We start from the raw sequence: 135,004 nt of genomic DNA on the forward strand, positions 1-135,004 counted from the left end.
TATAGGTCTTGACTCTCCCAATGGTGGTTGGAGAGAAATGTGAGACAAGAGGGGTTGTTTTCCATGTATTCCTTTTAAATGGGAGAGAGGTGAAAATATAAAGTTGACTGATCACATTGAAAAGAGGAAAGAAACAACAGTGAGTTTCCTGAGCCCAGAAAGGTAATGGAGGAGGATTGATCAAGTGTGGCTGCAGATTCATAGTTGTGGCTAGAAAAGGAATCTAAGGAAGTTTCTGTCTATTAACTTCATTTTAATTCATTGAATCAATACTTACTGACTTCTAAGTATCAAGCACTTGAGATAAAAAAAAAAAAGTTTACTGCAAGAGATTCTGGTGTTTACTCCCATTGAAACTGCATCCTAAAGGAGGGATTGAAACACTAACGAATTGGAGATATACTTTGGAAGCAGAACTGGCAGGGTTTGCTAAAGCACTGGATATGGAAAGGGAAAGAATTTTGCCTACAACAACCAGGTGAATTTCTATGTATAGCAAGATCATCTGAGCAAAGGAAGATAGAGAAGAAAAACAGATGATGTTTAGAGGTTTGACACTGGTGTTGGGAGACTGAGATAGTTATTTCAGGAAATTGGACAGAACGTTGACCAGGAAAATGGTGTGTTTCCAAGCAATGTTGAGGCCTCATTTGATCTTGGTGATCAAGAATTTACGGTGGAACCAATCTGTCCTCGCCTTTCCCTGCTCACCCTCAGCAGGTGCCGTCATATCACTGCCTTAATGGCTGCCATATTCTTTCCCAACCTCACAAATTTGGCTAGATTTTATTGGCCCAGGAGAGAGCACCTGAACCAGGCTGAGTAAACAGAAACTTCCTTACATTTGGGGAAGCTTAAAATTTGAGAGAGATCAGTATTCTCTTTGTTACTGTTGTTAAATTTAAGAATTGAGCATTCTTTTCTTTAGTGACCATATTTCCTACTTAACGGCAAAAGCAAGCCAGTTGTGAGAAAAACGAAACAAATGTTCTGAGACACACTATATAATAAAAAACAGATAGGTCTTGATATGAGCTAGGCAAAATATTATGCCCTTGTCATATAGTAAGCCTATGAGTGTTCATAGCAAATCTATGAGGTAGTTACTACCATAATCTTCACCTTGTTGATAGGGAAACTGAGGCATAAAATGTTTGGATTTCTGTTTACTCCATGTAAGAAATGAAGCTAGGATTTGAGCTCAGGTCTGAAAAGTTGTATTCATGTTCTTAACTTGCTTCATCTCAAAGAGGGTGAAAAAACTGTTGAAGTTGAATTGATTGTAGTTCCTACTCCCAGTTACATTCCTGTCCTTTCCTTCTTTGAGTGTTCTTTCATTTCTTTCCTTTCATGGTTTTTGTTTGTTTGTTGTTTGTTTGTAATAGGGATTAAACCCAGGAACCCAGGGTGCTTAAGCTTAACCACTTAGCAACATCCTAAGCTCTTTTTTTTTTTTTTTTAAACAGGGTCATGCTAAGTTGCTTAGGGCATGACTAAATTGCCAAGGCTGGCTTTGATCTTGCCATCCTCCTGCCTCAGCCTCCCGAGCTGCTAGGATCACAGTTGTACACCACCACACCTGGGTCTTTCATGGTTTCTGTTGGTCAAACATATCCCCACTAGGCTTGTTCATGTTCGGTTTTTGCAATTAGGAAACGAGAATTCTAATATAAAAACTGAGCCCTGGAAGTTATAAGGTACCCTAAAATTTGGAACACACTGGCTGGGGAAAGTTATGGAGCCATAAGGACTTTACCATTCTTGACTCAGAAGTTAAATTCTTTTAGTTAAGCAATGCATTTGTCAGTTATCACCTGTCATCTCTTACCACTTGGACCACATGCCACTAAAGCTCTAAATGAGGCAAACTGGGATGAAGAAACAAGATGATTATTACAGCTTTTAGTAAAATGCTGTGAAAGAGCAGGATATTTCACAACAGAACATTCCCTCATTTCAAGTCATAGTCTTATCAGATTTTGGGGCATCATTTCAAAATTTGCTAAACAGGAATAATATGTCAATTTCAAGAATAGGAATGTGGATGCAGAAATCATGAAAACCAGGTTACTGTGGAGCAAGATTACTTAATGAGAGAGTGAAATGAACAGGTGTAAATCCTTTCAGCCCCAGCCAGATACCTCCTTCATTATACGATCTTGCCCACAAAGGTGATTCTTCCCTGTATAAACCATACATACACACTTCCTGGTCATATTTCACTGCAGATAAGCCAAGTCTCTTCACCCTAAAACTAAAGGCAGGCACCCAGGATCTCAGAGAGAATTTCTGAATTGTTAACAGATACCAAAAAATAATGAAAATCACTAACAACTGACTAGGTCATCAAGAGAGTTCTGTTGCCCATAAGGCTCCAAACCTAGAGACCTATGATTGCTGCACTTCGCCCTAAGTTACTGCCTCACACCATTCCCACCGACTCACCCTCATCTTACAGCAGTGTTGAGCTGTGAAGGTAATAGGACCTCAGCAGACTACTGCATTGGCCTTGTTCAGGGGAGGCGCTGAAGGAACTGGGCAATGATACCTGGAGGATATGAAGTCAGGGGCAGACGAAATTACAAGCTAAAGCGCTTACCCTCTCACTCTGCAAGCTAACAAATGGCAGGCCTGATGTTCTCTGAACTAGTATTTACTTTAGCATACCTATGGAGCAGAAGAAGAATCTCAATGGACAGAATGCAGAATTGGATTTTAAACAACTTCTCCGAGGGACTCTTATGTTTCTAATGTTGAGAAACACTGCATCAGGCAAACAGAGGTAAACATGATGATGAACCCCCTCCTCCTCCTCTTCCTCCTCCTTCTCATCAGTATATCCCCCAAACATGTTATTCCATGACTTATTTCCTTATTTTCAATATGCTATCAATTCCTTTATTTTATATAAATATTACCTTCCTTCAAGATGCAGCTAAATTCTCAACTAAATAAAACTCTAATCATTCACAATGGCTTCATATCACTTCCGGTATTTATCATCTTTGTAATCTAGTTCTCAGACTTTTAAAAGTAGCTTTATCCATATCTCTGCCTCCTGAAGACCCAATCTTACATCTTTATCACCTGATTTAGCAATATCTTTCATGTTATTGATACTCCAGAAATCCCTACTGTCAGTAGGTGATTTTTCTCTTAGTTCTCTGATACTTTATTTTTCTGTAATCCCTCCATTGCCTTCTCACCATTGCCTATGTTTTAAACTATTTCTCTCTTCCTTCAGCATCCTTGTTCCTGATTCCCTCCCTCCTCTTTCTTTCCAGTTCTTTCACAATCCTTTCTGTTCTTAACTTTCACATCTTTTCAAAACACTTGACCTTTGTGGTTTTTCCCATGTTGGTGTCTGATCATGTAATGACTTTTAATGACTTTCAGTTCGTGAACACTATAAATCCTTGGTGCAGTTTGTCAAACTGGGCAAAGAAGTTCATCTGGGTATACCCATAAAACACAAAGGAAACCAGGAAATTCATCACGGATACTTCAGGAAAAGTAAGCTACCTCTAATATAGATTTTACTTCTTCATTTGTTATCAAAGAAGTGCAAATTGAAACATAATTGAGACTCTGTCTTTTCTAATAAGATCACCAATGATTTTTAAATGATATACCCAATGTTCCCCCAGCATTGGAAATTCATGTGCCAATGCTAGGAGGTCATGCTAGAAGGTAATTCTACTGGAGACATTTTAGGTGATAATTTGTGAACTGAATAAAAAGCCTGAAAATACATGCTAGTCATCTGACTTGCTAATTTATTACAGTGAAATAATTAAGTATTTTTTATGAACAAGTTAACGGACACATTATTTTTAAGAGTATAACCCTGGAAGCAGGATGGATCAAAACTACAAAACCAATCCAGTAAATTATAATATATCACTCCTATGTGGTCATTAATGATTACCTGAGAAGTACTCATAGTGCTAAGTGGAAAAGCTGACTGTAAAACAGCACACTCAGTGTGACAATGCAAACACATCATATCTTTACAGAATGTGATTGGAAGGACTTATCAGAAAATGTCAACAGTGGATAGCTGGGTTCCTTTGTTCCCAGTTTTCCCCCATTTACCTTTGCCTGAGGTTCTTTGCTATTGGTGTTAAGTGTGTATAACTTTAAAAATTAGGGAAGATTTTTCATATTTTACATGAGCATGGTAGGTGAAAGCTAAATTATTTTATCTAATTAATTTCTTCTCAAACAGATGTAATACTTTCTATATCATTTTATTTGAATTTCTCTTGTGACATTGGTCCTTTTTCATTAATACTCCAGAAGTCCTTACTGTTTACTAACTCGTAGGTGATCTTTCTCTTAGTTCCTCTTGTATTGTCTCCATCACTGGTATCTGAATTTCTTGAAGACACAACAGATTTACTCAGCTCAGTATACCTTAAGATTAATATGGTAATCGTATCTGCAAGTGCCACACACATAAAATTATAAGAACTAGTATTCAAATCATTGAGGTGCTGCTCTAAGAATGGGAAGATAGAAGGGACACTTGAAATGGCCTCCACAGAAATATTTGTAAATATAAGGACTTTTCTACAACAAAGGTGCTCATTTAAGCAGAAAAGGAAGAAACAATTAGTCACCAGTTCAATTGGAGACATGTTAGATTGTAACTTCATATCATGCAACTGAAAATAATTTTCAGTTAAACTTCAAAGTTAAATGTTTAAAATCAAACTATGGAAACCTAGAAGAGAAAATAAGAAATATTTCTTTGGTCTTAGAGAAAATTTTCAAAGTATAGAAATGGAATAAAAGACAAAGGAAAGTATATTTTAATGAACCAACATTTGGAAACATGTATTGCATAATTTTATGCAAAATTTAACTTAAAAATCAATAGGGGAAAAACAGGTGTAACAAGTTTGTCCACAAGAAGTGGTCCTTTAATGCATAGAGAACTCACATGCATTAATAAGAAAAACACCAAGATGCCAATAGATACATAAACATACTGCACTGTCACAAAAGAGGCAAATAAAAATGACTATTATAAACAAAGAAAATACCCAACATCCTAGCATGGAAAGAAATACTAATGCAAAGAAACAGTGGGCTTTTTCTGCCTATCAGATATTTTATTAAAAGACTATAGATAGTGCTAATGAGAGTGGAATAAATGATAATGTACACATCCTATTATTATTCCAGAGGAGAAGCCAAATGATTCAACCTTTTTGTAAAGAGATCTGGAAATCAATTTAGCCCTAATAATATTTCTATCCTTTCCCAAGTACTATTCACTTAAGGAAACAAAGCAAGTTATGAACCAAGGTGTTCATCATAAAACTCTTTATAAATGGAAAAAATAATGGAGATAATTTCATATCTAGGTAATTATTGATTAAGAAAATTAGGAAACACATAGGCTAGTCGTTTAAAATCAAAAGAGCACTTGAAGTCATGAGAAAATTCTTTTTGAAGAAGTAAATGACAACTGCTCAATAAGTGGTGGCTATTATTAGCAACAAAGTAGAATACAAAATTATTTCTGTGACGTGATATCAACTATATGAAAATTATTCTAAAAGACTAGGAAGAAAGATGTTAAAATTTTAGCAACTTTTGCTTGAAATTATAGTTCTTTTTTTCTTTTTTTCTGTATGAATTTTACATTTTTTTGTAGTTTTTTTTAATTGTAAACAAATGGGATACATGTTGTTTCTCTGTTTGTACATGGAGTAAAAGAATACCATTTGTGTAATCATAAATTTACATACGGTATTGTTGTTTGATTCATTCTGTTATTTTTTCCCTTCCCCCCACCCCTCCCACCCCTCTTTTTCCTCTATACAGACCTTCCTTCCTCCATTCTTGTCCCCCTCCCTAACCCTAACTCTAACCCTAACACTAACCCCTCCATCTCCCCATTATGTGTCCTCATCCACTTATTAGTGATATCATTCGACCTTTGGTTTTTTGAGATTGCCTTATCTCACTTAGCATGATATTCTCCAATTTCATCATTTGCCTGGAAATGCCATAATTTTATCATTCTTTATGGCTGAGTAATATTCCATTGTATATATATACCACAGTTTCTTTATCCACTCATCAATTGAAGGGCATCTAGGTTGGTTCCACAGTCTGGCTATTGTGAATTGAGACGCTGTGAACATTGATGTGGCTGTATCTCTGTAGTATGCTGAATTTAAGTCCTTTGGGTATAGGCCAAGGAGTGGGATAGCTGGGTCAAATTGAGGGTCCATTCGAAGTTTTCTAAGGAATCTCCACACTGCTTTCCATAGTGGCTGCACTAATTTGTAGTCCCACCAGCAATGTATGAGTGTACCTTTCTCCCCACATCCTCGCCAACACCTGTTGTTGCTTGTGTTCTTGATAATCGCCATTCTAATTGGGGTGAGATGGAATCTTAGGGTAGTTTTGATTTGCATTCCTCTTATTACTAGAGATGTTGAACACTTCTCCATATGTTTGCTGATTGCTTGTAGATCTTCTTCTGTGAAGTGTCTGTTCATTTCCTTAGCCCATTTGTTGATTGGATTATTTGCATTTTTGGTGTAGAGTTTTTTCAGTTCTTTATAGATTCTGGAGATTAGTGCTCTATCTGAAGTATGACTGGCAAAGATTTTCTCCCACTCTGTAGGCTCTTTCTTCACATTGCTGATAGTTTCCTTTGCTGAGAGAAAGCTTTTTAGTTTGAATCTATCCCAGTTATTGATTCTTGCTTTTATTTCTTGTGCTATGTGAGTCCTATTGAGGAAGTCTGGTCCTAAGCCGACATGTTGAAGATCTGGACCTACTTTTTCTTCTATAATTTGCAGGGTCTATGGTCTGATTCCGAGGTCCTTAATCCATTTTGAGTTTAGTTTCGTGCACGGTGAGAGACATGGGTTTAGTTTCATTCTGTTGCATATGGATTTCCAATTCTCCCAGCACCATTTGTTGAAGAGGCTATCTTTTCTCCATTGCATATTTTTGGCCCCTTTGTCTAGTATAAGAAAATTGTATTTATTTGGGTTTGTGTCCATGTCCTCTATTCTGTACCATTGATCTACCTTTCTATTTTGGTACCAATACCATGCTGTTTTGTTACTATTGCTTTGTAATAGAGTTGAAGATCTGGTATTGCAATACCCCCTGCTTCACTCTCCCTGCTAAGGATTGCTTTAGCTATTCTGGGTTTCTTATTCTTCCAGATGAATTTCATAATTGCTTGCTCTATTTCTGTAAGGTACATCATTGGGATTTTAATTGGAATTGCATTGAATCTGTATAGCACGTTCGGTATTATGGCCATTTTGACAATATTAATTCTTCCTATCCAAGAACATGGGAGATCTTTCCATCTTCTAAGGTTTTCTTTAATTTCTTTCTTTAGAGTTCTGTAGTTCTCATTGTAGAACTCTCTCTTTTGTGAGATTGATTCCCAAGTATTTTATTTTTTTCAAGGCTATTGTGAATGGGGTAGTTTTCCTGATTGTTCTTTCCAAAGACTCACCACTTATATATAAAAATGCATTAGATTTCTGTGCATTGATCTTATATCCCACTACTTTACTGAATTCACTTACAATTCTAAAAGTTTTCTGGTGGAATTTCCTGGTTCCTCTAAGAATATAATCATATCATCAGAAAATAGGGATAATTTGAGTTCTTCTTTTCCTATTCGTATCCCTTTAATTTCTTTGGTTTGTCTAATTGCTCTGGCTAGAGTTTCAAGGACGATATTGAATAGAACTGGTGAAAGAGGGCATCCCTGGCTTGTTCCAGTTTTTAGGGGGAATGCTTTCAGTTTTTCACCATTTAGAATGATATTAGCCATGGGCTTAGCATAAATGGCCTTTACAATGTTAAGGAATGTTCCCACTATCCCTATTTTTTCTAGTGTTTTGAGCATGAAGGGGTGCTGTATTTTATCAAATGCTTTTTCTGCATCGATTGAAATAATCATGTGATTCTTGACTTTAAGTCTATTGATATGGTGAATTACATTTATTGATTTCCTGATGTTGAACCAACCTTGCATCCCTGGGATGAAACCCACTTGATCATGGTGCACTATCTTTTTAATATGTTTTTGTATGCGATTTGCTAAAATTTTGTTGAGAATTTTTGCCTCGATGTTCATTAAGAATATTGGTCTGAAATTTTCTTTCTTCGATGTGTCTGTGTCTGGTGTAGGTATCAGTGTGATATTGGCTTCATAGAATGAGTTTGGGAGGGTTCCCTCCTCTTCTATTAAATGGAATACTTTGAGAAGTATTGGAATGGGCTCTTCTTTAAAGTTTTTGTAGAACTCGGCTGAGAATCCATCTGGTCCCGGACTTTTCTTTGTTGGTAGGCTTTTTTTTTTTTTTTTTTTTTTTTTTTTTTTTTTTTTTTTTTTTTTTTTTTTTTTTTTTTATTGTAAACAAATGGGATACATGTTGTTTCTCTGTTTGTACATGGCGTAAAGGCATACCATTTGTGTAATCATAAATTTACATAGAGCAATGTTGTTTGATTCATTCTGTTATTTTTTTCCCTTCCCCCCACCCCTCCCACCCCTCTTTACCCTCTATACAGTAGTTCCTTCCTCTATACTTGCCCCCCTCCCTAACCCTAACTCTAACCCTTCCCTCCCCCCCATTATGTGTCAACCTCCACTTATTAGCGATATCATTCGTCCTTTGGCTTTTTGAGATTGGCTTATCTCACTTAGCATGATATTCTCCAATTTCATCCATTTGCCTGCAAATGTCATAATTTTATCATTCTTTATGGCTGAGTAATATTCCATAGTATATATATACCACAGTTTCTTTATCCACTCATCAATTGAAGGGCATCTAGGTTGGTTCCACAGTCTAGCTATTGTGAATTGAGCAGCTATGAACATTGATGTGGCTGTATTTCTGTAGTATGCAGATTTTAAGTCCTTTGGGTATAGGCCAAGGAGTGGGATAGCTGGGTCAAATGGTGGTTCCATTCCAAGTTTTCTAAGGAATCTCCACACTGCTTTCCATAGCGGCTGCACTAATTTGCAGCCCCACCAGCAGTGTATGAGTGTACCTTTCTCCCCACATCCTCGCCAACACCTGTTGTTGCTCGTATTCTTGATAATCGCCATTCTAATTGGGGTGAGATGGAACCTTAGGGTGGTTTTGATTTGCATTTCTCTTATTACTAGAGATGTTGAACATTTTTTCCATATGTTTGTTGATTGCTTGTAGATCTTCTTCTGTGAAGTGTCTATTCATTTCCTTAGCCCATTTGTTGACTGGACTGTTTGAATTCTTGGAGTAGAGTTTTTTGAGTTCTTTATAGATTCTGGAGATTAGTGCTCTATCTGAAGTATGATTGGCAAAGATATTCTCCCACTCTGTAGGCTCTTTCTTCGCATTGCTGATAGTTTCCTTTGCTGAGAGAAAGCTTTTTAGTTTGAATCTATCCCAGTGGTTGATTCTAGCTTTTATTTCTTGTGCTATGGGAGTCCTGTTAAGGAAGTCTGGTCCTAGACCAACAAGATGAAGATTTGGACCTACTTTTTCTTCTATAATCTGCAGGGTCTCTGGTCTGATTCCGAGGTCCTTAATCCATTTTGAGTTTAGTTTCGTGCATGGTGAGAGATATGGGTTTAGTTTCATTCTGTTGCATATGGATTTCCAATTCTCCCAGCACCATTTGTTGAAGAGGCTATCTTTTCTCCATTGCATATTTTTGGCCCCTTTGTCTAGTATGAGAAAATTGTATTTATTTGGGTTTGTGTCCGTGTCCTCTATTCTGTACCATTGATCTACCTTTCTATTTTGGTACCAATACCATGCCGTTTTTGTTACTATTGCTTTGTAGTAGAGTTGAAGATCTGGTATTGCAATACCCCCTGTTTCACTCTTCCTGCTAATGATTGCTTTAGCTATTCTGGGTTTCTTATTCTTCCAGATGAATTTCATAATTGCCTGCTCTATTTCTGTAAGGTACGTCATTGGGATTTTAATTGGAATTGCATTGAATTTGTATAGCACTTTAGGTAGTATGGCCATTTTGACAATATTAATTCTTCCTATCCAAGAACATGGATGATCTTTCCATCTTCTAAGGTGTTCTTTAATTTCTTTCTTTAGTGTTGTATAGTTCTCATTGTAGAGGTCTTTCACCTCTTTTGTGAGATTGATTCCCAAGTATTTTATTTTTTTCGAGGCTATTGTGAATGGGGTAGTTTTCCTAATTTCTCTTTCTGAAGATTCATCACTTATGTATAAAAATGCGTTGGATTTATGGGCATTGATCTTGTAACCTGCTACTTTACTGAAATCACTTATGAGTTCTAAGAGTTTTCTGGTGGAATTTCCAGGTTCCTCTAAATATATAATCATGTCATCAGCGAACAGGGATAGTTTGAGTTCTTCTTTTCCAATTCGTATCCCTTTAATTTCTTTGGTTTGTCTAATTGCTCTGGCCAGAGTCTCAAGAACGATGTTGAATAGAAGTGGTGAAAGAGGGCATCCCTGCCTTGTTCCAGTTTTTAGGGGGAATGCTTTCAGCTTTTCACCATTTAGAATGATATTAGCCATGGGCTTAGCATAAATGGCCTTTACAATATTAAGGAATGTTCCCACTATCCCTATTTGTTCTAGTGTTTTGAGCATGAAGGGGTGCTGTATTTTATCAAATGCTTTTTCTGCGTCTATTGAAATAATCATGTGATTCTTGACTTTAAGTCTATTAATATGGTGAATTACGTTTATTGATTTCCTGATGTTGAACCAACCTTGCATCCCTGGGATGAAACCCACTTGATCATGGTGCACTATCTTTTTAATATGTTTTTGTATGCGATTTGCTAAAATTTTGTTGAGAATTTTTGCGTCGATGTTCATTAAGGATATTGGTCTGAAATTTTCTTTCCTTGATGAGTCTCTGTCTGGTTTAGGTATCAGTGTGATATTGGCTTCATAGAATGAGTTTGGGAGGGTTCCCTCCTCTTCTATTTTATGGAATACTTTGAGAAGTATTGGAATGAGCTCTTCTTTAAAGGTTTTGTAGAACTCGGCTGAGAACCCATCTGGTCCCGGACTTTTCTTTGTTGGTAGGCTTTTGATGACTTCTTCTATTTCAGTACTTGAAATTGGTCTATTTAAATTGTTTATGTCCTCCTCATTCAGTTTAGGCAATTCATATGTCTCTAGAAACCTGTTGATGTCTTCAAGATTTTCTATTTTGTTGGAGTGTAGATTTTCAAAATAGCTTCTAATTATGTTTTCTACTTCAATCGTGTTTGTTGTGATATTTCCTTGTTCATTCCGAATTTTAGTGATTTGGGTTTTCTCTCTTCTTCTCTTTGTTAGTGTGGCTAAAGGTTTATCAATTTTGTTTATTTTTTCAAAAAACCAAGTATTTATTTTGTCGATTTTTTGTATTGTTTCTTTTGTTTCAATTTTGTTGATTTCAGCTCTGAGTTTAACTATTTCCTGTCTTCTACTACTTTTGGTGCTGCTCTGTTCTTCTTTTTCTAGGGCTTTGAGCTGTAGTGTTAGATCATTTATTTGTTGAATTTTACTTCTTTTATTAAATGCGCTCCATGAAATAAATTTCCCTGTAAGTACTGCTTTCATAGTGTCCCAGAGATTTTGATATGATGTTTCTTTGTTCTCATTTACCTCTAAGAATTTTTTAATTTCCTTCCTAATATCTTCTGTTATCCATTCATCATATAATAGCATATTGTTTAATCTCCAGGTGTTGGAATAGTTTGTGTTTTTTACTCTTTCATTTATTTCTAACTTCAATCCATTATGATCTGATAGAATACAAGGTAGTGTCTCTATCTTCTTGTATTTGCTAACATTAGCTTTGTTTCATAATATATGGTCTATTTTAGAGAAGGATCCATGTGCTGCTGAGAAGAAAGTGTATTCGCTCTTAGTTGGATGGTATATTCTGTAAATGTCTGTTAAGTCTAAATTATTGATTGTGTTATTGAGATCTATGGTTTCTTTTTTCAATTTTTGTTTGGAAGATCTGTCCAGTGGTGAGAGAGGCATGTTAAAATCACCTAGTATTATTGTGTTATGGTCTATTTGGCTTCTGAAATTGAGAAGGATTTGTTTGACATACATGGATGAGCCACTGTTTGGGGCATAGATGTTCATGATTGTTATATCTTGCTGATTTATGCTTCCCTTAAGCAGTATGAAATGTCCTTCTTTATCCCTTCTGACTAACTTTGGCTTGAAGTCCACATTATCTGAAATGAGGACGGATACCCCAGGTTTTTTGCTGAGTCCATGTGCATGGTATGTTTTTCCCCATCCTTTAACCTTTAGTCTATGAGTATCTTTTTCTATGAGGTGAGTCGCTTGCAGGCAACATATTGTTGGATCTTTCTTTTTAATCCAATCTGCCAGTCTATGTCATTTGATTGATGAATTCAGGCCATTAACATTCAGGTTTATTATTGAGATATGATTTGGTTTCCCGGTCATTTGGTTCATTTTTTAAATTTTATTTATTATTTATTTATTTATTTATTTGACACAGCTTGGTTCCTCTTTTATTTGACAGTTCATTTAGGATTATTCCTCCCTTTGCTGATTTGCTTCTTTGTTTTTCATCTCTTCCTCATGGAATATTTTGCTGAGAATGTTCTGTAATGCTGGCTTTCTTTTTGTAAATTCTTTTAGCTTTTATTTATCATGGAAGGATTTTATTTCATCGTCAAATTTGAAGGTTAGTTTTGCTGGGTATAAGATTCTTGGTTGGCATCCATTTTCTTTCACTGCTTGAAAAATGTTGTTCCAGGCCCTTCGAGCTTTTAGGGTCTGGATTGAAAAATCTGCTGATATCCGTATTGGTTTCCCCCTGAATGTAATTTGGTTCTTTTCTCTCACAGCCTTTAAAATTCTGTCTTTATTTTGTATGTTTGGTATTTTCATAATAATGTGCCTTGGTGTGGGTCTGTTGTAATTTTATGTATTTGGTGTCCTATAAAGCCTCTTGAAATTGATTTTCCATTTCATTCTTCAGATTTGGGGAATTTTCTGATATTATTTCATTGAATAGATTGTTCATTCTTTTGGTTTGTTTCTCTAGGCCTTCCTCAATCCCAATACTTCTTAAATTTGGCCTTTTCATGATATCCCATAGTTCTTGGAGATTCTGTTCATGATTTCTTACCATCTTCTCTGTTTGTTCAACTTTGTTTTCAAGGTTAAATATTTTGTCTTCAATGTCTAAGGTTCTGTCTTCCAGGTGTTCTATCCTACTGGATATGCTTTCTCGGAGTTCTTAATTTGGTTTATTGTTTCCTTCATGTCAAGGATTTCTGTTTGGTTTTTTTTCAATATCTCTAACTCTTTATTGAAATGATCTTTTGCTTCCTGTATTTGCTCTTTTAACTGTCGATTGGTGTGATCATTCAATGCCTGCATTTGCTCTTTCATCTCATCATTTGCTTCCCTGATCATTTTAATTATGTACATTCTGAACTCCTTTTCTGTCATTTCTTCTGCCATACTGTCATTGGGTTTTATTGATGTAACATCTAGATTTGTTTGGGGCATTTTCTTCCCTTGTTTTCTCATATTGTTCAGGTATCAGTGGACCCCTGAGATATTGCAGATTTCCTCTATTGACTTACAATGTCCCTGAGATTTCTAGTATATCTCCTCTTAGCCTTCAGTAGGCTGAAGTCTTGGAGGAAGTTGATAATGCGGTGCTCCACAAGGTAGCTGCCTCTCTAGGGGTGGTAGCCTTCAGGTGGGGTATATTCCCTGCTCGTGGGCAGAGGTGCCTCCACTTGTTGACCGATGGTCATCCAAAGGGGATCTAGGCTGCGGGCTGAGGCAAGGCCTGTTTGGGCCTTTGTCTCTGGTTTTACCGTCCTTGAGGGAAAACCTCACCCAGCAGGGAAGACTCACCTGGTGGGGAGGTCTCGCTGGTCAGTTCCCCTCCTAGAGGTTCCTCTCAGTCTACAGCTACCGCCTGGGCTGGGCTGCCTTCCTCTGCAACGTTCCCAGGGGCCCAGACCTACCTCCTGTGCCTGGGAGCCTCACCCTTCACAGACGAGTCTCCTTACGCTGCCTCTCCTCAGAGAATCTGCCCGCAGTCCTGGAACCTTAGCTCCGCTCCTAAGCATGTCTCTGTGCAGCTCTTCCACCAAGAAGCCTCCTAGGTCCTGCTCTGCACCTAATCGCCTGGCTATGTGGCCCCTCCTCTGAGCAGCCACCTGGAGCCCCGTACAATCGCTCTGAGTCCCGGTGACCTGCCGCATGTCTTCCTCCAGACAGCCTCCTGGTGTTCCAGTGTGGTCGCTAGGAGTCCAAGCAACTCACTGCGTGCCTCCTCCTCCCACCAACCGCCCGTAGCCCTGGGCAGTCACTCCGAGTCCAAGTGACCCGCCCCGTTCCTCCTCTTCCTCCAGGTAGCCCCTCAGGTGTTCAGGAGCGGTCACTCTGAGTCGATCTGAGTCGCTCTGAGTCCACGTGACCCACTGCACGCCTCCTCCGGGCAGCCGCCTGGAGCTCTGGTGCAGCCACTCGAGACCAAGCGACCCACTGCGCTCCTCCTCCAGGCAGCCCCCCTGGTGTTCAGGAGCGGTTGCTTTAAGTCCAAACAACTCACCACTCGCCTCCTCCTCTGAGCAGCCACCTGGAGCTCCAACGCAGTCACTGCAAGTCCAAGCGACCCACTGCACTCCTCCTCCTCCTCCTCCAGGCAGGCCCCAGTGTTCAGGGACGGTAGCTTTGAGTCCAAACAGCTCGCCACGCAGCTCCTCCTCTGGCAACCACCCATAGCTCTGGTATAGTCACTCCGAATCCAAGCGGCCACGCTCCTCCTCCTCCGCCTCTTACTCCTCCTCCGGGCAGGCCCCGGCGTTCAGGAGTGGTTGCTCTGAGTCCAAACACCTCGCCGAGCAGCTCCTCCTCTGGCAACCGCCTGTAGCTCTGGTGCAGTTGCTCCCAGTCTAAGTGCCTCGCCGCGCTGCTCCTCCTCCTCCTCCTTCTCCAGGCAGGCCCCAGTGTTCAGGAGTGGTCGCTCTGAGTCCAAACAGCTCTCCTCGCAGCCCCTCCTCTGGGCCACCGCCCAGAGCCCCAGTGGTTGCTCCGAGTCCAAGCGCTGTGCTGAGCGGCCTCCTCTATGATGCTCCCAGTTGTCCGAGTTCACTGCTCCAGTGGGGGGAGGGGCATCTCGCTGGGCAGCTCTACTTCACAAAGTTCCCTGCGTTCCGGGACCACCGTCCCATCCGGGAGCCTCCCCTACGGGAGAGACTCACCTGGCTGCTTTGAGTTGGTCCCAAGTCTCTCAATATCTCCTTTTTTGAATCCTGAGTCCTGGAGCAACATGAAATGCAGCCACCCTCTAGTCCACCATCTTGAAAACCCCCTGAATTTTACATTTTGACAAATCAGAACAAGTAACAGTCATTTGTATAATCAGAAAAAAAAATTAAATGTTGTCACTAAATGTCATTTTATTTTCCTTCAGTCTTCAGACAATCTCATGCCAGGCAGCCATTGCCTGGGTAGAAAATTCTCCTCTTTCAATTGAAGAAGCAAACGTTGAACCACCTAAGGCTGGAGAAGTTAGTGTCAAGGTAAATTCAAATCTTTTAGCCTTTATTGCCAAAGGCAAATAAAAGGAAATTCTGTTTCATTAAAAAAAAAGACAGATAGATAGATAGATAGATAGATAGATAGATAGATAGATAGATAGAGACATGTGCAAATGAGATCTGTATTTAATTTGTATTTTTGACCTATACCTTTTTCTTAGTAAAAAAAAAGAATTTTCTAATAAAGTTAATGAATATTTTAAGATTTTTTTAATAACTCTAAACTATTGGTATCTCACCAATGATCGTTATTTTTTAATTATTGAGCTTTTACTTAAATTTTATATTATAGGTCTATGGTATTTTACAATGAGACCTAGAGGGTTTTGTAAGAGTTTTAGTCAGCTTTTTCACTGCTTTGACTAAAGGACCCAATCAGCACAATTGTAGAGGAGGAAAAATTTATTTAATAGCTCACAGTTTCAGAGATCTCAATCCATATACAGCCAGCTCCATTCCCCATGGGTTCCAAGTGAGGCTAAACATCACGGTGGGAGAGCATGGCAAAGGGAAGCCGCTCATATGATAATCAAAAAGCAGAGAGAGACTCTACTCTCCAGATACAAAATATGTACCCCATAGCTACGCTCCCAATAATCCACTTCCTTCAGTCACACCCCACCTGCCTCCAGTTACCACTCAGTTAATCCCATCAGAATTAATTCACTGATTAAGTTAAGGCTCTGACCCAACCATTTCAACTCCAAACCTTCTTGCATTGTCTCACACTTGAGCTTTGGGGGGACACCACATCTAAACCTCCACGGTAAGTGGTTTGTTTTTTTTTTTTTTTTTTCAGTTTTAAGGGGACAGGGAATACATACTTCTATGACACAAAGTTGATACTCAATAAATGCAAAGGCATATTCAGTGATTAATAGATTAAATACCCTACTCCTTTGTTTTATGCCCATACTTTATACAGCCTCAGAAAGTTAATCTGAAAAGGTATACTGTGTGGTAAATTTCATCTTCCAGGGATGAATAGCAAGATTTCATGAAGACATTTAAAGTGACTTCAAAGATTTAATAATTATTGAAGAGAGTCTAAACCAGGTCTGGAAAAACATAGATCTATAACATAGCCCCTGGCCAACTTTCACATCAAGCCCTCAATCAAGACACCTCAAATTTTGTGAAATCATTAAATATCCAAGATTAAGAATATACTGTTTAGAATTTCATTATACATTATGTTATTCAGCTTTCTATCTGCTGCATCTATTTCCTACCACTCCAACACTTGACAAAGTTCTGTTGAAAGATCCTCCTCCCTCTTGGGGGGGCCATAGGTGTGGCATGTCTCCATGTGCAGTTGCTTTTAATACTAATAATTAATATATCCTTAGATTCAGATCATAGAGAATAATGGGGAGATTTCATGGTGCTGGGACACAAAATAACATACAATAAAGTTTAATATTAATACTTAGATGAAATTATAAATAAGCAATTATGATTTGCTCAAATTTGTAAGGAGCCTGCGGTTTCTTTTAGTATACAAATTCTCTAAAAGTTATATATGAGTATGTGAGAGTATTCCTCTAGGTTTTGATGTGGTGTTTGGTCTTCATTGCTTTCTTAGTGTTTATGATTAAGTTTAAGGCTATTTTTCTCCACTTAATAAATAGGTTAATCATAAGTGCAATTTGTATTCTTCCTATGTCTAGTTAGAGTTTTAGTCCATCACTGAGTACATGAAATAGAATAAATATTAACTATAAGCTGATTCCTCTATTCTCTGTTAGTAATAACAAAAAACATTCCACTGTTAATAACTAACATTAGAGTTCTTGGAAGGGGTAACTTCTACAGAAACATAATGTCATATTCTTTCAGGGAAATTAAAACTAAACAGAGCAAGATGCCCTCTACCTTGCTGGGAACTGTTTTTCTTTCTAAGCTATCATACAGTAAAAACATATTTCTTGAATAAAATAATTAATTATACTCTTGAAGATTTTTTATTTAACATTTCCTTATATTAACCATGAAATGATTTAACCACTATCAAAGAAAAAGCATACAAAAAGACTCTGTGAACAATCAAGATTCAGACTCAGCCTCAGGACACTTGGTGTCTCTGTTTGCTGTTTCTCCACTGCGCTGACGCCTCTCATCCACCTCAGACCCCCGACTGCTGCTAGGGCTGGACCCCGGCATCTATCACTATAACAAAATCCCTGAAATAATTAACTTAAAAAGAGAGAAGTTTTATTTTAACTCAGTTTTGGAGGTTTCAGTTCCATGATCAATTGATCCCACTGTTTTGAGTCTACAGTGAGGCAGTGCATCACGGTAAGGAGCTTAGCAGAGCCCAATCACTCACCTCATAGCCAGAAAGCAAAAAGGCAAGGAGGGGACCAGAATCATAAAATCCCCTTCAGAAGCATGCTCCCAATGACCCAAAAGCCTCCCATTAGGCCTCACTTCTCAAAGGTCTCACCACTTCCTAATAGTGCCAACCTGGAGACCAAGCCTTTACCACATGGGCCTTTGAGGGACAGTCAAGAGCCAAGATATAGCACACATTAAATTCACCTCTTCTTAAAATTAAACCCAAGACATTCAACACTTGATTTACTGAATACAACAAATATAAAAAACTATATACTTCTAGTCCTTATCTAATCAAAGTAGGGGAAGGTAAAGGGGAATGGTTACCGGAGTAACAGAGAAAAGGAATGAGGGGATTGGGAAGATGCTAAGAAGGAAACAATGGAGGAAAAGAGGGAGCTAGAAAAAGACAGAAGAGGAATAAGGAAAATTGGGAAACTAATGCTCAACGAATCATCAACTCCATGTCTGGTGCTGTTCCAAAGAATTGACTTCACTGATGAGAAAAAGTGAAGAATGAAATGAAAAGTAATAAAAATGTACAGAAAAAAAGGAGTTCAACAATGTGTTTTAGCCTACTCTTCAGAAGCTCTATTCTTTTATCGTTTATCCGAAAGCATTTAGTTATTAATTATCCTATGCTGGGTCACCATCACCAATACATCCACTCTTAGCCACTGTTCTCTGCTCTTACATCAATGTCTCTTAACCATAAAGTCTATGACCCAAGTCAGAAATGCCAAATAGCCCACCGAGGTGAAGGCTGGAGCAGTGGGAACCTGAGCAGTGTCCCCCTGATTCCTTGATGAAACCAACGTTCAGGACTATATGTGCCCATTGGAGCAGCTGGTCCCTCTCCCCCCTTATTCTATGAACTGCTTCCACAGACAATTCTTATTTCCTATGTAGAACAAAACTAATACAGATATTTTAGCCTCTGGTATATCTAAAAAGAACATTTCAAGATGCTGTTTTAACACAGTGGGGGAAAAGTCACACATTTCTTGTTAGCATGACTTTTCACCCACTTTTTACAATCATGACATAGCTGTTTCCAGTGTTCTTACTTAAGAATGCTACCTCTTTCACTGTAGATACTGAAAAACTTGTGAATATGCTTTTCTGGACATATTCTAATCAAAGTAGTAATTGTGAGCTATGGTACACGAAATATTTTATTTTTATGATCTAATACAAATTGGGTTGGACCTACCACAGGAAAGAAAATTTAGGCCATTAGCTAAGAAGCTTTCAAACTTCCCAACATCAGTTAAATTTTATAATAGTTGTCTTATTTAACTTAAACTTATTTTACAATTTTAACTTAAAAAATATTTTCAATGTACAAGTTTAAAATTTTGAAAATTGATTTTCCCGAAAGCATTGGAAAAACCTCACAATATTGGACCTAAAATTCTGTACTTCTCAGTGGCAGTGTTATAAATATATTTTATAAAATATATTTGTAAAACCCTTTAGGACCTGCAGACTAGATCTGAAAAGACAAAAGTTCATTATTAGGTCTTTACAAGTCATATGACTTTGGATAAATCATTCTATATCTTTGAATCTTCTTTCCCTCGTTGGTAAGTTGAGGGTGAGAAGACCTGTGTTCTTGTGAATGTTGTTACAGAGATCAACTAAAATAATTCAGGTAAAAAAAAAAATTTAATATTCAGTTTCAGATAAAGGTGGGGAGGGAGGGACAGAAAGAGAGAGAGGGAGAGAGGGAGAAAGAGAGGAAGGAAGAAAGAGAGAGAGAGAGAGAGAGAGAGATTGGAATTTCAAAACAATTTCAAGTGATTCCTGATCACTTAATTTCAATGCAGAAATTTAATTTCTTCTGGGATCTGTGATACTGATGATCATGTCCTGAAAAGATACCTGCCAGTGAACTTTTGTTTAATATGAGGCTGTGAAGAAGCTGGGATTGTGGAGAGGATTGGCAATGGAGTGAGTTTTATGAAGCCAGGTAGAAAACTGAGAAGCAAAAATCTCCCCACAATATCATACCAAAGAGTTTCTCTTGCACAAAGGCAGAACTTTAGATAAATTAACATATTTACCAGACAAAATAAAATGGTTTGCTCTGTATGATTCTAATCATATATCCTGAGTTTGCCTCTAGATTCTTCTAACTATATCATTATATCAAAGGTATCTTGTGATTCCAAGAGTCACATCACTCTCACCTCTGTCTGATAATCCAGTGGGGCAGTATCTGAGCCAAATCTATATATCCACAGTCAAATGAAGTTTGAGATAGAACCAGTGTACCTCTAAATTGATCAGAAGCCCTTTAGGCATAGGTACTATTTCTTACATACATTTATGTTCCTCAGAATGTCTAGCACAGTGTCTGTTGAAATGCATAGAATGTTTGACAAATGAATCAATGCTCCAATCAAATAGAATGTAGAGCTTGAATTTTAATTGACAGGATGACTGTGACATTTCAAAGAATCAATAGAAAACAATCATACTCTCTTCCCCAGGCTCATCAGAAAGGACCTTGACATTGCTATTCTTAGCATGTTTTAAATGATCACAGTGAATAACAGCAATCACAGAGATTAAGGTAATGGGAAACCCACAGCTTGGAAACCACTACATAAAAAGATTTAAGAAATTGTGTAGTCCAGACATTCAAGAAGCCATCATCAGTGTATTCATTTAGCAAGCAATTATGGAATGCCTGCCATGCATCTGACACTAGGCACAGTAGGAGAGACAAAAGGAGAAGACCTGGTCTACATCTCTAAGAATGTAGACCTAAACAAGAGAGAAACATATTCTAAGTCCTCTTTTCCTAGAAAAATTCTAGTGGAAGTTTTGTGGGATTTCCACATATAGGATAAGCATTTGAAGGAAAATGACACACAAGGAGTAGGACTACTTCAGATTCTAAGATCCAGTATCTTTGGAAATTTTTAGGGCAAATGAATGTAAGATGTGCCTTATTGAAACCTAAGAGAGATCTTCAATGCCATCAAAACTCTCCAAGAGGTCCAAAAGGAATTGCTTCTGTGTGATAAACATTTGTTAGGACCAACATAGAGACAGTGTTGTAGACCTCTGACCAGGTTGTCATAAGTCTGTAATAATTGTGTTAACTTTTTACCTAGACCCCACCTGACCCATCACCCTAGTGCCAAGGGAGCGAGCTAATAGTGGGATCCAAATATAATCAAAATGCTCTCTTGAGCTCTGTGACCTAAAAACCACCCTCCATGTTAAGTGTTCCAGAAACGGCTGAGACAGAGACAGAAAGCTTTTATTCTTCAAAGTCAGCACATCTTTGAACTTAGCCCCACTAAAGGAACAGGCTAGCCTGCGGTAGTGGGGCCCAGAAACTCAATGGGAAGAGTTCTGCCATTATCCAGCTGGGCCACTTTAAGCAGGTGACAACCACCATGGGACTGATTCCTTCAAATGGAAAACAAAAGGGTTAAACTCGATGACTTATTTCCAAGGTTCATTCCTGGTGTTATTCTATTTTCAGAGTTGGAAGAAGTAGGCCTAGAGGTATCCAGCAGGGAATAGTCCCAAATTCTCACCATTTGTCCAAAAGAATAATGGGATTTCTAAAATCAGATAAAACAATTTCTCCTCTGAAATACCTGAGTGTTATAGTGGCTATCATCTGTCCACACCAAATTTTCAAAAGATTCAATGAAATTTTTGGGGAAAAAAATGTATTTTTATTCCATTAATATTTTCAAGCTATCTATTATATCACTTTTCTTCTATATATAGAACACACTTAATTATTCCACAAAGTAGAGAATGCAGCAACTGCTTGCACCTCAAAGGAAACTTATGTGAGAGGCAAGGGTTAGTAGATTTATCTTTTACTCTTTAATTAAATTGCTAAAATCTGTAGTTAATGCTGTTCACTTCTCTCTAATTCCGTGTGTCTGTGCCTACATAGATGAAGGACAGTATTCTACCTCCTAGTGGGTTAATGCTGGATAAGAATCTCAGATTTACCTGCAAAGAAGAAAAGATTCATCATTCTTTCTGTGTAAGCACATTCACTGAATATACTGTTGTGACTGAGATCCAAGTGGCAAAAATTGATGATGCTGCTCCTATGGATAAAGTTCGTGTCATGAGCTGTGAGTTCCCCACAGGCTATGGGACTGATGTTCATTCCACCAAGGTGAAGAAGGTACTTGTGTGTTAACATGTGACATAGTAATTTACCTGGGAAAAAGATTAAAATTATGCCAAATCTGCCCAACTGGTGTCTATAGATCAAAAGGCTTGAAGGTTAGTTTTATTTGCTTATTGGTTTATTTTCTTTAAATGTGTACGCAGCTGTGAATACTAATACAAATATGCTTTGTGAATGTGAAGGTTACCTGTGGTTTCACCTGTGTGATTTTTGGACTTGGAGGAATTGATTCAGCTGTTGTCATAGCCTGCAAAGCCTCTGGTGCCTCTAGGATCATTGGAGTTGATGTAAATGAGGAGAAGTTTCCCCAGGCATGAGCCTTAAGAGTCACTGATTGTCTCAATCCTCAAATCTCCAAGAAAACTGTCCAGGAGGTGGTGATGGAAATGAAGGGCATTGGTGTTGACTTTGCTTTTGTTTGACTCATTGATACCATGGTACATAGTCTTGGGGCACAGTAAGTGCTGCCTGTCAACATGTGGGTACAAGTATAGCCTCATGAACCTAAGTATAAACTCTGGAAATGTTCCTGTGAACCCCAAATCAAAAATAGAATGCAGTTTCACTCTAAAGCATTCATTTCAAAAGCAAAAGCAACTCGTACTTAAACATACGTCATTATGGTATGCCAAGTTCAAACATGCAAAAAAAAAAACCCCACAATATCAGTGTTTCCTTTTCTCTATTCCTAGCTCTTTCTTAATATCTATGTATTTTATACTTAAGTATGAACATTATAGGATTCACATATGACATTTATCCATGTCCTGTGACAGAACCATTCATTCATTTGGAAAAATGTTTGTCAAGCTCCTATCATCAGTGTATTAAATTCTATAGATACAAGAATGAATGAAACAGACACCATCATCATGGTCATACAGTTTAGAGGAGAGAATGTAGACATTCAGTACACATAAGTGCAACCTAATGCATTTGGTCAAATAAGGGAAGTTGACTTAGGGATGTAGGTGATAGGAAAGAGGCAAATAAGGTAAAAGGAAGAAAGAAGAGAGAAAACAGGGTTAAGAACCAGAAAAGGTAAAATAGATATGAAATGTATGCTGTATATCCTCAGAAAGTTGAACTTTTTTAAAAAACGTAGTTTCACCCACATCTGTATATATTTATGGTGTTTTGTTGTTTTGTTTCATTTTAACAGGAATTTGGCAGAGAAGTATGGCAAGTGAAAACATTAGGTAAAGAATAGAGGGTATGGTCTTTGAGGCAGTGGGTAATTCTGTTTAATACATACTTACTATGTGCCAGGTAGCGTTCTATGTGTTTTAAGAATGACAAATACTTTAATGCTCATAGATAGAAAAATCAATTCTAAAATTCATATGGAACCACAAAAGATCCCTAATAGACAAAACAATTCTGAGAAAGAATAAAATAAAAACAGGAGGCATCACATTTTCTAACTTAAAATTATATTATAAAAATCAAAACAGCATAAGAATTGGCATAAAAACAAACATATAGACCAGTGTATGAGAATGAAGAACCCAGAAATCAATCCATAAACAGATCATTTTTGACAAGAGTACCAAGAAGACACAATGGGAAAAGGATAGTCTCTTCAATGAATGGTACTAGGAAAATAGAATTTCCATATGCAAAAGAGTAACATTTGACCCTTCTTTACACCAAACATAAAATCAACTCAAGATATATAAAACCAGAAACTATAAAACTCCTAGAAGAGAATATATGGGGAAAGTGATGATTTTTTGAATACCTCACCAAAATTTCTAGCCACAAATGCAAAAATAATTGAGATTACATCAGACTAAAGATTTTCTGCATAGCAAAGAAAATAACCAACAAAATGAAACAGCACACTAAAGATTGAGAAAAACATATTTGCAAATCATGTATTGGATAAAGCATTAATATCCAAAAAGAATGTATAATCCAATGTTATAAAAACAAATAAACCAGTTAAAAATGGTCAAAGGACCTCAATAAGTATTTCTCTGAATGAATGAATAAATAAATAAATAAACAAATAAATAAATAAATAAATAAATAAATAAATAAATAGAAATCACAAACAGGTATATGAAAAGATGCTTAGCATCATTAATCATTAGAGAAATGCAAATCAAGACCACCATGAGGTACCACCTCACACCCAACCATAGGATGTCTATTATGAAAAAAAGTCACAAGATAACAAATATTGGTAAGCATATAGAGAAAAGGGAACTCTTATACACAGCTGGTGGAAATGTACAATGGTACAACAGCATGAAAAACAGGATGGGGGTTTTAAAAGAAATTGAAAACAGAACTACCAGATAACCAGAAATTTCTCTCCTGTGTATTTACCCAAAGGAAAGGAAATTACCACCTTGTAAAGATATCAGCACTACTATCTTCCATGCAGCATTATTTGCTATAGCCAAGGTATGGAAACAACCTGTTTCTGTCAAAGGACCAATGGATAAAGAAAATCAGGTACACATATATAGTGGAATACCATTCAGCACTAAAAAAGAACAAGATCTTGCCATTTGCCACAGAATGGATGAGCCTGGAGGACATAACATTATACTAAGTAAAATAAGCCAGATGCAGAAAGAAAAATATGGTCTGAAATATGGTCTGACTTCACATATGTGGAGTCCAAAAAAATTCAAATATATATATATATAGATAGAAAAAAAAGTGTTTACTAGTTTGGGGGGCTGATGGAAGGAAATGTAGCGATGTGGGCAAGAGGATACAAAGTAGCAGATGCATAGGCTAAATGAGCCTAGAGAGCTAATACACAACATGAAGACTATAGGTAATAAAATTGTTGGTATTTGTTTAGCCGATATTATTCTCATGTCCATTCTTTGATAAACAAATTATACCTTCTCTTTAAACCCTAACCTGAGGGATTTTTGCTAAAACTAGTTTCCTTCTTTGACAATTTCTCACCAATTTGCTCACTTCTGCACAATTATCTCCCTAGAGTAAGCTGCTGTAGACTCCTTTGAAAAATATGAGGAGGTGTGAATTGACCACATGCTACAGGGCACTTGTTAACTCAGTAAGGAGAAGACATGCCTGATCATTTCAGACACTAACTACACAATCAACAAAAAAGGCCTAATCAGGTAAGGGGTAGTAGTTTAGCTGATGCCACAGACCACCCAGTAACAGAAGTTGATTAGTGTCACTTCTGAATGCTCAGGTCACAACGCATCCTACCTGGGTGACCAGTGCACATGGAGAATTTAGCTCAGCCTTCATCTTGAGGTGCAGAGCGGCTAGCATTTCCCCTGGGATAATGTACTGACAACAATGAAGAAGAGAAATTTTCCCAGGTGAAAGATTTAAGGGATTGCATCAATGAAATACTACCAAAGTGAATTCAACTGCCAGTTAAAAGGATCATACACCATGACCAATGGGATTTAAGACTGGTATACAAATGTGGTTTAACATATGTAAATCAATAAATTTAACACACCACATTAACAGAATAAAGGACAAAATCACATGATCATCTTAAGTACGGAAAAAGCATTTGTTGAAGTTTACTGCTTTTTCATGATAAAAATTCTCAACAAATTAAAAACAGAAGACTATCTAAACATTAAAATGATGATATCTGAGTTGTCCATGGCTATCATTTGAATAGTAAAATCTCAAAAGTTTTCCTCTACATCAGGCATAAGACAATTTTTTCCATCTTGTGATTTCTATTCAACAAAATACTAGAAATCCTAGAAAGAGAGATTAGGCAAGAAAATATTTATGTATGGCTTCCAAAATAAAAAATAAGTTAAAGTGTCTGCCAGCCAATAATTATATGTATCCTAAAGAAAACCTGTTGGGATTAATAAATGAATTCAGTAAACTTTCAGGATATAAATCAGTAGATTAAAGTCAATAAGATTTCTCTACACTGACAACAATCTAGTCAAGGAAAAAAATCACTTCCAGTCAAAATGGAATAAAAGGGACCAGATTTATTTACTCTCACCATCTGAAGTAACAGAAAAAATGTAAAATTTACTACACAGATACAATTATAAAGAGAGTAAGTTTCAGACATAAAAAAATGGACATATAAATCAATAAAATAGCAACAGATTTCAGAAATAAACCCATATAATTATAGCTAGTTGATTTTTGACAAAGATGCCAATACCATTCAATAGGGAATTAACACATTTTCAAGAAATGATGCTGGAATAATTAGCTATCCACATGTAAAAGAATGAAGTTTGATTCCTGCCTCATACCACATACAAAAAATGAATCACAATTAATCAAGGACCTAAGATTAAAAGCTAAAACTATAAAAATATTTGAAGAAAACATAAATCTTCATGACATTAAATTAGCCAATGTGCATAACAGCATTATTTGTACTAACCCAAAACTAGAAACAACCCAGATGTCTGTCAACAGAATAAATTCGATACAATACTACTTCACAATAAAAATGAATGCACTAGCCCAGTAGGATGGCACATGCTTGTAATCCCAGCAACTTAGAGGCTGAGGCAGGAGGATGGAAGTTCAAAGCCAGCCTCAGCAACTTAGCAAGGCCCTAAGAAACTTAGTGAGACACCTGTCTCAAAATAAAAAATAACCAATGAGGATATAGCTCAGTGGTTAAGTGCCCTTGGGCTCAATCCCTGAAACCAAAAAAAATATAAAGAATGTACTATTGATAATCACTATAGCATCATTCAATTTCAAAATAATGAAGGCAAAAATAATATCTAATTATGTTTCCATATTTATAAGATGAATAAATATAATAATATATAAAATTCCATGAAATATAAACAAATATATAGGGACAGAAAGTGAAGAAGTAGTTAATTGGGATAGGTGAAGCAATGGAGAAGGAGAGAAATTACACAGGCACATGAGGAAATTTTGGAGGTACATGGATATGTTCATGATCATAATTATATATATTTTTTTTATTTTTTTTTATTTTTTTTATTGTAAACAAATGGGATACATGTTGTTTCTCTGTTTGTACATGGCACAAAGGCATACCATTTGTGTAATCATAAATTTACATAGAGAATGTTGTTTGATTCATTCTGTTATTTTTTCCCTTCCCCCACCCCTCCCACCCCTCTTTACCCTCTATACAGTCCTTCCTTCCTCCATACTTGCCCCCCTCCCTGACCCTAACTCTAACCCTAACACTAACCCTTCCCTCCCCCCCATTATGTGTCATCCTCCACTTATTAGCGATATCATTCATCCCTTGGCTTTTTGAGATTGGCTTATCTCACTTAGCATGATATTCTCCAATTTCATCCATTTGCCTGCAAATGCCATAATTTTATCATTCTTTATGGCTGAGTAATATTCCATTGTATATATATACCACAGTTTCTTTATCCACTCATCAATTGAAGGGCATCTAGGTTGGTTCCACAGTCTGGCTATTGTGAATTGAGCAGCTATGAACATTGATGTGGCTGTATCTCTGTAGTATGCTGATTTTAACTCCTTTGGGTATAGGCCAAGGAGTGGGATAGCTGGGTCAAATGGAGGGTCCATTCCGAGTTTTCTAAGGAATCTCCACACTGCTTTCCATAGTGGCTGCACTAATTTGCAGCCCCACCAGCAATGTAAGAGTGTACCTTTCTCCCCACATCCTCGCCAACACCTGTTGTTGCTTGTATTCTTGATAATCGCCATTCTAATTGGGGTGAGATGGAATCTTAGGGTAGTTTTGATTTGCATTTCTCTTATTACTAGAGATGTTGAACATTTTTCCATATGTTTGTTGATTGCCTGTAGATCTTCTTCTGTGAAGTGTCTATTCATTTCCTTAGCCCATTTGTTGATTGGGTTATTTGTATTCTTTGTGTAGAGTTTTTTGAGTTCTTTATAGATTCTGGAGATTAGCGCTCTATCTGAAGTATGATTGGCAAAGATATTCTCCCACTCTGTAGGCTCTTTCTTCGCATTGCTGATAGTTTCCTTTGCTGAGAGAAAGCTTTTTAGTTTGAATCTATCCCAGTGGTTGATTCTAGCTTTTATTTCTTGTGCTATGGGAGTCCTGTTAAGGAAGTCTGATCCTAGACCAACAAGGTGAAGATTTGGACCTACTTTTTCTTCTATAAGATGCAGGGTCTCTGGTCTGATTCCGAGGTCCTTAATCCATTTTGAGTTTAGTTTCGTGCATGGTGAGAGATATGGGTTTAGTTTCATTCTGTTGCATATGGATTTCCAATTCTCCCAGCACCATTTGTTGAAGAGGCTATCTTTTCTCCATTGCATATTTTGGGCACCTTTGTCTAGTATGAGAAAATTGTATTTATTTGGGTTTGTGTCCGTGTCCTCTATTCTGCACCATTGATCTACCTTTCTATTTTGGTACCAATACCATGCCGTTTTTGTTACTATTGCTTTGTAGTAGAGTTGAAGATCTGGTATTGCAATACCCCCTGTTTCACTCTTCCTGCTAAGGATTGCTTTAGCTATTCTGGGTTTCTTATTCTTCCAGATGAATTTCATGATTGCTTGCTCTATTTCTGTAAGGTACGTCATTGGGATTTTAATTGGAATTGCATTGAATTTGTATAGCACTTTAGGTAGTATGGCCATTTTGACAATATTAATTCTTCCTATCCAAGAACATGGAAGATCTTTCCATCTTCTAAGGTGTTCTTTAATTTCTTTCTTTAGTGTTGTATAGTTCTCATTGTAGAGGTCTTTCATCTCTTTTGTGAGATTGATTCCCAAGTATTTTATTTTTTTCGAGGCTATAGTGAATGGGGTAGTTTTCCTAATTTCTCTTTCCGAAGATTCATCACTTATGTATAAAAATGCGTTGGATTTATGGGCATTGATCTTGTAACCTGCTACTTTACTGAATTCACTTATGAGTTCTAAGAGTTTTCTGGTGGAATTTCCAGGTTCCTCTAAATATATAATCATGTCATCAGCGAACAGGGATAGTTTGAGTTCTTCTTTTCCAATTCGTATCCCTTTAATTTCTTTGGTTTGTCTAATTGCTCTGGCCAGAGTCTCAAGAACGATGTTGAATAGAAGTGGTGAAAGAGGGCATCCCTGCCTTGTTCCACTTTTTAGGGGGAATACTTTCAGTTTTTCACCATTTAGAATGATATTAGCCATGGGCTTAGCATAGATGGCCTTTACAATGTTAAGGAATGTTCCCACTATCCCTATTTTTTCTAGTGTTTTGAGCATGAAGGGGTGCTGTATTTTATCAAATGCTTTTTCTGCATCTATTGAAATAATCATGTGATTCTTGACTTTAAGTCTATTTATATGGTGAATTACGTTTATTGATTTCCTGATGTTGAACCAACCTTGCATACCTGGGATGAAGCCCACTTGATCATGGTGCACTATCTTTTTAATATGTTTTTGTATGCGATTTGCTAAAATTTTGTTGAGAATTTTTGCGTCGATGTTCATTAAGGATATTGGTCTGAAATTTTCTTTCCTTGATGAGTCTCTGTCTGGTTTAGGTATCAGTGTGATATTGGCTTCATAGAATGAGTTTGGGAGGGTTCCCTCCTCTTCTATTTTATGGAATACTTTGAGAAGTATTGGAATGAGCTCTTCTTTAAAGGTTTTGTAGAACTCGGCTGAGAACCCATCTGGTCCCGGACTTTTCTTTGTTGGTAGGCTTTTGATGACTTCTTCTATTTCAGTACTTGAAATTGGTCTATTTAAATTGTTTATGTCCTCCTCGTTCAGTTTAGGCAATTCATATGTCTCTAGAAACCTGTTGATGTCTTCGAAATTTTCTATTTTGTTGGAGTATAGATTTTCAAAATAGCTTCTAATTATGTTTTGTATTTCAATCCTGTCTGTTGTGATATTTCCTTGTTCATTCCGAATTTTAGTGATTTGGGTTTTCTCTCGTCTTCTCTTTGTTAGTGTGGCTAAAGGTTTATCAATTTTGTTTATTTTTTCGAAGAACCAACTATTTATTTTGTCAATTTTTTGTATTGTTTCTTTTGTTTCAATTTCATTGATTTCGGCTCTGAGTTTAACTATTTCCTGTCTTCTACTACTTTTGGTGCTGGTCTGTTCTTCTTTTTCTAGGGCTTTGAGCTGTAGCGTTAGGTCGTTTATTTGTTGAGTTTTACTTCTTTTATTAAATGCGCTCCATGAAATAAATTTCCCTCTAAGTACTGCTTTCATAGTGTCCCAGAGATTTTGATATGATGTTTCTTTGTTCTCATTTACCTCTAAGAATTTTTTAATTTCCTTCCTAATATCTTCTGTTATCCATTCATCATATAATAGCATATTGTTTAATCTCCAGATGTTGGAATAGTTTCTGTGTTTTACTCTTTCATTTATTTCTAACTTCAATCCATTATGATCTGATAGAATACATGCTAGTGTCTCTATCTTCTTGTATTTGCTAACATTAGCTTTGTGGCATAATATATGGTCTATTTTAGAGAAGGATCCATGTGCTGCTGAGAAGAAAGTGTATTTGCTCTTGGTTGGATGGTATATTCTATAAATGTCCGTTAAGTCTAAATTATTGATTGTGTTATTGAGATCTATGGTTTCTTTGTTCAATTTTTGTCTGGAAGATCTGTCCAGTGGTGAGAGAGGCGTGTTAAAATCACCTAGTATTATTGTGTTATGGTCTATTTGGTTTCTGAAATTGAGAAGGATTTGTTTGACATACATGGATGAGCCACTGTTTGGGGCATAGATGTTTATGATTGTTATATCTTGCTGATTTATGCTTCCCTTAAGCAGTATGAAATGACCTTCTTTATCCCTTCTGACTAACTTTGGCTTGAAGTCCACACTATCGAAAATGAGGATGGATACTCCAGCTTTTTTGCTGAGTCCATGTGCATGGTATGTTTTTCCCCATCCTTTCACCTTTAGTCTATGGGTATCTTTTTCTATGAGGTGAGTCTCTTGCAGGCAACATATTGTTGGATCTTTCTTTTTAATCCAATCTGCCAGTCTATGTCTTTTGATTGATGAATTCAGGCCATTAACATTCAGGGTTATTATGGAGATATGATTTGGTTTCCCAGTCATTTGGTTCATTTTTTAAATTCTATTTATTTATTTGTTTGACACAACTTGTTTCCTCCTTTATTTGACAATTCCTTTAGGATAATTCCTCCCTTTGCTGATTTGCTGCTTTGTTTTTCATCTCTTCCTCATGGAATATTTTGCTGAGAATGTTTTGTAATGCTGGCTTTCTTTTTGTAAATTCTTTTAGCTTTTGTTTATCATGGAAGGATTTTATTTCATCGTCAAATTTGAAGGTAAGTTTTGCTGGGTATAAGATTCTTGGTTGGCATCCATTTTCTTTCAGGGCTTGAAAAATGTTGTTCCAGGCCCTTCTAGCTTTTAGGGTCTGGATTGAAAAGTCTGCTGATATCCGTATTGGTTTCCCCCTGAATGTAATTTGGTTCTTTTCTCTCACAGCTTTTAAAATTCTGTCTTTATTTTGTATGTTAGGTATTTTCATTATAATGTGCCTTGGTGTGGGTCTGTTGTAATTTTGTGTATTTGGAGTCCTATAAGCCTCTTGAACTTGATTTTCCATTTCATTCTTCAGATTTGGGAAATTTTCTGATACTATTTCATTGAATAAATTGTTCATTCCTTTGACTTGTTTCTCTAGGCCTTCCTCAATCCCAATAATTCTTAAATTTGGCCTTTTCATGATATCCCATAGTTCTTGTAGATTCTGTTCATGATTTCTTACCATCTTCTCTGTTTGTTCAACTTTGTTTTCAAGGTTAAATATTTTGTCTTCAATGTCTGAGGTTCTGTCTTCCAGGTGTTCTATCCTATTGGATATACTTTCTATGGAGTTCTTAATTTGGTTTATTGTTTCTTTCATGTCAAGGATTTCTGTTTGGTTTTTTTTTCAATATCTCTAACTCTTTATTGAAATGATCTTTTGCTTCCTGTATTTGCTCTTTTAACTGTCGATTGGTGCGATCATTCAATGCTTGCATTTGCTCTTTCATCTCATCGTTTGCTTCTCTGATCATTTTAATTATGTACATTCTGAACTCCTTTTCTGTCATTTCTTCTGCCATGCTGTCATTGGGTTTTATTGATGTAACATCTAGATTTGTTTGCAGCATTTTCTTTCCTTGTTTTCTCATATTGTTCAGGTATCAGTTGACCGCTGAGATATTGCAGATTTCCTCTATTGACTTACAATGTCCCTGAAGATTTCTATATATATCCCCCCTTAGCCTTCAGTAGGCTGAAGTCTTGGAGGAAGTTGATAATGCGGAGCTCCACAAGGAAGCTGCCTCTCTAGGAGTGGTGGCCTTCAGGAGGGGTATAATCCCTGCTAGTGGGCAGAGGTGCCTCCACTTGTTGACCCAATGGTCATCCAAAGGGGACCTAGGCTGCGGGCTGAGGCAAGGCCTGTTTGGGCCTGAGTCTCTGGTTTTACCGTCCTTGTGGGGAAACCTCACCCGGCAGGGAAGACTCACCCAGTGGGGAGGTCTCGCTGGTCAGTACCCTCCTAGAGGTTCCCCTCAATTACAGCTACCGCCTGGGCTGGGCTGCCTTCCTCTGCAAAGTTCTCAGGGGCCCGGCCCTACCTCCTGGGCCTGGGAGCCTCACCCTTCGCAGATGAATCTCCTTAGGCTGCCCCTCCTCAGAGAATATGCCCTCAGGCCTGGAACCTTTGCTCCGCCCTAAGCCTGTCTCTGTGCGGCTCTTCCACCCAGAAGCCTCCTAGATCCTGGGACCCTGCTCTGCCCCTAATTGCCTGGCTATGCGGCCCCTCCTCTGAGCAGCCACCTGGGGCCCCGTACAATCTCTCTGAGTCCCAGAGACCCGCCACACGCCTCTTCCTCCAGACAGCTGCCCAGTATTCCGGTGCGGTCACTAGGAGTCCAAGAAACTCACTGCGTGCCTCCACCTCCCACCAACCACCCGTAGCCCTGGGCAATCAATCACTCCAAGTCGAAGTGACCCTCCCCGTTCCTCCTTCTCTTCCAGATAACCCCCCGAGTGTTCAGGAGTGGTCGCTCTGGGTGGCTCTGAATCCACGTGACCCGCTGCACGGGTCCTATGGGCAACCGCCCGGAGCTCTTGGTGCGGCCACTCAAGACCAAGCGACCCACCACGCTTCCTCTCCAGGCAGCCCCCCTGTGTTCAGGCGCTGTCCCTTTAAGTCCAAACAACTCACCACTCGCCTTCTCCTCTAAGCAGCCGCCTGGAGCGCTAATGCAGTCACTGTGAGTCCAAAGGACCCGCCGCGCTTCTCCTCCTCCTCCGAGCAGGCCCCGCGGTTCAGAAGTGGTCTGAGTCCAAACAGCTCGCCACGCAGCCTCTCCTCTGGCAACCGCCTGAAGCTCTGGTGTAGTCACCCCGAATCCAAGCGGCCGCGTTCCTCTTCCTCCTCCTCGTCCTCAGGGCAGGCCCCGGGGTTCAGAAGCGTCGTTCTGAGTCCAAACAGCTCGCCGCGGAGTTTCTCTTCTGGCAACCGCCTGTAGCTCTGGTCCAGTCACTCCGAATCCAAGTGGCCACGCTCCTCCTCCTCCTCCTCAGGGCAGGCCCCGGTGTCCTGAGTCCACACAGCTCTCCTCGCCACTCCTCCCCTGGGCAGCCGCCGGATCCCCAGTGGTTGCTCCGAGTCCCAGCGCTGTGCCAAGCGGCCTCCTTTTCGGCGCTCCTAGTTGTCCGAGTTCACTGCTCCAGCGGGGGGAGGGGCGTCTCACTGGCAGCTCTACTTCACAAAGTTTCCTGCGTTCCGGGACCACTGTCCCATCCGGGACGCCTCCCCAATGGGAGAGACTCACCCGGCTGCTTTGAGTTGGTCCCAAGTGTCTCGATATCTCCTCTTTTGAATCCTGAGTCCTGGAGCAACATGAAATGCAGCCACCCTCTAGGCCGCCATCTTGAAACCCCCATAATTATATTTTATGGCTTCATATATATTGAAATATCAAACTTCCCTTTAGCTTTTTTACTAGTAGTGAAAGCAACAACCTATACAAACATTAAAATTATGACTGAAAATAGAAAAGCAACAACTGTACCTGATGTGATCATTTTTTCCCACACTTTATGATTGCTTTTTAAGTTTACTGAAAAATAGGATTATTATATTCATTCCAGAGATAGATGGACCTTCTCTCTCAATTAATAGGTAAAATACCAAGATTAATGAGGTCACACTATTATGATAACCATTGTTAAGGTTTCTTTCTAACTTGTTGTGATGTCTCTCTCTCTCTCAAGTATAGTTACAACCAAAATAACCACTCTCTAGGAGAGCCCTGGCCAGGGATAAAGTTCATATGTATAAAGTTCACAAGAGACACAATGAAGAACTAAAACCAAAATGCATGAAACAGAAAAAAGTAGTCAAACAATCTTGAGCAAAATGAACAAATCAGTCAGGGGTGGTGGCACACACCTGTAATCCCAGCTGCTTGGGAGGCTGAGCCAGGAGGATTGCAAGTTCACAGCCAGCCTCAGCAACTTAGGAAGGACTTAAGCAACTCAAGGAAACCCTGTCACTAAATAAAATATAAAAAGTACGAGGGATGTGGCTCAGTGGTGAAGCATCCCTGGGTTCAGTCCCTGGTACAGAAAAAAAAAAAAAAAAAAAAAACTGAACAGAACTGAAGACATCATACTATCTGATTTCAAATTATACTGAAAAGCTATGGTGAGCAAAGCCGTATGGTACTGGTACAAAAGCAGATACATAGATTAACAGAATAGAAAGCCCAGAAATAAATTCAAGAACTTGCGGTCAATTGATTTTCAATAAAAGTGACAAGAACACACAGTAGAGAAAGGCCAGTCAATTAATAAATGGTATTGGGAAAACTGATATCCATAAACAGAAGAGTAAAATTAGAGCTTTATTTCATGTCACATACAAAAATCAACTCAAAATTAATTAGAACCTTAAATAAAAGACCTGAAACTGTAAAAACAAGAAGGAAAAAAAAAAAAAAAAAACAGAAAAAGTTCCAGGACAGTAGTCTGGGCAATGATTTTTTTTTTTTAATATGACTTAAAAGTACAGAAAAAAAAAAAAAAAAAAAAAAACACCACAAATAGACAAAAGAGAGTACATCAAACTAAAAAGTTTCTGCACAGCCAAGGAAACAATCAACAAAACTGACAAGACCTTGGCTGAGGAAAGGGAAAGGTGCTGGTACAAAGTACCCCAGACTTGACTCAAAAATATCAATACAGACCCCATGTCAAGAGTAAAATTAGATCTCACTAACTGGTGATAAACAGAGGAAAATATATTAAAACACAAGAACTTCAGGTCCATCATGTGTAGGTTTAGTCTTCACTTTGCTTTTGATGAATGATCTAAATGTCTTTCTTCTTGGTCTTTTCTTAATTCAATTTGCTCACATAGAAAGTTGGGCTAATCATAGTCCACCTTCAAGGAGATCTAGTGAAAATAATTTTAAACTGCTGTTATGTTTTGGATATGAGGTATTTCCCCAAAAGTTCATATATATAACAATGCAAGAAGGTTTAGAGGTGAAATGACTGGGTTATGAGAGCCTTAACAACCCAATTGGGGAATTAATCCTCTGATAGGAATTAACTAAGTGGTAACTAAATGCAGATAGGGTGTACCTAGAGAAGGTGGGTCATTGGGGGCATGCCTTTGGGATATTTATTTTGTATCTAGGGAGTGAAATCTCTCTCTCTGCCTCCATATCATAATGTGAGCCACTTCCCTCCACCACACTCTTTAGCCATGATGTTCAGCTTCACCTAGAACCCAAGGAATGGATCTGGCTATCTATAGACTGAGAACTCTGAAACCATGAGCCCCAAATAAACTTTCCTCTTTTAAAATTGTTCTTTTCAGGTCTTCTAGTCATAGCAGAAAAAGAAATGAGTAAAACAACTGCCAAAGTGTCTATTAGGATTATATTAATTCTTAGCTTGGATTTAAGAATATACATCTGAATAATGACAAAGTAAGTATTGTAATTAATTTTGCACAGAAAGTATGATAGTGAGATATAGGGTTCTAGGGGATTCCAAGTGAATTTAGTAATGCTTTATTTTTTATTCTGGACATAGATATATGATCATTTATTATATTATTCTTTTTGTAAACCCTTGGGGATATACTGAGCATTGTTTATTTTTTAAGAGTAAAAAAGAAAACTAGAATTAATAAATAACTACATTCAATGGAAGTCACTTGAGGGACTTTTCTCCTTTTTATGTTAGGGGGTTGGTGGAAACTGGGTATGGGAGGCCCAGGTTAAATGACATCAGGGAATCCCTGCCTTGAGAAAAATGGGTACCAGAGTGGGAAAGAGTTGGAGTGAGGAGTGGCCTACAACAAGGAACCAAATCATTAATCCATCACAATAATCTATGGGAGAAATGATAAACTAGTGTACTGGCATCCAAAGGGAGACAAGAAGGAAGCATAAATCATTGCAAAAGTAGAACAAGTCCAGAAAACAGATCATTACATGAAATTTCATATCATATAATACTTTTCATATCATTATATGAAAAGCAACAGAGAGGGGAAGAGTTTGCAGTAATACTGAGACACTGAGCCTGCCTAACTGAAAAGAAGGGGTAAAAAATTTTTTCTTAAAATCCTTATTCAAAAGTCAGTAGGGCCTGTGTTGGTGTGGTGAAGTTTCAGCTACACTTTACGTTCATAAATGCACTGTTATTGACACTGACTTTTTTTGGGGGGGTGAGGGATAATCAAGGATTGAACTCAGGGCCCCCACTGAGCCTCATCCCCAGCCCTTATTTGTCGCAATCAAGGTGACCAAATTCTCAGGTCTGGGAAGGGGCACAGGGGGATCGGAAAATAAAGATTCACAGACACAGATTTTGAAGATTAAGCTGGGATCAGGTGGAGCTGTGCTCTCTGATGTAGATGCAGATCTAAAGAGTTATGCTGGCAATCTTTATTTATGTATGTCTCATCTCATTATCAGGTTAAAGACTATACAACCATTATTCTATGTATTCAGGTAAGTTACAGAAACTAGGACATCCTATATAGCTTTTCCATAGATGCAATCCACAATTGCAAAGTGCAATGTTAGGAGCTTTGTGTAGCTCTCAAGAAAGTTCATTGTTTAAAGATATTGTAAAGCCGGCAGGAACCTGAGAAGCAGAGCTGGTGAAACATTGTGGTTGTCTAGCATAAGAGTTCCTTCCTGAAAGGAGGATTTGAAGGGGGAGGATTCCTTGGAAGAAAGAAAGTTCCCTATCTGGCATCATCACCAAGTACTTCTGATGGAGGAACTGACTTGCCTGGTACTGCATCTCCTTCTCCTACAAAGACCACTCCATCTCCTCGGCATAAAAAAAGTGATTCTTCAGGTCAAGAATACAGCTTGTGAAAACTCACCAAAATGAATGGTAGTTTTGTTAAATTAAGATGAAAATTAAATTTTCCTGGATTTCAGTTAGTTTTTACAGTGAGACTTTACAAGATAAAATTGGACATCATTTATTATCTTTTTAACAGAATTACCTGGAATAAGGAGATAAAGTAATCATATCTCTTGACATTTTGGAAGTTTTTTTAGTTTTACAAACACATTTAACAGATTATTTGTAAAACAGTATTTGTTTTAATGTTTAGCTACTCCATTGGTTTTGTTATCATAGTACCACATCTTAATAGGATGGTGTCCATATGGATGAATATCCCCTGGAGCATGGGAACCAACAGACTGCATTCCTAATCTTGATTGTGCCTGAGACTTGTCTTGCAATGTTACCTTAAGTGAATGACAATTCTTTTTGAAAGTTGGTCTCCCAAACCTAATTGTGTTTTCAGTGTGTTTACCAGATATTTGATGAGGTGCTACGTTTGTGAGAAAATATCATGTAATTAAAAAACACTATTAATGTTGAGTACAAGATTCCACTGTGTAGTAAGACTTCTAGGATTTTTTCTTTTTTTTAATTGTGGGTCATTTTCTGATTCTCACTGTTGGGAGTTCTTAAATCTTAGCATGCATCACCAATATTCAATGCAAAAAGTCCATGAGAATTGTCTTTCAAGTTGGAGCAATTGTCTGTTTTGGAAAAGACGAGATAAAAATAATAAATTAGGCAAAGCTTTGAGTGCCCAGAAGGGAAAACTCAGTTGCTCATCTAACCTTGTTTTAGGAGCCACCTTTTAGTATTAATAATCAAAATAACTTAAATATAGGTCATTTTGTTAAGCTTCTGAGATTGTAGATTTGGGTTTTTGGTTGTTGTAAAAATGTTATTTTGAATATATTTTCAATTGTTAGAGAAAAAAATTTTGTAAAATTTTTTTTCATTTAATTGGAATGATTTTCAAGTTTCCGCAAATGGAGTAAGTGTAAATTTAAACCATTAAGCATTTATTGGTGAATAATGTATATATTCCCATTCCAAGAAATATAATGAGTAAAGTTGAAATAAATTCTTTAAATTTTACTATATTACCAATGGTTTCACAAAAATTCTCTTGTATTTATTTGTCAATTGAATCAAATAAAAAAGATTTAGACATAATGAAAAAAAAAAAAAAAAAAAGAGTTCCTTCCTTCCCAGGAGTTATGTGCCTGAGATCAAGGTCAGAGCTGATAGGACTCTTGCCCAGAACCTCTTCATGCAGGGCATTGCCATAGCAGCTAGGCATCCTATGCCCTTGCACAGAAACATTCCCAGGCACCAGGCATGTCACGGCCATGAGAGCATCAGAGACCCCCAAGCTCAGTCACTGCTCTCTCATCCTGTCATGGCTCTTCACACTTATTTGTATTTTATTTAGAGACAGGGTATCACTGAGTTGCTTAACACCTCACTGTTGCTGAGGCTGGCTTTGAACTCATGATCCTCCTGCCTCAGCCTCCAGAGCCACAGGAATTATAGGCATGGACCACCGTGCCTGATGACATGGACATTTTATACAATGATCACATATAATTTTCCAAGAATAAAGAAATTTTTAATTATTTTGAATTTTTCTTTGAAAAAAATAAGAGTAAACTTAAAGAAAATCAAGAGAAAAGAACAGAACAAAGTTTTGAAATAAATATACTGTGATCAAAGGATAAAATTATAAATACAAAAGCTAGATTAAAAAAATGAGTTTTATCATAAAGCCAACAGCAAGACAAGTTTCAACTAGAGAAGGAGAGACACTATGTTTTGTTTATGCCATTTTTATTCATCATTATCTATCAACACAGACAACTGACAACCTATAATTGTCCATAGAATAAATGCCAAGGCGAAAAAGCTTGATCTAGATCTTTCTGTTTCTAAAATCACATTACCAATGGATTACATGTTTGCCTAAGCCAATAAAACTCCTGTTTTGCATTAAACACTATGAATTAGGTTTCTGTCTGACAAGTTTAACTCCTTTCTAATTAACTCCTTGATTTTTTCTTCTCTGATGCTAATTCTTGCTCTTCTACCTTTCACAATCTTTACCACTCTTTCTAAATTTTTCTCTTTTCTCAACATTTCTTATACTTCTCTTCAGAATTCTTCCCACAAAATCATGGAATTTGAAATCAGAAATCTTATTTGAGCTCTCACTAAAATTAATCTGCAATCATTTGTGAAATTTAGTCCCCTCATAAGAACAATTAGTACAGATGTTCTGTGAAGGATCAAATTTTTGGCATTGTGGATGCTGAAGAATTTCCAAACTATAAAACACAGTATATGTTTTAGGAGAGGTTGTTGCTTTTCCTTCACTTTTTTTCATGTCCTTTCTAAAACCCTCATTCTTCCTCTTTTTCCTTCATTAGTCCTCCTCCTTTTCTCCTCAAGATTTGCTCTTGTTCATCCTTCCTCCTCCAGTTCATATTTTTCATTTTCTTTCTTCCTTTTCTCAACTTTTTATTTCTCCCCTTCCTTCCTTCCTTCCTCCCTCCTTCCTTGGTTGCTGTGTAGTAGATGAGTCACTCTCAGGTGGGAGGAAACTCTAACGCTCCATAAGAGTTGGTGAGAAGAGACGGAGGAGCTCTCACTTCTGAACCAGCCATAAGAAAGATGGAGCAAACAAACACCTTCACAGAAACATCCAGCCAAGTAAGTGATGGTTCGCTTTTCAAATGTAGCTTCATTTTGATCTTCCTATCAGGTGCACTTTAAGGCTGTTAAAGATAGCACGGGAATACATGTATACCATGCTTTATACAAAGGAAGTATTCCTGGTCATTTATAAGTTGATTTTTAAAATCTAAATAAGAACTATTATCATTTAAAGAAACAACTTAATCCTTCTGTAAAGTAGAACAAAATCTTTCCAATGCTAGAATAATCCACCAAATACATCACCTATTAATATAGAAAAATCAATAAATAAATATCAAAGTATGAGCTGTGTAGAGATTTTAAAGTAAAAGTGCAATAAATGAGTAAAGGGTATAAGACACAAGATCTAACTGTGAAGACAGGATAAAATACTCTACATAATATTTTATTGGAATGAACTGTGACTAAAGAAACAAAATTAATACTGTTTCTTTTCCTATTTCCAACATAATAGTTCTCTTTTCTTATACTATTCTTTTCACAATAAATTCCAGTCTCCTCTATTTTAAATAGATAATTATGTATTAGAAATTATAATATAGAAATTTAAATGCAGAAAATTGATCCAGGATCCATAAACCAGTTGATCAATATCAATATCTAGTGACATTTGGAATATGGATGAGAAATCCCCTAAGTGCCAATCAGATACTTGGAATAAAACAATTTTGAGTCAAAGACTATATATCTATATATGTCTAAAGAGATATAGGTATATACACATATAGATATAAAGATATATGTGTGTTTTATATAAAATCTTCCATCTCCCACTTTATGTTATTCATGTATCAAAATATACATGTAATTATTTTCAATGAATGAAGTTTGGTATCTATATTTCGAAGAGATAAAGCACAATGACCATTCAGTATTGTAAATGTGAGCTTAACTAAATGTCTCACCTAATTTAACATTAATAGGAATATGACCACTTTGTCATTTTATCTTTATGTACATATAGGTTATCACATGCCAGGCAGCCATTGCCTGGACAGCAAATGCCCCCCTGTCTATTGAGAAAATTGAAGTTGATCCACCAAAACCTGGTGAAGTTCGAATTAAGGTAAATATAAATGAGATTTTTAGTAGGCATGAATGCAGATGTGTGTTTATAATTATTTTGCATTTTAGAACAAGTGACATAAAATCAAGAATTCCTATGATTTACACCAGCTCTGTATTACCATATTTAATAGTAAGATCATTGCATTGTGTTAAAATGTTACAAACATAAGATACATAAATACTGAAATGTCACTAAATATTTCAAATATACTATTGTTTTTTAAATTTCAAAAACCTTTGCAAACAATTGTTGACCCATAAACCTCTTTTATTCACAATTATAAAGTTATTCTGATTGTAATTGCTATGGTTTGATTGCCCTTCCAAAACTCATGTTGAAAGTTCATTGCCACTGTAAGGGCATTGGGGGGTGATGCCTTTAAGAGGAAATTAGGTCATGGGGCTATCACCCTCATGAGTGGATTAAGACTATTGTGGGAATTGGTTAGTTATCATGGAAGTAGGCTCCTAATAAATGGATAATTCAGCACCCACACCTCTCTCTGTATCACACACGCTCACTCAGTCCTCTGCCATATTAAGACAAAGAGGGAGGCCCTTGTGAGATGCTAGATTCCACACTGTTAGACCCAGACTCCACAATTGTGAGCCAAAAAGAATTCTGCGGTTTGTAAGTTACACAATCTGTGACATTCTGGGGTAACAGCAGAAAATGGACTGAGAGAACAACAAGCAGATGCTCTACTCCCAGTGGAAAGGCTGAGAAAACTGAACTCCCTTTCCCCACCTGGATCCTACCCATGGAGTCTCCACTCCAGAGGCATAATTTCTAGAATATTGGGGCCCAAATCACCACCTTGCTCACCAGTGCTCACTAGTAGGGAAGAAGATCACACCAGGCAGGGCAAAATGAGAACTGTATGATCATACTCAGGCTACTATAATGGAAGAATATTTTCCTCCCAATTCTGGAGACCAGAGGGCTGCAAGATCATGGTGTCAGCATGACAGAGCTCTGGTGACAACTCTCTTGATTATGGATGACTATCTCCTTGCTGTGTCCTTGTATGACAGAAAGAACAAGGAAGCTCTCTGGTTTCTCTTTTCATAAAGATAGTATGAGAGGGAGGGGGTATGAAAAAACGTGGAATGAGACAGACATCATTACCCTATGTACACCTATAATTACACGAATGGTATGAATCTGCATGGTGCACAACCATAGAAACAAAATGATGTACCCCATTTGTGTACAATGAATCAAAATGCAGTCTGTAAAAATAAAAATAAATAAATAAATAATTAAAAAAAGAAATGGCAATACCACCTTATGCTGGATGATTATCCATTGCTATTCAATTGAACTTGTTTTTATCCTTTTGGGATAAATATAGTTTATAAAAAAATAAAAATAAAAATAGTAATCTTTCATGAGTGTCCTACCCTCATGACTTCATCTGCACCTAATTACCTCCCACCAAAATATTCATCTCTAAATATCATTACATGGGTTCAGTATATGAATTGGGAAGGGTACACAATTCAGTCCCTAGCAAGACTTCACCAGTTCATAGGGGAAAGGTGTCACTTCAGGAAACAAGTCATTGCCTTCACCCCCAACTCTGTTGCAGTACTATAGAAATTTTAGCTACAGAAATAGGCAAGCAAGGAGGACTCACAGTTCTGTAGTCCTGCTAAGAGGGCTAACTTTATTTGGAAAAAGAATATGAGAGGACTCATGCCTGAAGGAATTGTCAAAAACATTAGAGATTGTTTTAGTGTGTTTTCTGTTGATGTAACAAAATACCTTAAACTGGATACTTTATTTTTAAGAAGAGGCTTATTTAACTAACAGTCTCAGAGGTCAAAGAGCATGGTGCTAGCACTCAATCAGCTTCTGGTGAGAATACCATGCTGTTTTACAACAAGGTAGAGAAGTAGAATGAGAAATTCTCTCCATACCTAATCCAGTCCAGTGAGACTTAACTGATTGCTAGGAGACAGTAAGTTATTAATTACTGAGAAAGACATTAATCCATTCATGAGAGTAGTGTCAACATTACCTATTACCTCACACTAGAACCCACCACTTAAAGTTATCACCACTGTTTTAGTCAGATTTTTTGCTGCTGTGACCAAAGGAAGAACAATTTTAGAGGAGAAAAGTTTATCTGACTCAGGGTTCCAAAGGTCTTAGTCCTTAGACTGCCAACTCCATTGCTCTGTGCCTGAGGTGAGGCAGAACATCATGGCAGAAGGGTGTGACAGAGGAAAGCAGCTGGGAACTGCTACACAGCTACAGGAAGCAGAGAGAGAACTCCTCTGAACAAGGACAGAATATATGCCCCAAAAGCACACCCCCAGGGGCCCGCCTCCTGCAGCCACACCTTACCTGCCTACAGTTACAACCCATTAATCTCTATCAGAGAATGAATTCACTGATTAGGTTAATGCTCATAATCTAACCAACCCACCTCTGTACTTTCTTGCATTGTCTCACACATGAACTTTTGGGAGACACCTCATAACAACCACCTCTCAACACTATGGTATTGGGGACCAAGCTTCAAGCACATGAACCTCAAGGCTACAAAACATCCAGATCATAGCAGAGATCTTGGTTCTCAACAATTAAGGAAGACTCCATGAAACTGGTAGCAGCAAGTTCAACACAGAGAGTCAGCCAAAGATACAATTAAAAGGAGTCAACTAAGATCATATTCACCCACGGGGGTCCAAAATACCATGGGTATGCTCTAAGCTGCTTTCCCTTGGGAGCAACCAGAATGGGCACTTGAAAGCTGCTGATTATTACTAAACGTAGGGAAGACTAGGAAATATTCCTCAAGATGCTGACCCAGGAGAGAATTCTGGGAAGCCATGTTTAAAAATAAAAATACAGGGAAAAAACTGAAAATCTTACCATGTCACCAGATAAAGCACAATAAAGGAATTGGAAAGGGACAGGAAGAAGAGACTAATCAGAATCCAGAGATACTATTTTATTATCTAAACATTCAGTTTTTGACAAATTCTAAGACATACGAAGAAACAGTTGTTCATTATACTGGGAAAAAGAAAGCAATTTAAATTGCTTTTCAGAGGTCTCAGAAGTTGGACTTAGCAAAGACTTCAAGTCAGCTATTATAAATGTTCAAAGAACTAAATAAAACCATCTTGAAGTTAGTTTTAAAGATGATGACAATGATTCATCAAAAGGAGAATGTCAATAAAGAAATATAAAGTATCTTAAAGCAACAAAATTGAACTGAAAAGTGTAATCACTGAAATAAGATTTTCATAGGAGACGTTCAGGAGCAGATTTGAGTAAGCAGAAGCCTCAGCAAACTTGAAATAGATCATTTGAGGTTATATAATCTAAATGACAAAAAATAAAAACAAATGAAAAATTAACAGATCATCAGAGAGTTGTGTGCCATCACAAGCATATCAACATATGCATGATGTATATTTCAGAAGAGGGGAGAGAAAAAAGGACAGAAAATATACTAGAAGAAATAACTGCTGAAAATATTCCCAAATATACTGAAAGTATTAATCTATACATCCAGAAGCTCAATTTACTCCAAGTAAGATAAACTGAGAGATTCATGCTTTGGCACATCATATTGGCACATCATGAGACTGTATTGAAAACCAAATATGGCTATGTCAGCAAGATGGAAGAGAAGGAAGCTTTAGACCACCACCGTCCCCCAAAATTAAAACACTAATTCAACAGCAACAATTCCTGGACAAATGTCCTTTATAAGAAATCCAGAAAGTAGCACAAAGATTTCTACTTGCTTGGATAATGTGAAATCAGACTTGCACCTAAGGAGATTCAGAACATCTTCCTGCCAGAGAGCCTACCCCTGAAGCAGCACCATGCAATGAAGAAGAGTTACCCTAGCTCCCAGCTTCACCCAGAGGAGGGAATGAGATGGTCTACATGTTAACATTCCCCAACTTTTCTAAGGAGACTCCCCAGAGGACTGACTTCTATCTTTTCAACCTTGAAGCTCTAATGAACCTACAAAAATCAAACTACCTGAAGGGAAATAGAAACAGTATCCAAGGGCTAGAAGGTGCAATGGCGCCTCCCGACTCTGCTCAACGCAGGGAAGTGGGTAAAAACAACCCCAGCTTTCATCTTCTCCCTGGAGAGGAAAATATTTACTATGCCTACATGGCCTAACTTCACTAAGCTATCTAAAAAATTAGAATCTGTCTCACCGGTCCTGGATCTCTGACAGGTTCCCAAAAGCCTAGCCTTCTGGAGGGGAACAAAGTTGACAACTTGTGCTGTAGAGGCCACCAATCTTTCTGTCTGCTCAGTGCAGAATAAGCTGATAAAAATCACAGCTCCCATCCTTGTGGGGAAGAAAGCAGTTGGCAGAGGCCCTCAGATATCTTATCCGAATGACTGCTAAGGCTTCTCCTTTACCAGTCCAGTTCATGAACTTCGGAGAAGGGCCTGCTTTGTCTGTCACGAAGACACCAGCACAGAGAGTTAAGGAATATGAATAAGGCAAAGATGTACCAAACAAAGCAACAAGATCAATTTCCAGAAATTGACACTTATGAAATGGGTATATATAATTTGTAGGAAGAAAACTTAAAATAACTTATAAAGATGGTCACAAACTTCAAGACAACAAGGTATGAACAGAATGAGAACTTCAACAGAGAGATAGAAGATCTTAAAAATCACCAAACAAAAACCATAGAGCTGAAGAATACCATAACTAACTTAAAATTTTGCTTAAGGGGTGCAATAGCAGAATAGACCAACCAGAAGAAATTATCTGTGAACTCAGATCTCTAGAAAAAAATTCAGTCAAGGGGAAAAAAAGAAAGAAAATGATTAAAGAAACTATGGAATACCAATAAGCAGACCAATTTATAGATTATGGAAATCTTAAACAGAAGAAAGAAAAGATTAGAAAGATAGTTCGGAGAAATAAGGAATGAAAACTTCTCAAATCTGGGGGAGAAAATGGGCCAAGAAACCCAAAAGACACCAAACAAGATGAACTCAAAGATCTATACTGAGATAAGTTTTAATCAAATTGTCAAAAGTTAAAGAGAAAATTACCAATAACAAAGTGATTAGTCACATACAAGCAAATCTCAGTGAAACTATCCATGGTTTTATAAAAAGACCCAAAGGTCAGAAGGCAATGAGATAACATAGTTAAGGCTCTGAAAGGAACAAAAAATCCAAACAAAAAAATGCTTTTCCCTACAAAAGTGTCCTCCAAAAGTCAAAGAAGAGTAAAGACTTTTAAAGACAAACAAAAACCAAGGAAGTTCATCACCACTAAATCTTTCTTACAAATAAATAAATAAATGAGTTCTCCAATTTGAAATAAAAGGATGCTAAACAGGGATTTCAAAATGGTTTTCAAGAGATAACTAGCACTAGTTTTCTTCTCCATGGTCTGGAAACAAAGTAACAAGTGTGTAACTGTTTAAGGAGGAGAGAGGCTATAGTGAGCCCTAGAAGTTGATGGCAGTCTAAAACCCCTGGGGAGAATATAAACATGGTAGCCATTCCCTTAAACTGGTGGATGAGAAAGGTGGAGCACTGCCTGCTTTCCATCCCAACTCATTTGGTGACAACTGAGAGCCATGACAGCAAGCAGCAACTGCCACCAGCAATCCTGCCCACCATATCTGGCAGGTTCCAATTCCTTTAAGAAATATTCTTTGAGAAGTGTTTCCAAGAACTTTGGCTGAGAGAAATTTTTGACCCATTTTTTTCCCTCCATCTATTATTTTATTATTACTTTTTATTTCTCACCATTTTCTCTTACTTTTGTCTTGTTCTATTTTTATTCTTTAATTGGATTTTTCTCTTTCTAATTTTTCCCTCTTGATTTATATTTATACTATTTTTCCTCTTTTGTTCTACTTTTTATTTTGATCTATATTTCTTCTCCTCCTTTTTCTCCTCCTCCTTCTCCCCCTCTGTCTTCTTCTGTCTCACAACAATATGGTATTGGCATAAAGATAGATATATGAGTCAATGAAATACACTACAAATAAACCCACACATAAACAGTAAACTAAACGTTGATAAGTATACCAAGAATACACAATGGGGAGAAGATAGTCTCTTCAATAAATAATGTTGGGAAAATTGAATGTCCATATTCAAAAGAATGAAACTGGACATTTTCTCATATCATACACAAAATTAATTCAAAATTGATTAAAGACTTAAACATGAGACCTGAAACTACAAAACCACTAAAATAAAACATAAGGGGAATGTTTACGACATTGGTCTTGGTAATGACTTCATGTATATGAAGAAAGAAAAGGAAACAAGTGCCAGAATGAAAAGGCAACTAATAAAATGAGAGGAAAATATTTGCAGACCATATAAATAGTAAGGAGTAAATATCCAAACTACATAAGGAACTCCTATAACTCAATAGCAAGAGTTTAATGGGCAAAGGATCTAAACATGCATATTTTCCAAAGCAAACATACATATGGTCAATGTGTTTATCAAAAAAATGCTCAATGTTTGTCAAAAATGTTAATTATTAGGGAAATGCAAATCCAAACTGCAATGTGATATTACCTCATAGCTGTTCAGTTGGCTATTACCACAAAAAAAAAAAAAAAAAAAAAAAAAAATACCAACTCTTAGTAAGGATGTGGAGAAATTGGAACCCTTGCTTGCTATTGATGGGAATTCAAATTATTTCACCCATAATGAAATAAATATGGAGATATCTTCAAGAAATTAAATAACAGAGCTACTATATAAGGCAGCTCTCTTACTTCTGGATATTTACCCAAAAGAATGAAATCAGTATGTAAATACTGCTGATACAGCACGTCCATGCTATGTCAGCACTAGCATGAGAGACTAGCATGTGGAAACAACCTAAATATCCATCAACAGGTGAATAAGAAAATGTGCTGTATGCATACATTTGAATACTACTTGGTTTTTATAAAGAAGGAAACCGTGCAATCCGCAATAATATATATGAACCTTGAGAATATTATGCTGTAAAATAAGCCCATCACAGAATGACAAGTAATACCTGATTCTACTGATATGAAATATCTAAACTAGATTCTTAGAAACAAGACTTGTGTGTTCATTTCTGGATCTGAGGGAAAGAGGGAAATGGAGAGTTGCCAATCAGTTTCAGTTAAGCAAATTGACATCATTTATTGAAGAGATTGTCTTTTCTCCTTTGTGTATTCTTCCTTCAGTTAAGAGTTAAAAAAAAAGAAAAAAAAAAACTCTAGAGATCTGTACCACATTGTACCTGTAATCAACAATAATGTATTGTACACTTAAAATTTCTTTAAGCAAGTAGAAATCATGTTAAGTGTTTTTAACACAATAACTAAAAAGACAAAAAGAAAAATCTTCAAAGCACTAGAGAAAAAAGAATATAACACATACAAGGTAACCCCAATAAGACTAACAACCGATATAACATCAGAAAATGTGATAACATACTCAAAGTATTTGAAGGAAAAAAAACTGTCAATGCAGAGGAAACTAGCAAAACTATCTTTCAAAAATGTACAACTATAGATACGAAAGATTGTACCCCATTTGTGTACAATGAATCAAAATACAGTCTGTAAAAATAAAAATAAACAATTTTTTTAATGATGGTAAAATAAAGACACTCACAGATATATTTTGAAAGACTAAGATAAATTCTTGCTAGTATACCTGACTTACAAGAGATAATCCAGGTATATTCTTCAGTGTGAATTACACAATTTAATATTCTTTAAGTGCAAATTACACTTTATACATAAGATATTTAGCTATATCTAAATTACATCTTCAAAATTGTTAAATATCTTTAAGTAGACATTTACTAGTTTTAATAGATTTTTGTTTAATAACTATTAGTTTCTTGTTTTAAACTAAATACAAGTTGAGAAAATAAAATATCTATCAGTGGGAAATTTTAATAATTGCCTAAATTCAACCATTTATATTAAATGGCTTCATTTATATTAAAATTTGCCTATACACAATTTTCTTCAGACATCAAATACACTGGGTAGTTCCTATTTGTTGGTAATGACTGAACCCACATTCTGAAAATTTTTAAATGTGTTTATATGATTAACAAACATAAGAACTATATGAGATTTAACTTTTAGGTCCTAGTTCCTCTATTGTGAACATTCTGACTGTAAGAATGCTCTGCTTCATCCAGGATTCTTCTGCTAGGTTTCAGAAAATAGGCTACCATGACCAAGGCAATCTGCACGGGCATGTCAGATCTTACTTCCAAATCTTTATTGTTAATCATAGTAAGTTTTTAGGTCTTCAATTTGCACTTGTTCAAAGTAGAACATCTTATAGAAAACTCAATTTTCAATTGTTACCTGTAGAAAAATTTACATGTACCTGATACATAATATGGAAATTTGGCTTCCTGCTTAACTTGTTAACTAGGGGTAAATCATTTCTTCCTCTTTCTGCTCTGACCACTCTTTTTTTCTCTTTGTCATCCTTTTCTCTTTCATGGTCATTGGCAATGCATAAGCCATTTAAAACACATTTTGATGTAAAATAACACTTTTTGATAGAGTCAGACTTGACCCTGATAGTGTTAGACACTACTATCCAATAAAATAGTTTTCACCACTAATGTTAGAACACTTTCTATGAAATTCATTAAAAGTTCTCAACAGTAACATTTAAGGAATTTTGTTGCCTTTAAATTTATTCATATTAGATATGGAGAGTCAATATCATCTTTCCTTCATTAAATAAACAGTGGCAGAATTCATAACTTTTTTTAACAAGTAAGGTATGTCCCAAACTAACTAGGAAAGTGGCAATAGTGCTCTGCACCCTTTAAAATGTTTAGGAGCTAAACAGTTTCTATATTACCTCTGTCACCTTGGGACTATTTCAGAACCACAATAGCATGTCTCTTCTCTCCTTTGTCATCCTTATCAGCACGGAGCAGCCTATCCGCTACCAAGATCCAGTGTCCAACACACTTAGGAGAACTGACACATAGTTGATAAATAAAAACTAAAATAATATTACCACTAGAAATACAAGATAATACTAGTTTCTCCACATTCATTGTTTTTCATCATCAATTATTTTTTTTAGTTCTTATAGAGAATTAATCATATTATTTTAATTTACATTTTCTTAATGACTAAGGAGTTTGATTATGTTTCATATGCTTTTGGTCATTCAGACATCATTTGTTGTGAAGTAGATTATAGTCTCTTGCTCCCTTTTTCTATTTGGATGTCCATCTTTTACTTATTTTTTGTAGATATTCAATATGTGTATGTATATTTTTCCTAGATATGATTCCTCAGTTGATTGTAACTGGGGAAAATTTCTTCTTCCAGTCTGTGGATTCCTTTTTACTCTCTTATTTATATATATGAAAAGAATTTCATAATTTACTGAAGTACAATTTGTAAATGTTTTCCCTAATGATTAGTGCATTTTATGTTCCAATTAAGAAATCATTACCTGCCCCAAGAGAAAGTACTTTTCTTGCTTATGTCTAGAATCTTAACTGATTTACACTTTGCATTTATATTTACAAATAAAAATTGCCTGGCAATCATTCTTTTGTGTTTGTTGTGAGGTAGAAACCCAAGATTAATTTTCTTCCTACTTATAGTACCAAGTTATATTATTTGAAAATTCTGTGTTTAGCCCTGCACTTCAGTGACACTTTTGCTCTAAATCAAATGACTGGTATGTCTGGTCCATTTCTTAATTTTAATTCTCCTTCATTAACTTGTTGGTCTATTTATCTATCCTTGTGCCAAAACCAAATGCTTGCGTTATTGTAGCTTTACAATAAGTCTTATTATCTTACAGAATAAGTCCTATAATTTGTTCTTCAAAATATTCTTAACTATCCTTGGCATTATTTACTGTTTCATTGAATAGCCTCAGAATGTTATAATTCTTCATCACAAAATTTTATCAGAATTACCTGTAGACTTAAGCATTGAATCCTCCTCTTCCATTTCATAACTCATCTTCAAAGAATTCTCACATTGTACCATCAGACATATTTGGATAAAATATAAAATAGAAGGGCAAAATACATAACAAGAAATTTCACATTTATTTTATAAGGCACTGTTAGTCAGATTTTAATCATTATGACCAAATACCTAAAAAAACATCTTAGAGGAGGAAGAATTTATGTTGGATCACTGTTTCAGAGGACTCAATTCATAGTGGATTGAATCCATTGATCTGGTCCTGACAGAACATCATGGTGGAAGAGCATGGCAGAGACATGGATGGATATAGTCCCCAAAGCCATGCCCCCAGTGAACTACTTCCTCCAGCCATGACCCAGTCTATAGTTTTTCATCACCTCCTAGTAAGTCCATTGAAATTATTAGTCTTTCAAATAAATTAATCCACTGATGTGATCACAGTCTTCATAATCCAATCATTTCATCTCTGAATATTGCTGCATTGACTAACACATGAGCTTTGGGGAGGCCGGATATTCCAGATCCAAATCATAACATTCCAACATGAACCACCAAAAGCTCATGACAATCTCACAATGCAAAATTCATTTCAGTCCAATTGCAGGAGTCACCATAATCTCCATAGTTCCAGCATTGCTCAAAAATCTAAGTCTATAGTTACTTATAAGACTCAAGGCAAAACCCTAACTGTGAGCTCCTGTAAAAATTATAAGCAATTTACATGCTTCCAATATACAAAGGCACAGAGAAAACACACTTGCCTTATCTCACACATAAGCTTTTGGGGGACACCTCATATCTAAACTATAACATTATGTCAATGTGCAAGACACTTAGCTTCTTTTTAGTGGTGGTAATCTTCCCAACAATCCTACTTCCTTGGCCCCTATTTTACTGGTTTTTCTGGCCAAACTAAAAAAAAAAAAAAAAAAAAAAAAAAAAAACCACATACTTCAGTTTCTGGATGTGGGATTTCAGGACTTAATATTTGCCCCACTGGGTTTCAGTTTTGCTTTGGTTCCATTCCTTCTTTCTTTGCCCCTATTCCTCCTTTTTGGAATGGCTGTTTTCTCTGTGCATTGTTTAGTGGAAGCATGTAGATTGCTTTAAAATTTTTACAAGAGCTCACAGCTAAAAATTTTCCTTGAGTCTTGTAGGTGACTTTGGGTCTGGAAGCAGAAAGGATAAGCAAGGAAGGGGCCACAGGGTGATGCATCCTTTCAGGGCACACCAGCAGTGATCCATCCCTCCAGTCATGCCTCATCTGCTTACAATTACCACCCAGCTAGTCCATTCAAACTAGGATGAGCTGATTAGGTTATAACCCAATTCTTTTACCTCTGAATATTGTTGCATATACACAAGAGCTCTTGGGGGAAACTTCATATCCAAACCATAAGAGAGGATTGATCTTTTCCATGGCCCCTCTCTTTCTCTGCTTTCCAACTGCCATGAGTTGAGCATCTTTCCTCTGCCACGCCCTTCCACCCATGGTGTTTCTGCCTTGGAGGCAGCTGGCCAATGACCGAATTTATTTTTTAGATATTTTGGGCCACAAATGAAACAAATCCTTCCTACTCCAAGTTGTTCTTGTCAGGCATTTTGTTTATAGTAACACAAAGGTGACTAGCACAAATTCTATTCACTTTATTTCATGTGCAAGACCCAGTTAGCTTCAGATTATACATTTCTGGTAGGACATGACTGAATTTTTTTTGTGTGTGTGATTACAGAATTTTTTTAATTAAGATATTTTTTTATTTTTGCAGACACATTTTGATTCATTGTACACAAATGGGGTATAGCTTTTCATTTTTATGGTTGTACACGATGTATATTCACGCCATTCATGTAATCATACACACACACACACACACACACACACACACACACACACACACACATATATATATATGGTAATACTATCTGAATTTTTAACATTACATTACATTAAATCAGTCGAAACTCAATTTGAATTTATTCCATGACTAGTCATCTGCTGCATATTGTGCCCAGTTTTTTTTTTACTTGTCCTTGGAAAGTTGAATCTGGAGAAGACATGCTTGCCACAACTGAAAACCGAACTACTCTATGTATAATTTCTCAGTTATTTGTGACAACAATCTTGCTAATTAAGTTCTAATTTCATAAATAAGGTGCCTGGTGTCAAATTTTATTTTGAACTACTTGATGAAAAATGCCAAAGCCTAGCAACTAGATAATCAGGCACATTTCAAATAGCTCACTGAAATTAGGGGAAAAAAATAGACCATAAAGTTCATTCAAAGTACAAAAGATAGGAGAATCTCCTAAAATAATTTGGAAAACAAACAAAGAAGTGGAAAGGAAGATTATTTTATTTGTAGAGAAAGTTAGCAGATTATTTTTCTCATAGAATTAAATAGGGGATTGAACACCAACAATCAGGATGCATGATTAATCAGAGATTTCCTGCAAACAGAACTCAAGTCAGAGAGGCATGAGCTTATAGGACAGTTGTGCAAGCCAAAAGTCTGAGTAACACATGCAGAAAATAGAAATAAATGTTTTCAACCTCCAAAGATCAAACAGGAATAAGAAAATAAGTCATCATAGAACTGAGCAATCAGATTTGCAAAAAGTTCCAAAACTCCAGGGCCAATGACTGCCGAATAGAGAAAAAATAATGAAGAGACTATCTAGATGGAAATAGTGCCTTAAGCATATACCAAGTGAAAGGTGCAATAGGAGGCAAACCTTTGATTTGCCGCCAACTCTTTTCAGCTGTGAAATCTCAATACCTTGGGGGGGAAAACTAACTTACCTTTGGTACTAGAATAGCTGGATAAAGAGACTGACTACAAAGAGAAAAAAGAAAGAAAAACTGTGCACCAAAGCAAAGTATTGGAAGAAAGGGCCTTTCCACTTGTCCTTTCGGATATTAGCTGCTTGTCATGAACTAGCACACCAGGACCTGGGTACAGACCTAACATGAAAAGCCTTGTATTTTAGCTTCTTCTACTGGCAGGTAGAGGGCAAGGCAGGAAGAACAGCATAGATATCATCACCCAGGCTTCAGAGTATATGTATCAAAACAGATGCTCCAGTTTGGGTTGTGTGTTTCATCATATCTCACAGAATATATAACTCCTCTTGGCAAAGAGTCAGAAAATAACTGAGTGATGTTTTTGATGTTAAAGAGGTCTAGGGGAAATTATATAGACTGATAAGCTAAAGGCTTTGGTCCTTTTCCTGAAACAGCTCTACTATAGAGACACAATCAATAAGACCTCAAATGGATAGCCCAAGTTTTAAAGAATATATTCTGCCTCTAGAGTCAGAAATATTGCATTTTTATGAAAGATTCAATAGTTTTATGACAAGGCATTTTATCTCCAGTCATTTAATCCCTTTCAGATTATATCTTCTGGGATCTGTGGTACAGATAAGCACATCCTGGAAGGAAAAGACAAAGTACCCCTTCCGGCAATTTTGGGTCATGAGGGAGCTGGGATTGTGGAGAGTATTGGAGAAGGTGTGACCAGTGTGAAACCAGGTAAGTAAAGGCCTGATACGGTGTCAACTTCTGTTCAGATCAGCTTTTTAATTATTCCCCAATAGCACTGTAAACAGAATCCATCATACTTTGACAAAAACATTAAAATGCATTCACACACCAGATATAGTACAAGAAATAAGCAACCTAAGATTCAGGATCTTCCAGCTTTGTGTTTGACTGAAAGGACCCAAAGAAAAAGAATAATTCTCTACTCATTTCCATACAGATTATGGCAAATCTACATACCCAAAATTAAACTAAGAATTGAAAATAGTTACAATGTATTATAACACCAGTAAATTTAAAATATGCATGATTGAGAGTTTTTTCTACACACACACACAATAATTCTTTAAGTTATCTGAAATAGGTATCATTTATAATAGTTTCTTCCAGAATTTATATTTGCATTTTTACACTGCATACATTCATGTTTCAAAAACTTTACAATAGTATGTTATTCTAACAATAAACATGTATAGATATTTTATGACTACTTTATGAGGAAATAGAAGCCTTGGCAAGATTATCTTTTGTATTGATTTAGTTACTTAATGACAGAGAAAGGGTTAAGGACACAGGCAGCCTTCTCTCAAATTCTAGACTCTTGTTCAGTAATATATTTCCTAATGAATACTAGTTCCAGTGTTAGCATTTGGGGTATTAATTCATTGTTTCAACAAATACCAAGTATATACTAAATGCAAACTTGATCTTCCTCCTGGGATAGAACACTGCCAAATTAAGTCAGGCACTTTGGCACATACCTGAAACACATTTGGCACATTCCCAGCTACTTGGGAGTCTGAGGCAGGAGGATGGTAACTTCAAGGACAGCCTAAATAATTTAGAAAGACCCTGTCCCAAGATAAAAAAATATAAAGTACTGGGGATGTAGCTCAGCGATAGAGTACCCCTAGGTAGTTCAATCTCCAGTACAAAAAAAAAAAAAAAAAATGCTGTCAAAGAAGAGGAGCCTTATACCATAAATATCAATGCCACTGTCTTACCTTTGAGTCTCAATTTTATTATAAGTCCCCCAATTTTTTTTCTACTTTGAAGGCCCATTTGCATTAAAATTGATTTGTTTCTATTCCAAAGTGAAATCATAAGTAACTTCAAAAATAATGACAATTTTCACCACAATGAATTCCAAATATTTACTATGAACAATTTCTTAGCAATAAAGGTGGGGTTCATTACATTCCATATCTCCACCTAATTGGTAATCATTTTCTTGGTTCTTTTTTCCTTAGGAGATAAAGTCTTAATGTTCCCTGTTCCAGAATGCAGAGAATGTAGCTCTTGCTTGCACCCCAAGGGCAACTTCTGCTTGAAGGAAAAGTTAGTTTCAATTTCTTTGACTTTCTTTCACCCCATTTGCTTTCACTGGTACAGGTATTGACTTAGAGCTAAATCCTTTATTTCTCTTTTTGTCACTATGTATCTGTGGAACAGAGTTATTCCTCCAACTGGATTAATGTTAGATGGAACCAGCAGATTTACCTGCAGAGGAAGGAAGATTTATCATCTTTATGGCACAAGTACATTCACTGAATATACTGTAGTACATGAAATAGCTGTCGGGAAAATTGATGATGGTGCTCCTATGGATAGAGTCTGTATCATTAGCTGTGGGGTCCCTACAGGCTTTGGAGCTGTATTTAACACTGCAAGGGTAAGAACGTACTTCTGTGTTGTTTTCAGTGACACCACGTACACAACCTCAAATTGAACTCCATGTAGTTCAGACTACTTCTTCTGTCACAGATAAAGCCAAAATGGCTTATTTTTTCCCTATCAACACAAGACCATCAGCTTTGAATACCTAATAATAGTTCATCCTCTAAATTTGCAGGTCACCCCAGGTTCCACCTGTGTGGTTTTTGGACTTGGAGGAATTGGCTCAGCTGTTGTCATGGCCTGCAAAGCCTCTGGTGCCTCTAGGATCATTGGGGTTGATATCAACGAGGAGAAGTTTCCTTGGGCAAGAGACTTAGGAGTCACTGATTGTCTCAATCCTCAAAAACTCGAGAAACCTGTCCAGGAGGTGGTGGTGGAAATGACAGGCAATGGCGTTGACTTTGCCTTTGAGGCCATTGGACTTATTGATACCATGGTAAGTCAACTGGAGGCACAGTTTGGGGGGTGGGTACTGCCTGTCAACATGAGGTACACATTAACTTCATGAAAACATGAAATTACTATAATTTTGTTTTTGTTTTGCTTTCTTGTTTTCTGTTGTTTTTTTTGTTTTTGTTTTTGGTTTTGGTTTTGGTGAGGGAGGGACCTTGGAGTCGTTGAGGTACCAGGGATTGAAATTAGGGCCTGGAGCATGCTAACCCTGCACTCCACCTCCAACCCTGATAAAATTATTATTATTATTATCTTTTTAAATTTTTATTTTATTATATTTTTTTAGGAAATGGGGATTGAACTCCAAGGTACTTTATCACTGAGTTACATCCCAAGCCCTTATTTTATTTTAAGACAGGCTGTTAAAATAGAGGAACCTTATAACACAAATTGCAATGGCTGGCCTTGAAGTTGCAATTCTGCCTCAGTCTCTCCAGCCACTGGAATTGCAGGCATGCACCACAGTGCCCAAAAAAAAAAAAAAATACTATAATTTTTGAACAAAAATAAAGTGAACACATCTTTTATACCTTGTACTGTGCTGAGCAATTTTATCCCATTTAATCTGTACGTTATCTTTACTCGCTAAGTAGTAACATTTTAAACATCCTCATTTTAAAGATTGAAAAATTTAATCGTAATGAATGTAAGCAATCTGTCCAATCAGAGTGAGTGTCCTACATACTGTTCTATCCTACATTATTTCTCCCATACATCTTCCCTGAGAACATGTTTTGGGATTGTGAATTGAAGATGTGGGGCTCCTGAGAGGCTAATCAGTCCATCTCTGGAATTAGGTGGGAGCTTTGGAATCGTGCCACCCAAGCTACGGAGTGTGTGTGATTATTGGAGTAGCACCTTCAAATTCACAGCTCATTTTTGACCCACTGCTGCTTCTCTCTGGGAGAATCCTAAAAGGTGGTGCTGTAGGAGGTAAGTCTTTTACTTTCCTTTTTGCCTTTTCCAGAAACATACACATCCTGCATGGTCATTGTCAAGAAATGGAAGGGAGGGAACATAGGAAAAATAAGGTATTAAAAATAGGAAAGCACACCTTTACCTCCCTGCAAAGGTATTTATTACCTATAGGAGCAAAAAGCGATTGAGCTTAATTAACATCATTGATCAGAAATAGAAGAGTCACATTTTAGAGTACTCCTTGGCACCCTGACAGTTCATAATTGTTGGGAAACTATGGTATGTTTCTGGACCACTCTCCCCACTACAGAATAAGACTAGAGGAAAGTCTCATTCTGTTGACTCTCGGTTCTCACCTCAACAGTCACCCTAATTCTCTCTTTAAGAACAAAACAGACAACTTCAACGTGGAGTCATACTTCTCCAGGCATCTCTGGTCTCCTCTCATATCACACTTCACACACTCAGGACGCTGCCAAGAACTGAAGTCTAAGAGAACTTTTTGTACTAATGAAAATGTTCTGTGACTATGGTATCCAATAAAGGACCTACTGGCCATATTATGTGACTACTCTCTATCTTACTAGATAGCATAGTTAGCTTTAGTTACAATGCTCAGATAAATTAGATTAAGCTCAGGGAACTATGGTATGGAATTTAAAAACATGGTCAGATTATTTAACAGACATGTGACCTTAAGTTATTTAAACTCCTTCATTCCCAGCACCATCATCTGAAAGCTGGGCTGAACAATAGTTTCTTTCTTATATAATACAGTGAGAACAAAATGAAAAAAATGCAGGTAAGGCACCTGACAAACATGCTGACAAAACATAAGTGTTCACTCGAAGTAATAACAAAGATAACAATAGCTTGCTGACCCCCACAAATGACAAGAAGGAAGGCACACAAGGTAACTGAAGGATGTTTTTCCTGTTTTAAAATAGGTGGGTGCCCTTTCATTTATTCATTACTGCTGCTTTGTCTAATTAAAAATTGGATTAGTTCCTAGTTATCAAACACTAGAGAAAACATTGCCATCAACCAACCTTCCATTAGAAAATTTTCTTCTTCTAGAAGGTCAAGATGTCTGAATTTTCCAACTTGAGTAAAAATTCATTTTAAAAATTAAGCTATTTGCAGCTCAATTCACAATAGCTAACCTATGGAACCAACCTAGGTGCCCTTCAACAGAGGAATGGATGGAGAAAATGTGGTATGTATACACAATGGAATATTACTCAGTCTTTTAAAGAAGAATGAAATTATGGCATTTGCCAGTAAATGGATGGAACTGAAGAATATTATGCTAAGTGAAATAAGTCAATCCCAATGAACCAAAGGCCAAATGCTTTCTCTGATATGTGGATGCTAACTCACAATAAGGGCAGGGGTGGGGACAACAGAAGTATTTTGGACTACACAGAGGGGTTTGAAGGGAGGGGAGGGGTGTGGGGGTAGAAATGATAGAATGAATCAGACATTATTACCCTATGTATATATATGATTACATGTCCTGTGTAACTCTACATCATGCACAACCAGAAGAATGAGAAGTTATACTCCATTTACGTATGATGTGTCAAAATGCATTCTACTCTCATGTATAATGAATTAGAACAAATTAAAAATACATAAAAATCAAAAAATAAGCTATTTAAGAAGTAATTAGGTTGATGGTAAGAATACCTAAGCATAAATTGATGCTCATTTTTCTTCATTGCTAATCATCTATAGTAGTCCATTTTCTATTACTATCACAAAATAACTGAGGCTAGGAAACTTAAAAAGAAAAGAGGTCTGTTTTAGCTCACAGTGCCTGGTCCACAGTTGAGGACCCACATCTGCCAATGACCTTTTTTGCTGTAGAGTTCCAAGGAAATATAAGGTATCATATGGAAAGATTCAGAGGGAACATTAGTGTATATGTATGTAAGCAGTTTTTTTCTAACACATGTTCCCCATGTAGTGCAGTCTTAGAGGGCCAAAGCAACGTCCTTCCCCTCCCCAATCTTAAATTGAAACCTTTAAATATATATGAAGTTATCATATATATGTGTATATATATATCCCTCTCTATGTATATATCTTTTTATATATTTCATTTATATATAGATAAATTATATATATATATATATATATATATATATATATATATATATATATATACCTCTTTTTATAAAGCCACCAGTATTCAATCATGGGGCTTTCACCCTAAGAATCTTATCTAATCCTAATAATCTCCTAGAAGTCTCCACCCTAAACACAATAATTAGATTGTTTCTATTCCCTTGACACTTCACGCTGTCAATATGTGAGGGGCATACTAAAATCATATCTAAACCATAGAATCATCCCTTGGCTTACGGAGAAATTTATTCACATTTTCTGACATTGGTATCTTCCATGTCTCCTTCCCCTACACTACATATAAATACACCAAGAAAATCACAACAAAATTCTCAATCTGGATGCAAAAATTTGTAATGGTCTTTTTCTTTTACTTATATTCACATTGATAGAGTTCTTCATTACTAAAAATCTTGCATACCAATTATACCCCAATATTTTGGTTCAATTGACCTATTGCTCTAGTTTGGAGGTTGAATGTCCCTCAAAGATCTATGTGTCATGGACGTGGTTCCCAGTGTGATGCTATTGGGAGGTGCTGTGGAGCTATAAGAGGTGGAGCCTTCTGGGAGGTCTTTAGGTCTTTGGGGGCATGCCCTCAAAAGGGACTCCGCTGGGGCCCCAGCTTCCTTTTGCCCCCTTCCTGGTTCATGGTGTAAGCAACTTTTTTTTGTTACATATATGTACTTTCACACAATACACAAAATAACAATATAATTTGGCCAATATCGCTCTCCAGCACTTTCCCCCTTCCTTCCCACCTCCCAGCTCTTGGTCTCTTTTCTCTACTAATCTCCCTTTGATGTTCATGAGATCCAACCCCATCCTTTTTTACCTTTTTACTCTCTAGCTTCCACATATGAGAGGAAACACGGGACCCTTAACCTTCTGGGTTTTACTTTTTAAACCCATCTTAACTAACATTTCATAATAGTCCTCAATAAAATTCTAAATGGCTATAAAGAACTCTGCTAGAAATATAAAGACCTGGATTCTAGGTTTAACTTTATGCTTTCTAGATGTCATTAGTGTTTGAAAATATCCCCCACCCCAGGATTTGTTTTAATCAACTATAGTAGGATGACAGACACATAGGTAATTGCCTTGAAAGAAGAGCATATTATTCACAGTTCTTAAGAGGAAAGGACTTCACCCCATGCAAAGCCATGCAAGGAAGCACCAGGGTCAGTCAGGAGGCAGAAGAAAAGACATGAAAATCATGGATCACAGTCTTTATTGTGTTTTTGTTATTGTTGTTGTTTTGTTTTGTTTTGTTTTCTAACTAAAAGGAACAGAACACAGAGTAAGTAAACTCAGAAATTTTAGAATTAACTTGAATAATTTCAATGGTTTCTGAGCTACAAGATCAAAAGGTGAATAGCTTACTACCACCCATGAATGCCTTTGCCATTTTACACATGAATCGTTCATTGGATTCTTTCATTAGTTTTTATGTTTCTCAGGTCTGTTGTTTTTGTCCTTTCCTTCTACAGAGTATAAAACCAGAGACTCTATACCTAAACTGGTAACTGACTACATGGAAAAAAAGATCAATACAGACCCACTTATAACCCATAAATTCCCTTTCAAAAGTATCAATAAGGCATTCGAATTGTTCCAAGCTGGACATTGGTGAGTATTTGTGTGTGCGTGTGTGTGTGCATGCATACACACATCTATGCGTCTGTGTCTGTGTATCTTGCACGTGACTTTTACCCAAAATTTTATGAAACAAGAGAGGGCTCAGGTCAACAATGAAAGTGGGCAACTGTGAGAAATGGTTTAGGTGCCAGCAACAAAAGGGCTGTGCGTCTGTTGTGAGATGTTCCCAGGTCCCCACTCAGTCCCTCTGCAGCCCAAATGGCTGCCTTGACCTGTGCCACTGTTTCTGTTTAAAAAATGGGGCTAATGGTCCCTCATCTCTTGAGAGACCACTACGAAGATCAAATGTAAAAATAAAAATGACCAATGAAAGAAAAAGCACTGAGGGGCTGGGGTTGTGGCTCAGTGGTGGAGCACTTGTCTGGCATGTGTGAGGCACTGGGTTTGATTCTCAGCACTACATACAAATAAATTAATTAATTAAACGTCCATCAACAATTAAAAAGAAATAAAAAAAGCAAAGTGAAAGTATGTTCTAACAAAGCTTTCATTGTTTTAGCTTAAGTGCTAGTATATATGTGTGTGTGTGTGTGTGTGTGTGTGTGTGTGTATACTTTATGTATATATATGTATATATACATACATATATATATATATATATAAAACAAAGTGATTAAAATGTAACTTGATTAGGAACTCAAAAGACCAACGCAGTTTTGAAATGAACTTTCACCAGAAAATTAACTAGCTACAATTCATACTGCTTTTACGGGTTTATTTTCAATCACAGTTTATTTATTGTTTGGCATTTCAGAAATATTTCCAATCTGCATACATTCATGAAGCACCTAAGAATAAGAGTGTGTGCTAGACACACTGGCAAATCTAATCACTGTCTTTAGGTCATTGCCTGTTGGTCCCTGGAGTATAAGATGCTGCATACGTGAATAATTGCAGTATAGAGCTGAATGTGATGTCTGACCAGAAAATTCAACTCAAGATTCAGGAGAAAGAGACCTCATGTCTTACTGAATAGAATAGGGTGATCCCTTAGGAAGAAGGTCTCCACTGAATTGGTCTTGGGAACTTGTAGCTCTATAATGTAAATATCAGAGTACAAGGCAGTGTAGAAATTATACAAGAACCCAAAGGAGAGAAAACAAAAGGCATATATTGTAAATAATGAAAAATTCAGTTTGCAATGAAGAATTTGTTCTTGTATGTAGTAGTAAATGTAAAGGTCTTGACTATGAAAATACTTTCCATGAAACAAAAATAAAAGTGCAAGAACTTTTACACCTAAAGAAAACTGAATTTCCCTAGGATAATATCTTGCCTTTCCTGAGCATAACTATATGGTATTGCTGTGAAATCCCCACCTTACAGTTATTAACATAAACCAATAATAGTTTGGTTGAAATTATTAAAGTACATTGAGTGGATTGACTGAAATTAACTCAGATCCAAAGATCTGATAAACACAGATGTTGAGTTGTTTGACCTTGAAGACAATTTCCAGCTCTGTGATACCACCTGTCAAAAGTGATCAAAGCAATGAGACTAGGGCTATGTTTCCTATAACAGTGTGACCCAAACAGAGTCATATAATTTTGAAATTGACCCCTAATTAACTCCCCGTCAAAAAAAAAATAACTAAACATTCCACTCCTATACCCAGATACTATTCAAATAAATGCATTTCACTGATCACCAATAGTGAAAGAGTATTTAAATCCATTTATCATACCAGATGAGGTAGCACACACCTGTAATCCCAGGGGATCAAGAGACTGAGGCAGGAGTATCTCCAGTTCAAAGCCAATCTCGGCAATTACCAGGAGCTAAGCAACTCAATGAGACCCTGTCTCTAAATAAAATACAAAATAGAGCTGGGGATGTGGCTCAGTGGTCGAGTGCCCCTGAGTTCAACCCCAGTATTCCACCCCAAAAATCCATTTATCATTAGTCCAAGAAAAACAAAAGACTGCTACATAATACAGACTTTCATGCAGATTTAATTTGTATTCTCAAAAAAATTAAAGGCCAAAATCACCAAAATTTTGGTGGCCAGGATTGCATAATGCAATTATGATTTTTTTAATAAAGGAGATAGTCATTTTACTAATATAGAGAGCATTCTTTTATTTATAGGATAACAACTTTTTCAGAGTTTGCAAGTATATAAAAAGAACAGAAAAGCTGCCACTTCTGCCCTTCACATTAATTCTAAAAAGTGGTTACTGCAAATAAGCCCTAGATATTAATTTTAAAGCATTTTCCTCCTTGCCTTGAAGCTTACTTCCAGAACTGAACATAGGAAAAAGGTACTTCATCATCTTATTTATAAAGACCTCCAGCAATTTTCATTGTTCAAGTGGCCTATCAGGAAATGCTACTTCTTTTTAAATTTAACTTTCTAGAATTGACTTGATAATTATTTATAAAGTAGAAACATTAGACTTTGGCATGGATGGTAAAAAACTAACATTGTTCTTCCTAACTTTAGCAGTGTATGCATGATAGCAGAACAAAATATGGTATGAGGACCTGAACCAACTTTCCAGAGGAAAGAAGATATAGATCATGCCTCTGTCACTTATACAAAGACTTCTGGGCTAGAGTAGTGTTTGCAAATCTCAACCCCACTAACAAGCCATTTGTAGAAACCTTTGTGCAGAGGGACCTCTTGAGCTTAGATTTTATAGGTTAGGAGTTGATGGAAGCTCTGAGTCACTTGATTGGCACCCTCATTTGTGGAGAATAAAATTAAGAACCAAAGAAGTACAATGTCTTTCCAGGATCACACAGTCAGTTAGAACTGAGCAGATACTCCTGGATTCTCACTACTCCTTTCTCTACATGAATCTTCCATGTTATGCTCACATTTTATCATTTACCCATACATTTAATGCTTCAGTCACCTTGAGGTTATTTCAATCCTTCCTCCTAACTCTACCCCTCAAAGAATGATGTCAGAGTCTCTTATCTCTGAACCTTTATACTTATTATTGGCATCAGATCTGCTATTTTGCTGCTGCCATTATCCTCCCTCCCCTGCACCACTTTACAACCCAGATTGTTAGCCCGTCAACTTCCTAGCCAGTAAGTGGTCCAGATTGTTAGCCCGCAAACCTCCTCATCAGTCATTGGTCCCTTGTTATTAGCCTGCAAAATTCGACTACTTAAAAATAGCTCCACCGCCATTCTCTCTCTCTCTCTCCCTCACTCTTGCTCTTGCACATTCTCTCTCTTTCTCTCTCTCTCTCTCTCTCTCTCTCTCTCTCTCTCTCTCTCTCTCTCTCTCTCTCTCTCTCTCTCTCTCTCTCTCATTTTCTCTCTCTCTCACCCTGCGGGCAGACATTCTGCTTTCCTCTTAGTACTGCCTTCATGGTGTCCCAGAGATTTTGATATGTTGTGTCAGTATACTCATTCACCTCTAAGTGTTTAAAATCTCTTGCATGAGTTCCCATGTCCAGAGTGGTTTCTTTGTGCTTTCACTTATAGTTCTCCATACTAGCACCCATCCCTGCCCATACCCACCCCAACCAAACTCCATGTCTCCAACTCCTAGACATTGTCCAAATCACAGTGCAGCAAGGCCTCCAAGCTCCCAGAATTCTAAGCTACATGTTTTTGCTCTGCTCCCATTCTTCCCCCTACTTCCCCCATGATAACATGTAAAATACTACATTGTAATTATCTGAATGGTTATTTGATGAATTCTTGAATATCACATTTCTAATTATAACCCTCTCATCAAATACAATGCTTTTTAAATGTGAAAGTTGCTCAGTTTGAAAAAACAACTGTTTAAATAAATTAATAAGTAAGAACCTGAAATAACAAGCAAATATCCCTAATAAAAATGCATTAGAATAGTGGACTAACAATACTGCATACATTGGGCTGGGGATATAGCTCAGTTGGGAGAATGTGTGCTTTGCATGCACAAGGCCCTGGTATCAATTCCCAGCACCACAAAAACAAAACAAAACAAAAGAATACTGCACACATATAGGAAATCTACTAATATACAATGTATAATGTATATTATATACAATGTATAATGTATATTGTTCTTCCTGACAGAGAAAACATTTTGACAGTTAATAAAGTAAGGACATAATACCACAGGAGATAAGGACCAACAGGAGATAAGGATGAAAAGAAAGACGCTGACATGTGAATTGTCCTCATGACAATGATTGTCCTCATGCAGCCATTCATAATTAGAAAATGGAGAGGGGCCATGAGAATCCTCCATTTCCCACCAGACCAACAAGTAGCCAGCTAAAGACTGCATAGCAATATCATATTAGATTTGGAAATCACAGAGTGAAGTGAACCCTGCAACTGTGGGTTCAAAGGAGATGACTACTCAAAGTCCTCTCTTGACTTATTGTCTCTGCTTCTCATTACTAAAATCAGATCCCATGATTGCCAGTCACCCACTGAACTTAATTCCAGAGATGCTTTCTGATATCTTTAGGGGGAGGGGAGAAAATAAATATAGAGATAAGAAGTGGGGGTGAATGGACACCTCTCTTTAAATACACATCTTATAACTAGTTTTTACTACCTGTATTTGTGCAGGCAAGTTGGTCATTTCAATATTTTAATGCTTTGTGTTTCAGCATCCGCTGTGTCCTCTTGTTTTGAGACCCCAGATGATGAAGAGAGAGTATGAGCATCCTTAGTAATGCTACTTTGTGCTTCTTCACCTCTGATTATTTACTTGCAATACATAAAGAGCAAAATTTGAAAGAGTGTACTTCTAGAATTTTAATGAAACTATTCTAATAAAATTAATGATTTTGAAATTGATGTCTACATTTCTGCCTAAATCTTGAAGAGAAGAAATGAACTGATTATTAAATTTTTAAAAAATATCTCCTAGCCATGCTAACAATCTCACTTTAAATTTGTTTTATTTTATATGGGTCTCAATTCAGCTTATATTTATTAAAACCCCATTTATAATATGGTATGCTTCCCACAGTTCCATATGTCACTCAGTTGACTTGTCTCATAAAGAACTAAACTGATGGTCTGCCTTCTTGGGCAAGTACTGGGAAGAGAGATGGCTAATTGTTTTGAGTTTGAGCTTGATATGCATTGGGTCAGATATTCCTAGTTGGGCTGGCAGGGAGGGTGATTGCGTCAAATGTGGTAAAGCTGCCTGACAGTCTTTTGCCAACAAAAATTAATATTTTTCATTTATCTTTAGTATGCTGTTCTTCCATGGGCAGAGAACCTAAGAAATTCCTTTTCTCTGTTTCATTTCCTCTGCTTGAATAGGTATATGCCACATTGATCACTAAGGTCATTGTGTCCAAATTGGGTACAGTCTGGGTGTGCTAATTCTGGCAACTGAAAATTATGAAATGAAAGAAGGATAATTGGCAGAATTTGGGCAAAAAAAATTGCCACTCAATATTTAACAATAGTACAGACACAAGGATAAAAAAGAAATGGATCTTTGGACCTACTTTTAGCTAAAAACTACATTACATGAAAATCATTTTGGTAGGAAATTCAATGAAACCAGGAAATGTGGGGTCCGCATATGCTGTAGGGGACTAAGAATCGACTCCCACTACGTGAGTGGAACCCAGGAGAGGTCCCTGGGGTACAGTCTTCCAGCATGGACTAGCAAGTACTGGGTGCTGAAGGTGCACTGATTTAAAAACTCCAGACCAATTGGCAGTCAGCAAAGAGCCTGAACCCACCTGAGCCTAAACCCAGCCTCCAGGAATTCCCCCTACAGGATTACCCTCTCACTCCAGCAATCCAGAGAGTGGAGAATCATGCTCCAGATGACCTCACCTAAAACTTCTGAGAAAAGAAGCCGAGAATCTTTTGACTCCAACAGAAGAATTCCTTAACTTTTAATCAAGACATAGTTTCTTTTTTTTTTTTTAATTCTTTTTCTCCATTTAATTGTAACCTTGATGGTACATGGAAATTTATACAGTTTCATATTTCTTCTCATTTCTAGCATTTTTAAGTCAGTTACTTTACATGGATTAGTTTTTGTAAACTAAGATGTTTGATCGGTATATTTTAGTTTTGTTTTGTATTCTTTTATTTTTATTTTTAAAAATTTTACTTTATGTATATTTTTTCTCCTTCCTGCATCCCTTGATTATCTCTTTTCTTCTGCTAACAATCAATCTTTGTTTTCTCTTTCACTCTTTCTTCAATCTTTTACTTATGACTTCTCTCCTCCTCACTCATAATCATTACAACCTACAGCACTTCTGTTCTCTCCCTATCCACCATTTGAATTTGTAAACTCTTTTGCAAACTTGCAGTTTTTATTGTAGGCAATAATTGATAATGTCATTTATGTTTACTGTGATAATTAACATTGCAGACATCATAAAAGGAACTATTTGGCTTAATGCTGTAAATGGTTTGCATTGGTTGTCATTATTTTTCTCTCCCTGAACAGTGAGATACCAGAAACCTTCAGGGACACTATAAGACCACAGGGTAGAAACTCTACTGCTTCAGATTCATACTGTTAGATGGGTAGACACACAAATAACATGAAAAAGCAAGGGAAAAAATGGCCTGAAGCAAACAAGATAATCCAATCCAAAGGAGTTTAGAATGTACATAGTTAAACTGATCTGTGAAATAAAGGATGGAATAAGGAGTGAAATCAAAGAGAAAATACAGGAAGTGAAAGATCACTTCAATAAAGAATCAGAGATTCAGGGGGAAAAAAAGGAGAAATCCTCAAATGAAGGAAACAAAGCAAATTAAAAATTCAATAGAAAGCATCACCAACAGACTAGGCCACTTGGAAGGAAGAACCTCAGGCAATAAAAACAAAACATATAACCTTGAAAATAGAATTGACCATGGAGAGAAGACATTAAGGAACCATGAACAGAACTTTCTAAAATTATGGGATAACCTCAAAAGACCAAATTTAAGATTTATCAAGATAGGCATGGAGATACAAACCAAATGCATGCACAATCTACTCAAAGAAATACTATCAGAAAATTCCCAAATCTAAAGAATGGATGGAAAATCAAATCAGGACACCTAATGTACACAATTACAAGGCACGTTATAGCGAAAATGACTAGCATACAGAATAAGGACAGAATTTTAAAGACCATGAAAGAAAAATATCAGATTACACCTATGAAAAATTAATTCAGACGTCAGCTGATTTCTCAACTCAGACCCTCAAAGCTAGGAGGTTGTGGAATAATATATACCAAGCTCTGAACGAAAATGGGTGCAAACCAAGAATGCTATGTTCAGCAAATTAAGCTTTAGATTAAGCCTATACTTCAGAATATTCTCAGCAAAATATTCCATGAAGATGAAATTTTAAAAAAGTAAAATTCAGTAAAGAGGAATGTCACTAAAGGAATAGTCAAAGTAGAAACTAATTCAGATTAAAAATTAGAAATAAACCAAAATGGCCAGGAATACAAATCATATCTTAAAAATAATCTTGAACATTAATGGCCTAAACTCACCAGTCAAAAGAAACAGACTGGCAGATTGGATTTAAAAACAAGACCCAACAACATGCAGTCTCCAAGAAACTCACCTCATCGACAAAGACATTCAAAGTAATGAAATAGAAGACTGAAGGTGAAAGATTAGGGAAAAAAGAGTACCACTCACATGGATTGCATAAACAAGAATATCCATTCTCATATCAGATAAAGTAGACTTCAATCCAAAGTTAATCAGAAGGGACAAAGCAGGACATTTCATACTGATTAAGGAAATTATACATCAACAAGACATAACAATCATAAATATTTATGCCCCAAGCAATGGAGCATCTACATATATCAAACAAAACCTTCTCAATTTCAAGAATCAAAGAGACCACAACACAATAATACTAAGTGACTTTAACACACTTCTCTCACCACTGTACAGATCTTCCAAACCAAAACTAAACAAATAAACTATAGAACTAAATAATGTAATCAATAATTTAGACTTAACAGACATATATAGAATAATTCATCCAAAATGAGCAAATATGCTTTTTTCTCAGCAGCACACACATGAATCCTTCTCTAATAATAGACCATATCTTTTGCCACAAAACAATTCTTAGCAAATAAAAAATAAAGATAATACCCTGTATTCTATCAGATCATAATGGAATGAAATTAGAAATCAACAATAGAATAAAAAGTAGCAGCTACTCCAACACCTGGAGACTAAATAATATGCTACTGAATGATGAATAAATAGAAGAAGAAACAGGGACAAAATTTTAAAAAATACTTAGAGGTGAATGAGTATACTCGATACAACTATCAAAATCTCTGGGACACTATGAAGGCAGTACTAAGAGAAAAGTTCATTGCATTGAGCTAATTCATTAAAAGAATTAGAAGTCAACAAATAAATGACCTAACATTACATCTCAAAGCCCTAGAAAGAAATCAACACCAAGAGCAGTAGAAGACAAGAAATAATTAAAATCAGAGCTTAATAGATGAAATTGAAACAAAAGAAACTATTCAAAAAATTGACAGAACAAAAAGTTTGTTTGAAAAAATAAATAAAATTGATCAACTCTTAGGCATGCTAACAAAGAGAAAGAGAGAAAACTCAAATTCTAAAATTCATCATGAAAAAGGAAATATCACGACAGACACTACTGAAAAGCAGAATAAAATCAAAAACTATTTTGAAAATTTATACTCCAATAAAATAGAAAATCTTGAAGATATCAACAAATTTCTAGAGACATATGACCTATACAAACTGAACTAGGAGGACATACACAACTTGAACAGATAAATCTCAAGCATAGAAGATGCCATCAAAAGCCTACCAACTTAGAAAAGCCAGGATTAGATGTATTCTCAATTGAGTTCTATAACACCTTCAAACAAGAATTAACACCAGTACTTCTCCAATTATACCATGAAATAGAAAAGGAGGGAATCCTTCCAAACTCATTCTATGAAGTTAGCATCACCCTCATACCAAAAACAATTAAAGACATCAAGGAAAGAAAACTTAGACCAATATCCCTGATGAACATAGATGCAAAAATTCTCAATAAAATTCTGGCAAATCACATACAAAAACATATTAAAAAGATAATGCACCATGATCAAGTGGGGTTCATCCCAGGAATGAAACAGTTGTCCAACATAATCAGTAAATGTAATTCATCACATCTATAGACTTAAAGACAAGAATCTTATGATCATCTCAATAGATGCAGAAAAGCATTTGACAAAATGCAATAGCGCTTCGTGTTCAAAACACTAGAAAAACTAGGGATAGTAGGAGCATACCTCAACATTGTAAAAGCTACATATGCTAAGCCCAAGGCCAACATCATTCTAAATGGACAAAAATTGAAAGCATCCCCTCTAAGAACTGGAACAAGACAAGGATGCCCTCTTTCACCACTTTTATTCAACATTGACCTTGAAATTCTAGCCAGAGCAATTAGACAGAAGAAAGAAATTAAATGAATACAAATAGAATAAGAAGAATTCAAACTCTCACTATTTGTTGATGACATGATTCTATATTTAGAAGATACAACATATTCCACCATAAAAGTTCTAGAACTCATCAATGAATTCAGCAATGTAGAAAGATATAGATAAAATTAACATCCATAAATCAAATGCATTCCTATACCTCAGTGATGAATCCTCTGAATGAGAAATTAGTAAAACTACCCCACTGATGACAGTCTCAAAAACAATACTTGGGAATCAACCTAACAAAAGGGGTGAAAGATCTCTACAATGAGAACTACAGAACACTAAAGAAAGAAATTGAAGAAGACCTAGAAGATGGAAAGATCCCCCATACTCTTGGTTGGGTAGACAGAATTAACATTGTCAAAATGGCCATACTATCAAAAGTGTTATACAGATTTAATGCAATTTCCATTAAAATCCAAATGAAACTCTTCATAGAAATAGAAACGGCAATCATGAAATTCATTTGGAAAAATAAGAGACCCAGAATAGCCAAACAAGTGTTAGCAGGAACAATGAAACAGGAGGAATCTCAATATCAGACATTAAATTATACTCCAGAGCTATAGTAATAAAAATGGCATAGTATTGGCACAAAAAACAGATACATAGACCAATGATACAGAATGGAAAACACAGAGACAATCCCACATAAATACAGTTATCTCTTAACAAAGGCACCAAAAACATGCATTGGAGAAAAGATAACCTATTCAACAAATGGTGATGGGAAAACTGGAAATCCATATGTAGCAAAATGAAATTAAACCCCTATCACTCACCCTACACAAAACTCAACTCAAAGTGGATCAAGAACTTAAGCACTAGACCAGAGACACTGTACCTAATAGAAGAAAAAGTAGAGCCAAATCTCCACCATGTGGGCTTAGGAACTGACTTCCTCAACAAGACTCCTAACACAAAAAAAATAAAATCAAGAATCAATAAATGGGATGGGTACAAACTAAAAAGCTTCTTCACAGCAAAGGAAACAGTCAAGAACGTGAAGAGAGAGCCTACAGAATAGGAGAAAATCTTTACCACTTGCACATCAGATACAGCATTTATCTCCAGGATATTTAAGAACTCAAAAAACTTAACACCAAAATAATAAATAACCCAATCAATAAATAGGCAAAGGAACTGAACAGGTACTTCACAGAAGAAGAAATGCAAATCGTCAAAAAATATGAAAAAATGTTTGACATCTCTAGCAATTAGAGAAATGCAAATCAAAACTACTCTAAGATTTCATCTCATTCCAGTCAGAATGGCAGTGATCAAGGATGCAAGTAACAATAAATGTTGGTGAGGATGTGGGGAAAAAGGTACACTCATGCATTGCTGGTGGGACTGCAAATTGGTGCAACCATTTTGGAAAGCAATATGGAGATTCCTCAGAAAACTTGGAATGGAATCACCATTTGACCCAGTCATACTGTTCCTCAGTTTATACCCAAAGGACTTAAAATCAGCATACTGCAGTGATGCAGTCACATCAACGTTTATAGCAGCTCAATTCACAATAGCTTGATTGTGGAACCAACCTAGATGCCCTTCAACAGATGAATGGATAAAGAAAATGTGGCACATATACACAATGGAATATTACTCAGTCTTAAAGAAGAATGAAATGATGGCATTTGCCAGTAAATGGATGAAGCTGGAGAGTATTATGCTAAGCAAAATAAGCCAATCCCAAAGAATCAAAGACCAAATGTTTTCTCTGAGATGCAGATGCCAATTCATAATAAGGAGCAGGGAGAATAGACATACTTTGGACTAGACAGAGGGGAGGGGTTATGGGGTTAGGAATGACAGTAGAATGAATCAGACATTATTACCCTATGTGCATATATGATTACATAACCTGTGTAACTCTACATCATGTACAACCAGAAGAATGAAAAGTTATCCTCCATTTATGCGTGATGTGTCAAAATGCATTCTAATGTCATGTGTAACTAATTAGAACAAATAAAATTTTTTTTAAAATAACTCTCAACAAATGAAGAATGTAAGGGAATTTTCTCAAACTGAAAAGTTTATCTATGAAAAATCCAGAATTAACACTACACTTAATAGTAAAAGACTATGCTTTTCCCCTAAGGTGAGGAGCAAGACAGAGTTAGATACTTTTGTTCCTTTTATTCAAAACTGCATGGAGGGTCTATACAATGCAATTAGGCAAGAAAGTGAAATAAAAGACTCTGGACCGGAAAGGAAGAAGTAAAACTATTTCTATATAACGTGAAATGTTTGTGCATACAGATGATCCAAATGAACTCACTTTAAAAACTATTAGAATTAATAATCTTGTGGAAAGAGTTGGAAGATATATAATCACTATATAAAAATCAATTGTGTTTCTATACATTTGCAAAGAAGTTGAGACAATAATCCCATTTTCAACAACATCTAAAAATAAATATTTAGAAATGAACAAAGGAAGGGCAAAATTTATTAGCTGAAAATACAAAGCATATTTTAAAAATATTAAACATATAAATTAGTGGAAAAGAACTGGAGATATAGCTCAGGGGCAGTGTACTTGGCTAGCATGTGCAAGGCCTGGGTTTTCTCCCCAGAACCACTAAATACCTACGTACTTACATACATACAAAACAACAGCCCAGGCGGCGGCTGGAGGTCTTACGCTGATCCGATGATTGCGGCGGCCTGGTCGCTAAGCCTCCCCATCATGGAGTCCGCGGGGATCAGGATCAGGAACCTGCCCTGGGTTGAAAAATACTGGCCACAAACCCTGAGGGATCTCATTTCTCATCAGGACATTCTGAGTACCATTCAAAAATTTATCAATGAAGACCGCTGCCACACCTGCTTTGCCCTCCGGGGACAGAGAAGACATCCACCATCGTAACCTGTGCTAAACAGCTGTACAATGGTCCTGGAGCTGAATGCTTCAGATGACCGAGAAATAGATATTGTTCAGGGACCAATCCTGAGCTTTGCCAGCACAAGGACAATATTTAAGAAAGGGCTTCATCTAGTCATCTTGGATGATGCTGATGCCATGACTCAAGACGCCCAGGATGCCGAGAAGAGTGATTGAGAAATTCACTGAGAATACCCGATTTTGCCTCATCTGTAACTATCTGTCCAAGATCATCCCCGACTTGCAGTCTCGGTGCACGAGGTTGCAGTTTGGTCCCCTGATACCTGAACTCATGGCTCCCCACCTGGAATATGTCGTGGAAAAAGAGGATGTTGATATAAGTGAAGATGGAATGAAAGCACTTGTTACTCTCTCCAGCGGAGATATGCGAAGGGCCCTGGATATTTGGCAGAGCACCAGTATAGCCTTTGGGAAGGTGACCGAGGAGACTGTCTACACCTGCACAGGGCACCCACTCAACATTCGCCAACATTCTGGACTGGATGTTGAATCAGGACTTCACCACAGCCTACAGATGTAGCATGGAGTTGAAAACCCTGGAGGGTTTGGCATCGCATGACATCTTGACCCACATTCACCTGTCCGGGCAGAGTGCACTTTCCATCCTCAGTTCAAATACATTCCTTAACCAAAATGGCAGACGTTGAGTACAGGCTTTCTGTTGGCACCAGTGAGAAGATTCAGCTGAGTTCCCTCATTGCTGCTTTCCAGGTCACGTGAGACCTGATCCTTGTAGAAGGTTAGATGCTCCAAATCCTGTTCTCCAGGTCTCAGGGCCCATTGCTGACTGGAGAACAGGGGACTCACTCACAGGCTCAAGGGCGGCTGTGGGATGAAGCCAGTCAGCCCATGTCTTGGAAAACTCTGGTCCAGGTGTGGATGGGCAGATCTTTAAAAAGTACTAGGTCTGTGGTTGTTTCAAACACTGATATAGAGAAGAATTTTAATGTATACCTATCTTATCACACTTTTTTAAAATATTTTTACCCTTTAGTTTCTTGGATAACTGCAAACTGGTCTACCCCATTTTGGTCTGTAACATGAGACTTTCAAATCTAATATGGTCCAAGTGTCTTTCAACTCAAAAGTACTGACCTCCAAAGTTTATGAATCTTATATTTGGCATTGTCTAGTTTATAAACAGCAATGCTAATTTTCTGGTCCAAACATTAGATTCTTATAAAACAGTGAACACTTTAAAAACCAATCTTTGTTTCCTCCTCTTGCAGAATTATTAACAGTTCTCAAGGGTGTGGACAGAAAGGAAAAAAACTTGAATTTTAAATACAGAGCTAGCCTCTGAATTGCGCCCTCAGAGGCCATTGGGAGGACTTGTCAGATGAAGGCCATCCTTATACCTGGACCTTCTCAAAGGACTGACCATAGACACAGTGGTCTGGTTTACAGTTTTGCTTTAAAGCTGGCTTGGTGCTTACCACAAGTGATGCTTCTTCCTTAGCCAGCTGTGCAAATGCTGACTTGTCTCTGTTATCACTGAATAAACTTTCTTTTAGGCTGTTCCTTACAAAAAAAATTTAAAAATAAAAAATAACAGCCCATAGTTTATGTGACCAAAGTTAAGATTTTTGGGTTTGTTTGTTTCTCAGGCTGATCCTGAACTTCTAGGCTCAGGCAATCACCTTGCCTCATCCTCCTGAGTAGCTGGGGTTTCAGGCATGTACCACCATGCCCAGCTTGAAGTTAAGCTGTTGGCAAAATAAAATGTTTGATGTGAGTCCCATAACAATCACAAAAATAAAAGCCTGGTATAAAAGGAAGCACAGTATATATACAAAAGATAAAGAGAAAAGAAAGCATGTCATGCAAAACAAATCCTTAAGCCACAAAGAAGTACAAGAAGAGAACATGAGAACTACAAAACTTAAAATTTTAAATGACAAAAAAAAATCCTATCAATAATTACTTAAACTGCAAATAGGTGAAACTTCCCAATCAAAAGGCATAAAGTGGTGGAATGGACTTTATTTTAAAGGTACAGCTATATACCATGTACAAAAGAGTTATTTTATATTTAAGGACATTCATAGGCTGGAAATAAAGAGGTGGAAAATACACATTTCATGCAAATAGTAACCAAAAGATAAAAGGAATAGTTATACTTACATCAGACACAATAAAGACTTTAAGTCAAAAAGACAAAGGGCATTTCATAATAATAAAAGGTCAATTCATCAAGAAGACATATTGTAAACATGCAACAAACATCTGAGCACGTAGATACATAAAGCAAACACTGGCAAATCTGAAGGCAGAAATATAGCAATACAAAAACAGTAAGAGAATTCAAACCTCACACCCCATAATGGATAGGTCATCCAGTCAGAAAATTAATAAGAAACAGCAAAATTGAATAATATACTGGTCAAATGTACCAAACTTTATACAAAACAATCCATCCAACTGATACAGAGTACTCATTCTCCTCAACTACACACAGAACATTCTTCAGTATAAATCACATGCTATGTACAAAAAAGTTTTAACAAATTTTAAAAGATTGATATTATTCCAAGAATCTTTCTGATTATATAGAAATGGAAAGATTAGTCAATAATAGAAACAAGTGAGAAAATACACAAATATGTGAAAATTTAATAACTTATTCAAACCTATTCAGATCAAAGAAGATATCAAAAATAATTGTGTATAATAAATCAAAATGCAGTCTGTAAAAATAAAAAGAAATTTAAATTTTAAAAAATAGTATTAGAAAATACCTCAAGACAGAGCTATTGCTCATAATGGTGACCATATGTAATAACAACACAATATACACTTAAAAATTGGTGCTCTCTTGGGGGTTTCCTTTTTCCACATTTTCCGGATCCTTTTTTCCTTCCTCTCCTCATTTCCAATCCTACCTCGGCCACAAAAACTAACCAGTTTCATCTTTCCTCTCTTGTACCATATAATTTATAAACAATTTCCACCAATTGGGATGAATTCATTCCAAAAACCCCTTACAGCTTTTGATATTATATTTCAAATATCAGGGATACTTTGCCCTATAAAGGTCATCTTAGTCTCCCTCATATTCTCTGGGGCTTTGGATCAGCATCCGTGTACTTTCCATATGCCTGATAAATTCATTCTAAAAATTCTGGATGGTCCTCACTTACTTTGTGTTGGATTTCTTTTTTTGTATTTTCTTTAAACTTCTTGGCTTAGATGTACCTTTTCCTCACCCTGTCAAGATGTATTGCTGATAACAGTCTGATTAACTCATTGTTCCCACATACTTTGGATTCCAATCAGGTTCCACTATGGGACAGTACCTGAAGCATCAGGGATACATGCAGCATCTTCCTGCTGGAGATGCCCTACCTGTTCTTTGACTTTAGCTATCACTCTCCTCTCATCTACAGTTAGCAGAATATTTAAAAGAGTTTGTTTGTCTGTCCAGGTAGGATGGTAGGAAGCAATAACAGACAAACAGGTCAGTCATTCTCTGTGGATCTTCTCCATATGATAGATTAGAGCTTGTCCAGTTTAGCAAATCTGAAGTTCAGAATGGACCATAAGTCCAGTAATATCCTCTTGATTGATGAGCCCAATATCAACCTCTCTGGCTACTGCCTGAGGGGATATTGTCCTATTCTGAAGTTGAATGTTCCCTGGCCTGAGTGCCCTCTCTGGTCTTAGAGGGAGAAACTCTTCCTGCCTCGTTTTCCTGTGTGTGGGAGCCGCGGCTCCCATGGTCCCCACAGCGCCCATGGTCCCCATCCTCCGTGAGTGGAGCTGTGGGATGGATTAGAGCATTCAAAAATCTGATTTCTTTAATCTTCCTTTTTCTCCTGAGTTTTACTGTCCAGGAGGGGAATAAAGTCTTCTCTGTGTCTCTGAGATATCAGCTTAGTTCCCTCCTTCTTAGACTCTTCATTCCATAACAGCGTGAAGGCTTGTATGTGAGGAATTTCATCCAATTTTACCTGACCTCTGGCAAAATGATTCCAACCGGAGAAAAGTATGATAATTTAAGGTACAATTAAGTTGCCATTTTTCACCAGTATCTATCACATCCATAATCCATGTTCCAATAATATATTAACTCCTTTTTAGACTTAGTATTATAAGTTGTCCAGTCAGCTAGTATGTGGCCCAAAGGACCCTCAGGTGGTGCTAAAATTCAACCACCCATCCTGGAGAGAAAGCAGTTGCAAAAAGAGGAAAACAAAACAACAAGAACACTAACAAAAAAAAAAAAAAAAAAATCTGAACAAATGAGCACTCTCCGGACAGAAAAATTGTTGGGAATTTATGTTCTCTGAATCCCAGCCCATGCCAATTGGTATTACCCCAGGATCAAGTTACTTACTCAGGTCTCGAATTGTGGAGCTTCACTCACACCATTTGGTACCATAAAATGACACACTCAAGGTCCAAAGAAGGTAAATTTAGGCTCAGCAGGGGAGTATTCAACCCCAGAACTGCAAACATGCCCCCATTAAAAAAAAAAATAAAAGAAGAAAAGAAAAAGCTTTTTAGTTTGAATCCATCCAATTTATTGATTCTTGTTTTACTTCTTGTACTTTAGGAGTCTCATTAAGGAAGTCAGTCTTAGGCTTCACCTAAGCCAACGTGGTGAAGATTTGAGCCTACATTTTCTTCTATTAGGTGCAGGGCCTCTGTTCTTGTGCCTAAGTTTGAATCCATCCCATTTGTTGATTCTTGATTTTACATCTTACACTATAGAGAGTTACTGAGGAAGTCGGTTCCTAAGCCAACATGATGGAGAGTTGGGCCTATATTTTCATCTAATAGGAGCAGGGTCTCTGGCATAATTCCTAGGTCCTTGATCCACTTTTAGTTGAGATTTGTGCAGGATGAGAGATAGGGGTTCAATTTCATTCCACTACATTTACATTTCCAGTTTTCCCAGCATCATTTGTTGAAGAGGCTATCTTTTCTCCAATGTATGTTTATGGCATCTTTGTCTAGTATGAGATAACTGTATTTATGTGGGTATGTCTCTGTGTCTTCTATTCTGTTCCATTGATTTTCATGTCTGTTTTTGTGCCAATACCATGCCATTTTGGTTACTACAGCTCTGTAGTATTGTAGGACCCCCCCCCCAAAAGGGAGACCCTTACTTGAGTCTCAGGATGGCGCGCTCCAGGAAACACGAGAGACCGGCTTGATGCAAAAGCATGAGGCGCTTTAATAATGGAGCTCCGGACCAACACGTATCTCACGCAGGAGATAGAGGAGTTGACCCCGAGGCTCAGAAATCAGGGGTTTATATAGGAAAAGTTAGGGAGTTTGGCGCGGGTACACATAATTGGCTGATTCAAACATAAGCGGGCACATGACTACATTGATTACATCAGCAAGTAGTACATGCAAATTGACATTCCAACGATGGGGTAGGGCAGTTTATTTTGGTTAGCAGGGGTCAAGTTAACCTTAAAGAAAAGGGAAGAAGGGGGAAAGTGGGTGACACCAGATGGTCCACGGCCTTGTGGAGATTGTTTATCCTCCATGGCCAGTTAGTTTTTGATGATTTGGCAGTCTTATTTTAGGCTTGTTTAGGTATGTTCAGGCCTCAGGCCTGTCCCTCTTTGTTTCTTTTCCTAAGTTCATTTGCTAGACTACAGATTCTGTGCTTTAATTATGGGCACTTAAATTTTAACTCCTTCAGTATAATTTTAATGTCTGGTATTATGACGCCCCTGCATCACTTTTCTTTGTAGAGACATGTTCACAGCTGTTTGAGGAAGTAGCTCTAAGATGGTGGCTGGCGTTGAGCCAAGAGGTGGTACATAATTAGTGTTAACATGGCATGATCTCTCATGACCTTTTGCCTGATTGGTTGATGTCTCTTCTGCGCTCGTGGTCAACACATGTTCCTCATTCTTTCTTAATCGGTACCCCGGCGTGTTCCCCTATCATGCTACTTAATCCTAAGCTGATTGGCTGCCTTAGTGTATATAAGACATTCTCTTCCTCTAAGAAGCAGCAGACCTCTAGGAAGTAGCACCTCTGAAAGCGTAGCCTCTCTGAGAAGAAGCACCTCTGAAAAGAAACACCTTTCTCTAAAAAGCACCTTCCTCAAAGAAGCAAGAAAGGCACCTCTGAAAGCAAGCAGCCTCAGAGAAAAATAAATTTGTTCATTCCCAGTCCGCCTCCGATTCTTCCCCGCGCGATTGTTGCTGCAGGTGGCAACATTTCTTGATAAAGATTGCTTTGGCTATTCTGTGCCTCTTATTTTTCCAAATGTATTTCATGACCTATTTTTCTATTTCTGTGATGAACATCATTGGGATTTTAAGAGGAATTGCATTAAATCTGTAAAGCACTTTTGGTAGTCTGGCCATTTTGACAATAATAATTCTGCCTAACCAAGAACATGGGAGATCTTACCATTTGACCCAGTTATCCTACTCCTCAGTTTATACCCAAAGGACTTAAAATCAGCATACTACAGTCACCCAAACAAATCAATGTTTATAGCAGCCCAATTCACAAAACTAAGCTATGGAATCAACCTAAGAATGAAACAGAAAAATGAATTTTTAAAAATGCAGCATATATACACAATGGATTATTACTCAGTCATAAAGAAGAATAAAATTATGTCATTTTCCAGTAAATGTATGAAACTGGAGGCTATCCTGCTAAGTGATATAAGTCAGTCCCCAAGGAACTGAAGGGCAAATGTTCTCTCTAATATGTGAATACTAACACATAATAAGAAAGGGGAGGGAAGAATAGAAGTTCATTGGATTAGACAAAGGGGAATGAAGGGAAGGGGGAATGGAAATAGGAAAGACAGTAGAATGAATTGGACATAACTTTTCTATGTTCATATATGAATATACTCCCTGTGAAACTCCACATCATGTTCAACCACAGAATGGGATCCTAATTAAAGTAAGTTATAGTTCATGTATGTATAATATGTCAAAATACACTACTGTCATATATATCTAAAAAGAACAAATATAAAGTGGGGGAGGGTGCATTAGGAAATAAAAGACAGAAGTTCCACAGGTTTTGCTTCCTTCCAAGACCATAGAGCCTCCTTATCACATGAAAAGGAGCTGGAACTTCCTGCAACCTGCATCTGAATCTTCCTTTTAGATAAAAGTGATATATTTTAAACTAATAAGAGGAAAGAATATTAAAGAGGACTTTCATTAGAATTTAAAATACCAAAATCAAGGATTTTAGCGATGGAGGAATAGTTTGAAGAAACAGTTGGAAAGGAAAAAGAAGGTAGTTTTAACAAAAGTCATCTGCCAAGAAAATACTTTTATTAAACAACAATAACAAAAAAAAGCCTTCCCAAACTGCTCTGTTACAAGATCTGCTATATTTATTTGTGTGCAAGAAGTGGTGTCGGCAATTGCACATATTCCTCGCTGTTTATCTAGGAGGTTGCAGTTGTATCATCTGGAGTTCCAGGAATAGGTTAAACAAACATGAAGAGTGCTAACTCTAAGAAAGATCAGTAGCACAATTTGAACAATTATGTCATTTTGCAACTGGGACTTTTGAGATGTAACTGGATTGCCCACTCATGCTGGCCAATTGGGTTTGTGCAGGCTGCAGGCCTCACCAACACCCTTCTGTGTTCTTGTCTTACAAATTTGAAGATTAAAATCAATGGACAATAATGAAAAGAAAGAGTAAATGGAGTAGGATTTATTCAAGTGAGAAGAGAGAGAACTCTCGTGATGTAACAGGAGACCCGGTAGTATCACAGGTCTTAGACCTTCCAGGAAACTGAGGTAGCATGAAAGCCCCCTTCTTCAAACCTCAATTCTTGTGATCAAGTCAAAGATTTCAGACATGTTGCTCAGAGTAATAGGCATCAACCTATTGAAGAAATTGGAAAAGGAAAAAAGGGGACACTCTCAAGGGAGACAATGGGTCCTCTCAGAGAGGAGAGGGACTGTGTACCTGTCCTGCACTCCAGTTTTATTGGGGACACCAAAGTTTTCAGAGAGTCCTGCCCAGATTCACCTCTTGACTTGACTGACCACAGGATAAGATCAGACTTTCAAGTCCCCACTGCCATGACAACTCTAGGTCATTTGGGCCCATATTGTCAGGTTCAAAGTGGATTCTTAACTATAAATTCTTACAAACTTTATGGTTAGGAAGAATTATCCTTATCTCCTTGAGTTTCAGAATATGGTCTTGAAAGGGTCACAAAAGTCTCCCCCTTCAAGGTGACTTGGGTTCCTCTTATCAACATTATTTGGGGCCTGCATTTCTCTTGTAGATAATAGTAGTTTGCTGAGGAATGTGACATATCCTGTCCACTTAAAGCACACAGGGCTGCAGGTAAATTGCTCTTGGAAAAGAAGACACGTGGTAGCCAGGAAGTGTAGCCAAAATAATCACATAGGCTCCTTGTGAGTTTGTTTTGCTGAAAGTTTGGCAAGGAATCTCAAATTGAATGTTTTAAAACTTGGAGGCCAAGGTAAGGCAAACTTCAGACTTTATTTGTAGTATTTAATATCTTCAGGTCTTGAGCCTGTCAGGAAGTAACAGTTTTTGCTCACTCACTCTAGGATTGGGAAATCTTGAAGCCAGGGATTTAATGTGAATTCTCAAATATGATGTTCAAGTCATAGCCAATAGTTCCAATTGCATCCTGTTATCAAAAGAACATATTTTTATTGAACAATTGTTATTGGTATTGCAAATAACAATATTGCCATAAAAATAAGAATACTAATTAACAGTTTCTAAGTGCTGGAGGAATCAGATTGGGAGAAAAGTAAATGTTTCCATTTTTTTACAAAGATATATTTTACCAAATTACTTTAAATAATAGGTTTTTAAAGTTTTCTTAAACCTGGAAAACAAAATATTAAAAGAACCAGCACAAAGGGGAATGAAGGGAAGGGAGGGAAACAGGAAAAGAAAAGACAGTGAAATGAATCCAAAATAATTTTCCAAAGTACTTATATGAATACACCATAGTGAATCTCACCATCATGTACATCCATGAGAATGTGGTTCTATCTAGAATAAGATATATTCCATGCTTGTACAACTATATCAAAATGAATTCTAGTGTCATGTATAACTATAAAGAACAATTTAAAAAAGAACCAACAATGTTTAAATTAAAAAGCTGCAAATAAATAGAATTATTTTTTATCATTTCCTTCAGTCTATGTAATTTTTGCTCTGTCTTATCTTGGCCAGCAATTTCATTAACCCAACAGTTTCATCATTAAAGTTTTGGAAGGTTCTTAATCCAAAGTTATTAGAAACCTATACTTACCAGTGTTCTTTTCATCCTTTCCATGAAACTCCTTGAAGTTTAAACACTTAAGAAAATAGTTGCATGCAAAAGAACTCTCAGAAAGGCATCAGATAAACCAATTTAACTATAGACACCAAGACATAAAGAGCTGATATGAGTTTATTATTTCTGTAGTATACAATAATTTAACACAATCAGAATCATGACTGGTAGTGTTATACCAAGACAGACTTCTAAAAATCTAAAATAACTTTTGGAATACATATTGAAAACATATCCATATGTATCTACTCAGGAAGCCAAGGCAAGAGTTAATAAAGATGAAAATAAATAACACTAAAACATAAGCATGAGTTTAAAGTTTATGTATTTATCATTTCATTTTTATAAGGTGTAAGAAACTAGATGTATTTGGATATGTTAATAAAGATGAAAAGTATGTTGAGGAAGAACATATTTCTAGAAATTATGAATTGATATTATCCTAAAATATGCTGGTTCAAAGATTAAAATTCTAACAAACATATGGTAACTTCTGGGTGTAGTTGCACTAACTTGCAGTCCAATTTACTTGGGAGACTGAGGGAGGAGGATCACTTGAGCCTAGGAGTTTGAGACCAGCCTGGGCAACGTAGTGAGACCATGATTCAAAACAAAACAAAGCAAAACAAAAACAAAACTTACATAAAAATTGTAAGTGATATATGGTGACTAAAACTAGATAAGGAAGAAAACAATTCTGTAAGTGAGGACATTTAGGCATGCGTAGTAAAATAAGTTATGAAATATAAGGATAAAGTTTTGTTGAGAGAAAAAGAGAGTGGTTTTGTCTTAAAGTATACTGACTGGTTATTACAGTGTGAGAGGGAAGGAAAGTGTGGAGTCAATAAATAAAGGTCATGGAAGGATTTGGAAGGTTTGTGAAGAATAAATGTTGTCAAAGGAATTTTGTGTGATCAAATTGGCTAAAATTAGAATGGAATTATATATTTTTTTCTAGATATTAAACATTGTGAAAAACACATTGATGAAAAAGTATGTTAAAACAACAAGGTTTTCTTAAAAAGTGTTAACCTACTCTTAAACAATTATAAGAGATTTTTTTTTTTTTTCCCTTGTCTGTTAGGTCTCTGGCCTTGAAAACAAAGATTCTGTAACTTCTTGTGCTTTATGCCTTTGAAATCATTTTGTCATTTTGGTTTTATTTCAAAATGACTTGTGATTCAACTTTACTGTTTTGGGCCTTTTGATATTTTTGACAAACTTCCCAAAGACCAATTCTGAAATTAAGACTTTTGGCCTCAAACTAAATTTGGGATAATCCAAAGGCCCTTGAATGTACAAAAGAGACATATTAAGCTTATTATGATTTGCTAATCTATATGAGAAATTCAATCAAAAAGAAATGATTTCTGACCTTTTGGAGTTAAGTTTGTATTTTTTTTCTGTTTTTCTTTGGTGGTGTCGAGGATTGAACCCAGGGTCTTGTGCCTACTTAGCTATATCCCCAGCCCTTCTTTTTTTTTTTTTTTTTGAGACAGGGTCTTGCTATGTTGCTCAGACTGACCCTGACCCTGAACACTAAAACATAAGCATAACATTTAGTTTCTTACACCATATAAAAATAAAATGATGAAGTACATAAACTTTAAACTCATGCTTATGGTTCAGTGTTTTCACTTATTTGAAAATGACCCAGATATCTAATGAATATCCATTGTTTAACATAACATGATCTTAAGATTTCAAGGTACTGAAAAGATATTTGGAACTATGAAGAGTTGTTGGGCAGGCCCAGGATGGCTATAGTTAGGCTCCCTCAAAGAGGCTTCTAGTGGGCTGTGTTTTCAGTACACAGCCAAGGTCATGAATATTTGCTTGTGAGCATGTGCTCACTTATGCAACCTGTTGGCAATGTGCCTTTTTCATCTGGCTTGCAAATAAAAAAGGCCAATGGAAGGACTCAGGGGCCCAGGGGCTGAAAGCTGGGTGCTGGCTAGGGGCTGCTGCTGCCTCTAAATAATGTGTGTTTACTATCCCAAATGTGCCTCACATCTTCCTTCACTGCCAGAGTCCCATACTTTCTTCCTGGACCTGAGCCCCACCACAACAAGAGTTCGTTTATAACCATTTATTTTATTTAAGTTGTAAATGCAAATTAGTAACACTGCTTTAAAGTAAAGAAGAAATAGTTTATTATGAGTCAAATATTGCTATGGTGAAATTGCAATAAATCACTGAGCTGATCTTAAAGCAGGAGATGATGAACCCATCATTATTCATCAGCTGGTGGGAAGAAGGCAGACTGCAATTCAACACTCCTCAACCCCCTTCAAGGGCTAGAGTATGCCTTTATAGTCCCAAACCCCATTAGTCATAAGTGGCTGTTGCCATGATTTAAAACCATCAACAAACATCATAAGATCTAAAATCATAAGCAGAAGTGAAGTTGATCCTAGTTGAGTACAAGTTAAAGAATGGTTACTAACATCTGGACAATCATTCTCTGACAGGGTACATTGTTCAAAAAACATGGGAACCAAAAAGAACAATTTCACATTGTATAAAAAGAACAGAAACATTTGCATTTCTAAGCAAGGTGTGCTAAGCAGGATCAGGATGGCAGAGGCAGAGTTTTCTCATGGGAGAAGCATTTCTTACATGATATGAAGTCTCAGGGTAAAATGGAGTCTGTCTGGTCATTGCCCATATAGCCAGGCCCATAACAACATGAGTGATCAAAGTCCAGGAATATGAATTCAAATTACCCTGAATGACTCCCCCTGAAGTGGAAGAGGTTATATAGAAAATGTTTATAACCAAAGAACAAAGAAAGTTAAAAATCAATTTATTCAACAAATACTTTGGTAGACGTTTGGTAGACAGGCTACAGTAAATCAGGGAAATATTTTTCTATAGGTTTCAGATGTTGTCTTACTGCATTCTTAAACTTAGGGTTGGTGGAGGCTAGTGGTCCCCTAGGTTGAACAATATATTCCAAGAGGCTTGCCTAATAGCCATGACAGTGTTAGTTAGACACAAGGTTGTTAAAAGTAAGTGATTTTCTTTTCCCCTAAAGGGCTTCAGGTAGCCCAAGATAATTTTGGCTTTAGCATGCAAAATTCCATCTCTCCACAAGCACAATGTTCCACTGCCAAGGTCAAACAGGCTGTAGGATCTTTAATATAGATGCGGCTTCTTAGGAGCCTCTCAGCTTCAAATATTTAACTAATTTATTCATTTTAAAAACTTGTTTGAATTACTCATGGAAAACAAACATAGCCACCATGTTATTTTAAATATCACAGAAGTCTATGTGTGTAGATCAGGGGTAGAGCACTGCCTAATAGTGTGAGACCCTGGGTTTAATCCCCAGTACTGCATCAATCAATCAATTCATAATCACAGATACATGGGCTGAAGATGTAGGTCAGTGGTAGACTGTGTGTGTGAGGCCCTAGATCCAAGCCCCAGCACTCTAAAGAAACTGCACAGATATTAAAGATGCTACTGACTGCTTGAGCTTGGCTGACTACAGCATCGTGATTGTAGAAGGATGAAATATTGTAGGTCAAGAGCCAAAATTATCCTGGGCTAACCATAACCTTATTATGATTCTCTAATAGCCATTTCCTTAACCTTTGTATTGTACTAACATTCTCATGACTATTAGGTAAACTTCTCAGAATCTATCACTAAGCTTAACAGACCACCAGCCTCCACCAACCCTAAAGCTAAAAATGCTATAACATCTGAAACCCATAGAAAAAAATTTATCCTCTTTGCTGTAGCATGCCTACCTGATTCTCCTATCACCAAGTGGTGGGGGGGTCCTAATAAGGTCCCCAGAAGGGAAAAGTAGACCTCAACTAAGGTTCTTGACTTACACAACAGAAAGGAACTTCAGGACTTATCAAGAGATCAAGAGAGATACAAACAATTGTTTACCCAGGAAAGCAAATGATAGAACAGAATATGCACTCCAAGGGAGAGAGAGTATGGGCACTGGAGAATGAGATGTGCTGTCAGGGCCTCAGGCCCTTCTCTTTTTAACTAGGGATTTAACCCAGGGGCAATTTACCACTGAGCCTCATCCCCAGCTCTTTGAATTTTTTATTTTGAGACAGGATTTCACTAAGTTGCTTCAGGCCTCATGTTGCTGAAACTGACCTTGAACTTGTAATCCTCCTGTCTCACACACCACAGTGACCACCCAGGCTTTTCTTTTAAGGGAAACTTAAAGGAAGCATGAGATCTCTGTGAGGTGGCATCAGCTTAATAAGTCCAATTCTTTTGATCATGGAACAGAGAGGCAGTTCAAGAGGTTCTGGTTCTTTTCAGAATCTTTAAGTTGACATAACCCAGTTAATAGATAACATTTGAACTGTACCCATATCATGGATGTCTAACACATTCTCTCTCTCTCTCTCTCTCTCTCTCTCTCTCTCTCTCTCTCTCAACTTCCTTTAAGCAATCTGAAAATACATTATATAAACTAACAAAGCATATAGGCACTAATTAACTGTACTTACAGTATTCTAAGTTTTATTGGAACTTTCCAGAATTCAGGCCTAGAGGAAAAGAGGCATAAGAAGCAAAGGTGAAGTGTTTGTGGAGTTTTTAAAGTTACATTCCTTCCTTTCTTCTCTGTTTTTTACCTATCTTTATTTCTTCTGTCCTTCCTCATCCCCACCAATGTGATAAATTATTGATTCATGACTTCTTTTTGTTCTATGATTATAAAAGTTCATGTAACCTCTTCTACAATGGAACATGTCATTCATGGTAATCTGAATCCACATTCCTAGACCATGGTCATTCATATTTGGCCCAAACAAATGGTATTTTAATTTCCTTTTGTTACAAGACCAAGTCTGGCTTCTCACCACATGACAGGCCATTCAAGTCAAGAGACAAAGTGGTGAGGCAAGGAAAGTGACTTTCTTCAAACAGCCAGTTGGATGAGAAGGTGGAGGAGTCTTGCCTAAAGCCCATCTTGCCAGGAAGTTGGTTTAGGAAGGGTTTATATAGGCAGTTGCTGGGTGTTTCCAGGCTGATGGGCATTTTCCCAAAGCAGGTGATCAGTACTTACAGCCTAGAGAATGCTTTCTTATAGTGGTGAGCCAAACGATGCACATCTGATCTGAATTATCTAGTTATGAGATGCTTGTCAATTCTGCAAATCTCAAGAACAAAGATGATTATTTCCTTGAGCTATTCTTGTTACTGATTCATTTTCCCATGTGCAGTTTCCAATATATTACACAATTGGCAGGCCAGAGCAGGTAGCAGCCCCAAGGTCCTCTTGTTGATTGCAAAATTTATGGCAATAAAAGAAAAAATCATTATTCTCAACTTCATTTTAAAACAGGTATTATTTCACAACAATACAACATGATCCTGGTCAGGAACCCAGAGAAAATTGATGATTCTAAAAACATTCTTACTTTTATTCTACCAACCATATCAAAACTAATTTTACTTAACAAAGATTTATACAAGAAGTATTACTTAAAGGCATCTGAGTTAGCTTTTATTTTTTGGTAAAATGCTTGATGGAAATACTTTATTTTTTTAATGTACAAATATCTTGGCAATATATATCTGTGAATCTGTGTTCTTGGACATGGTAATTCATCTTTGGTTCAGAACAAATTATTTTTAATTTCCTTTTGTTACCAAACCCAACCCTGGCTGCTCACCACGTAACAGGCCAGTCAAGTCAAGAGACAAGGTAGTAAGGCAAGGAAGGTTACTTAATTCAAACAGCCAGTTGGACAAGAAGATGGAGGGACTCCTGCCCAAAGTCCATCTTGCCATAAATCTGGTTTAGGAATGGTTTATATAGTTAGCTGTGCCCTGCCTTTGGGGTAGAATAGTAACTAATTGAAAAGGTTGATAGATTTAATTTTTTCATCAATCAGTCATTTGCTGATTTGCTTCATTTGGTGTTTCATAAAGAACTACACCTTCCATTGATAGTGATTCCTCTGATGGTTCTGGGAAGATTAAATGAAACCTTCCGAAAGGATTCAGCCTTCTAGATGACATCAAAAATAATTGCGGATTCATGGGAATGGGGTAGGAGAGAAGAAATAAGGTTAGACAGAAAGGAGACAAACAGAAATAAAGAGGATTTTAGCTTTAAATCTAAAAACTCCATGAGACTCTCACCTTCATTCCCTGTTTTTCCTCCCAGCTTTAAGTATTAGAAGGTCCTATAAAACTTAGAGCACTGTAAGTCCAGTTAATTAGTGCCTATGTACCTTGTTAACTTACAGAACCCATTTTGAAACTAATTTAAAGAATAGAGAAAGATAGTGTTAAAAACCCATGATAACTGGTATAATTCTACATCATATACCACCAAAAAAATGAGAAGTTACACTCCATTTATGTATGATATGTCAAAATGCATTCTACAGTCATATATAACTAATTAGAACAAATAAAAACACCCATTGATATAGGGACAGTCCATGTGCATTTAACTAGATAGCATCAACCTAAAGATTCTGAAAAGAACCAGACCACCCTGACTCCACTCTGTGCTCCACTATCAAAAGAATCAAGCTCATTTAAGTGATGTCAACCCATGTACCCTTCACGCTCAGTGCATACAAATTTTCCTTTAAAGGAAGAAGCCTAAGACCCCCAAAGCACTATTACTCTCCACCACCCACAGTCCCTCTCCCTTTGGATGCATATCCTGTCTTATCATTTGCTTTCCTGAATAAACCTTTTTTTGTGCCTCTTTTGACACATCCTAAAATTTCTTTCTGCATTTCTGCAGTGGAAGTCAAGAATCTGCAGATACTAAGGTTTTTCAAGATGGTAGAATAGAGGAGGTCACTTTCCTTGCTGCTTCATGGCATGAAACCAAGAAAGCAGACAGGCAGCTTCTCAGCAAGGAGTGGAACCCAGGGGAGATGCCTGGGGTAGTCTTCCAGCATGGACCAGCAATTACTGGACCCTGGAGGTGGGCTGATTTAAAATCCCCATATCAATTGGCATTCAGCAAAGAATCTGGAGCTACCTAAGCCTAAACCCTGTCTCCAGGAATTGTACCTATGAGATTACCTTTCTCACTCCAGCAATACAAAGGGTGGAGCATCACGCTCCAGACGACCCTCACCTAAATCTGCTGAGAAGAGAAGCTGAGAATCTTTTGAACTACAATAGAAAGAATTCACTGACTTTTCATTGAGTTTTTTTTTTCTTTTTTCCTTTTTTTTTTTTTTCCTTTTTCTCTCTGTTTAATTGTGACCTTAACGGTACATGAACATTTATACATACTCATTTGTTTTCTCATTTCTAGAATTTTTGAAACCAGTTATTCTTCATGGATCAGTTTTTTTAAGGACTAGGAGGTTTGATTAGAATATCTTAGCTTTGTTTTATTTTTTTTAATTTTTAATTTTTTTTAGTTGTTGAGGGACCTTTATTTTATTCATTTATTTATATGTAGTCCTGAGTATTAAACCCAGTGCCTCACTCATGGGAGGCAAGCACTGTTACACTGAGCCACAACCCCAGCCCAATTTTTACTTCATATGTACTTTTTCTCTTAACTGTTACCCTTGATTCTTTCTTTCTTTTCTTCTGCTAACAGCCAATCTCTATTGTTCTCTCTTCCACTCTTCCTTTAATTTTTTACTTCTATCTTCTCTTCTCCTTCCTCATAATCATCAAATCCTATATCACTGCTATTCTCTTCTGGTCCGCCATTTAAAATTGTGAAACTTTTTGCAAACTTGCTGTTTTCATTGTAGACAATATCATTTAAGTTTATTGTGATAATTAACATTATAGACATCATAGTAGGAACTATTTTGTTTAATTCTATATGTTGTTTGCATTGGTGGTTGTTGTTATTTGTCTCCCCCTAAACAGTGAGGTACTAGAAAATGTCAGTGACATTGTAAGTCCACAGGATAGAAACTCTACTGCATCATATCCATCCTGTTAGATGGGTAGACACACTAACAGCATGAAAAAGCAAGGGAATAAATTTCCCCAAGCAAACCAAGATACTCCAATAACAGAATCCATCAACACCACAGTGGAAGAAATGTCAGAGGAGTTTAGAATGTACATAGTTAAACTTATGTGTGAAGTAAAGGACAGCATAAGAGTGAAATCAGAGAGAAAATACAGGAAGTGAAAGATCACTTCAAAAAAGAGATAGAGATTCTGACAAAAAAAACCAAGCAGAAATTCTCAAAACAAAGGAATCAATAAAGCAAATTAGAAATTCAATAGAAAGCATCACCAGCAGACTAGAACACTTGGAAGCAGTGTTCTAAGCAATGAAGACAAAATATATAATCTTGAAAACAAAGTTAAGTGGGGGGGGGGGGGGAAGATGTTAAGAAACCATGAACAGGGCTGGGGATATAGCTCGGTTGGTAGAGTGCTTGCCTTGCAAGCATAAGGCCCTGGGTTCAATCCCCAGCACCAAAAAAAAAAAAAAAAAAAAAAAAAGAAGAAGAAGAAGAAGAAACCATGAACAGAACTTCCTAGAAGTACGGGATAAACTGAAGAGACTAAATTTAAGATTTATTGGGATAGATGAAGGCTTGGAGATACAAATGAAAGGAATGCACACTCTTTTCAATGAAATATCGGAAAATTTCCCAAACCCAAAGAATGAAATGAAAAAATCAAATACAGGAGGTTTAAAGGACTCCAAATATACAAAATTACAACAAACACACACCAAGGCACATTATCATGAAAATGCCTAGGCTGCCAGAGAAAAACAATAGGAAACATTTGGAGGAAAACCAATCCAAATCTCAGCTGATTTCCCAACCCAGACCCGCAAAGCTACGAGATCTTGAAAGAAAACTGATGCCAGCCAAGAATCCTATATCCAGCAAAATTAAACTTCAGAATTGATGATGAAATAAAATCTTCCATGATAAACAAAAGCTAAAAGAATTAACAACTAGAAAGCCTGCACTACAAAACATATTCAGTAAGATATTTCATGAGGAAGAAATGAAAAATAAAAGTGAAAACCACCAAGGGGAAGAACAACACTAGAAGAACAACACTAAAAGAACAGTGAATCAATGGAGAAACTAATTCAAATTAAAAACCAGAAATAAATCAAGATGACAGCCTTGGCAACATAGCAAGACCCATCTCAAAAAAAAAAAAAAAATTCCCTGCTTAAAGAAAAATAGGTCCTACACAGGTAGTATGTAGAGAATTAACTACATTCATGTAAAAATGTAATTTTTTTCATGTAACATTGAAATATTCATGTAACATTCATGTAACACTAGTTATCCTTGGGAAGTGGTTGGGATGGTAGTACTTCATTGTATATATACCACAGTTTCTTTATCCATTCATCGTTGAAGGGCATCTAGGTTGGTTCCATTGTTTGGCTATTGTGAATTGAGCTGCTACATTACTGTAGTATATTGATTTTAAGTCCTTTGGGTATAAACCAATGAGTGGGATAGCTAGGTCAAAGTTTTCTGAGGAATCTCCACACTGCTTTCCATAATGGTTGCACCATTTTGCATTCTCATCAGCAATGTATGAGTGTACATTTTCCCCCACATCCTTGCCAACATTGATTGTTGCTTGTATTCTTGATAATTGAAACAAAATTACTTCACTCCAGTCAGAATGCAAATAACTATGCACACTTCTGGTCCCCCTGTCTATATAATCTGGAAGCTGATGTCACTACTCCCAAAACAGAGCTGGAAACTGGTACCCTTTGTCTTCCTGGTACAGTTATACCGATTAAAATTCCTCTGCTGCTTTTCACCATTACTTTTTCCAATTGTTTTTTGGGGTAGTCGCCAGACCTAATTTTTGGAGGAACCCCATATTTGGGTATCTGGCCCATGATTCTGGTTTTAAAAAATGACAATAGAAGTTTCAGAATATTACATAAATTTAGTTGAAAAATCAGTATTAGGATTTAAGAGAATTGACTACAGTTTTGAAAGAAGCTCTACTGTGGATAAAGTACTATCAAACAGCTTTACATGCTGCTGAGAAATGTTTTGTGAAAGGGAGAGTCAATCGATGTGGTAAATTTCATTGTCTTATTCTAAAAGATCACTGCAGACATTCCATCCTTGAGCAACTACCACACTGATCAGTCAGCAGTCATCTTTACCAAGGAAGACCCTCCACCACAAGATTATGACTCACTGAAGACTTAGATATCATTAACATTTACACTGTTAGTGGAAATATGAACTGGTATAGCCACCTGGAAATCAACATGGAGTTTTCTCAAAAAATTAAAAATAGAACTATATTGTCCAGCAATTCTACTTCTGGTTATACATCCAAAGAAACTAAAATCTGAATCTCAAATGGATATTTGCATTCCCATGTTCAGCATTGTTCACAATAGCCAACATATGGAAACAACCTAAATGTATCAACGAAGTACTAGATAAAGAGAATGCGATGTATAACTAAAATGGAATATCACTCAACCTTTAAATAGAAGAAAATTCTGACATTTGCAATAGCATAGAGGGACCTACAGGATATTATAGAAAATGAAGTAAGCCAAATGCGGAGAGACAAATAGTGCATAATCCCATTTATATGTGGAATCTAAAATAGTCAAACACATAAAAGAAGAGAGTAGTATGGTGGTTCCCAGTGGCTGGGGAGAAGGGAGAAATTTGTAAAGATGAACAGAATTTCAGTTATGTAAAATAAGATTTGGTGATCTACTGTACAATATAAGGTCTATGATTAACAATACTGTATTGCATATTTAAAATTTTTGCTAATGGTGTATATCTTCTATTAGTTGCTCTTACTAAAAAATGAAAATGCAGATAGAGAAAAATTTTGGTAGTGATAATGGTGGCATTGATAATGATGACAGTTTGATGACCCCACAGGTACATAATTACCTCCAACTACATCTATTTGTGCACATTAAATTTATACAGCTTTATGTATCAATAATACCTCAATAAATTAGTTTTATATAAATCAAAAGGAAGGAAAAATTATCAGTATAAATCTTTCTGGCATTAGATAAGGCAATAGTTCTTAGATATTATACCAAAAGCATGGACAACAAATGAAAATAAGATAAATTTGGCTTTACCAAAGTTAATTTTTTCCAAAGGACACTATTAAGAAATTAAAAGACAACCCATAGGAGAGGAGGAAAAATCACAAATCATATATCTGATAAGGGATTTGTATTCAGAATAAAGAACTCTTTATAATTCAATAATGAAAAGATGAATTATACAGCTGAAAATGGGTAAATGATATGACTAGATATTTCTCCTGAGAAGTTGCACAGATGGACAGCAAGCACATGAAAAGATGCTCAACCTCATTAGTTAGAATGGACTGAATTTTTGGTTCTCTTGCCCTCAAAATTTCATATGTCGAAACCCTAATCCCATCAAGATGGCTTTGGAATTGAGGCCTTTGGAAGGTAATTAGGTCATAAGAGAGGAGCAACCATGAGTGGGATTCATGCCCTCATAAGAGGAAGTCCAAGGTCTAACTGATAGAGAAGGCAGTTAGGCAGATACAGCAGGAGGAGTCCAGAGAGGTGACAACCACCTGTGTATCTGTGATTCTTCAGATACACATTTATGCCCTTGTGATATTAACTGGTGGGCCTGACTGCCCCATTACATGGAAAATAGAAGAAAATGTTATGAACATACAGTACCTGGAAAAAAAAAGTGCTCCCAAATGACCTGAGGTTCAATATAATATCATTTACCCTGCAGTTTTGATCATCTCCTACACACTTTTGAGCTCTACTTAGGTGGTTATAGGTAAATGTCTGTACATTGAGCTTTAAGTTACATAACTACCAAGGTAGTAGAATACACATTCTTCACAAGTGCCTGCAAAACAAAAATACATGATCCACAAGCTTATAAAATTAACCTCCACAAATTTAAAAGAATTGAAATCACATAAGTGTGTTATCTGGCAATAATAGAATTGAACTATAAATAAGAGAAATAACGGACATTTCTCAACACATGAAATCTAGATGACACACTTTAAAATAATCTCTATATCAAAAAAGACTCAAAGGAAACTTTTAAAATCTATGGCACTGAAGGAAAATGGAAATACATGTCAACATTTGTGTGGCAGAGCTAAAGCTGCACGAATCAGATATTTATAGTGATAAACGGTTATATTAGAAAACATGAAATAGGCCAACTCATACCTCATGGTCCCAGAAACAGAAGAGCTAAATAAGACCAAAACAAGCAGAAGGAAGGAAATAAGAGAGATAATAGCAGAAATAATGAAATTGAAAAGAGAAAAGCAATAGAGAAAATCAGTGAAACAAAGAGCAGTTTCTTTGAAAGAATCAATAAAATTAAAAAATCTCTAGCAAGACCAATAATGAAAAAGAGAAGGCACCGATTACCAATATCAGAAATAAGGGGCTGGAGTTGTGGCTCAATAGCAGAGCACTCGCCTAGTATATGTATGTTTGATCCTCAGCACTGCATATAAATAAATGAATAAACTAAAGGTCTATGACATCTAAAAAAATATTTTAAAAAAGAAAGAAAGAAAACAAGTATCATTATAGACATTACAAACACAAAAAGGATAATAAAGTAATGACAACATTAACAACTCAACACACATAAATTCAACAACTTAGGTACAATGGAACAATTTCTCAAATACCATAGCCACAGCAACTTAACAAATATGAAATAGATTATATGTATAGCTCTATAACTATTAATGTAACTAAACTTATAATTTAAAGTGTCCCTAAAAATCAATCTGTAGATCAAAATGGTTTCTCTGGAGAATTCTACCCAACAATGAAAGAGTAATTCTACACAATCTCTTCCAAAAAAAAAAAGAGAATACACATCTCAGTTCATTTTATTTACTCAGTATTACCATAGCACCAAAATCACACAAATAGAAGTGAAAAAAAATATGAAAACTATCTGGCATAGTGGTGCACACCTATAATCTTAGCAATTCAAGAGGCTGACACAGGAAAATCACAAGTTCATGGCCAGCTTGGGTGACTTAGCAAGACCCTGTCTCACAAATAAAAATAAATAAATAAATAAATAAACAAACAAAGGGACTGAAGATGAAGCTCAGATGTAGGTTGCCCCTGGGTTCGATACAAAATATAAATACCTATAAACACTAATAACTCTCATGAATGTAAACACAAAAATCTTTAGCAAAACATAAAGGGAATTCAGTAATTCATAAAATGACATTCACCCATTGGGATTTGTTTCAGGTGTATTAGGCTGGTTCAACATTTGAAAAATCAATTAATATAATCTACCGCATTGACAAGCTAAAGAAGGAAAACCATATGATTATACTGATGGATGTATTTTCTCATCCTCTTTCCTTCTAGTTAAAGCCAGCCTATTTGTGTTGCCTTTCGTTGAAAATGCATTTCTTTGTCTGCATCCTTCATCAAGACCCTTAGGTCTTAGTCAAGACTTAGTGTACACACTGAGATTTTTCTCACCTCCAAATCCTAGTTGTTAGACTCCTTATGCAAATTGTCTTTACTTTCTGTGGGTCACCAGGCCTGAATACCAAAGGGTGAGGAGCTTTTTGCTAGTGCCATTTTGTACCATCTAGTACCATTCTCATTCCTCAACTGCAGTAATTTTTCAGAAAACCAGAAGTTTTGCTCAAGTTTAGAGACAAAGATGAGCATCTCCACATTTGAAAAACAAGAAAAGAGAAACAATTTTATACACTCTTGGAAATTTTAAACTTGGATATTTATAAGCCCAAATCTAAAACTCAACAGAGTGGATAATACAAGGACGCCCTCCTGATTAGCAGGGGGAAAATAACATGTGCACATTTTTACCTTGTGTGCTCTTTCACTTGACTGAGCCTATTTTATATTACACTTAGGAACCTTCCTCAAGCATCAGCAAAGTCTGAGTTTCTTGAAAATGTAAAAGACCCTGGCCTAATAATTACCTGACTGCACATAAAACTCAGAAGCCAGCCTTTTGATCTGCCAATTACTTGCATATCTTTGTGCTTTTCATACTGAGAATTATGACCAGAACCTCCCATTCTTAATATTTTCATCTGTGGCAAGAACACAATGAGGTTATCATGAGTACTATAGACAGGGGGATGTGCTCTCCTCTTTATGTCATTTGTGAGCTTGTCTATTTACCAGCACTTCGTCACCCCATTAGTCTCCAGGTTCCCATAGCTGGGAAGCTGTTTAATCCGAGTGCTACCTGCAAAATCTTGGTCTTCTTGCTACACAACTAAAGACACAAGGAGGTGAAGAGGCAGGGTTGTGGTAGATCAAGAACTGTATTAGCAATAGCTAGCAGACTGGGACGTGGTGTGTTACATAGGTCATCTTGGCTAACAACCACAAGCAAAGAGCTTCTATGGGAAATTTAAGGAAGTATATTTTTAACCACAGACAGGTGGGCACCAGAGTAATCATTAATCCTGAAGTGGTCCATTTCTTTGATGCACATTCCGATGTTATCTGAAGGTCACCAAGTGCTCTGGGTTCTGTAAATCTAAAGAAAGATTAGGAGGTCTTATGACTAATGTTTCTCTGTTCCTTTTTCCTGGAATAGCTGATCTAATAGTTAGTATCATACATGTGCATCTTTTCTTTAAACTTTAGAATGCCAGGCAAAGGTAAAGAAAACAAAAAGCAAGTTTGCAAAGAACAATCTGCTAGGTACCAGTTAACCAATTAGGTGGCTTCATCAGGACCTCTCCCTCCTCTTTCACTTTTCTTTTATTCCCTTTATTGGCTTTCCTTCAATTTTTTAATCCCTTCAGTAATAAAGTCCAAGAATTATACCAGACTTTCCAGAGTCAAAGATATATCCCCTCCTTCAAAGATCTCACAGAGGAACAGTTAATTGAAAACATGCAAAGAGAGTAAAAGAGAGTGAGATGTGATCCTCAAGGAAGACATTTAACCTAGGTGGGCTTCCCAGAACAGGTGATAACTAAAGAGAAATTACCTGAGAAATAAGAATTAACCAGGCAAAAGAGGAAAATAATGTGCAGGCAGGAGAAAAAACATATAGGTGAGGGGGAAAAAAAAAGCCCATTTGATAATCTCCAGAATATTCTTTGTGGCTATGGAGTAAAGGCCAAGGAAGAAAGTGATAGGAGGTACGCTTGGAGAAAGTAACATGGAGAGGATCATAATACCAGTGAATCCTATTAAGGAATTGGCAGCAATGTCATTTTTAGATAGATTAGCATGATTGACATTATATTTCAGATGGCAGTGATGAGAGAGAGTGAATTTGAAGGTGATGGCAATGAACCAAGGGAAGCACAAACCGTTTTCAATAGTCCAGGTAGTAGTTAGTAGGAAAGGAGAAGAGGCGACAGATTCTGGAAAAATTAGACTGTATGGTTAAGGGACAGAGAAAAATTAAGTCAACTTCCTAGGTTTCTATCTTGTATGAGTGAACAGATTTTTGTGGCTTTTTTCAAGAAAGCAGTGGGAAAAGCAGATTTATGTTCTGTTCTCTGGAGGGTAGGGACAGAGTAAGGATGGGAGGAAGAAATAATGATGTGTTCACATTTTAACATGTTGAGTTTGAGATACCTGTGAAACATTCAAATAGCAGATGACTATGTGAGTCCAAGGCTTCAGGAGAAATCTGTCTGATTGCCATGGATTGTGAAAGTCACCTACATAAAGGCATGGTTGAATCTATAAAAATAGGTGAGTTCACACAGGAAGATAATTCATAGTAAGAACAATGGTGGGTTGAAATCAGAATTTCTAAGAATTTTTTACCATCCATAACTTCTTCAACCTCAGTCTGTAATGACCACCATCTGATAATTGTCACTATTAGATGGTCTCCATTCTTTGCTCCACAGCTCACCTCACCCGCTGCCCCCCAAAACTAATTCTTACATCTAGTGTCACCAAAGAGTCCCACACTGTGCTATTCTATTCCAACCCTGAACCAGCCACCAGCCAACTTCATTCATAGTGATATCAAAAGTATGACATCTATTCTCTTGGGTGTGTTGCATTTTCTAAATATAACTGATATTTGCAATACCAATTTGAGTACAAGAGAAGTATATTGGGATTGGAGAGACTACTTTCAGCATATATTTATTTTGTGTTTGTTTTTTCTTGAGTGTAGAAGAAATGAACACTTTCTAGTAACCATTAGGGTTCTCCAACTCCCAGGCCTAATAATTTTCCCTTTCTTACCCTATTTTCTACGTTCCAAGTGATCAGATGCAAAGCAGTCCTACTCCGGAAGCCTGGTACACCACTTGCCTTTGAGGAGATAGAAGTGGCCTTACCAAAGGCAAAGGAAATCCACATAAAGTTAAAAAAAAAAAAATCCACATTTCCACATCTAAAACCAGAGTGGTTCACTATGAGATATGTTAATTTTTTCAGAGCATTCAATTCAAAATGAAAACTACACACACTCATCTATTTCTTCGTTATTAAATGTTTTCATTAGTCTTTAAACCAAACCAGAGAAAAGGTCAAGAAGATACAGTAGCTGTTCACACTGCTGAATAGAATAGAATAAATAGACTTCAATGGTTTTTCTCAATTTTAGTTATATGGAATTACTTGAGAGCTATGAAAAATGCTGAAAACTGGATCCTGTTGCCAGAAAATCTGAAATTATGGTTTAATTGGTTTGGGATGCAGCCTAGGCATGGAAAATCTTTAAATCTCTTCCAGATGATTCTAACAGTTCCCACAGATTAGAACTTAGGTCATCCGATTTATAGTTGAGGTCCTTAAATTATTTTAATTATAACCAGGAAGAATAAGTACCATTTATTAATGGATTACAAAGAGGCAGTTACTTCTAAGTCACCTTAGCTACACAGCTCATACCCTCTTCCCAGAGAGCCTTCTCTGGTCTCTATCCTCTATGGAATGAGCAATGGGCCATTTGGCTACCCCATCTCTGCACGACCCACAGGGTCACAACCCAAACAATCAAATTTGGACACTGATTTAAAGACATTCGGCCGTAATCTGACAGGCAACAGATCTGAATCTCCATGTATTTGAACCAAGATATAGAGAAAGCAGCAAGACATTGGAGAGGTCGAGTGGACTCAGGGCCTGGTAGCCGTTTTTAATCATGCAATCATGATAAATAAATGGAGAAAGTCTTTCTGCAGAGTACAATAAGATAATACAGTTATGCCCATGTTGAATCAAAGTGGAGATTTGAACAGAATGGTGGATTGTTTGGTGTATTTCTACATCCATGAGATCTGAATGAACTTCCTACAGTTAAGTTGCAAGCAATTTATGCTATTCTTTTAATAATTCCCCTTTTACACTACATGTTCAAAGTTCAATAGGTTTTCTTTCTTGATCAAGGTGTGTGTGTGTGTGTGTGTGTGTGTGTGTGCGCGCGTGCGCGCACGCCGCACAACCCTCACAACCATTTCAGAGATGAAACAGAGACTCATAAGGAATAACTTACATCTAAGTCACAAAACTAAGAAGGGGGAAGAGCAAGAATCTCAGCCTTAAACCCTTTTTATTTTTAATTAAAAATCAAAAATTTACATAGGGCAATGTTTGATTCATTCTGTTATTTTTTTCCCTTCCCCCCCACCACTCTTTTCCCTCTATACAGTCCTTCCTTCCTCTATTCTCACCACCCTCCTTATCCCTAACCCTAAACCTAACCCTAACCCTAACGCTAACACCTCCTACCCCCCATTATATGTCCTCATCCGTTAATCAGCGAGATCATTCGTGCTTCAGTTTTTTGAGATTGGCTTATCTCACTTAGCATGATATCCTCCAATTTCATCCATTTGCCTGCAAATGCCATAATTTTATCATTCTTCATGGCAGAGTAATATTCCATTGTATATATATATATATATATATATATACCACAGTTTCTTTATCCATTCATCAACTGAAGGGCATCTAGGTTGGTTCCACAATCTGGCTATGGTGAATTGAGCAGCTATGAACATTGATGTGGCTGTATCTCTGTAGTATGCTGATTTTAACTTCTGAACATTGATGTGGCTGTATCTCTGTAGTATGCTGATTTTAACTTCTTTGGGTATAGGCCAAGGAGTGGGATAGCTGGGTCAAATGGTGGTTCCATTCCAAGCTTTCTGAGGAATCTCCATACTGCTTTCCAGAGTGGCTGCACTAATTTGCAACCCCACCAGCAATGTATGAGTGTACCTTTTTCCCCACATCCTCACCAACACCTATTGTTGCTTGTGTTCTTGATAATCGCCATTCTAATTGGGGTGAGATGAAATCTTAGGGTAGTTTTGATTTGCATTTCTCTTATTACTAGAGATGTTGAACATTTTTTCATATATCTGTTGATTGCTTGTAGATCTTGATCTGTGAAGTGTCTGCTCATTTCCTTAGACCATTTGTTGATTGGATTATTTGGATTCTCGGTGTAGAGTTTTTTGAGTTCTTTGTAGATTCTGGAAATTAGCACTCTATCTGAAGTATGAGGGCAAAGATATTCTCCCGCTCTGTAGGCTCTCTCTTCATATTACTGATAGTTTCCTTTACTAAGAGAAAGCTTTTTAGTTTGAATCTATCCCAGTTATTGATTCTAGCTTTTATTTCTTATGCTATGGGAGTCCTGTTAAGGAAGTCTGATCCTAAGCCAACAAGTTGAAGGTTTGGACCTACTTTTTCTTCTATAAGATGCAGGGTCTCTGGTCTGATTCCGAGGTCCTTGATCCATTTTGAGTTGAGTTTTGTGCAGGGTGAGAGATAGGGGTTTAGTTTCATTCTGTTGCATATGGTTTTCCAGTTTTCCCAGCACCATTTGTTGAAAAGGTTATCTTTTCTCCATTGCATATTATAGGCACCTTTGTCTAGGATGAGAAAATTGTATTTATTTGGGTTTGAGTCCATGTCCTCTATTCTGTACCATTGATCTACCTGTCTATTTTGCTACCAATACCATGCCGTTTTTGTTACTATTGCTTTGTAATAGAGTTGAAGATCTGATATTGCAATACCCCCTGCTTTGCTCTTTATACTGAGGATTGCTTTAGCTATTCTGGGTTTCTTATTCTTCCAGATGAATTTCGTGATTGCTTGGTCTATTTCTGATTGGTACATCATTGGGATTTTAATTGGAATTGCATTGAATCTGTATAGCACTTTTGGTAGTATGGCCATTTTGACAATATTAATTCTTCCTATCCAAGAACATGGGAGATCTTTCCATCTTCTAAGGTGTTCTTTAATTTCCTTCTTTAGTGTTCTGTAGTTCTCATTGTAGAGGTCTTTCACCTCTTTTGTGAGACTGATTCCCAAGTATTTTATTTATTTCGAGGCTATTGTGAATGGGGTAGTTTTCCTAATTTCTCTTTCTAAAGATTCATCACTTATGTATAAAAATGCATTGGATTTATGAGCATTGATCTTGTAACCTGCTACTTTACTGAATTCACTTATGAGTTCTAAGAGTTTTCTGGTGGAATTTCCAGGTTCCTCTAAATATATAATCATGTCATCAGCGAACAGGGATAGTTTGAGTTCTTCTTTTCCAATTCGTATCCCTTTAATTTCTTTGGTTTGTCTAATTGCTCTGGATAGAGTCTCAAGAACGATGTTGAATAGAAGTGGTGAAAGAGGGCATCCCTGCCTTGTTCCAGGTTTTAGGGGGAATGCTTTCAGTTTTTCACCATTTAGAATGATATTGGCCATGGGCTTAGCATAGATGACCTTTACAATGTTAAGGAATGTTCCCACTACCCCAATTTTTTCTAGTGTTTTGAGCATGAAGGGATGCTGTATTTTATCACATGCTTTTTCTGCATCTATTGAAATAATCATGTGATTCTTGACTTTAAGTCTGTTGATATGGTGAATTACATTTATTGATTTCCGGATGTTGAACCAACCTTGCATCTCTGGGATAAAACCCACTTGATCGTGGTGCACTATCTTTTTAATGTATTTTTGTATGCGATTTGCTAAAATTTTGTTGAGAATTTTTGCGTCGATGTTCATTAAGGATATTGGTCTGAAATTTTCTTTTCTCGATGTGTCTCTGTCTGGTTTAGATATCAGGGTGATATTGGCTTCATAGAATGAGTTTGGGAGGGTTCCCTCCTCTTCTATTTCATGGAATACTTTGAGACGTATTGGAATGAGCTCTTCTTTAAAGGTTTTGTAGAACTTGGCTGAGAACCCATCTGGTCCCAGACTTTTCTTTGTTGGAAGGATTTTGATGACCTCTTCTATTTCATTGCTTGAAATTGATTTATTTAAATTGTGTATGTCCTCCTCATTCAGTTTAGGTAATTCATATGTCTCTAGAAATTTGTTGATGTCTTTGAGGTTTTCTGTTTTGTTGGAGTATAGATTTTCAAAATAGCTTCTAATTATGTTTTGTATTTCACTCGTCTGTTGTGATATTTCCTTGTTCATTCCGAATTTTAGTAATTTGAGTTTTCTCCCTCTTTCTCTTTGTTAGCGTGGCTAAGGGTTTATCAATTTTGTTTATTTTTTCAACTATTTATTTTGTTAATTTTTCCAATTGTTTCTTTTGTTTCAATTTCGTTGATTTCAGCTCTGATTTTAACTATTTCCTGTCTTCTACTACTTTTGATGTTGGCCTGCTCTTCTTTTTCTATGGCTTTGAGCTGTAGTGTTAAGTCATTTATTTGTTGATTTCTACTTCTTTTGTTGAATGCGCCCCATAAAATAAATCTTCCTCTAAGTACTGCTTTCATAGTGTCCCAGAGATTTTGATATGATGTGTCTGTTCTCGTTTACTTCTAAGAATATTTTTATTTCCCTCCTGATGTCTTCTGTTATCCATTCATCATATAATAGTGTATTATTTAATCTCCAGGTATTGGAGGAGTTTCTGTTTTTTATTCTGTCATTTATTTCTAATTTCAATCCATTATGATCTGATAGAGTACAAGGTAGTATCTCTGTCTTCTTGTATTTGCTAACAGTAGCTTTGTGGCATAAAACATGGTCTATTTTAGAGAAGGATCCAAGTGCTGCTGAGAAGAAAGTGTATTTGTTCTTTGTTGGATGGTATATTCTACATAAGTCAGTTAAGTCTAAATTGTTGATTGTGTTATTGAGATCTATGGTTTCTTTATTCAATTTGTGTTTGGATGATCTATCCAGCAGTGAGGGAGGTGTGTTAAAATCGCCTAGTATTATTGTGTTGTGGTCTATTTGATTTCTGGAATTGAGAAGGATTTGTTTGACGTACATGGATGAGCCAATGTTCTGGGCATAGATATTTATGATTGTTATGTCTTGTTGATTTATGCTTCCCTTAAGCAGTATGTAATGTCCTTCTTTATCCCTTCTGACTAGTTTTGGCTTGAAGTCCACATTATCTGAAATGAGGATGGATATTCCAGCTTTTTTGCTGCGTCCGTGTGCATGGTATGTTTTTTCCCATCCTTTCACCGTTAGTCTGTGGGTATCTCTTTCTATGAATTGAGTCTCTTGCAGGCAGCAAATTGTTGGATTTTTCTTTTTAATCCAATCTGCCAGTCTTTGTCTTTTGATTGATGATTTCAGGCCATTAACATTCAGGGTTATTATTGTGATATGATTTGTATTCCCAGTCATTTGACTCATTTTTGTTTTTTGACATGATTTGGTTTCTCCTTTATTTGGCTATTCCTTTAGGCTAGTTCCTCCCGTTGCTGATTTGCATGTTGTTTTTCATCTCTTCCTCATGGAATATTTTGCTGAGAATGTTCTGTAATGCCGGCTTTCTTTTTGTAAATTCCTTTAGCTTTTGTTTATCATGGAAGGATCTTATTTCGTCGTCAAGAAGGATATTATTTCATCGTCAAATCTGGAAGTAAGTTTTGCTGGGTATAAAATTCTTGGTTGGCATCCATTTTCTTTCAGGGCTTGGTAAATGTTGTTCCAGGCCCTTCTAGCTTTTAGGGTCTGGATTGAAAAGTCTGCTGATATTCTTATTGGTTTCCCCCTGAATGTAATTTGATTCTTTTCTCTCGCAGCCTTTAAAATTCTGTCTTTATTTTGTATGTTAGGTATTTTCATAATAATGTGCCTTGGTGTGGGTCTGTTGTAATTTTGTATATTTGGAGTCCTATAAACCTCTTGAACTTGGTTTTCCATTTCATTCTTGAGATTTGGGAAATTTTCTGATATTATTTTATTGAATAGATTGTTCATTCCTTTGGTTTGTTTCTCTAAGCCTTCCTCAATCCCAATAATTCTTAAATTTGGCCTTTTCATGATATCCCATAGTTCTTGGAGATTCTGTTCATGATTTCTTACCATCTTCTCTGTTTGGTCCACTTTGTTTTCAGGATTAAATATTTTGTCTTCATTATCTGAGGTTCTGTCTTCCAGTTTTTCTATCCTATTCATTATGCTTTCTATGGAGTTTTTAACTTGGTTTATTGTTTCCTTCATTTCAAGGATTTCTGTTTGGTTTTTTTTCAGTATCTCTAACTCTTTATTGAAATGATCTCTTGCTTCCCGTATTTGCTCTTTTAACTGTTGATTGGTGTGATCATTTAATGCCTGCATTTGCTCTTTTATCTCCTCCTTCAATGCCTGCATTTGCTCTTTCATTTCCTCATTTGCTTCCCTGATTGTTTTAATTATGTACATTCTGAACTCCCTTTCTGACATTTCTTCTGCTGTGCTGTCATTGGGTTTTATTGATATAGTATCTCGGTTTGTTTGGGACATTTTCTTCCCTTGTTTTCTCATATTGGTCAAATGTCAGTGGGACTCTGTGATATTGCAGATTTCCTCTATTGGCTTATAGTGTCCTGTAGATTTCCAGTGTATCACCTCCCAGCCTTCAGTAGCCTGAAGTCTTGAAGGAACTTGATAATGCAGTGCTTCCGAAGAAAGCTGCCCCTAGCCCGCTACTGGTTCCAGGGCTTGGAGCTGGCTCTGTGTGGAAAGGCTTTCACTGGGTACCTGCTCCGAGATGCTGGCCATGTGGGAGGAGCCCACCACCCGAGTGCCCAGGGCTGCCTGGAGAAGACTCTAGCTGCCCTGCCCTACTCTAATAAGCCGCCTGAATCCAGGCCTGCCGCCCAGGCCGAGCTTCACCGGGTGGGGGAACTCACCCCGTGGCTCTATTTTAGTCCGAGTCTCTCAATGCCTCCCCTTCTTGAATCCTGGGTTCTGGAGCGACTGGAGATGCATTCACCCTCTAGTCCACCATCTTAGATGGCCCTGTTGAAAAAGCCTGCGGCTGAAGGGGGCAGGTGGGCCTGGAGAGGTCTCTGGCTGCCCTGCCCTGGTCCCAGAGGCTGCTTGTGGGTCAGAGGTCTCTGCTGGTTTGGGGACTTGTGACTGGTTCTGTGTAGAAAAGCTCTCACTGGGCGGTCTGCTCTGAGAAGCTAGCCTAGAAAGGCACTCCCCACCGGAGGGAGCCAGGCTGCTTGGGGAAGTCCCTGGCTGCCCTGTCCTGGTCTCTGAAGCAACCTGCGGGAGGGCCAGAGCTCGCTGCATGCTGGCTCGGGGACTTGGAGCTGGTTCTGTGCAGAAAGGCTCTCACTGGGAGGCCTGCTCCAAGAAGCTGGAGAATCTGGCCCTGTGGGAGGAGCCCACCGCCAGAGTGCTCAGGGCTGCCTAAGGGAGACTCTAGCTGCCCTGCCCTACTCTAATAGCCACCCGAATCCGGGCCTGCTGCCCGGGCCAAGCTTCACCGGGTGGGGGAGACTCACCCTGTGGTTCTATTTTAGTCCGAGTCTCTCAATGCCTCCCCTTCTTGAATCCTGGGTTCTGGAGCGACTGGAGATGCAGTCACCCTCTAGTCCGCCATCTTGGATCCAGCCTTAAACTCTTAGCCACTGCTCTAGAGTTCCTTCATTTTAAATTGTCTGGCCAACTTAGGGTAAAACAGGATTATGATTCGTACTCACAACACTATAAATCTTGCTCATGAAATAAATTAAAGTTTCAGTTATAATAAGAAATATTACTCCATTCTCTCTGGTGTTCCAGTCTTTTATTTATATAATTTATCTTAGTCCTCCACACTCTTACCCACAAGCTCATCAAAGGACCATGTGAGACCTTTGATGTCATATTGTGACTTTACAAATTCCAACCTAGTTCCATTCTCGCCAGTAAGTTTTTAATCATTTTGACTCTGAAATGAGCTAATGAAAACCATTGAATTTCTGTAAACAAATTATTATTGATGTTTTTCTAGAATATGATAGAAATTTCTGATAGAAAATGAATACACTATACTAGTAGAACATGTCAAACTAATAAAAAGGCTTAAAACACCATCAATACTAAAACACCTTTATCAGAGGCAGAAGAAGCTGTAGTAGAACTCTCTGCCTTGCAGGATGTGGCCACAGGACTCTGTGGTTCAGACATAAAGAAGTTAGAAGACAAAAGCCATTTTTACTTTATTCCATGAAAGGACTGAAGTAGTTCACAGCATGGGAGAAAGAGTAAGCACAGTGAAAACAAGTAAGAATTGACACCTGGGGCTGGGAAAGCAACAACTTGGAACCTAGGAAAATAGTGTATGCCTAATAATAAGGGTATGCCTTAAATATGTTAGGGTCAAGTGAAATAAAAGGTGAAATACTGACCATTTCTTAGAAAATGGGGGATAATTATTTGTCAGTTAACCAGAATACTAAATAAATTGCATTTCCTTTTTGATAATAAGAAAAAGAAGTTCAGTGCACCAAATCTGGATCTGAAAAAAAGTACAAATGAGAAAAAAGTTTAAAGGTAAACCCAAGTACCTCATTGAAAATTATTTCAATGAAGCATATGATTAAAAAGTCAAACATATTAGTGAAACCAAATACAGAATGAGTTCAAAATTGGGTTCATATCTATGTAGGAACTTAGTGCAGGACTAGGTATATATTCCAGATTTAATGATGGGACTATTGATTATCCAATAACTGACATTAAAACTATTGGATAGTCATCTGAGCTGAAAAATAAAGTTGAATTGCTATCTCCTTTGAGCAGAAACAAGTTGTATATAATTCTAAGAATTAAATTAAAAATTGAAACTATACAAGTACTGTAAACATGAGAGAACATTGTGTTAGACAAGGGATGGAAATAATAATAAAATCCATAAGACATAAATAATATATAGATATATCTGATAACACATTTTTTTTGGTAGCACAGGGATTGAACCCAGGGCCTCACTTGTGCTAGGCAAGTGCTCCATCACTAAACTACATCATAGCCCCTTTTTATTTTTCATTTTGAGACAGGATCTTGCTAAGTTTGTAGAACCATACCTTGCATAATTTTCTTAAATTTTGCATATAGAAAGACAAAAAGTCAGACAAGCACAGTGGCTCACACCTATAATCCCAGCTACTCATGAGACTGAGACAGGGAAATTACAAGTTTGAGGCTGACCTAGGCAACATAGAGAGAATCCTGTAAGGGATCCCACAGAAACCACGCCGGACACGGGAAATTGCATAAGGGAGTTTATAGAGCAAACAGAGTGTCTCCCTGCAGGGTAAGAGAGAAAATTAGAGGAAAAGAAAGGGAACGAGAAAGGGCACACACAAGAAAGTGTGAAAGCCAGGAGGATAGAGAAAGTGAGTAGGAAAGAGAGACAGATGAGGAAAGATGGCGGGGTAGCTACAGTAAAGCGTTGCCAGGCTAACAGGGGACCAATATCAGAGAAGGATACTTGCAAGCTGACTGATGAACCAATAGCTAGCTAGGATGTTCACAGATTGATAAGTGGTTGGGAGGCGGGGAAAATGGCTGCAACGGAAAGGACGGGGGAGCAGCTTTATACATTACAAATCCAACTCAAAATATAAATTCATAAGGTATAAAGTTTCAGCTGCACAAAAGTAATACATTTTTTAGATCTATTATGTAGCACAAAGACTACAGCAAACATGTATTAGGACAAAAAAAATTGCTAAAAGTATAATTTTTTAATGTTTTCATCACCAAAAAAAAAAAATATTCACCAGCTAAAATATTCACCAGTATAATTACCCTATCCTAATGTCAATTGATTAGTGACCTTAATTATAGCAGCAAAGCCCTACTTGCTATGTATGAGATCTCAGTGTATTCAGGGTGCATTAAGCTGGGACACCTTTGCAAAGGTTATTTTAGAAATTCTGCCTAACACAGCCCACATGTCCACAAAATATTCACTGCAGGATTATTTGTAGTATTGGGTAAAAAAGAAACAAAAAATAAGAAAAAAATCTAATTTCTATCAGTGTTCAGAGGACTGGTTAAATAAATTGTGATATGCCCATACCATGAAACACTATGTAACCATTAAACCAAATGATGGAGTGCTGTATGTACTAAAATGGAAAATCTACAAAATCATTAAGTGAAAAAGTAAGACCCAAAACAGGGTAGATAGTATGCTAGCCCTTGCATTTTTAAAGGAGTTTTATATGTAAGACTGTCAGGGACTGCCCTGGCAGGACAAAAGACTAGGATAATGACATAGATCCTGGTACAGTAAGCTTTTCTCTAGTATGGCATGTTTTTCTCTTCTGGCCTCTCTGTTCCTTTAACAAATCTGTCCTAAGACTCTGATAAAACCACTGAAGCAGAATGTTTGCACAAGATAAAATTGTTACTTGTTATTTGTATTTTGTTAATTGTTATTTATTTAGGTTTGCTTGTTCTTAGTCTACTTCAAAATCACTAATTTTGGAGGTCACACAGTTGGGCAATGCATTCTTAATTTCCTGTTAGCTTTACTGAGGAAAACACTGATGTGTGGGTTATAATGATAACAGTTGCCTAGGTTACTTTTCAGGGACCCCCAAAGCCACTTTTGCTGAAAACACTGACTCTTCACTTGGGCCTATAGATAGACGCCTGATGAGTAAGAGGAATGGAATGGAAAAGCTTGGCATCTCTGTCTTCATATGGTATGCGTCCCCTTTGCTGCTGGAACTTTGGCCCAGATTCCACTCAGCTCTGCACGGAGACATGTTGACTGCCCCCTGGAGCTGGAGTTTGTTCTCGGGGATCCCAGCCCTGTGCTTCCAGCAGCTGTAGCAGCCCAAGCATCTCAGGTCCTTCAACCCTATCACAGGACGTTGGTGCCAGCTGCAAGAGCAGCTCGGCAGACTCTGGGACAAGTTGACTATGTCTTGATTAGCCTGTATCTTGCACAAGAGTGAAAATGTCTTGAGACTATGCCCATGGCCAGTGAAAACTTCCAACTGTAGCCTGTCACAGTAAATCAATAAAAGTTTGCTTTTCCCTTTGTTGGGAGAATGACAAAGTTTCACTCTCTCAGTTGGTGCTGTCTCCCTTCCTCTCCTAGTGGAGCCCCCAATTAAAGCTTACCTATGTGTTCGCAATTCTCCACTCGGTCCCATTCCTATCATTTCCAAATGGAAAGATCCCATCTCTGATGGCACAAGTTACCACAGACACAGATCTAAGTAATATCTCTAGGGTGGGGCACTGGGGAACAGGAGAATTAAGAATTGATTTTCACTTTTGTGCAGTTGAAATTTTTACCATCTATATGCTATTTTCTTTAAAAACTGAGAATACATAAAACCGAAGAGCCTAAATTCTTTTCTTTTTCATTTATAGCATTTTTTTATTTATATGAATACATATAAATACATGAAAACATATACACTGAATATCATCTATCTATAATGTATATAAGTATATAAATATATATTTACTGGTATTTCAAAATTTCTATGTTAAAATAATTTTTAAAAGTCATCCACTTCAATAAAGATCCACAGTTACATATTCAAGAATGGAAAAATTGTTATAGGTCAAAGAGGAAGAAAATTGTGGTAAAATAAAGCTCTATTTACTCAATTCAAGGAAATGTTTTTTTTCTAAGATTATGTACTTCAAATCCAACATGCATATTTTTCTATTATTAAATGATAATTTCAGAATAAATTAATCTTACTGTGATTTTAGAAGAGACTAAATTCTAATAAAGTTTTTTAACTAATATATAATAGATTTCTCTGGCTTCCAGTGACGATAAACTCATTAACAGCCAGTAAATTCATCATGCAAGTTATCCTAAGTTCCTCCTTATGCTTTGAACATTACTAGAAAATTCTCCATGGCCAAGCAGAAAAGATTGATATAAAACCCAGAGGACATCACACAGGCAAGTCTTTCCACCTAATCCCAGGATTTGTTCCACATGTGGTAACAATACTACTTTAAATCCAATTCCTGACAGTGAAATTTTGTGTGGAAAATTTTAAGATTTGGCTAAAGGCTACTTGCCAGAACTGTCTGGAGCCCCAAAAGCAACTTACAAAGGCAGGCAAATCCAGGATCAGCTCCTCGAGATTCAGCCATGGAGCCCAGGACTGAACACAGATGTTGAACATGGTCACTTTATTTTTCTTTCTTTCTTTCTTTGCAGTGCTGGGATTGGACCCAGGGCCTCACACATGCTAGGTAAGAGCTCTACCATTGGCTATATTCCCAGTCTTTTTTATTTTGTATTTTGTAATAGGGCCTCACTACGTTGCTGAGACTGGCCTCAAACTTGTGATTCTCCTCCTTACCCTTCCTCAGAAGTTGGCTATCTGCTTTGGGGGGAACTATTCAATATTATTCATAGTATCAAGCACAGTTAAAAGTAGAAATAGTTCTCCATTATGATTTGTGTGTGTGTGTGTGTTTTGCTGTTGAAATCCTGAGAGATAGATATTTCTCTGCTTTAAAAAAAAATGATGTCTTAACAAGAAATAATTTTGCTCTCCTAGGTGATAAAGTTATCATACCTGCTCTGTCACAATGTGGACAGTAGGTCATTAGTCTAAATTTTGGGGACCAATTTTTATCCAAAAGACTTTACTAATTTTTTTTTCAAAAATTAATTTTACTAATATTTTCTTTTTCAAAAATTATTCAATTTTATTGGAAGAAATCCTAACTTTAATTCAAAATAAATTGTTTTTTCTTGTTTTTGTCTGTAAAAGTCAAACACCCACTTGATGTCGATGGTACCAGTAGGTCTACCTGCAAGGGAAAATCAGTATATCACTTTGTAACTATATGCACCTTTTCTGAACACACAGTAATAAGGGAAATGTCAGTTGCCAACATTGATGCAGTCGCACCTCTGGACCAAGTATTCCTAATTAAGTCGTGGTTTTTCCACCAGGTTTGGTGCTACATTCAATAGTGCAAAAGTGAATGACACTGTTTCCACTTTTAATGGAATTATGGGTAAGGAGTTAAAAAGCTCATGCATCTGGGTCATGGCTGATCATAGCACCTGAGGAAAAAAAATCACAAAATTATCTCCAGACACCTTTGAGTTCTCTACTACCTGCCCAGGCATCCCATGTCCCATTCAACATCTTTCCTATTCCCTCTTGCTCCATAGTAAATGACCAATTAAGTCTGGGTGCCATTCATAGGTAGACATGAGGAATTCCTGGAAGTTAAACCTAACACTGTTTCAATATGACTGTGTCTCCTACATTCCAGTTTATTCTTTCTTTCAGTCAACATCTGTGGAGCCATTCATTGTTCCAGGTTCTGGAATCCTGCTGCTATCAGAACTCATCAAGCTTACATTCTACTGCATAATGTGTAAGTAGTGATAAGTGCTAATAAAGAGAAAGGAGAGGGGATAAGAATGTACTTAGTGGTAAGGCCCTTGCCTCACATGCATGAGACCCCATAAGTTAACTTCCTCCCACTAGGCCATACCTCCCAAAAGGTTCCACTATTGGGAAATAGTGCCATGGACTGGGGATCAATTCTTTAATGTGGGGAGACATTCAAGATACAAACTATAACGGGGTAGAAGGAGTTAAATTTAAATAGTTTCTCATTGCATGGTACTCAGTAAAAAAATAAGATTTGGCCTTCATAAGGCATTGACCCTGTAAGTAATGTAAAGTTTACAGATACCCAAAAGAAAAGAGAAAAGAAAGTTTGCAGGATGGTGGAGAAAGTTTTTAAAAACTCAAAACCATCTGGAATTAAATAAGATTCTGTCCAATAAGTCTTAAGATTCAGTGAAATTTCACTAACCTAATAAACTCATGCTAATTTCTTCCTGGAACTTGAAACTTTCAACTTTCAGGTGATTTTTTGCTCCTGTGCTAGAGTATCTCATATCTAGAAATATTTTAAGAAACCAAAACTCTCTAGTTACATATTATATTTGAAAAAACCCTTTGCTGTGTCTCATAAAAAGTGGCCACAGACTTGGCCTTCTCAATGTAGTAAAATGTAGATGGGGCTGGGGATGTAGCTCAGTGGTACAGTGCTTGCTTAGCGTCTGTGAGGTCCAAGGTTCAATCCTCAGCACCATAAATAAGTAAATAATAAATAAATAAAATGCACATGCTCCTTTTGCTTTTGTTTTCTGGGCTGTCTGCCTGTATGTGCCCAGTTGACTCCCATCTCTACCCTTGTCATATTTGGCCTGGGAGGAGTTGACCTGTCTATTATCATGGGCTGTTGAACAACAGGAACACCCAGGATCATTAGAGTGGACATCAACAAAGACAAATTTAAGACAACAAAGGAAGGAGTTTTATTTGATATGATAGGTGCTGGTACAGAATCTTGTTTTGAGGTCGTTAGAAAATCAAACACTGTAGTATGATTTTCTGGAATGAAAGGTATCAGTACTTGTGCCAGCTGTTGTTTTAGAATGTAATTGAATGAACATTATTAAATTCCCTTCATATTCCTCTATTTAAATTTCTGTGTGCCCCACGACATCTCAGCTAGTGCCCTCAGTCCAAGTCTACAAATGTGTTCACTATCTCAGACACTGAATCTAGAACTCCCACACTAAGTTGTCTTTTTCCCTCCCTGCAACATCACACTTTCCTTCCACTTAAGCAGATATCTTCTGATAGGCAAGATTTTCAGTAAAGAATTCTCAATTATTTCATAATAAGAATCATCCTGATAACTATACTTTTCAAGCCAGAACGTCTAAGCTAGATGCTTTTAAAGTTCAATAAATGACCCTAAAAAATGATGAGCTTCTTACTTTCAGTAAAATCATTTATGTTAGATCTGAGATAAATTACTAAAAAAAAAAAAAAAAATTAACTACTCTTGATTAAATGAGTTCATTTCAAAAAGGAGGAAAAATCACTTTTGTTTTTCTGACTGAACATGGTTTATATAAGATTAAGAAACCTGAGAGGAAGTTATTTTAGAATCTGAGACTTGCTTTATATGGGGTTTCAAAGATATAATGTGTTATTAGGTTGCAGGGCTCTTTCTTCCAGTCAGCTATGTGAAACTCAAAGAACAGTCTCCTCAACTTGGCCTTTTTCCCATCATACAAATATAAATATTTACCTATATATTTATTTGTTTGTAGTTATTTATTTTCTGATAATTAACTATTGGTGCATAGCAATACTACTTATTTTCCAAATGTTGATTTTGTTTCCTGCAACTTCACTGAATTCATTTATTAATTTTCGTAGTTTGGGGTGAGAGTTTTGTTTATTTGGTATACAATGACCATAGTTTCACGTCTCATCCTATATGGTGCAGGAGAGACACAGGTACAAGGAAATATAAGTCCAAAGACAGAGGCAACTAAAAATAGGAGCATCTTTGGTGATTTTGTCCAAAGACTCTGATATTGCATGTATAAATATAGACATATATGCACTGTTTATAAATTCTCTCATCTGTAAAAACCTTTCTCACAGTCTTGCTCTGAGAAATAGACTTTGGAAATAACTAATGGGAAGATGTCTGATTATGACTTCTTTAGCACGTTATATTATACAAATATCTGTTCCCTTTGATATCTAAAAGAAAATGTTAATTTTAACCAACCAGCTCTGTCAATAATGGTTCTTACAAAAATTATTACTATTTTTACAACCATTGCTTTTACTATTTTTATTTTATTTCTATTTTTTTGTATCATAAAATGTCAGGCACTACAATAGGCAGCAGACAATGCCTTATCTGTTTTGTAACATCCTCATAAGATACTGTTTTTTTTTTCAAAGTAGAATAGAGAAGATCATAAAAGAAAGTACAAGCTGAAATCAAGACTCAGATCCAACCCTCCAGTCCTCACTTAGCCACTACGCTGCCTTGCATTGGATGACTGCTGGCACTCCACTCAATACTAATGGCCAATTGTTGGTGTCAGGACATTCTTTAGAAAGGGTCTGCTTTGGGAGGTATGATGAATTGGACATGGAAAAATAGAAAAATGTACCAGAAAAACTTAGGAAAAGACATAAAACAAGAGCTTTAGATTACAATTTTTGTTGCAATTTACAAATACCCAAGATAAGAGAATGCATACTGGTTGTAACCAGTGCCTCCTGGTAAGTTCTTCTCATGCAAAGAAGAAAACAGGTTTTTGTTTTGTTTTGTTTTTTGGGTTTTTTGTTGTTGTTGTTGTTGTTTTGTTTGTTTATTTTTTGTGGTGCTGGAGATTGAACCCAGGGCCTTGTGCTTATAAGGCAAGCACTCTACCGACTGAGCTATATCCCCAGCCCCAGATTATTTTGTAATTGATGGGTTGAAAAAAAAAAAACAATGCCCAATGTTTAATGCAATACTCAATTAAGTTATATAAGCTCCAATTGAAATTCTTTAGAGGACATACTGAACCATTAGTAGTCATTGTAAAAAGATTGTAAATTCATTTGTTTGTATCCCAAATAAATGAATTGTCATTATACCAATCCCAAAATACAGATTCATGTTCTTAAAGAAATATTGCTGATAAAAAGCAAACAAGAATTACTTTTCTGGAGAAATAAACTTTAACTTTTAGAAAAAAAAAATTGTTTCTTTTAGAATCCTTGGATTTTCCATTGTATAAACGTGTCTTGGAACAGATTTTTTTAAAGACTTTATAAGAGTCTTCTTTTAAGAAAGCAGAGAACAAACTAAATTAAATAAATCTTAGAATTCTGAAGTCATTAAGAAAATAACCTTAAGAAGAAATGTATCTATCCAGAGACTGAGCAATCTAAATTCTTGGGAAAAAGAGATCAGGATTTGGAGTCATCAAAATTATTTGCACTAGGGAGCTGAGGTTCCCAAATTATCTATAGCAGTGTTTTATTGCAGATATTAGGCATCTCACCCAATTCATTTATTAAAAAACAGATATAACTGGGCATGGTGGCACATGCTTGTAACCCCACCTACTCAGGAGGCTGAAGCAGGAAGTTTGAGGCCAGCCTGGGTAATCTATTGAAAGACTGTCTTAAAAAAAAAAAAAAAAAAAAAAAGCTGGGGATGTATCACAGTGGTAGAGCACCACTGGGTTCAATCCCTATTCTGGGGATAGGGGAGTAGGTAAATGGCAGAACCAACAAGGAAAAAAAGTAAAAGTCTAGCCTGCAGTGTTTGGGATAATTAGATACACCCACTGCCATTTCCCTCTATTGTATTTACACATGAAAATGTTCATACAAAATACAGCTAGAGAGCTAAATCTTGTAAAATACTATCAGCAATATCTTAGCCTTCATGGAAAACCTAATTCACTAGCCACTTAAGCATTCACACAGTGATCGTTAATGCAAGTTAATTCCTTCCACAGATAGTATAATCCTCAGGTTCAGTGTTTTCTAATCAGGATAGCATTCAGTGGGTATTGGAAAGAGCTGCTAATCCCCCATAAGGTGTACAGTGAAGAGTGACTAAAAATGCCATTAGTGCCCTATTGAGACACACTGCCTAGTGTCAGCCTGCAACCTTCCTTCTTAAATTGTGTGGCTAAAGAAGGAAATAAAAATGAAAGTCTTTTTTCAAAAGTAGAAAAATACTTTTATCAGATCACCAATTAAAATATGAAACAAATAGAAAAATACACTAATCTTTGTGCTCATGACATAAAGCACTGTTTAGAATTCTCAGTTATGTATAATAGAAAACAACTTAAAAATAAATCCATTGGAAGAATTTGGAATGGTTTTGAGACTAAGTAGGAAGGCTAGAAAACACAACCCAAGGTGGAATCGAGAAAAGCAGGTAACTTCCAAGATCCCGTCACAGAATAATATGTGCACAGGGCACTAGCAGACTATGGAACTTCACACCTTACACACTCACACCATACTCACCTTTTCCAGAAGTGAGGATGATAGGGAATTCTGTGTGATAACTGATTGATCATGGCACTTATCACAGTGCTAAATTTAAGGAATTTCTTGAAAAAATCAAGAGAACTGAGAAAATATAATGCAAGGTTTATGTTACCTTAACTGTCTGCATCTTTCTTTTGCAATCCTTACTTCTAGATGACACATTTTACTGTTTGTACACATTCTGTTTCCATTTTCCCTGGGATCACTGCCATGGTGAGAATTCTTTTCTTCCCTTAACTCATTTGGCTCATTCTTGAAGTTACACATCATTAAACACATGTGTACATCAAATGTGCTATTTCTAAACCTTTTAATTGTTTCATTTTGTGATTCCCAAGATCTTGGCTGTTGTTTTACATTAGTCACTGATGCACTGCTCCATGGAGATTATAACCTAACACCAAAAACATCTTAAGAGATTTATGTTCACCTGCTTTGAATTATTTCTCCTCTGTAGTATCAGGGGCCTCTCTCAGGAGCACAGCCCTCTACCTGAGCTGCAAGGTTGGGGTAGGCATTCTCATGAGGACTGGAGCAAGGTGATGGGACAGACGTAGATTACCTCAGTCAAAGACAACATTTCCAGCAGGTGCTTTAGATGGCCTTTTTTTAATAATGAAGTCTCATGCATAAAATCTGTCATTAATTTGTGTATTTCCATGCTGGAAGAGCAGAGAGCATGTTCCTAAATTGGTTTCTGACTGTATAGCAGGGAAGTTTAATCTAGATCCACCAATTACTCATACTCTGAATCTTGATAGAATCAATGAAGCAGTCAAAATAATGGGAATTGGTAAGTCACTCACATAATTTTTATGTCTGTGCATTTGGGACCAAGATAAAGGTTGCCTGGATGTGAGGATAGAAGGGGAGTCACGCTGCAGAAGCTACAGACAGATAATTGAAGAAACTTTCAGGAACTTGGAAAGCAACTTCTTCCCCTCTATATTTTGTTTTATTCCCAATTTATATATAATCTTAAACGTACTGAAGAGCTCAGACACCCTTACCACTAGTGTTTTATTTTCAATGTGGCATTTTTTATGTAGCACATTACCTAATGAAGTCAGTTCATAAAAATTATGGTCCAAGTTTAAAAACATAGTTTACAAAAAGTTCATTATTGTATTTGCTTTTGTTGTTCTATTTCAAGAGGTAAATTCTCCATAGAATTCCAAATTATGACATCTCTCATTGCTCAAATCTCCCTGCTTCCCCACTATCAAAAGAAAAAAACCAGAAACCAGAAGCCTGTCAAAAACAACACTGGCATTCTCTATACACATATAAGCTTGCTTACCTACTTCCTACACTTGGAGTTTCATGTCATTTTTTTAAATTTGTTCACATCTTACTTAATCCATCCATTTTTCACCTAATCTAAAAGGAAGGGCGTCTCGTTTACTGGTCTACAAAGTGAGAATTAGAATTTCAAAACACAAATGTTGCTTTGGAAATGTCTCTACTTTTTTCTTCTCTCTCCTTCTCTCTTTCCCCCACCCTTCTTTTAGTATCCATTATGACCTGTTATTTTAAGTACAATATGATTTATGCAAGATCTGCAGCATATTAAAACAACTGTATTATATTCTATATAATCTCATGTTTTAGAAGAATTATCCAAACAAATCTGTTTCTATTTTTTTACCTCTGATAACTCAACAGTGAACTCATATCTGGTTTCTGCCCTTACCACTTCATCACATAAGAATGATTTTAATCTCTACAATGAAAACTCTGAAACATTGATGAACAAAATTGAGGAGGACACACACACAAACACACAAAAATGAAAAGATATTCAATGTTCATGGGTTGGAAGAATCAGTATTGGCTAAAATGTTCACACCCCCAAAATGATCTACAAATACAATGCAACTCTTATCAATATACCAATGGCATTCTTCACAGGACTTAAAAAGAAAAATACTAAAATTTATACAGAACAAAAAGTGCAATTAGCCAAAACATCTTGAACAAAAAGAACCAAGCAGGAGGCTTTCTACTGCCCAATTTCAAAATACAGTACAAAGACCAGGGGTAAGAGGTGGAGAGGGAGATGGAAGTGCTAGGGAATTATACTGACCAAATTATATTGTTATATTGTGTGCATATCTGAATATGTGGCAACAAATTTCATCATTATGCACAATTTTAATGCACGAATAAAATGTGGAAAGAAATATATATGTGTGTGTGTGTGTGTATATATATATATATATATATATACTAAAACACTGTAGTAATGCAAACAGCTTGATATTAACATAAAAACAGACAAATGGAATAAAATATTAAACCTAACCGTCTCCAGCCAACAGATTTTTGACAAAGGCACTAAGAATGTACATGGAAGCAAGTACAGACTTTAATAAATAATGCTGGGGAAACTGGATATTCACATGCAGGAAAAGAAAACTAGATCCCTGTCTCTCACAATTTATACAAAACAACTCAAAATGGATTAAATACTTAAATGTAAGACCATAAATTATGAAACTACTAGAAGAAAACTTAGAGGAAGTGCTTCAGGACATTGAAATGCACAAAGATTTTTTTTGGACAAGACCCCAAGAGCACAAGATACAACATAAACCTCAACTTTAACAAATGGTGCTGGGGAAACTGGATAGCTACATATAGAAGAATGAAGCTTGACCTCTATTTCTCACCTTACACAAAATTCAACACAAAAGTGAATCAAAGACCTAGGAATTAGACCAGAGACTGCAGCTGCTAGAAGAAAATGTAGGTCTAGCACTGTAACATGTCGACACAGGAACCCACTTCCTTAACAAGACTCCTAAAGTACAGAAATAAAGTCAAAACCAGTAAGTGGATGATCTTAAATTTAGTGGATTCTTCACAGAAAAGAGAACAATTAAGAATGTGAAGAGACAGCCTATAGAATGGGAGAAGATTGTTTCCACCTGCTTCTCAGAACATTAATATCCAGAATATAAAGAACTCAAAAAAATTAACACCAAAAAAAAAATCGCAATTAGTAAATAAGTAAAAGAACTAAACAGATACTTCTCAAAGAAGAAATACAAAGGACAACAAATATATGAAAAATTGTTCAACATCTCTAGCAATCAGAGAAATGCAAACTAAAACTACACTGAGATTTCATCTCACTCCAGTCAGAATGGTAGTTACCAAGAATACTAAATAATAATGTATTGACAAGGATACTGGGGGGTACACTCATACATTGTTGGTAGAACTGCAAAATGGTGCAACCATTCTGGAAAGCAGTATGAATATTCCTCAAAAAGCTAGCAATGGAACTTTCATATGACCTGACCATCCCACTCTTCAGTATATATCCAAAAAATCTAAAAGTAGCATATTATAGGCATACAGCCACATCAGTTCAATTCACAATAGCCACACTATGGAACCAACCTAGATGCCACTCAACAGATGAATGGATAAAGAAAATGTGATATATTGACTCAGCCATAAAGAAAAATAAAATTATAACATTTGTCAGTAAATGGATGGAACTGGAGACTATCATGCTAAGTGAAATAAGCCAGACTCAAAAAGTCAAAGGTTGAATGTTCTCTGATATGTGGAAGCTAATCCAAAATAAGGAGAAAAAGAAAGAAAAGAAAAGCAAGAAGGGAGGATTCCATCAAAATAGAAGAAAGATCAGTGGAGTAAAGGAAAGGGATTAAGTGGGAGGGAGGAGGAACAGGATAAGGGACAAAGAGTGAAATGGATCTGACTCAAATTTCCTATGAATATACCAGAGTGAATCTCATCATTAGGCATATCTGAAAGGCACTAATTTAAAAAAAAATTGTAAGTAAATAGCAGAAAGATCAGTAGAGTAGAAGGAAGGGAAAGCAGAAGTATTAGGGACTGAATTAGAAAAAATTTATGCATTTACAATTATGTCAAAATGAATTCCAATGTTGTATATAACTAAAAAGAACCAATAAAAAATGTTTAAAACAGAGAAATGGAATTACTTCAAACTAAAAAACTTCTTCACAGCAAAGGAATCAACCGAGTGTAAAAACAACCTACAAAATGGGAGAGTGTATTTACTAACTATACATCTGACAAGGGGTAGATATGCAGAATATATAAAGAACTCCAAAATATCAATAAAAGGGAACAAAAATTTTAAAGGTGACAATAGACCTAAACCTACATTTCTGAAAGAAAACATATAAATGTCCAACAGATACATGAAAAAATGCTCAAAAATCACTTATCACCAGGAAAATGCAAATCAAAACTGCCTCACCCCAGTAAGAATGTCTATTATCAAAATAAATAAATAAATAACAAGTGCTGGAGAGGATAAGCAGAAAAGGAGACCCTTGCATACTACTGGTGGGAATATAAATCAATATAGCCATTGTGGAAAACAGCATGGAGGTTCCTCAATTAAAAATAAAACTACCATATGATCCAGCAATCCCACTCCTGGGCATATATCCAAAGGAAATTAAATCAGAACACCAAAAAAGACATCTGCACTCCCATGTTTATCGCACATGTATTGGCAAGGGCCAAGAAATGGAAACAACCTAAGATTTCGTCAACTGCTGAGTAGATTGTTTTAATATGTATAAACATGATGGAATATTATCCATAAAAAGGAAGAAGTCCTGTCATTTGTGATCAATAAATGGAAACAGATCACTATCAGTGAAAACACGAGGCACAGAATAATAAGTACCACAGGAGCTCACTCGTAGGTAGAATCTAAAAATGAATCGCATAGAAGTTGAGAATCAAATGGTGGTGACCAGAGTCTGGGGAATAGACAGAAGTCTGAGGAGAGGCTTGTCAATGAGTACTGTTAGACTCAGACAGTAGTAAGAATTTCTGATGTGCTATTGAATAGTCCTACAGACGATGATAATATACTGTATATTTTTAAAAACTAGATGAAAGAATTTTGAGTGTTTTTACCACAAAGAAATGATAAATGTGTCAGGAGATGGATATGCTCACCCTGATTTAAATGTTAAACAATGTGGAAAAGTATGGAAACATCAAATGGTACCTCAAAATATGTATAATTTTATGTTTTATATATTAATTAAATATTAACTTTTTAAAAAATTAATAAAAGGAAACTTAGCACCCAGCAGCTGGCATTACCTGACTTCTCAACTAATCCATTTAGGTATTTATGGGGGGCAAGAGGGGAAGCAGGGGGAGTCTGGAGGGATCCTTGTTATTTATCAGGATCCATACTCCTTAGGAGACTTATAAAATGTTTGTTTCACTCTCCACAGAAAGGAAGGAAATTGTATATTACACATTAGTAATTGTCTTTGCTCTAAGAAGTGGTTAAGAGGAAGACCAGACCCAGTAATGCTTTGTGTTATCCAATCCCTTTCCCCTGATCCTTTGACTCTGCTTAAATCCTTAATTCTCCTAGAAATAGGATGATAGGGATATGACTCCTTCCTTATCTTCTAGATATAAAAAGAGTCTTACCAAGCCCCATCCATTAACAGGAGCTCCCCTCCTAGTGAAAGGCTTCTCCCCCAGTTTGGGCTCCCCTAGACTGGGGGCCAGTGGATCAGAGAGGGGCTCCTGTATATCAGGAAACCTTGACTGACATTGGGAGACCAGAAAATGGAAAGCCACTTATTTATTTATTTATTTATTTATTTATTTATTTATTTATTTATTTAACCTAAACCAAGCAGTTTCATTATTTAGAAGTAGCCAGAAAGTTAACTGCATCCTCTGTCTCTTTCTCCCATCATGGTTATCACAAAATGTCAAAGAGCTCTTGTAAAACTGTGATTCTAAAACTGAGAGGAAGCATCATGAGGTGAGCAACCAGTGTTTCCTTTCATGATGTCTGCTTCCTGCAAAGAGAGGATGAACGTCATCAAACCTGTTCACTTGGGACTTGGGGTGGATCTTCTCCGCCTTCCCAAGTCTGACCTGAAAAGTTCATTCCCAATTGTTCTTTTTCTTTTTTTTTTTTTTTTTATTGTAAACAAATGGGATACATGTTGTTTCTCTGCTTGTACATGGCATAAAGGCATACCATTTGTGTAATCATAAATTTACATAGAGTAATGTTGTTTGATTCATTGTTATTTTTTCCCTTCCCCCCACCCCTCCCACCCCTCTTTACCCTCTATACAGTACTTCCTTCCTCCATACTTGCCCCCCTCCCTAACCCTAACTCTAACCCTAACACTAACCCTTCCCTCCCCCCCATTATGTGCCATCCTCCACTTATTAGCGATATGATTCGTCCTTTGACTTTTTGAGATTGGCTTATCTCACTTAGCATGATATTCTCCAATTTCAACCATTTGCCTGCAAATGCCATAATTTTATCATTCTTTATGGCTGAGTAATATTCCATTGTATATATATACCACAGTTTCTTTATCCACTCATCAATTGAAGGGCATCTAGGTTGGTTCCACAGTCTGGCTAATGTGAATTGAGCAGCTATGAACATTGATGTGGCTGTATCTCTGTAGTATGCTGATTTTAAGTCCTTTGGGTATAGGCCAAGGAGTGGGATAGCTGGGTCAAATGGTGGTTCCATTCCAAGTTTTCTAAGGAATCTCCACACTGCTTTCCAGAGTGGCTGCACTAATTTGCAGTCCCACCAGCAATGTATGAGTGTACCTTTCTCCCCACATCCTCGCCAACACCTGTTGTTGCTCATATTCTTGATAATCGCCATTCTAATTGGGGTGAGATGGAATCTTAGGGTGGTTTTGATTTGCATTTCTCTTATTACTTGAGATATTGAACATTTTTCCATATGTTTGTTGATTGCTTGTAGATCTTCTTCTGTGAAGTGTCTATTCATTTCCTTAGCCCATTTATCGACTGGATTATTTGAATTCTTGGAGTAGAGTTTTTTGAGTTCTTTATAGATTCTGGAGATTAGTGCTCTATCTGAAGTATGATTGGCAAAGATATTCTCCCACTCTGTAGGCTCTTTCTTCGCATTGCTGATAGTTTCCTTTGCTGAGAGAAAGCTTTTTAGTTTGAATCTATCCCAGTGGTTGATTCTAGCTTTTATTTCTTGTGCTATGGGAGTCCTGTTAAGGAAATCTGATCCTAGACCAACAAGGTGAAGATTTGGACCTACTTTTTCTTCTATAATCTGCAGGGTCTGTGGTCTGATTCCGAGGTCCTTAATCCATTTTGAGTTTCAACTTCAAACCATTATGATCTGATAGAATACAAGGTAGTGTCTCTATCTTCTTGTATTTGCTTACATTAGCTTTGTGGCATAATACATGGTCTATTTTAGAGAAGGATCCATGTGCTGCTGAGAAGAAAGTGTATTCGCTCTTGGTTGGATGGTATATTCTATAAATGTCCGTTAAGTCTAAATTATTGATTGTGTTATTGAGATCTATGGTTTCTTTGTTCAATTTTTGTCTGGAAGATCTGTCCAGTGGTGAGAGAGGCGTGTTAAAATCACCTAGTATTATTGTGTTATGGTCTATTTGGTTTCTGAAATTGAGAAGGATTTGTTTGACATACATGGATGAGCCACTGTTTGGGGCATAGATGTTTATGATTGTTATATCTTGCTGATTTATGCTTCCCTTAAGCAGTATGAAATGACCTTCTTTATCCCTTCTGACTAACTTTGGCTTGAAGTCCACATTATCGGAAATGAGGATGGATACTCCAGCTTTTTTGCTGAGTCCATGTGCATGGTATGTTTTTCCCCATCCTTTCACCTTTAGTCTATGGGTATCTTTTTCTATGAGGTGAGTCTCTTGCAGGCAACATATTGTTGGATCTTTCTTTTTAATCCAATCTGCCAGTCTATGTCTTTTGATTGATGAGTTCAGGCCATTAACATTCAGGGTTATTATAGAGATATGATTTGGTTTCCCGGTCATTTGGTTCATTTTTTAAATTTTATTTATTTATTTGTTTGACACAACTTGTTTCCTCCTTTATTTGACAATTCCTTTAGGATAATTCCTCCCTTTGCTGATTTGCTTCTTTGTTTTTCATCTCTTTCTCATGGAATATTTTGCTGAGAATGTTCTGTAATGCTGGCTTTCTTTTTGTAAATTCTTTTAGCTTTTGTTTATCATGGAAGGATTTTATTTCATCGTCAAATTTGAAGGTAAGTTTTGCTGGGTATAAGATTCTTGGTTGGCATCCATTTTCTTTCAGGGCTTGAAAAATGTTGTTCCAGGACCTTCTAGCTTTTAGGGTCTGGATTGAAAAATCTGCTGATATCCATATTGGTTTCCCCCTGAATGTAATTTGGTTCTTTTCTCTCACAGCCTTTAAAATTCTGTCTTTATTTTGTATGTTAGGTATTTTCATTATAATGTGCCTTGGTGTGGGTCTGTTGTAATTTTGTGTATTTGGAGTCCTATAAGCCTCTTGAACTTGATTTTCCATTTCATTCTTCAGATTTGGGAAATTTTCTGATATTATTTCATTGAATAAATTGTTCATTCCTTTGGCTTGTTTCTCTAGGCCTTCCTCAATCCCAATAATTCTTAAATTTGGCCTTTTCATGATATCCCATAGTTCTTGTAGATTCTGTTCATGATTTCTTACCATCTTCTCTGTTTGTTCAACTTTGTTTTCAAGGTTAAATATTTTGTCTTCAATGTCTGAGATTCTGTCTTCCAGGTGTTCTATCCTATTGGATATGCTTTCTATGGAGTTCTTAATTTGGTTTATTGTTTCCTTCATGTCAAGGATTTCTGTTTGGTTTTTTTTCAATATCTCTAACTCTTTATTGAAATGATCTTTTTCTTCCTGTATTTGCTCTTTTAACTGTCGATTGGTACGATCATTCAATGCTTGCATTTGCTCTTTCATCTCATCATTCAGTGCATGCATTTGCTCTTTCATCTCATCATTTGCTTCCCTGATCATTTTAATTATGTACATTCTGAACTCCTTTTCTGTCATTTCTCCTGCCATGCTGTCATTGGGTTTTATTGATGTAACATCTAGATTTGTTTGCAGCATTTTCTTTCCTTGTTTTCTCATATTGTTCAGGTTTCAGTGGACTGCTGAGATATTGCAGATTTCCTCTATTGACTTACAATGTCCCTGAAGGTTTCTATATATATCCCCCCTTAGCCTTCAGTAGGCTGAAGTCTTGGAGGAAGTTGATAATGCGGTGCAACACAAGGAAGCTGCCTCTCTAGGAGTGGTGGCCTTCAGGTGGGGTATATTCCCTGCTAGTGGGCAGAGGTGCCTCCACTTGCTGACCAATGGTCATCCAAAGGGGACCTAGGCTGCGGGCTGAGGCAAGGCCTGTTTGGGCCTGAGTCTCTGGTTTTACCGTCTTTGTGGGGAAACCTCACCCGGCAGGGAAGACTCACCCGGTGGGGAGGTCTCGCTGGTTAGTTCCCTCCTATAGGTTCCCCTCAATTTACAGCTACCGCCTGGGCTGGGCTGCCTTCCTCTGCAAAGTTCCCAGGGGCCCGGCCCTACCTCCTGGGCCTGGGAGCCTCACCCTTCGCAGATGAATCTCCTTAGGCTGCCCCTCCTCAGAGAATCTGCCCGCAGTTCTGGAACCTTTGCTCCGCCCTAAGCCTGTCTCTGTGCGGCTCTTCCACCAAGAAGCCTCCTAGATCCTGGGACCCTGCTCTGCACCTAATCGCCTGGCTATGTGGCCCCTCCTCTGAGCAGCCACCTGGGGCCCTGTACAATCGCTCTGAATCCCAGAGACCTGCCACACGCCTCTTCCTCCAGACAGCCGCCCAGTATTCCGGTGCGGTCACTAGGAGTCCAAGAAACTCACTGCGTGCCTCCACCTCCACCAACCACCCGTAGCCCTGGGCAATCAATCACTCCAAGTCGAAGTGACCCTCCCCGTTCCTCCTCCTCCTCCAGATAACCCCCGGGGTGTTCAGGAGCGGTCGCTCTGAGTGGCTCTGAGTCCACGTGACCCGCAGCACGGGTACTCTGGGCAACCGCCCGGAGCTCTGGTGCGGCCACTCAAGACCAAGCGTCCCACCACGCTTCTCCTCCAGGCAGCCCCCCTGTGTTCAGGAGCTGTCACTTTAAGTCCAAACAACTCACCACTCGCCTTCTCCTCTGAGCAGCCGCCTGGAGCGCTAATGCAGTCACTGCGAGTCCAAAGGACCCGCCGCGCTCCTCCTCCTCCTCCTCCTCCTCCTCCTCCGGGCAGGCCCCAGGGTTCAGAAGTGGTCTGAGTCCACACAGCTCGCCACGCAGCCCCTTCTCTGGCAACCGCCTGTAGCTCTGGTGTAGTCACCCCGAATCCAAGCGACCTCGCTCCTCTTCCTCCTCCTCGTCCTCAGGGCAGGCCCCGGGGTTCAGAAGCGTCGTTCTGAGTCCAAACAGCTCGCCGCGCAGCTTCTCCTCTGGCAACCGCCTATAGCTCTGGTGCAGTCACTCCGAATCCAAGTGGCCACGCTCCTCCTCCTCCTCCTCAGGGCAGGCCCCGGTGTCCTGAGTCCACACAGCTCTCCTCGCCACTCTTCCCCTGGGCAGCCGCCGGAGCTCCAGTGGCTGCTCCGAGTCCCAGCGCTGTGCCGAGTGGCCTCCTTTACGGCGCTCCCAGCTGTCCGAGTTCACTGCTCCAGCGGGGGGAGGGGCGACTCGCCGGCAGTTCTACTTCACGAAGTTTCCTGCGTTCCGGGACCACCGTCCCATCTGGGATGCCTCCCCAGGGGGTGAGAGTCACCGGCTGCTTTGAGTTGGTCCCAAGCGTCTCAATATCTCCTCTTTTGAATCCTGAGTCCTGGAGCAACATGAAATGCAGCCACCCTCTAGGCCGCCATCTTGAAACCTCCCCAATTGTTCTTTGATATTTTATTTCCTGAGGGAAGCAGAACAATCCTTCTCCTCTAATCCCAAAATTGATTTAATGGCGAGAACCTGGAGGAATCTTTGAGTTTGGGAAAATCTGAGACTTCCTTGAAAAGTTTTCCTGTAAACAGTACCTATATTGTTGGTTCCAGTAGAGTTAAATTCCTTAAGCTACTTTGGAAAATCTCTTTTTGACTCCTTTGAATATCTCTTATACTGGAGCTTATGACAAAATTATCTCTGATATGATCACAAAAGCAAAACGTTTTCCTCCTTTCCATTGATACAATGTCAAAAATAGTACACAAGGAATGGCTATCCATATCACTGAATACCTATTAGCTACTGTTGCTACCTTCAAAACTATGCTTGACTCCCAAGGTCAGGTCCTATAAACTGTGAATAGACTCTGTGGGCTGTCTCTAAACCCCACCATTCTAACCACAAAGTGTCCTATTACAACCACAAATCCCTCTTTCCAATCTTCGGGCACTGCACTTTCCTGAACAGTCACTAGATGGAGCAATTTATGGCTTCTAGCAAGGCTAACCTAACCCAGCTCCACAATATAGGAATACAGTCTCCAAATATAATTCTTTAAAGTTCTTGCCTGCATAATGAGAATTTTGAAGTATTTTCAAATTTTTACCTAAAATATAGGACGGGTACATTCTGGGGTACTGCTCAAACAATAAAAAATGAAGTGTCCATAAAATATAGAAGCCCCCTAATAACATTGTGTCCATGCAGATGCTTGTTTACAGCATTACCTGGTCATGAACCACTAGATATTGATAATATTCCCTGATAATAAGCAAATGATAGGCATTTGATTCTTCTTATTCACAAAGAATTCTTTATACTGGTGTTGGCACAAGTTGCTGAAAATGTTTTAAATTCTATGCATGCCCTCAATTTCCTGAAAAATGTCACAAGTTAACAATAGGGTCCTCTCTAGTGAGATTTGACATTGGCCTATACTATAATTTCAAAAGAATTTTTATTGCTCCCATTTATTTCTCTCCAACATGTATAAGCCAGGTAATCAATCACTGGAATGAATGACATGATCCTGAAGTTCCTCACTTTGTTTTTCTGATAAGCTTTGACAGTCATTAAATTAATAACTTATTAATTCTACACAGATTTATTAATGTATGTGATACTGAGGAATGGTACAGCTTAATAGCTAGGGATAAGATATCCAAATAATTAAAATGCAATATAATAATCTTTCTATCAAGAAAATAACCCACCAATAAATAGGAGGAAAAACTTCATTCTGCTTAGGAAAGACAGTAAAAATCTTCAGAGAAAAGATGATCTTTGATCTGAGTCTCAATGGATGCATCAGGATTTGACAAATGGTAAAAGTGTACTGTGGACCTAGATAAAAGCATGAGAGAAAATTAAGGTGGTTAAAGGTTATGGTTTATCATAAAATATATGATAAGGTAGGGAGAGAAGTAGAGCTGAACCTGAAGAGCCAGAAGGGTTTAATTATATAAGTCAGGAATGGTCACAGGTTTTCAAGGATTTGGTCAGTAGACCAGGTTTTCAAGCATGTTCAAAACTGTTTCAGAAAATATGACAGCACTGCAGAAGATCACAGAAAAGAAAGAGACTAGAAATAGGAAGAACAATTGAGAAGCTGTGTATGAAGGTATATTTGGGGGAAAAAATCTTGTAACTATAGCCAATGACTCAGTACAACTTACACAAGAGGTTCTTATGGCTGTTGCCATCAGTGTCTCCACTCTACCCCTAACCTTACAACTTCCCTTTACCCGCTTGGCTTCTGGCAGCTAATCTCATCATTCCCATGCCTAAGGGCTTCTGCCAGAAATACAAAAGGTTTATTTGCCCACTTGTGATTAATCAGCACAGAAGTTCCAGGGAATTTACATCTTCCCAAACATCCCTCAATGAATGATTGGTAAAGTTCCAATAAAATACACAATCCCACAGAGTTTCCCCACAGAAATTAAACTCCAGTGGCTTACCTCAGTAACTGGCTTATGACAGCACTCTTAAGTCATGTTTATAATGGCATTCATTATTCACAATAGTCGGAAGGTGGGAGCAACCCAACTGTCCATCAGAAAATGAGTGTACACACACACACACACACACACACACACACATGTCTAAATATATGCACACATCATGAAATAACATTCAGCATTAAAAAAAAGAACATCCTAACAGATGCTACAATACGAATAAAACTTGAGGACATTATATAAGTGAAATAAGCCTGTCTGAAAGTACAAATTCTGTATGATTCCACTTATATAAAGTGCCTAGAGTAGTCAAATTCATAGAGACTGGAAGTAGATGGTGGTGGTGATGGTTTCACAATAGTGTGGATGTCCTTAATGCATGGAGCTGACAAAATTGTTTTTTAAAAAAATGGTCAAAGTGCTTTAGAAGATGGAAGGAACTCCCATGCTCTTGGATAGGCAGAATTAATACTGTTAAAATGACCACACTGCCAAAAGCATTATACAGATTCGATGCAATTCCAATTAAAATCCCAACATCTTTCCTCATGTACATAGAGAAAGCAATTATGAAATTCATTTGGAAAAAATAAGAGACCCAGAATAGCCAAATAAATCCTTAGCAAGAAGAGTGAAGCAGGGAGTATCACAATACCAGACATTAAATTATACTACAGAGCTATCATAACAAAAATGGCATGGGATTGGCACCAAAATAGGTAAGTAGACCAATAGAACAGAATGGAAGACACAGAGACAAACCACATAAATACGGTTATCTCATACTAGACAAAGGTCCAAAACACATAAAATGGAGAAAAGCTAGCCTTTTCAACAAATGGTGCTGGGAAAACTGGAAATCCATATGCAGCAGAATGAAATTAAACCCCTATCTCTCACCCCACACAAAACTCAACTCAAACTAGGAATTAGACGAGAGACACTGTACCTAACAGAAGAAAAAGCAGGCCCAAATCTTCATCATGTCAATTTAGGACCTGACTTCCTCAACAGGACTCCTAAAGCACAAAAAATAAAATCAAGAATCAACAAATGGGATGGATTCAAAAAACTTCCTCTCAGCAAAGGAAACAATCAATCACATGAAGAGAGACTACAGAGTGGGAGAAAATCTTTACCACATGCACATCAGATTGAGAACTAATCTCCAAAATTTATAAAGAACTCAAAACACTTATCACCAAAAATAAAAATAACCTAGTTAATAAATGAGCTAAGGAACTGAACAGACACTTCACAGAAGATTTATAATTGATCAATAAATATATGAAAAAATGTTCAACATCTCTAGTAATTAAAGAAATGCAAATCAAAACTACTCTAAGATATCATCTTACTCCAGTCAGAATGGCAATGATCAAGAATACAAGCAGCAGGGGCTGGGGTTGTGACTCAGTGGTAGAGTGCTTGCCTAGCACATATGAGGTATTTGGTTTGATCCCTAGCACCACATAAAAATAAATGAATAAAAGGAATATAAGCAGCAATAAGTGTTGGTGAGGATGTAGGGGAAAAGTCTCATACATTGTTAATGGAACTGCAAATTAGTGCAACCACTCCAGAAAGCAGTATGGAGATTCCTTAGAAAACCTGGACTTGAACCATCATTTGACCCAGCTATCCCACTCCTCGGTCTATACCCAAAAGACTTAAAATCAGCATACTAAAGTGACACAGCTATATCAGTGTTTATAGCAGCTCAATTCACAATAGCTAAGCTCTGGAATCAACGTAGATGCCCTTCAATAGATGAATGGATCAAAAAACTGTGGTATATATACACAATGGAATATTACTCATCCTTAAAGGAGAATAAAATTATAGAATTTGCAGGTGAATGGATGGAGTTGGAGAATATCATGCTAAGTGAAATAAGCCAATCCCCCAAAACCAAAGGCTAAATGTTTTCTCTGATATGTGGATGCTGATACATAATGGGGGGTGGGATGAATGGAGCAACTTTTGATTAGGCAGAGGTGAGCGAGGAAGACAGGGGAGGGGTGGGAAAGACGGTGGAATAAGATTGACATCATTAACCTAAGTACTTGTATGATCACACAAATGGTATGGACTCTACAACATGTACAACCAGAGAAATAAATAGTTGTGCTCCATTCATGTACAATGAATTGAAATGCATTCTGCTGTCATGTATAACTAATTAGAACAAATAAAAATTAAAAATAAATAAATGGTCAAAGTGATAATTTTTACATTACATATATTTTATCACAATAAAGTTGCACCACTTACTGTCATCCTCCCCTTCCTTGTATCACCTTCCCCACTTTTCTATTAGTGTCCCATTCACATTATTGATGAACTACTAGTAGTCTAATTTTTCTCTCAAGGTCTACTTCTGGGTGAGCCCAAACTAAGACAATTTGTACCAAAAGTAGTATTAGCAAGTGTACTTTAAAGATGGGATTCTGGAACTGATCACTTGCCAGCAAGATGGCAAAAGGACACTGTTGCAGGTTGGGATAAGAGGACCCCAGTGACCCCTGTCTCCTGGGATTCATATCCTTGTGTAATTCCCTCTCCTTAAGTGTAGACTGGATTACTGGGTGGATTTTAACAGCAGAAGTGATAGGACATTCCTTGTAAGATTAGAAGCCTATTTTTTTTAAAAGACCATGGTTTGCATTTGGGAAGTTTCTTTGGGGAAGTCAGTTCTCACCTCATTGAGCAGCCCTCTGGAGAAGACCTGAGTAAGTTGAGTTGATCTTCTGAGGCTTGTCCATGCCGCATGAGTGAAACTGAAAGCAGATTCTTCCTGAGTCAAAACCCACGATGACTGCAGCTCTGAGAATGCTGTGATTATGGCTTTGTGAGGGACCCTGAGGCAAACATCTAAGCTGCTCCCGAGTTCCTAACCAACAAAAACCTTAACCTATTTGTGTTTTAAGCTGCTAAGCCATAGATAGCTAACACACAGGTGGTGAATGGGGGAAGAATTCTCCTGGCATGTTTTTGAACACATTACTATTAGTCTCACTTGTGGTGAAATGGGACCAGATACATATTACAGGGTATGCACTGCCTTGTGCAATATCATTAGTACTTAAGAGATAAGACCACAGTGGCATTTATAATGATTGTGCTTTTAGTTGGTTATTGTAAATTGTTGCTAATATACTGGAGGGAAGAAAATGGCAGTCTTGAGTCAGTCAGTAACCAAGACTTGACTAAAAGTCATAAGATCTCTATGACAGCATTGAAATTTTCCCTGATCTCCTACAACCAGAGGAAGAATTGGACTAAAAATCAGGCCTAGGATTTAATCATGACCCATTACCCAAATTGCAAAAAAGTTTTAATACAGAGTCCCCTCAAATCTCCATTGCAAAAGTCAGGGCCCTAATTGGAAAGTAGTAGGATCTTGAGACCAAACTAGGAATTTCTTGGAAACCTTAAACCCCAGATTTTCCTAACCCTCTAGACCAAAAATAGTGGCCCACCCCTGCTGCCTACAGGATAGAAGCCCCTCCTTGCCCAGAGATCATGCAAAGTTTTACTAAGGTAAACATTTCTAAGATGATGCTTACCCTCCTTGAGATGTGCCCCCATGTCCCCTCTTGGTTTTCAAGCTAATAAATAAGGTCAAAGATCAAGTCTTAGCTCAACTGGGAAGATAACTCAAACACACACACACACACACACACACACACACAAATCCTACAGAACCCAGCTCACATGTACCTGCAGGAACTAGAAAAACATCAGAGATCAGTCATGATCATGCTAGACCAGTGGAGCAGAATATAAGGAACAGGTTCTTAACATAAGAACAGTCACTTATAACAGGATTTAATGCTCAGAGAAGAACTCCTGGAATCAATCTGTTCTACTTGGACAGCTTCTTAAAGCTTGAGGGAAAAATATTGTCCTGTGACAAATGAGATGGAGATGCTAGAACTGCTTTGGAAGTGTACCAAGGAAGAAGTCAAGAGGCTCAGAAGTGTGCATGTTAAACTGTACCTATTATACAAGACTTGAAAACTCAGCAGATCACCATGTTCTGCAGGAGAATCCAAAGGGGATGCCCTCTCACTAAAGCAATAAGAAATGTGCCAGTGGGGCAGGGGCTGGGGAAAGGGGAGGGCGATGAAGAGCGCTCCTCACTGAGAGGCTCGCCGTGCCTGTGCTTTGTATGCCAAACATAACAGCAGGCTCCCTAGGAAACTGAGGTGACAGATTATTTATTGGCCTGAAAACCAAGAGAGGACATAGGGGCACATCTCAAGGGTAAGCATCATCTTACAAACGTTTACCTTAGTGAGCTTCTCATGGTCTCTGGGCAAGGAGGGGCTCCTATCCTGTAGGCAGCAGGGGTGAGCCACTAGTTTAGGCCAAGGGGCAACACTTAACCATCAGAAGAAAGATGGGCATAATTAACTAAATAGGCAATGCTGTGACATGGATGTGTCCTCCAGAGGTCCATGTGTTAAAGGCTTCATCTCCATGCCACAACACTGGGGTGGTAGAACTTTTAAGAATTGTAACTCAGGGGTAGGTCTTAGGCCATCAAGGGCATGTCCTTGAAGAGCAGTGTAGGACACTGGTCTCTTTTTCTCTCTCATTCCCAGACATAAGGTGAGCAGATTTCCTCTGCCATGTATCGTGATTATGATACACTGCCTCACCACAGACCCAAAAGCAACCAGGTCAATTGACCATTGATTGAAACCTCCAAAACTGTAAGCCAAGATAAAAATTTCATATATTTAAGTTGATTACTCAGGTATTTGTTACAGTAATGGAAAGTTAACTAATAGGCAACAAAGGCTAAATGGCAACTAGGGAACAGTGATCTAGAGATCCATGATGATCATCTCCAGGTGTGTGGATCCTAGCTGAGATGGACAAGCATACTTCTTGACCTACATACGCAAAAAAAGATTAATGAGACAGGATAACCTTCCCT

At 37.2% G+C, this 135,004-nt stretch overlaps 1 protein-coding gene and 2 pseudogenes across 3 annotated transcripts; all 3 read left to right on the forward strand.

Annotated features, from left to right (window-relative positions):
* Positions 1–18,313: 18,313 nt before the first annotated feature.
* On the forward strand, positions 18,314–22,531 carry LOC306669253 (alcohol dehydrogenase 1-like; annotated as a pseudogene). The gene is made up of 4 exons: positions 18,314–18,441; positions 21,689–21,766; positions 21,875–22,094; positions 22,292–22,531. The product of its transcript is annotated as an alcohol dehydrogenase 1-like (transcript).
* A 17,115-nt stretch (positions 22,532–39,646) lies between these two features.
* On the forward strand, positions 39,647–66,294 carry LOC306669702 (alcohol dehydrogenase 1-like). The gene is made up of 9 exons (XM_079153832.1): positions 39,647–40,139; positions 41,110–41,211; positions 54,570–54,708; positions 55,968–56,055; positions 56,170–56,389; positions 56,570–56,830; positions 57,645–57,780; positions 61,389–61,527; positions 66,132–66,294. Exons 1-9 carry the CDS (start codon positions 40,101–40,103, stop codon positions 66,154–66,156), a joined length of 1,149 nt encoding a protein of 382 aa, XP_079009958.1. The 5' UTR covers positions 39,647–40,100; the 3' UTR covers positions 66,157–66,294.
* A 7,351-nt stretch (positions 66,295–73,645) lies between these two features.
* Positions 73,646–75,082, forward strand: LOC306669707 (replication factor C subunit 5-like; annotated as a pseudogene). Its single transcript has one exon. The product of its transcript is annotated as a replication factor C subunit 5-like (transcript).
* Positions 75,083–135,004: the final 59,922 nt, after the last annotated feature.

The sequence above is a fragment of the Sciurus vulgaris genome, assembly GCF_902686455.1.
Source record: "Sciurus vulgaris genome assembly, chromosome: 9".
In the NCBI taxonomy this organism is placed as follows: Eukaryota; Metazoa; Chordata; class Mammalia; order Rodentia; family Sciuridae; genus Sciurus; species Sciurus vulgaris.

Bases quoted from the DNA above. Each gene is read 5' to 3' on its own strand.
- LOC306669702 (XM_079153832.1), top strand. From the start codon at position 40,101: ATGGAGCAAACAAACACCTTCACAGAAACATCCAGCCAA. The intron at 40,140-41,109 runs GTAAGTGATGGT...ATGTACATATAG, and splicing joins TCACAGAAACATCCAGCCAA to GTTATCACATGCCAGGCAGC. The intron at 41,212-54,569 runs GTAAATATAAAT...AATCCCTTTCAG, and splicing joins CTGGTGAAGTTCGAATTAAG to ATTATATCTTCTGGGATCTG.